The following is a 131233-nucleotide window of genomic DNA, read 5'->3' as shown; positions in this document are numbered from 1 at the left end:
GTGATCCTCGTTCAATGGAAGCATGGTCACGGTTCATTTATATATTTCTTTAAAAATTTAATTGATGGACATGCCTCCTTGTAAATCAATTTCAAGGAAGCATTAAAACTATTTTCATGAGGGAAAAAAGGTGTTAATTAATAAGTAAAATATAGCACAAAGTTAACATATTCCTTCTGGTATTAATACGATTTTTCTTAAGTTCTTACTTTATTATCACTATGATAACATTGTGCTGAAAACTTTTTCTTTCTTACACCACAAAATCTGTTGGCTCCTCCCATCCCTTAAGTTTACGACAGTTTAGAAACTACAGCTTTCGTGATGTGAAAAATCTAACAGCAAATTCCCTCCATGCTGAAAGACCATGAGTCTCTCTAAGGCTGCCCCAATGCCTGCAATATCAAGAACTACTCAACCTGTCTGAATATGAGATATATCCTCCTGAAAACTGTCAATAACAACTGGAAAGTCTATTATATCATTGGAAAAAGAGAAAATGTGGACTCAAACAATTGGGTTGCTTTGTACCCAAGTTTCCACATCACCTGTATTTTATTTTCATTATATTGAGCAACTGACTGCAATTTCCCACATCTCTGGTGCAAAAAAAAAAAATTGTAGCTTTTATAAGATTCTGGAAAAAGAGATTCTCCACTCAGTTGCAAAAGTTGACCCTAGAGATGAGAAGGGACCATATCTGATAAAACAGGTAAGTAATAAAAAGTATGACCGAGTAACTCAGTAAACACAGTATTACACCCCCCCCCCCCCCCCCCAAGTTGTACACACTGCATGCACTAAGCATTAAATATATTGGAGGCTCTACACAGTAATGAAGATACCAGTGCAGAAATAAAATGCTGAAGTAAGATTCCAAATTCCTCTGACTGCCAAGCATCAGAAAAATCCGAATAAAAATCAAAGCCAGCTCCAAAGAGGAGGAGTCACAAAAAATCAACATTATAAAACAGAATTTTTCAAAACAAATGGAAACGGAAGTGGTGGAGATGTACACAACTCTGCTATAGACTTAATTTTTATGGACACTTTCCCTTCTGGCCACAGGGCCCCAACTGTCTCAGGTCAAACCCACTGACAGGCCTCAGGCTCCTGCTGAAAGTTCTGCCCGTACACTTGGCAGAAAAAGCACTTGATAGCCCCTGCAAAGCTGCCTCTAAAGCTCACTGGTTTAAGGTTACATTTTGACTTCTCCTTACTTGGAATATGACTGAAAATACCACTCATCTTGGCAAGAAAACTGGAAGATATTCCAAGTAATAGGGGTGAGCAGACCAGTTATTAGCATCTCAGCAGGAGCCGCTCAGGGATGCGCTTCAGTCTCCACATACTTAAGAGCTAAGACAGCTTCAGCCTTGCCTGAAATTCCTCCCCCTTCCCCACTCCCATAGGATTTACTTTACTTTTTGGTGAACAAGTACGGAGTTCAGAAAACCAAAGAAAGTCAAACATACCGCAGACAGGCATTAAACAATCTTGCTTGAGCATTTCTCTGCAAACCATAATCCTTACTTATGAAAAAGAACCCTCAAAAGACAAAATACCACTTCAGCACATAAAGCTCTCCCCTTCTCCACATCCTCCCCTTTAGCCCAGACTCCCTGGAAGCATATATGATGTTTTGGGGGAACCATCACCCAGATGACAGAATGGACTGTGTGTTGATTCCTACTGACTCAGTAACCCCTTCATGGAGTTCACAAGCTCACAGTTGGAGAAGGCAAAGCAAAGGAAACTAATACATTAATTTACAGCAAGGCAAAGGAAACTAAAACAATAACTTATGTATTCTACTTTTTTCTTTACCATGTGCCTGCCCCAAACTGAACACATAAGAGACTTCCATTAGGAACTGACAGCTCTATATAAAGATGAGTCTGCAGGGTTATCATCTAGCATTTCCTCTCCAGCACACAAGGTATCTTGTGTTCAACAGACATTTTTCCTCTTTTTCCTTTCAGAGGGAGGTTCAACTATGTGCTGTGGCAATTCCTTCTCATGTTTTAACTCAGCATTTAAAAGCTACGATATAAAAGGATGTGCAGGCAGAGTCTTTCTCAAGTTTCCCCTTCACACATAGATAGAAATTTCAAGAAGTTCACAAAGTAATCAGGTTCCTTATTAAAACTACAAAACATAGTGAGTTATATCTACTTGAGCTCCGCTATAAAACTTATGAATATATCTATCCATCCACACAAATATTTTTGTACGTATACGTACCCAAACATAAAAGCTGTGGTCTCCATAAAATTTCTGCTCATGCAATTACAATTCTGCATTCAAAACCAGACAGGATTCACAGCAATCCTGCCAGAGCAAATCCAGTGCAACACAGAAATCAGGAGGTTGCAATGCAGGTGAAGTCAGTCAGCCTGTTTGCCCTCAGCCAGTATCAATGCGGATGCACTAAACACTTGCTCCTGTTATTCTGCTCACTGTTTGACATAAGAAAAGCTCCTTTATTTAAGGTGCCCTCCCCTCGCAGAGCGCTGCAGACAGAGCCCTGCTCTGTGGCAGCAGCTGCAGACTGCCTCACACCCACCACAGGCTGCCTGCAGGGCTGTAGGGGAGGTTTTAACTGAGTCCTGTAACCAGTTATGGAAGAAATGGAATAAACTACTGGCAGTTAAAATACATCCTACCCCACAAACCGAGCTACAGCAATGTTTTCACACTGGTGTCGTGCATTTAACAGTAACAAGCTCTTACCACAGGAAAGCGGCAACTCACAGGCAGTCCATTTGAGCCGTCGTTTCTGCCTTGTAACTTTCAATATAAATTTAAGTTGGTGAACATGAACAAACGTGTCTTTTGAAGCAAGGAAAGTAGAAACTGACCAGTTTTGCTTCACTGTCACTTGAAGTGCTGCAGCAGTGCCTCACAGTACAAGGTAGCGCCCGAGCCGTGGAGTGTCCCCTCAGGTGCCATGGCAGGCCTGAGGGGAGTCAAAGCCCCGCACAGAAGAAAGTCTCACATGTAGGTAGTTACAGGCTCAAGACTTAACATGCCTTCCCACAGGAGTTACCAAATCTTGTCAACCTTTGGCTTGCTCGCCAAGGGTCAGCTTCTGAATTTTCACTTTTAACTTAATGCCGGCCCGTGCCACAAGCAGAGACGCAGGCTTGTGAAACACCCACCATTACAGCACCCCCCACACTCCTCCTGCCACACACGCAGCAGGGCAAAGCCGGATACCCCACAGAGCACATACTCACCCCTCCTTCGCCTGCAGCCCAGCAGCCCCACGGGCACAGCCGCCATCCTGCAGCCTCCTGCAGCAGCACAGCTCCCGAGCCGCCAGTGCACATCCCTGAAGGACACTTAGCCACTGATCACAGACACCAAATGTGCCGCTTCCCCACTGTCAGCCCCACCTGAGCCTCATCAGGGGTCGCTGTCCTTGCTGCTCAGCCGGGTGTGTTGCATCTCCTGCCGTGCTGCTCACCAGCTGGGGCACTTGCTCATACACTTCAGTGCCAGAGTACAGCTGCATGCCTGCAGACCGAGCTTTCACATGCTCCAAACCAGCCTGGAAACAGCGTGTCTCCCAAGGCTTTGTCTTCCCTGACAGCATTTTGAGGGTTGATCGAAAGACTACAAGAGGCCTAAAAAGTGAAGGCTATTTTGCCCCTTATTGCCCTGTGTTCTCCATGTGTTTATCTTACATGTTTTATTTCAAACCATCCTCATGGGTGAAAGCCTTGTCAGCCCCGTTTCTTCAGATGGGGAAATAAGTTGTGGGAGGGAAGAATAATTCTGTGGTGTGCAACAGGCTAGAGTAATCACAAAACTCCCTTTCTAGAGAAAATAAACTAATGACCTTTAGAGAAATCACGTATGGTGGACAACTAATTAAAAGTATTGCTCAAATCATCACACAGGTCCAGATCCAGTATTTTGGGGTTTTTTCCCTCTTGATCTATTGTTCTGAATTTCTCCCATGACAGCTGAAAATACCTGCCTTCTCATTTTCTGAATCAACCTGTTCAGACACGTAGGACTGGCTGTAAAAGGGCATGAAAGCAGTGCACTGCTGAACAAGCTGGATTGAGTACTAGGACGTAAAGAAGTAAACATCACACAAGGTCATGCAGGTACTTTTAAAAATCTCATCTTGGCACAAAGCCTAGGACTCACTGATGTCCAGAAGCTGTGTTGCCATGCTCTCAATGGCACCAAAATGTCACAGTACAAGTCACGTGAAACTATTCATCAGTAAGAAAAACACTTCTAAAACAAAGAAGATGTCAAGTGACTGTGGGATCACACACTCAATTATGTCCTTTTTGCCAGTGGGCACTGGTAATTCTTGCTCAGGGATTCATGGTGAAGGCACCAGGAACACCGTGGTGCTTGGAACTGCCAACACCCATACACTGGTAGTATCAAAATCAACACATATTCTTGCAGGCCTTTTGTATGAACCCTTCACTGCACTTAAAAGTGTTGCATTATATGTATTCTGCTGTTCTAACTTGAAAAACATGTATTTTATTAGTTTTAAGACTTCATATATGATTTTATAGGCTAAAAGCTTACTATATAAGCTGGCCTAACATTCCACAAAACAGTAATCCTTAACTCAGAGCCACAGTCAGGAGCTTTAAAAATGAATTTTCTTTTTTTTTCATAAATTATTCTCTTCCAAGATTAGGAAAACACAAGTAAACTACTGAATCCACTTTGCTGATTTGCCAAATTTTTCTGAACAGCAAACAAGAACACTTCTCTCTCTGGAGACTGAAATCTCAACAGCCACGTTGGTTACCTTTATCCAGGAATCAGAAACCTGAACTCAATTTGGAAAAAGCACATCCATATTCATGCCCAAATCCTTAACACATGTTTAGGTTACAATATTCCCTGTAAATATGGTGTGGCTCTATTTTTAGTTTATATACATAGGCAATTCAAACCAGCTCATAATTAATCTTAATAAACAAAACATATGAAGAGTGGACAGGCAGTGTTTGCGTGTGTGCAACTTGGGTATGTAGCTAAGTAGCTTAACCCCACAGTCACATCATGGGTCAGCAGCACTACCAAGCACAGAGATCAAATTGTTCATTTGTTCATATTCAAGTTCACACTGGATCCCACCGATACTTCTAGAGTAACTGGTTGTTTATTTAAATGAGTAAAATATTTCCTAAAAAAAAAAAAAATTAATGTTTCACATTCTTAGTTCCAGTGCTTCATTTCCCAGCATCACATATGCATGGGTTACACAAACATAGACAGGGCCAGAAAAGCTTACTTCTCTTCATATTGTCAAGACAGTTTGATTTGTTTCTTCTCCAAGGAACTTGGAAGACTGTAAGAAGGAAAAGTGCCGGAAAATAAGAATATAACCTTAAGTGCACAAGAAAAAAAAAAGAGAAAATAGTAATGTTGGCCCTAAGAGTCACTCCTTGAATTTGCACTGGATGAATGCTGCAATAAAATTTTGTCACATTACCACAAGACCTTCTAATTTGGAATAGGTGTAAGGCATTACTGCACGCACTGAAAAAACAACCACAAGACTAGCCCCCAGAATGTCCAGGAAAATTCCAGAAAACCCACCAATCTTGCTGGAATTCATAATAACACTCTACAGTTCTAAACACATCAAGTAGAATGTGATCAGGTAGTAATGGCTGAAGATAAGTGGATCCAAGTAAATTGTTATGTTTGGGTTCGACATGGCTGGATCTCTGGTAGTCATTTCTTCATCTCATCTCTTTGATTGTTGCTTTGGTTTCAGTGCTGTTTTTTGCTTTTGGGGGTCTTTTGTGTGTTTGTTTTTTCGTTCAGGCTCTTACTACTATAATAACAGAGTTGTAGGCATGGATTCAGGCAAGGGTTTTTTTTAATTGAACTGGACATAGGACTTTTCACCTTCTTTTCTAGATCATCAGCTACTCACCACTACTGGACAGCTTTCTAACTGATTGCAGAAGTCTGTGTATTGCTATTACTATACAGAAATGCGTATCTCACCTTGACTCTGCAGAAGGAAAGACAGTGCTCTAAACAAAGTAGTACAAGTGGTATCTCTGTTACCGTTTCCACAATGTGTCTGTGCCATTGCTACAGAAAAAATGTATCATGTGCTTTGTGTGCTGCAGAGGGACAAGTGCAAAGGGATAAGGATTTGGTGACAGAAGCCTTAGCTTCACCACAAGAAATAAAACTTACCTCAATCACCCCAGATGGCAGAACTAGTAGTTTTAAGAGTAATAAATCCTGGTACCTGGTCAAGGCCCCCTGAGCTCACTTTTTTTTCAAGTATGTAAAGAGACAAATTACCACAGAGGACTTACATTGGAGCAGAGACCAAACAAGAGATGCCACAGTAGAAGAACTGATGGAGATACTGTGGCTTCAGGAAGCCTGAAGCCCCATCTGCTTCATATGGCTTCAAACCCACAGGGGGTTAATACAGAATCACAGAATCTAGCTCCTCCACAGAGACAAAACTACGGAAGTGACTGTCTGCTTGTGGATATTTTAAACAAAAAAGGAAACATATGGCCCTCTGGAGCTATGCTTGCTTTTTCTCCAGCTGGTATGACACAGAGAACAGATAGCCTGGGCCTACAACTAAATGCAAAAGCTTTATTCCAAGGAGCAATTAGGGAACTAACTAGGGAACATGCTTCAATTTAAAAAGTTCTCAGATTAGTAAATCAGAAACCAAAAATGTGAGAATGTTCATGTACACAAATTACTAAAAACTTTTAAAAGCACAAAATATCTTAGCTGTTTTTTACCTGTGTGACTGATATTTCTGCAAATTACTAAAGACAATTTAGAATGAAATAATTAAGTCCAGCTTTTCTCTCACAGATGTTAATTTGTAATTCTACACATACACTAGTAATGAACAAAAATTAAAACAGAATAATGGGCTTAATTCAGAAGGCTGAAAAGAAAGATCAGTAATTTCATTTATAAAATCATAAATTTATTTTAAAATGTAACCATGTAGATTAAAATCACAGTTACAATAAATAGTCAGTGGCAGTCATGACTCACATCTTTAAATTCAAGTCTTGAAACATGCTGATAAATACTTCAGAGTGCAAACTCATTTGGTAGTCTGGGCCCAAATGCTGAGCCATTGTGTGCAGACACAGCCCACTGACTTTGGAACCCCTGCAGGAGTGCCTATGGCCTGCAGGTAGCTGGAGTTGTGCATTCCCCAGGGACAGCAAGGCCAAGAGGGATCTTAAGAAGTCATGTAGTCTAGACCCTGCCAGAGGATGAACTGTGCCTTAAACGCTGCCAATGTATGACATCTGATTTAACTTTTATACTAAAACTTTAATAAATGGTTTTATAATGTTCTCAGAAAGCATATTGCAGGGCTTTGCAAAGTTACCATCAGGATTATTTTCTCCTAATGCCTAATGTGAAGGTAGGCAATTACCTTTTATCCTATGAATAGGGAGTTTGGACAACAAGGTTTGGGGGTTCTTTTTTTACTGTCTTCTCAGCAAAAGCTTTTTACAAATGCAACTACTCCTTTAGTCCTTGCTGCTGCAGACTAAACACACCAAATCCTTTCATGTTTTACACTCAAAATAATGTTGTCTAGCACTCTCATCTTTCTTGTCTCTCTTTCCACTGGACTCCTTCCAGTTAGCCCCCAACCTCCCTCAAGTGTGCTGCCTGAAACCAGACACAGTATACTAGCTGAGACCTCATTAGAACTTATTAGGCCTAATTAGAGTAAAAAGTTATTTCATGTGAATTTAATGAGGAATGTTTACTTATTCAGTCTAGTATGAAATTTGCTTCTTCACAAAAACATAACATTATTGACCCATGATTAACTTGCCACTCACTGGAATCTGCATGTCCTTTTCCATAGAATTACAACTAGCCTAGTCTCCTTCAATCTCTTTCTGTTAATTACTTCAATTCAAGACCTAACATTTGCCCTTAATGAAGCAAATCCTACTTCCGTCATGTAATTTCAGTAATTAATGTAAGTAACTTCTTGTTCTAATCTATTCCTCCAATACACTTTCAGCTTTTACCACCAATAATTACTTGTAAATGAAGTATCTATTGCATAATCCAATTTATTTTACAAATTATATCAATTAGCATAAAATTGATTAGCATAAAATTGATTTCAGTAAAGGCCTCCTTATTACATCTTCCTAGGTATAGTGAATTGTAAATAACGACCCTAAGTACAAATCACTCTCGTAGATTCTTTTAAACTATGCTGCACTGGCTATGAAAACATCAAAAGCAGACTTTACCAACAGTTCCTTACCAAAATCACAATGTGTCACCTTTCTATCTTCCCCATTCACAAATCAATTACTCTGTGTGAATCACAATACTGTCACAGAAGGAACACTTGGGGTTAATCTTTCATGGTGTTTTCTCTTTTCTCTGAAATTATGTATTAAAAAAAAAAGAACACTTGAATTGAGAAAGACATATAGAAACTATTTTTTCACAGGACAAACATTAGAAAAAAACCTAAAATGCATTATTTTAATTTGTGAAGATTTTCCTGTCTTTGCCATAAAGTGGTCCACATTATCTTATACATCAAATAGACCAGGGGTACATATAGCTGTCCTTACTCAATTCTACATCCTTTAACAGAAATGCCTATTTCTTCTCAATACTCCCTGCCTCTAGACTGAGATTCTGAATTAAAAGCCAAGCACAACTGGCCTCTATTCTTCTACAGACTCTGGTGCATTCTAGATCACTCCAGCAGTGAACAGAAATTCTTTCCCTATCTGCTACATTTTACTGAAAACACTGCTGTCCAACACAGACAGAAGTACTAGGTCTTTACTAGTCTATTTTTATGTACAGGTTATGTTATATAGATGATATAAAAGGTTAGTGATGGACACATCTGATGAAAGCACATCAGGCAACTCTTCAAAGACAGAGAGCCAGACTTCACAAACTTGATGGAGGTCCTGATACAAATCCATTAAACATCATAGCTGTAATAGATTAATCTAAACCACTTTATTTAATTGGTCTAATTTTTAATATTGTACTTGATGTTACAAATAAGTTATAATATTTAATTTATAAAATTTTCACATTTCTTTGTAAAACCAACAATAGGCTTAAAGTAAAAAGAGCTTTGTTGTGGCAACAGCTTTGTTTAACTCCAACAAGATTGTAAATTTTTTAAGAGCAACGTGTAAACATAAATATTCATGATTTTCTTCTGTACACATCTGTGTAAATTAGTTGATATAAATATAATTTACTATAGAAACACTTTTCTGTTTGTTTATGATACACACAGTTCTATGCTGGCGTCACGTACTAGCTGATCAATGTTTCAACGAGTGAGATTTATTCCTTTTGCATTCTAACCCCCAGTATGTCCATTGCCAGCAGTGGACTTCATGTTCAGAGAATCAGACTCACAGTGTCAGAAATCTAAAATTAAACTTCAGAAAAAGATTATAAAGAACCAAAAATGAATGTATTATTTTAATATCATAATCGCCAGACACTTAAAGGTCATGATCCAAGCCAACCAAAATCAATGACTGTTTTCCCATTGACTTAGCTGAAATTCACCTGCAGTTTCCAGTCACTGTAGATTCTCATTTTAGTTTTGCAATTTTATTACAGCATGAAGAGTTAAAAGTACGTAGCATCAGAGCTTCAGTGTAAGAAGTAAAGCCTCTAAGTCTTTCTGGGCCTCTTTATCCTGAAAAAAACAGACAACCATGCATCAACTTAGAGAGGATAAATCCTTTCACTTGCCTAATACGTGCCTATCCACATTTCTTTACTAACAACAGACATAACACACAACCACAACAGCCACAAAATGTAAAGACTGCATAGTAAGTTAATTTATCAGTGAACACAAAAATAAAGTTTGAAGTGAAAACAAGAGCCAGATGGTGGCCCTCCCTTTACAGCTCCGTTAAAGCACTTAAAATGCTAGCCCACAAAGAGCCTTCTCAGCAGATGAGTAAGCCCTTCAGCTTGGGATATAACTTGTATTGGTGTACTTTGCATAAAGTATTGTTTTGCCTTATACCTGATGTAATCTTGCATCCTGACCACATGTAGTTTCTCCATAGATGTTTGCTAATGATTTAGTACGCGACCAAGAAGAAAACATTGGGAAATGTAATTAATGACATAGGGTAGGTTGTGGTTTCAATGCATACAGCCATACCCACCTGTAATAGCCACCATGGGCTGACTGCACCCTCAGTATCTTCCAGACTGGGCTCTGCCTATGGTACTGGGCTCACGGCAGTGGGGCCAATGTGCGAGCAAGAGGCAAGTGACCTTCTGTGCTCAGAGCCAACATACATCGTACTCCTAGGGCAGCAGGAAAAGGCTCCTTTCAGGCCAATGTTTTAAGTGCACAGTTTGCATAGGGCTTTAAACTTAAGCCAGGACTAAGGCTGTCTCACAGGTACCCAGTGACACATGTTTTGGCTAGTCCATGTATAATCTGCTTGGAAATGGGCACATGCATGCAAGCATGGAACCACGGTACAAAAACTCCATTATTCTACTTATTTTTAAATGTCCCCTGGATATATAATCTGCTTCCTTCAGCTGCTGCTGCAAAACTTCTGGCTTGCAAAATGCACTCTGGTTTAAAACCACATTTCTAAAATGTCAGCACCTCATGCCTGCAGGCTCGTAAGGGTCCAAACACCCAACACACGCACCCACGGATATTTAACACTGCAAGTGAAAAATGCCTACACATTACAGATTTTGTGTATTTATAATGACAGGGACCAGTAAAGATAATGCCACAGGATATTCTGAAAGAAAATATTTAGGCAGTCAGTGAAGTAATCACTAAATTTCAGGATCACTTCATTACCCAGTCAATCAAAGAGCTGGAACAAAATACAGAACATTTTAGAATATATTTTATGGGTGAAGAAATTCCTGCTTCTCTTTATTTTGGTTAGTTGTCTATAATGTCATGGAGGAACAGAAAAGAATATTGAGATGATAGAAACCATATGCCAGACATGTCAAACTACATCATATTATTGGTCTGGATTAAGGCATTAATACATTAGCTAGACACTTCTCTTGGAGTTACTGCCTTACTCCTACTGGCAACAATAGGCTAAACTATCTGCCTAATCATTTATCAGAGGCCTTAAAAGGCACACACTGCAAAGCCAGTAAGCTCTTGCCAAAATATTCTAACAGAAGGAAATGTCATACGGTATTGAGCACCCCTTAAACTCCATGTCACTGCAGGCTGTCTGGAGCACCACAATATTGCTTTCAACAAAAACTGAAAAACTCAAGATTTCCCCTTAATTCAGGGAAAACACACTCTTTTCTGTACTGACTGTGGTCAACTTGTGAAAATTATTCTAAAAACCATTAAATAAAAAAGTAAAAAAAGCCAAATATTGTCTATGCTAATAAGAAATGGAAAAGTTTCATTGTATCTGGTTGTACTCTCATGACACTTTTCTAAGATGAAAATTATAAAGGTGTAGGTTTTCTCATATCTGAATAGTGTTCAGCATTTCATGAGTTTATGGGATTCTCTACTCTTTTTGCAGGATACAGCACTTTAAAAATATATCTCCAAACAACTTTGGATAATTGTCTCTTTAGAAGTAAAGGATTATATTGGGCAATGAGCTTTACAAGTTGCAAAGGTCCAGAAAACATTGGGCAATCTTCCCTGAATCTTCCTCTGGGCTTAAGAAAAAGAACGGAACAAACTCATGATTGTTCTAAGAACTGTCTGGAGAAGAAACTGCAAACGTGCAAAGCGTTCTACCTCTGGTTTGCCAGTTCTAAACAGGACTACATCAGTTAAAGCAAAGTTAAACTGCTTAACGGGTTGCATTAATTGAGCCAGCAGCTTCCAGTCAATAAGAACTCCTATTGCAAAAGCATTGAAAAAATCAGTAATGACATTAAAAACAAAGCTGAGAATGCTCAGTGAAGGGAACTAATACTCTCACCTTTGGAGAGAGTCCTTCCAGACCAAGAGGTGCATCATGCTAAAAGCAGAGAGAAGCCATGACTCTGTTCAGTGTACTAGTTTCTGGTTTTAAGGGTCTAAACTTCACTACTGCCCAAAGCTTGACTGCTAATGGAAAAGAGAAAACCCATAAATCCTGTCTTGGGCCAACTTTCTTCCTTGTGGATTTCTGCATCTGTGGCTTTCTGAAAATGAAGAATAAGGTCAGCTTTTTACTTTTTTCTTGTTTTTTTCAGACAGCAGGCTCTCTTTAGAGTGTGGCAAGCAGAAGAAGTGCAAGTTGTAGGAGGAATGCAATATACTTGTGTCAGTCCCATTTGTTCACCCTGAGGCTTAGTTCAACACTGACTCAATACACAGCCATTTTCAACCATGTCTTTCTACTGTCAAGGCTTAAATTTATTAAACACTCCTTATAGCATTGTCAGAGTTGAATATGAGTTCAAAATGCTCTGCAAACTGCTACACAAAAGGTATTCAAATTACAGGGTCAGGGACTGTATTTTGCCTTATTTCTATTTTGTTGTTTTACTTTTATGTTTCATCATTCACAGGGGATATGAACAGGAAAAAAAGGCCTGGGAGGCCAGGGACTGAGCAAGGGGAGAGAGGGAATTGAAAACAAGAGCAAGAAGGAAGAGAGAGCTGGTGGGAAAAAGGGAATGTTAGCTTAACTGGAAGTAGTCCACATTTTGACAGTTCATATTTGCTAAGAAAATTTACTGATACATATACACGGAGAATTACACATATAAATGTGCATGTAAAAATTAAATGGCAATTAAAGCCAAGACAGAAAGATAATGATTTTACCTTCCATCTCTGCTAATCATTTCCTTATGCACTAACACACTCAACCAAGGCACTGCACATGTGTGCACTTGTTGACAAAGTCCCAACTGTCAACAGAGGACAATACACCCTTATGACCACGACCAAAATGGTCACACCAGCCAAGGAAAACATAATTGTGTGCAACCACTGCCAAATCCCAAGCTGACATGCATCCTGTAGGGTTTCACTGAAGTCAGCAGGGCAGCATGGTATATTAAATGATCTGGGCTGCAAGGGTGGTCCAAAGCTGTACTCTGATATGCAGTAACAGCAATGAGGTGCTGAGAGATACTCCTGCTTTTGGGTACAGCTGTATCATTCCCTCACAGCTCCAGGAGAAATCCTGGACCCTAGCAGAAGAGACTCCCAAGCATGCATAAGGCTTATTAGAGAGCAATAGCTCTTGGTGACAGTATAAACCATCCAAAGCTGAATGCTGTCCTATCCCTTCTTGGTGTTCTGACAGACTTTCAGAGATGGTGTGACTGCAGTGTGCACTAACTATTATATAAATACCTTTAGTCTTCTCCTTTGATATTGCAATACACCAATGCAATTATCCACATGCCACCTTCTACATGACTGCTGTATGTCACAAGCTGGGGCATTCTATGTTCTTTCATATTATCACTATCTTCTCTGGGGATTAACCATAACTTCTCAAGGCTTTTAGGATCAAGGCAAGCACAGCTTTAAAATATGCAGCTGTCAATAATTGCAGATTTTTGGATATTACTTCAAGTAGAGGGAGAAGTACCCCTTCGCACCCAGAAGAATATGCATAAATAGTCCAGCTTGTTCAAGGACTACTGTTGAAAAATTACAGAACAGCAGAATACAGTTCAGAATAGTTAGTAGTCATGTAAAATTTTAATTGGCTAGTTCTTTTCTGACTTGAAAGACTGAATTTCACTTATGATCTGGTTTTCTTCTATTGTATATGATGTGGAGCTTTTGGTGCTCAAGACATTCTCCTCTTCCTGTCCAGCTGCTGCCTCTCCCATGATGGGACCTCCAGCTTTTCTTTCTGCACAGTCATTGCTGAAACAGTCTGACCACAATCACACCCAGATACAGCACCCTCAGAAAGGTGTCTGTCAAGGCTTTCCTTCACTCTGCATATTGCCTCAAGGACAAAATCCCAGGAGTTTGACTTGGCCCAGCTACTCTACAAACATTCAAAATGGGTTTTTGCCAATCTATTTTGTAATCCTGGAGTGTACCACCACCTTTGTGAATACTTCTTCCACTCTGCCCCTGCATAATCAGAATGCCAGTGGAGGAGACACACTCCATACTTCCAGGAACCGCCTGCTGAGTAGTCTTGCTGGACTAAGAGCTACACTAAAACTGTGTTAGCTTTGTAAGATGTTGAAACTAATACTGTGTGATAGTCAGTCTAATCATAAATATAATAAGCTTGGTATTTACCAGTTTAAATTTAATCCTTATGTATGAAACTGTGACACCACAAAAAATATCTTCATCCCTCTTTAGAATAATTTTCTGAGGGAGAGAAGAAATAAGAACACAATTCAAACAAACCTTTTTCCAAAGACTTCAAAAACACGCAGATAGAAAATTGATCTGATCACTAAGATAGAGAAAAATAGACTATTCTTTGAAGTGCAAAATAATGTAAAATATGGGCACTCTCAAATAATTTTAGCAACTCTTTAACAAATGCCTCATTTCCCCCTAGAATTTTAGTTTGAAATTTGATCTCTTTAAAATTAGTTTTTAAAAAGTGGATTCCCTGAGTTTGAAGCAGTCAGTCACTGTATACAAAATCACTAATTAAGGAACAGAATTTTTAAGCACACTCAAAAGTTTTTAGCTTTAGGTGGTAGCTATTAGGAAATTATTGTTCAACTCCACAAACAATACTAGCAGGAAAACAATAGCCTAGAATTCAAAACAAACACAAATCTTACCACTTCCATTATTGTTCTATTGAAACACCATTGACTTTTGCTGCCCATTTGGAGGACAAATGTGTAAAAAATCTAAAGCAACAAGTATTCTCTGAACAGAATGACATTTTGTATTGAGCTGAAGATGTGAAAAGAAAATATTCTGGTTGATGAGAAAACAAAAACACTTATAAGGTTACCCCAAATTACTCAGTTTCAATTGGTAGTTTGTTTTCAAAAACAAGTCATAATTTGCAACCTTCATTTCAAAAACAAGAGTAAAGTAGTTTTTTCTCCTCAAAATCTTACTTAGAAGGACAAATTACAACAGCAGCTTCAAATAAGATCTGTTGGAAATATCACAACAAGGTCTGCTCATATGACCAATCCATGGTGGTTAGAGTGGGTATTTCTCAGAAAATCTTGAAAATCCAGATGCATAAATGGTCTGTTGAAACAGAACAGCTGATGGGTGCTGAAGTTTATACTCTGACCTCTCTTCCATCCCTCTGTAACCCCCACTTTTTTCCTTATAGACAATATTAAAAATGAAATTAATAGCCAGGGAGATCAATTATGGTGTAAAAAAAGTGTAAGAAAATTGTATGCACATAATTTCTCTTCAGCAGCTGCATTCTTGTGTAAACATTCAGCCATTGTTTCTGCTTATTATTACATTTATCACTTCCTTCACATGAATTTCAGATGTCACTGAGGCAGAAGGCAAAGTCTTTAAGTCTCTGCTTCCTGCAATTCTTCACCTGCAAGAAGTGAATGCCATAATCATGAAGTTCTGTAATATCTAAATCTCTTGCTTGTTAATTTCAACACTGAATTGCCATAATTTCTAATTACTGGGGAGGATGGAGTGCATAAAATCACCAATAATTTTGTAAAACACTTCTTAATGAAAACTCTTTTTTAGGGAAGTTTTTATCTACATTTTAAACAAGACTTTCAGCAACTCAGTGCAAATAGAGTTCCTTTGCATTTTTCCTGTTTTCCTGTCTTCATCTCTTCCAAGACTACACTTCTTGTAACACAACTGCTGCTTTAGAGATTATTTTTTTAAAAAATGTAATAGAGACTAGAAGCTTGAAATTTTAATCTCTTTCTCTGCTAGGCTGTTAACTCCTTTGTGGTGATCTTACTGGTCCTACAAGCACAGAGTTCATTGTCATGCTCATCTCCAGACACAAGAAAAAATAATTCTGTAACTATTATACTTTATAGTTCTACATTGAGACTTCAAATTCTATGATTTCCAGCCTTGAAAACTTCCAAAAATCTTTATTATAAATAAGAAATTAGGGTCTTATTCCCCTTGCAAGCAAAGGAACACATGTTTAACTCTACACACACAAACACACACACAAACACACAAACACCTGTTCTGTTTTCTGTATGCAAAACAGATACTCGTGATTCCAAAATTAAATTACATTTTTTGTCTTCAAATTTTAAAAAGTAATTTTGTTCCACCACAATAGTCCACCACATCTGGTTTCAACAGCCCTTCATGTAGTCACACTCAGCAAGGCTTTGAGCACACTACAAAGTAATGAGTGTCAGTAAGGGTAATGCAACATCCACTAGATGAACAGAGCAGCTGTTGTGCACTTACAATAACTCACAGCAGCTCTGAACATTGGGATCTCTTTTACTGAAGGGGCAAATGTTTCCCAGGACCCTGAGGTTATCCACCTGGGTAGAAACCAGAGAAAAACTGGACAATTTAATGTCCCATGCACCTCCAGCAGTGAAGTACCACTTGACACTCTTTATGGCCAAGGAAGGACTGTATGATTCATTGGAGGTTTTCTGTTTAGAGAGGATAGAGAAAGGTCTTTAAAGCTGCACTGTAATATCAGCTTTGTTTTTCCAGATGTAATTTGAACCAAGTTTCACATATCTCCTTCAAAATAAAAAAATACATAGACTGATGTGCCAAACTATTTTTAAAAACTGTCCTATTTTTAAAAATCCTCCTGTAACTCTTAATTTACAGGAACCACTCAATCAGAACTTGTTTCTTTTTTATAATTTCTGTGTATACTTTTTAAGATTCAGAATAGGTATGAAACAGGCCAGCTGATTTTTTTTCCTTTAACAAGAATTAGCTATATTTGGAAGCCCCTTTACTCCTTGAACTAAATTCTGTAAACGGTAGAACACATGCACAGAAGGGATATTTGGATGTGACATAACATTCAAGACAAAAATAATATCACTTAGCTATAAATGTTACATGAAATGAATCCTAGAAAAAGTGTCAAAGAAGTGTCCTGAGTTACAGCAGCTGAGAGAATTTGACCTGAGGATTAAAATGAGCTATGGGCTACTTCACTGATGCCAAGCACCTCTGATTCCCAGAAGTCACTGGAAACTATGGATGCTCAGAAGCAATAAAAAGTAAACCATTGTCTATGATTATTTTTCCGCAGGATGATTTGTATCATGAAATACTATATATTTCCTCAATGTGGCACCTTTCCAGCAATTTTGTCTCTCAGTCTGCTCCTGATTTTATGCCTTTATACAAATACATGTTTCTCATAGAAGCCAACATTTAAAAACAATAAAGGAATTCCCCTGCTTGAAGAAAGAGAAAACTCATGGGAGAAACTATGATTACACTTGGGAATGACGAGTTTCACATGACTGTGACAAAATACTGTGCTGCTGACAACCTTAAGATCCAGAGCTGTGGCAAACAGAAAGAAACCCTCAGACTGCTGCTGACCTGTGTTTTTTTCAGACCACAAACCCCATCTTTTACAGGGCTGCAGTCAATTCAGGCACTTTATTAGCATCTGTTTATTACTCTCTCCCCATTGCCTCTTCAGTCTTATTACAGTCTCTTCCCCCTCTTAAACTAATCTCACTAAATGTTATTCCTACGTGCAGCTCCAAGCCCTGAACCACTTCACTTCCAACACGTTTTCCCAAAAATCAGTAACAGTCTTTCTGTAACACAATAACCAAAACAACATGTAATATTTTAATTCAGATGGGATTTGAGGTAACAGTCAGCAACAGCAGAGTTCATGTTCCAGATCTCCATTTCACAGTAATTTCTTTCAGCGTGCACTTGGGTTTTTTTTACGCTGTGCTGAGTGCTTGGTTGTTTTTCTTAAAATTGAATTACATACTACTGCCCTAATGCCATATTCTTCTGGACTCTGTTTTTTTTCTAAATTTAACTCAAAATACATCACAAGTAAACAAGACAAAGGAGATAAATCTGTGATATCTATAGAATTAGTCAAAACAGGAGAGGTCAAATCATCTTGTCCTCTTCAGATGAATGAAAGAGTTTTGGGGCCCATTTGATGCTCACTCTTCTGTTCACAAATCAGTGTAATTCTTATTCTCATTACCACGCTGCTTGCCAGAATACATACACCTATCCCTCAGACTGCTCTTGAATTCCTGCTCTCACCTCTGGGTTCCTTCTCCTTCTCAGGTCTGCTGATACTTCAGAAATGTGATGGGATAGTACACAGATAATTTATAGCACCCTTTCATATGGTCTGTCAGAGGCAAGCTGAAGGTATATTTTAACAGTAAGTAAATAATAAAGAGAATTAAATTATTGTTAATGTCATATCAGTATCAATACACATTTAAAGAAACACTAAACTTAAGCAATGATTGCTTGATTTATGATTGGTACGTACTACAACTGGGGCCAAAAATTAGGCCACCCAGGAGCAGCGGCTGGTGAGGCATGCAGGGGTCTTTCTTCCCAGCAGGAACACTTGACATTAACATGTTAGTGCTCCACATATAGCATTTATTGTCAATCAAGTTACAGAGTTATTTAATGGTCTTTTTCCTTAACTTCAAAGAATTTAATGGGATGGGGCCAATTCCTCTCAGGAATCACCTCCCTCTCTCCATCCCACATCTGCTGTGCTCAGAGGGGTTCCCTTAGGCTGAGAAAGCTCAGGTTTGAACTCGCCATGCTCTAGGATGGTAAAATGTTTCCAGTCATAGGTCAGTCATGGAACTTGCTTCTGCATGAGATCAGACAGAGTGAACCTTCTTGCCATGACTTGGTTTATATTTGAGAAAATAAACAATTTAAAATCTCTCAAATATTTGCAGAAATTTTGTGTCCACATACCAAAAATACTCCAATGGGCCTAAAACACTCTAATAGGTCTCAAGAGGAATATAGTAATCTCTTAGAACAAATTATATGACAGCAGATAATCTGTTAGAATTTGTTAGAAGAACTGTGCCTCCTTAACTGCCCTGTGTTTGAAGACAAAGCCAATCTTGAATAACCTATTTGCCTCTGCTGTAGTTAACATCCATGACAAGAATCACAAACCAGAAGCTTTCAGGAGCAGAGACTGAGACTGTAGGACAAAAATCCAGAATGCTTTCAACTGAGAAAAATGTAGGTCTGGGGCAAGATTTCAGCACAGCTAGAGTGACACACTCAACTGCTTATGCTCAAAATGATCTAATGAAGTGGGTTGAATTACAAAGACTACAATTCAATTTCTGACAGAAACAAGTCCCTGACAGTTCCTCAAAAAAAAGATGTTTTTAAAGCTGGTGATACACTGATACACTGGTGATTTCCTGTAATGAGCCAACCTAGAGTGGAGGAAAAAGGAATGTTCTGTGTTCAGAGGAAAAACCGAAACATTATGTTGTTACCGGCAGTGCAGTAATGGATGCCAAAGAGAAGAGAGCAGTCACAAGGGAACAAGTTACCACTCTCAATACCCACCTCATTAGTAACTGAGAGAATTGACAGTGCAGAATCACAGTACTTCAGTGCATTGTTTTTCTGGCCAAGATCTTTATAGCACTGAGAAGAAAAAACATTTTGTTTCCAATCAGACCACTGTAAGAACACCAGAGTCTACAAATCATTATTTTTTAAAGGACTTGGTTACCTTTGCCAAATACACATAATTGCATTTGGAATATCCTGGATGCATTTCTTCTGCCTAAATAATAAAAAACAGGAAAGAAAATAGACATAAAAACTTGTGTAATGAGATTTATGTGGTCTGCATAACATTTTTAGTAATGCACTACATTTCCTCAAACATAAGACAGAATCATCCCTACTCTGTGTAATGCAATCTGGTTAGTAGCACTTCAAAAAAACATCAAGAAAACAAGAAAATATAAAACTCAAACTCCAAACCAGGCATATGAGATGCTGATAGTGAACATACAAAAATGTTCTGTACTGCTTGCTCTCCTCTCTCCCTAAGTGTTCTATAAAGATCACACAAGATCTATTGGATTCATTGACTTATAGGGTAGTTTTAAAGATATCACTGTCTCTAGATTATTAATATTTATTTCCTCATCAAAGAAATAAGAAAGCAATCAACCATTCATTCACACTCTGTGTAATGAATAAAGAACTCTGTTAATCAATTTTACAATTATTTCTCTTCCACAGACTATTATGTTCTAGCTCTGGGTTCACCTTTCTCCTCTAATATTTGTCTTCTGAAAAGTTCAGGTCATTATACAAGTTCAATAATGTCATTTTTTTAAAAAATAAAATGAGGATTTAGAAGTCTGCAAGATGAGTAAAACCCTTACTAATTATCTACTAATGAAGAAGTATCTTTTAATGGAAAAACAGCTTTTGGGAGGGGAAAAATTACATCAATGAAATTTATAGTAGCAGTAATCCTTGGACCAAAACAGTGCTGCTTTCACCACAATTGTGTAGCATCAAACAACTGAAAAAGAAACACAAACAGTTTCTTTTTGGACAGTAATTTTATTTTTGTTGTCAATATGACTTAGAACCACAGTCACTCTGCAGCCAACCACAAAACGCCCTGAAGCTAAAGTGAATGTTTCAAATTATTTCTACCATTTTTGGAATTTGACCTTCAAGATAAAATCTCCTAAATTGGGAAGATGGTAATGCATTTTACTGTCCAAAATTCAGGAGATCATTCAATCTTTAAACAGACTAAGAACATAGAAAAGAAGCACTTTTGATAGGTAGGAAAATATGCCTGTCCAATTTCTTTGAAAAACTTTCTGAAAGTAATTGTAATGATAGAAGTTTATGCTCTGAATCCAGTCATGTGAAAAGCCCGTACGCTTTTGAGCTCCAGAAGCAGAAATGATTCATATGGAATGCACTAAAAGATAGATTTATTTTATTCATGTGGTGTTTTCTCATAACTGTGTTCAAATAGAATGCCAGGAACATGGACCTATATGACAGAGCTTTCTTCTCCACTGCAAAAGCCATTTCATCTCTTCAAATAAGAAAGGCTTCTACTGAAATTCAATGGAAAAAAGTTTCAAATCAGAAAAAAGAGAAGCATCAGTGTCAAAATCTTCCTTGCCTATGTCAACCCTCTTGGAGAAACAGGCAAATCAGCAACTATCACTACCATTATGGCTCATTTGTTTCAACAGCATATGTAACTAATCTATATCCATATCATATTCAATTCAATAACTATTAACCATGGTAATTAATTGGAAAACTTCCTGAAACTAAAGAAAGGTGCTAACCATTCATATCCAAACTAATTTTAAAACTTAAAAGAAAAAAAAATATTTTATTAGAAAGTTCAGTGGTGTTTAGAAGAGCCCTGAATTTATAGCTACTGAACATAGTCTGTCAAACAGACAACTTGACAATACATATAACAGCTGGTAAACAGCAACACAGGAAAACCCTTGGCTAGGACTTACCTTAAGGAAATTCTGCAATGCTTCTTCTACTGTTGAAGTTGGTGGTGTCCCAAAGAGAGCAGCAGCTACTTTCTTTTCAATCCAAGACAACTGAGCTACCTATAATTAAAAAAAAATAAATTAAAAAGTCAGATTTCTTTAGAGTTGCTTCTCAGATTTGCAGTAAATACTGTCTTTCATATTGTACTATCTACACAACGTATTTGGAAAAGAACTTGTACAGGAATGCTTTATCGTGTCAATTTGGCCAGCTCAAAGCAGTCTTTTGGATTTTAGAGTCAAATGACCAAACACCAAATATTCTCAATATAAGATAACTCTCATGTTCAAAGCTTAAAGTACATTTAGGTTCCATAGCACCTTGCCTGTTTAACAAACTTAAGGCTAGAAACAGTGCTTGAAAGTTGTTAAGGTTTTCATGAGCTAGACAGCTCTGAATGATAATCTATACACTGATTACTTCCCTACATTATGAAGAGCTGTTGTTACAGTAAAAATGTGTGTGTTTTTGGAGCTTGTATAACAAGTTCATTTATTACACAGAAGATGGTGACAGCCACTGTTAAGAAATAGGCTTCATTTTTAGCTCTTCCAGTCTGACAAATAACATTTGCCAATGACCTCATTTCAGGAAGATGAGCTGCTATAAAAGGACTTAAGGGAAAAGTCATATTGCCACACAATGCACATGATTTCTTCCTTTACATACACTGACACCCGATAGAAACTGCTTTGGTTACTGCCATAAGGTATTTGGCTCCATCACCCAACCCTCACATCCTTAGCAAAGGATGGAGTTGCTAAGAAACACAATGTGAAAGAAGAGCCTGTTTAAGTGGAGGAGTGAAGCTACTTTCCTTTGGACACTTCTACCACATCTGTAAAGAAAAGTCAGGGCTTTTTCCCTTCACATCAGTATTTGAACCACAGCACTGATGGCTCCTGTCACAGAGCAGATGAGTCAAAAATGGTAAAAAACAAGGTTCTGCATTTTCCAGCCTAATCAATGCAGACGCAACACAGAGAAGACGTGCACATAGGTGAAGAAAGAGAGCCTCCAATCAGAAACTTGGAGATAAAATATGAATCACATAGGGACATTTATTTTTCAGAAGGAGCTGCAATTCAAATAACAGAGTTCAGCCTTGAAGCCAAGTCTGTCCTGCTGCTTTTAAATTTTAAATGGTTTTGCTTGGGTTTAGGTTATTCCTGCCTCACTCCCAGGCTTGTCAATATTTGCAGGGCTGTTGCTTCTTCCCTCTACCAGCTTCACCTGTATCAAGCAATTATCCAGTAGACATCAGTTTATTAACTGACAGATATTACTGTAAAATGAGAAGCCACTCTCTCATAACTATCCACAGCTACCAACCAGAATGCTTCTCCTTTGAACAGACATCAAGTTCTATCTACTTCTTGTTGTAAACTGCCCTAAAAATATCATTGTAAAGACTAGAAATACAAGTCAGCATGCAACTGGAAAATGCACAGGATCATGTTTTCTTATCTGGCCCCAATGTCTCTAGCTTCATAAGAACAGCATTATTTGGAGACAGAAATCAGCCTGGTCAAGTCTTGCTAGCTGCTCAGCAGGGTTCCAACACCTTATTTGTTACATGTTGTCAGAAGTGTGTCACACAAAGCACTAACAATTGTAAACCAGAGAGAAACAATATTACAAAAATAAAGCTTTTTTTCCCATTCTTTTCCACATATCTGGCAATTGAAGTTTCTTCTAAGAACATAAAATGATTTTTACAAAACCTCTCCATCAATCATGGAGTTCTTACTCATTGAAGCCACAAGATGTTGCTGCCCCTGCAGTGCTTTTCCCACTGTGCTACAAACTGCAGCATACTGCTTAAAACTTCTAATTGTAGGTATGTATATAATTTTCTTCCCCATTTAATATCTTTCACTTTTGTATAGTTTCTGAGACATATTCTGCAAGAGTTATTAAAAGAATTTTTGCCAAAGAGCTGTTTTCTTCATGTCTATCTGCTGTTGCCTTGCTCTCTCTTCTTTTGGAAGGGGAAAGGGATTTCTGTGTTTCTAGGTCCATCACATCAAGAGGGAGGAAGAGAGAGGGTAAAAATAAAGGGGATGTATTACACTGCAAGAGTGCACAACACCCTGGAGATATACACCACACAGATACAATTACCACACTTGTCTGCTATTATGCAACAGTGAGAAAACAAAATTGCAGTTTTTCCATGTGGAGTTTTAATTAACCATTGAAAACACAAGCTCTTCCTGGCAGTTACTTTATTTTCTTATGAGATTTAATCAGAAGTGATTTACTGAGGTTTTAGTCTTTATTTTGTCTGGCTTGGGTACTGCTTTGCATTACTCAAACTTTTAAAGAACCATATATGCAGTTGGCCATTTTTATTTCACAAATCCCATCAAGCTAAAACAATGTTTAAAAGTGAAATGCGTGTAAGCACATTTTGAGTAAAATGCTTGTAAGCACATGCACTTTTCACACTAAACCACCCACACTGAAATGAGGATGTAGCAAGGTGGGGGTCAGTCTCTTCTCCCAGGTAACAAGTGATGGACCAGACAAAACAGCACAATGGGGAGGTTTGGATTGGATCTTAGGAAAATTTCCTTTACTGAAAGGGTAGTTGAACATTGGAATAGGCTGTGGAATGATGTGATATAATCACCTCCCTAGAAGTGTTCAAAGATGTGTGGGTGTGGCACTCGGAGACATGAGTTAGTGCTGGGTTAACCTTAAGAGGTCTTTTCCAACCTTAATGATTCCATGATTCTATGGCAATAGTGAGGTTTTTAAAATGTGCACTCTATCCAGCATTATACTTTGTCACTACTGCAGAGACAATCTGAGAATTCTGTGATGTTGCAGCAGTCAGACTTACATGCACTGGCTTGATGAATTTGTCACAGTTACCCTAGCCCTCCATATATGAAGAATCTAGTTCACACAAGTTGTCCAGGTTCCTTTCATGGTCAATACAAAGAGGCACTTCCATTATGCAATTGCTCTTCGCCTACATTATCCTGTGATGAACGCTCCTATCTTCTTTCTTTCCTTCAACTACAAAAGGAGCACAGACTGTGGGGGATAGCTAAATGCAGCTGAGGCGAACCCCGTCACAAGAGCTTAACTGTGCCTCACCTGAGTCTGTCTGCGCCCCTCTACAACTGAAGTGGGACAAATGGAAATTACCTGTTTTATGCAATATACAAAATTGTGTCCCAGAGCAATAATGATGAACAGGAAATTATACCCTTCCCTAACGGCACATAAACAAAGACTTTGTAAAGTAATTTGAAATTACTTCATTTGAGTAACTCTTACACTACGTACCATGAAATGGAAACATTGTTTCTACTATACCAAGTTTTTAATAATTCTCTCTGTGAGCAAGCACAGGGACATGAACCCCTGGCATAACATGCTCTAGTGTAGTGCAAAATTGACTGCTACAGTCAAGGTTACTCCAATAGTGCAAAGTGTATCAAAACCAAGCATGAAGAGAGTATAACTGCCATCAGCTATAGCAGAACCACCACTTAGTGAATATTCCAAGAGTGGCAGAGTGCGCAAGGTAATAAGGCAAACAGCTACTGTTGCGAGTAATAGCTACAACAACAACAACAAAATAAGGAAGGAAGATTGGTTTTGCCCTTCAGATGATTCCCAAATGTTAAGTGAGTTTTGGATTTTTAGGTCTCCTAAACCCTGATGTCAGTCCTGCCAGAAGCCTGAAAATTCAGAGAAGCACAGCAAGGAACACCATGTGTCCACAGAGTATCATGTTTTAATGTACTGGGTCAGTAAAGGAACATCACTCCCCAGCTGCCATACATAAGGAGAGCTAGTCCCACCCACTTAAGAGCAGCAAACAAGTCCTGATAAACCATCAGCCAACTCCTGATCTCCCTCAGAACTGAAGGACAGTGGGTCATCCTGACAAGCCTGGCCTTTGCCAAGGAGAGAAGGCCACCCTACAGTATCCCAAAGCAAATAGAGATGCTTGCCTCAATCAGCCTCTCCTGCAGATCTGTCAACAAGCTGTCATCCATTTATTCTACCAAAATCTCTATTATATCCAGAGATGGAAGGATGGAAGGATGGAAGGAAGGCATTCCCAGAGTTAAACTGCAGCTGAACTTTAAGTTCATACTTGGCACTCTTCCATCAGGCCTCTTGTATCTCTGAGGGCCAAGGCAAAAAATGTGGCTCTCCCCTAAACACTGGGAAAATTAGTTTCAAAATATCTTTCTCTTCCTTAGCCCAGGTTCAGCAAAAATTATATATATATATATATATATATATATATATATATATATACTGAAACACTGGCTGGATTTTAGTCTTCTGTTTGCTTTTTATGAGAAGCAAACCCTGCCCACTGACAGGTCCTTTCAAATTCCAGGATGTTGGTATGAAGGAAACTAACCTGCCTGAATTGAAAAACCATCCAGGGCTGACTTTCAGCCCTAAAGGACATCCAATGCTTCTTTGCTAATAGCTCACTGAAGACGTATCACACAACTGTCTTCCATAAAGGCAAATCACACCATCAATACAACTTCAGTACAATATTAATGACACCTAATTAAATATCCCCAGAGAGTTTCTTTTTCTTTTTCATTACAATGTATTAATGTAAAATTGTATTAAATCATTTTGCAATGTTTTGACTTCTGGAAGAGATTAAGTAACTGGACACCAATTTTGAAATACTGGCTTCCAACAAAAATACTCTCTTTCTTGGCAGCTGAGGAACCCAGACAATCTGCACAGGCATTTAGGTATTTATCCAGCTTGAATTGGGTTTTTCATTTTCCAGTGAGGGAAGCCCACTTAGCAAGCACACTAAGCAACTGGATCAGTTTGTTCCTTCTTGTAACCCAAACAGATACTGGGATACACCAGAAACAAATCCAAAACGTGGCAGGTAACCTGCAGAAAGAAAATCCCAGAAGATTCAATTTTTAACACACTACTAGCATTTATCAGGGACTCTGATCCAGTTTTACAAGTACATGCTAACTGTTCTGTGCCTGTACTGTAATAGGAAGTAGACATAAGCCCTAACTAGATAGTTTTTTATAAGCTATTTGAAACATTAAAACACTTACCCCCCCACCCCCAAACATACAACTCTAAAGAATTATCAGATAATTGTGCCCAAAACTTTAAGGAAATAATTCTTATATACCATACACCATAGATCCATTCACTTCTTGTATACACAGCAAAATTTTGCCCACCATGACATCTATGAAATGACTGGTGAAAATCTTGCCTATCTGATTGTGATACCAGAAGTAATTTTACAGCAGAGCTGATATGATTCTATTATCTTCCTCTTCTGTACAGCTCTACTGACTTTATAATGGTAAGATAAATAAGAAACAGCATAAACTGACTTTTAGACAAGGTGGTGCACAACTGTCACTGGCTCTGCATCACAGACAAATCCCAGCTGCTATGAGGCAGTGAAAACCCAGCTCATCCTTTCTGCTGGAAGGTGCTATGACACCTTGCAGCAGGTTCATTTCTGGCCCAGCAAAAATAACTGCTGAATAAGAACCTCGGCAGTGCTGTATCACTACTTCCTTACAAAGGACTGTCCTACACTGAGGAAGGTAAGAAATGGCAGTCAGGCCAAATTCTGGCACAATTCCATGAGTTAAATAGCTTTTACTAGTACAGCATGCAGTCTATATGTAGACTTCGGTCTTCAATAAATCTTCTGCATTTGCCTCCACTGGTTTAGGGGTGACAGGCTCGACAGTTAGACTTGATGATCTTGAAGGTCTCTTCCAACCCTGGTGATTCTATGACTCTATACTTTTTACCTCAGTCTCTTCAATGGATTTTCATTTGTGAAAATGAACCATAACCAAATTGCACTTGAAGCATCCCCATTTACAGTACCTTATGCAATTCCTATCTTTTTTCAGTTTGCCATCCAAAAAAAACTATGCTAGACAATAGTAATAAGATCCTCTAACATTAAATCAGGAGTGAATGGGAAATATCTGACTATACTAGGAAGACTTTCAGTACATCACATTTCACAAAACTATTATCAAAGCCTATAAAATATAAAAAACTTGGTGTCCTTTTAAAATACACTGCTTCAGTGAAAGAATATGTGACCAAAATTAAACAAAAATAGCTTGGAAGCAATACCTATGAAAGAACAATTATTGTGGCCAATCCTAACTAGATCCTAAAGTCAGCTAGGCTAAACATAAAACTACCCTTCTTGCCTGAATCACCTCTTTTTCTTCTTTAATTTTCTCACACTGAACAACACAGCCTTCCAAGCCTTAACAATAGTGAGACTGAACATTAAAAACAGAGTATCTAACAGGAGCATTATTACTCCATCTACAAGTACTCATATAGATGAGTGACAAAGAATTTTTCAACACTCCATCATAATCTCTACCCTGACAATGCATTTGGAGCCAATGTCACAGCTAACAGTCTTCTTTTGGGATAATTACCACAGCATGAGGCTTCACAGTCTGCAGAACAGGAGCAAGGAATTTGGCATATCTTCCACAAGCTCCTGTGACTACCTACAGCACATGTATCGTCAAAACTGTGTTAGTGGACCAGCACAGAAACCAACTCACTCTGCTAATACTAGTGAGGATAGTACCAATTTCACTGGGCCAGGGTTAAAACCTAGTAATGCCTCAAAACTAATGTTTCCAAATAACCTCATCCTGCTCCTGAAAGTGTGCAAAAACACTAAGTTTTTAAGAGCTGACAGTCCCAGAAGTTGAACAAGATGTTATTCAGTCCTATACTTGCTTTTATTTAGAGTATGAAAATCTGTTTATGTGTTTTAGGTTACTATTTTGTCATGGCAGTCACAGAAGGCAAGAATCAAAACAAAAAGAAGAACAACAGAAATGTGAAATAAATCCCTACATATTTCAGTGGCTACATCTGTTTAGGTAGATTGTTTCACTTAAATAAATGCAGGTCAGGTCATAACCTAAAGCAAATGCAAATCTGTGGTTTCAATGTTTAATAAGGAAGCCCTGCATAGATGTTGCAAGTGTGGGATATGAATGTGTACTGGTACAGTAAAACAAACCACATGTATTACTCAGTCAGAAAGTGGTGATTATCACGAAAATGAAACAAGTAAAAAAAAAAGTGCAGTAAGAACAAAGTGAGGTATACTGAGATTGTGTGTTTCCAAAAAGCAGCATCTCACATAAGAAATAAGACATTAAAAACATCTGGGAGTATTTGGCATAAATGGAAGCTGCAGTTAGCTGTTGGTCACAGCGCAGTATAAAAGTGCTTAAGGAATCGTTGGTGAGAGAGATGCTTCTCAGAGGCAGGACAGCAGGCATACTATAGCATATACTTCATATATACTTCAGCAACTTATTTTTGCATAGCTAATGCTGATATTCAAGAGTACACTGTGACAAAAAGCAAAAAGCCAAGTTCCTTGAAAAAGCTGGTGTCATTCCTTATTCAAATCAAAAAAGAGAAAAAACATGGTTGCTGAGAGCTCTTTGAAAGTTAAATATATGAACTGAAAAACTGCTGAAAGATTACTTTGCAGTAAGTCTTGTTGCAGATAAAGACAAAGTCTGCAATGTGTCACAGCAAATCTTTTTTTCCCATTTGCAGGCACTTTGTAGTGACTTGCATTGGAAGTATCTGAAAGAAAGAAGTTTGGCTAGAATTCACTGTGCATTAGCAGTCATTATTCTGAGAAGACTCACAGTGATCTTTTACAGCATAAAGCAAGAATGTTTTCTTCCAACAGAAGATTCCTCAATGTACTAGAGATGAACCAGTACAGACAGCCAGCTGAACCCTCAAAGACGTGGATTACCAAAAAGACAGCTCTCTTATTAAAGAACAAGCACAATTTTACTGAAAAATTTATTAATAATTCAACTTGTAAAACAATTATTTTATTTCTTCATCTATGGGTATTTAGCACTACAGAATCTACTACAACCTAATATAATCTTTATAAAATATAAATAAAAATATATAATTAAAAGAGTCTTTAAAAGCACCTGTTGTACTGGTATGACACAAATTGCATCTCTTGCAAAACTCATTGGTGAATTACAGATCTTTATGCATGAATATTTTTTGGACATTCCCTTGGAATTTACCAAGCCAGTACGGTAGCCTTGCTGCCACAGATATAATCCCACAGCATATAAATGGATGGGAAGTAAAGTTACCACATGGCTATGTTACCAGCCCAGGTTCACCCAGAAAGTTTATGGCAGAACAAAGAAGTGAACTCAAGAAGTCATCCTTTGTCCCTTCCAAATACCAGTTACCATTCATTCATTCATTCATTCAGATAAAAAACCTAAATACAACAATGAGGGTCATACAAGCACAGCTTACCTCATTACATTGCAGGCATGGTCAGCTGTGAGCATCATGCATCTGGTAGTGAACTCAGGAAGTATAAATGTCTGCTTCATTTAGCTCATTCATCTACTTAAATAAACACCTACTCTGTCTTAAGTCCCACTATTTATTATCATATTTTACTTTACGCAATTCCTGTGTTAGATAAATAAAACACAACTTACTGAATAGCACCATCTTCCATTTAGGTAATATAAAAGGGGATCTTGAGGCTTAAGTTCAATAGCCTTGTCCAGGTGCTCCTATTGGGAAGAAAATTAGTATCACTTTAGATGTTTGTTTGGCAAGTGTGTTTACATTCTAAATAGTTTGCTGCAAGTCAGAAACAAATTCAGAAATTCTCTTCTGCTGCAATTGTCTTCTAACAATCTGAAAACATTTTAACTAGCAAATCCCTTCCTCATGGAGAGAAACCACAAAATTATTTAGCAACGTTGCACACAATGCAAGAAGGCATGCTGCATTTAGAACATGAATAAATAGCTCTAAAGTTCAGTCAAATAATTCAAGAACTTTTGTCTTAAAAAGGCAACAACTTCAATTAAATTAATTTCATTTACAGTTAGTATTAGGAAACTGTCACAGATCAAATCAGTGAGGAAGCAACTACTCTTGAACAGACCTTACATGCCAGCACCCATTACTGAAGCATAGTTCCTTCCACCTTGGAATGTGACTGCCCCAATGAAATGATACTTGACACAACCGTTATTATAATGTGAAATTCAGAAAATAAAATGGTTCTGTTTACAGTGAAACTACAAAACCTATAAAGTATCTAATGAGGTCCTTCTTCCAAAATAATTTTCATTTCAGGTCATGAGTACCTTTATTTCTTTCTTTAATTTACCAAAGAAAATTATTGTGTCTTATTGCTCAACCTGAGTTGGAAGAAAAAAAAATATTTAGTCCTACCATTTGCCTCTCAAAATAAATTTCATCACCCCTCCCCAAATAAGTCTTTCTAATTAAACCAGTCACAAAAGTATTTGACTTACACATATATAAGAGACTATTATATTATCATATCCACTAACTATTCAGATAGGAGCTATGTTTTCATACTACTATTTTCCCAAGTCAACAGATTTCAGGATTTACTTGCGAGGAAGAAAACACCCTTGAAATGGCTACTGCTCACACCACAACTCTTTCAAAACTCCATCCTTGAACAGCTGCAGCACTTGTGTTATTTTGTCATTTTCCCTTCATTCCCAGCTTGTCCCAGCGCTCGGGGTTTAGCTTGCTTGGCACAGCTCAGATGTAATTAATGCTCTCTCATAGGAAAGCTCCACCACACTCCAAGTCCTAACACAGACATGATGTGAGAGGAGTGCATCCCAGGCATTCCCCAGGGACTGGAACATGTCTGTTGCCTTTCACTGTCACCCAGAAAGGGGGGACGCCAGCTTGGAGGGCAAGGGATGGATGGAAAGTGTCTAAGCAATGCTGAGGACAAGGAGGGGGAAGAGTAGCACACGTAACACAAACAGCTAACTCTAAAAAACACAATTACCTTTGCAAGGACAGTGTTAAAACAAACATTACTTAAGGGCAACATGAAGGATGATTGCAGAACTGTGTTAGTTCATCACTTATTCTTTCCTAAGTTTTGATTTTCTAAGCAGAATTATTTCCTTTCCTCCCTCCTTTGACTACAAGGGAAATCAGAAATCTTAATGCTGTTCCCAGAATCCTACCTAAATTCTTACATTTTGCAAGCATATAATTTATTTGCATACATAATAATAACCTTTTAGATTTAACTTCAGTACCAAAATAGACCTGTGAGGCTGAATTACTGAGTTGGAAAAACCTGTCTTTGATACTATATAAGGAAATAATTTAAAGGAATAGCTTTAAAAAAAATTACCCCAAATCCTACAAAAACATACCTTAAAGAGATAACCATTCCTGATTTTGTTTTGTACACTTTCAAACTGAGACATATAGCCACACATAATTGCATACCTGAGAGGGGAAAAGAAAAACACACACACATACTTTTGTGATTTAAATAAACCTTTGAATCAAATTACAAAATATTTCAATACCTAATGCACACATTTACGCTTATTTTTTTTTCCATCTGGATGGCTGGATGGAAGTTCGGCATAAACTATACATATTCAGGAACAGACAAAAACACAAACCAAAACAATGGAAACAAGAAGTTTAAATGGCACTATTTGGGTTGTCAGCTAAGTGAAAAACCAGATTTCACCTCCAAAATTTCAGCCATTTAGTTGAGAGTGTGACACTAGGCTGGCTCTACCATTGACAGCAGCAGCTTACTTTGACACACTGTGCTCTGCACCCCACTGGGTATGTGAGCACCACCAGCTGCAGCACCTCACCCACAAAGGCAAATGCTTGGGGTGTGCCCAGCAGGAAGCTGTACAGACCTGAGAAACATTCACAGCTGCCTTCTACCCTTCTCAAATACCCCAGTGCATTCCTGCACTTCTGAAATTCTTCTAGCATCTTTAAAATTTGAAAACATGCACATACAGTCTGCTCTGATAGGATCACTACTGCTATTACTAGATACCTAGTGCTAAGATTAATATTATTTCTATTATTATTATTACTATTATTATCATAAATTGGGGATGCTGAGTAGTAAAAGAAATGTGAGATAATTTCTAAAAATATTTGTATTATTAAGCAGGTATTAGTGAAAATATTTTCAGAGGTAAACCTATAAAGATTCAGATCTCCTAAACAACACTAGTATCTTATTGACACTCCATCTAAATTTCTATTGCTTTCTTCTTATTACTTCAACAGTTATAGAACCTCTATGCATAAGGAATTTCTTGCACAGATATAAATTGTAGTTCCCTTGGACCTATTTTCATTGGTATTATGACAACTTTGCAGCTCTGTATAAAACTAACAAAACCACCAACAAAATAGTTAAGCAGAAAAACCTCAGGCATATTATTTTTCTATATTTTTTTGAATTTTGCTTTTTTATCAAATATATTACAATGCAACGCCAAATGAAGATAAAAAACAATCCTAAAAGAGGGAAATCAAGTTGAAGTCCTAAGGGAAATATGAGTTATGCAAGCTTACTGAGTTAATTATGGTAACACAACCACAATCTGTATGGAACACACAGTTTTTAAGCACTATTAAATATCAACTTTCTTGAATTTCTTTATGTAATGTAATTATTCAAGCTCCAGTGAATCCTCATTAATATGTCATTGCTAACACAACCCAAGAAATTATTTTATTCCTTACAGCTATACCTAATGGTTTTAAGTTAGAAATGCCCATGCCTCAGGTTGTTGCATTTTTTGGTCAGTAAGTGTTCCCAGGTAAGGCACGGAGTCAGCAGAACAGCAGCTGTGTTTGTAAGAGCTCCAGACAGACTGTCAAACACTGTTGAGCAGGGTGTTTGTTGTGACCAATGTGCACTGGACAAAATCCAGCTAATGGCAGCACTACTGCTGACAGAGCTACAGACAGAGTGCATTTCCTATGGGAATGAGCTGCACTTGAGGGAAAAGGCAAGGAGTGGGGGTCAGGAAAGTTCAGGTACTTAGAAAGAGGGGGGAGGTAGTGAAAACTTTATTAGGGTTAAGTAACTCAGGCAACATTGCCCCTATTCCATTCACTCATTAAGTGCTAATCAGATAAACTCAGCATACCATAGCTAAACGGATTGCTGCTACAAAAGAAAACAATGAAAAGCGAACAAGCTAATCCAGCATCTTGCAGTATTTCCCTGTCTGTGCGTGACAAGAAAGAGTTAGTTTAAACTAGTTCAAAGAAAAACTTCTACTTACAGCTAAAATCTCTTGGGAGGGAAATCCCAATGAAATTTTCACCGAATTAAAAGATAACCTACTAGCTTTAAATACCCATTATTTTTCCATGGAAAAAAAAAATGTCTTTCATATCTTTACTAGGGTGGTTTTTTTTTAAGTTTAATGTGTTTTGGTTTGGTTTTTTTAGATTTTATACTTTCTAAATGGGCTAGACATCCAATTGATGAAAGTTATTTAATTTTTGAAATTCTATGGCATTTTGGATGTACATTTCATTTCTAAAAAATACTCCAAAGAAAAAAAAAAAGGTGTTCTTTCTTCCCTGAAAAAAAGATTTTTAGACATTTTAAATAATTTTCAAAGAGTTTAAAAAACACAAGGCAAACTTTAATTTTCAATGGTGCAAAGGGTAATGTTAATCACTGAATGGTCTTGCATTAGAAGGGGCCTTAAAGATTGAGTTTCAACCCCCCTGCCATGGAAAGGGACACCTTCCACTAGACCAGGTTGCTCAAAGCCCCATCCAACCCGGCCTTGAATACCTCCAGGGATCCCCATTCTCTGGGCAATCTGTTCCAGTGCCTCACCACTCTCATGGTGAAGAAAATGACCAAAGAAAATGAGGCAGGGAATAACTGGAAACGTTTCCATCTGGTTCGTTTAATTCTTTCCTCGGCCCCGCGCTCCCTGGTCACCTGCCCCATCTCGTGGTGACAGGAGGAATACTAAAGAGATGATCACACAACAACATGCAAATATCTAATGACATGAGTAAAAGGCACATGTCTGTTAGGAGTGCAAGCAATACTGGTTGTCTGCACAGCCATTACCTCCCTCACACCCTCTGAATATCAGAGCACTGCTTACAGAGCTTACACAGAGAAAAATAAAGAGGAAATTGTATCAGCAGAGAGCTGCCATGAATGACCTGTTTGCTGAGCTGATGTTACTCCAATATAAAAACACCCATCCCAGACACATTCATCTAGAGAAACACAACAATGATTATCTCATTAAGACTGACACAGTACTTGGGTTGGTGTAAAAAATGTTATTCTCAGATGGAAGAAAAATTACTGAGCACAGTGTAGAAGCATGTGATTAACCACCACAATTAAAAAACCTTTATTAAGCATAAACACAATCAAGCAAACTCAATATAATAGGTCAGCACCATGTTCCTCTGTCACAAATGATGTCCTGAAACTCAGACTTGCCAGAAACTCTAGCTGACAGAGATGGATGCCAAGTATATAGGGCTTATATAGCCCTCACACAGAAGGTGCCGATCAAAGTGAATTAACATTTTCCCTTCGGGTGCTACAGAATTTCTATGTGTATTCAGGCCAGGAAAAACTATAAGGGGCATATCTTACCTATTGCCAAAAAAAATTAAAAAAAGAGAAACAGGTTAATAAAATAATTTCATCAAGCCAATTTGAAATTCAATGTAAAAAATGATACTGACACTTAAGACTCTATCATCTACAGCTTCTTCTGTACAAGACAGATTTACAGAAAAAAAATTGAAATCCCAAATGAAGATTAAGCCACACCAGGGCATTTAAATACAGCATTATTTATGTTTTCCCTGATAAATTTCACATGGCCAAAATCAAAATTAACATGTACCTTCCCAGACTTGTTCCTTCCTCTTCTATATACCCTTTTTTATATCCCAAATCTAAAAAATCTTTTATGTCACATAGACTTTGGAAATGTGTGGGTACAGGGCTTGCATTTAGAAATCCAGACCTCCATTTTAGCATCACAGTATCAATAGGAAAGAAAACCATCAATTCTCCCTAATTCTATCTGACAAGACTTTGCAAATTGCAGGAGAATTTATGGTATTTACCACCACCAAAATTTAACTCATGTTTCATAACTGTTTTTCACTCCCTCTTCCTTATCTGAGAAATATTTAATGTGCAAAGTAGTGTGAGCAAAGGCTAATGTGTGGGCAGCACACAAGAGGCCCAGTGACAAGAAAGTTAATTTCCATTCCAATTCCAAATGCATTCTTGAATCTCCCCATCTCTGCATGGCTCAGTTCTGTGCATGCCAACTTATTTTTAAGCCCCCAACTCCCTCACTCACCAGTTTCACCCACTTACATATTCTGACAGTCTCTGCAATGCAGTGAGACCCACAGGATTTCTTTTTGACATGATTTCAGTAAGATACCAATTTCTATGTAGGGAGATTTTGCAACTTAAATTACTGATTATGATCCCTATTGCATTGGCCTTCCTGAGATCCCAGTTTTGCATACTTCATATTGTATCACTTTGCTACATAGATATTTAATCTACAAAAATGCATCTGACACAATGTTTCCATGGAAAGGTAAAGCATTGGTTTGATATGATCATCCTCATGGGGATATGGAAGCAGTGGCTGAGAATGTCTAAGATTGCCAATACACCAAGATGTGCCAAGGTGCAAAGTGAAATGTTTAAGTGAATTTTCGTTTGTGAGATTTTTTTTTTGTTAATGGGGATTTCATTTCCCTTTCCCTCTTCTTGGAATATAAATGAGTCTGTACTGTAGAAATTGGCATAAATACACTTTTCATATTAAAAATTCACCAGAGCACTAAAGCTGAGCTCCAGGGAAACATCAGATGTAGCACACACTTGTGTAGGCAATACTTGCAAAGCCATGAGAAACAAACCCCGGCTTTGGTTTAAAAAACCTCAAAGGTAAGGGCATTAAGAATTCTGGCTAAATTTATTGCAACACATGCAAGTATACCAAATGAAGGGGAAATGCTGTTGTTAATGTGTATTCACACATTAACATTCACTAGTAGAACAGGTGGATGCCATGCTCTTCATTCCCTAGGCTGTGAACCCCACAACTATGTTGAATTCCTGTTTTCAGAAATTTCACTTTTTATAACAGACAGTTGTTACAGATGGAAATAAAATCTTGAAGAAATTCACAGGATAGTCTTCACAACTGAAACAGGTGAAGAAACAGGTGAAACAATAGCTTTCAAAGACAGTAACACAACAATTCTCCTTGACAGAAAGGTCATAGGGATCATTAGGTTGTCAGAATTATTTCCTCTGTGACCATTCTAGCAAAAGAGCTTGTAGTAAACAGATCTTTTCACATGTCAAACCTTCCTCCTTTGCACTTGCATGAGTATGCCATAGTGTTTCCCTGATCCACTTATTTCAGAACAACTTACAGCTTTTGAGAAATGGCTTCTGAATTTGAAATTTTATTTTTTTTTATAATTACATAATTTGAAGATTACTGACTAATATTACACATAATTAAGAACAAAGATTGCTGTAAAATTTCTCAGGTCTTTCCATGAAGCAAATACAGGGCAAACAACTACTAGCTGGAAACCTTGTATCAAAGTATCAATTCCTGAAAAATCCAACTACATGATAGAAACAGATGCTTGTTGCTTGCAAGTTATCTGCCTCATCTAAGTTTAAATACGGGATAATTAAGGGCAGCAGGTAACAGCATTTAGTTAGAAACAGGTGAGGATTTAAGTTTAAAGGTTCTTGGCAGTATGACCATACCTGTAACATATTTTAAAATCTTGAAGAGTTTTGTTTCACTGGAGAATTATTTTTATGCCATTACACCTTACAAACCTGACAAATTATTGGTTAGAATTCTATTACTGAGATGGAATGTTCACTTTTTTGTGGCAAGTTTGTGTAAAATCACCAAAATACCCAAATGACAATGATTATTTTTGTCCTCAATCAAAGCAACCTGTACCTCATCCGTAGTCCTGCCTGCCAGTGAGGGACTGTCCCTCAGCTCTGGAATTCACTTCCATGGAAAACCCAGGGCTTGTGAAAATAATTGCGTTACTGATTTACACTCACACACATGACAGAGAAGACTCTTGGAGGGAGGTGTGTTGAGGAGGAGTCATTAATTAAAGCTACTGGGTTTTCATTTGCACCTAAATGAGACTGGCTGTATGACTCCCACCAACAGGCAAGTTCTAGAGAGTAAACAAACTCAAGAGCAGCACCAAGTTTGTTTGTGGCAAACAAACCAAAGCTCAATGCAAAAAATGACCTTTTTTAAGTAAATGTCCTGAAAATTTGCCGTAACAGTAACCTTTTTGCTCCTTGCAAAGCCTGTAACAATTTCTTGTCAACAAAAAAGCAAGTGTGGGGATCTGCACACAGCAGAGAAACCATCCAGACCTCTTCCCCAAACTCTTAAAGAAAAACCAGCAACAAATCTCCCACAAATATAAAAATTCACTGGTTTTGAAAAAGATTTTTAAAGTGATTGTTTAGTTTTAAATAAAAGCACTGTTCATATACATTTACATTTTGTTTTCTGTAACTGTAAAGTTGTAAAGCAGCAAAACTATAGAGCAACTATAACACCAAATTGTTCATATAGCACTTCTAATTAAAATCTGGGTGATAAAGATGCTCCATGATCCAAGATGAGCTGCGAGGGTTTACAGCCGTCCTTTGGGAATCACTGATCCACAAAATTAATCTGTTTGAGGTTTGGAAAAAGAAGAGGACCTGCAATGGCTGATGATAACTTTTGCATGTGAGTTCCTCCACAACTTAAAAAATTGACACTGGCTGAACAAACCCATAGATCACTTAGAATATTTACCTGGTCTTTCTTTAGGGTGTTCATACAAATCATAAAGCTATGCTTTTCCTTTCCAGTGTTGCCATTTACTTCAGTTATTTAGAGGTCAACATTCAAAAAGTCTGAAGGTTTTTTATCTCATTGGCAACTACGAGATTAATTATGATCACACGTTCTCAAAAATCTGGATTCAGATATGAAAATTATTTGCAGCTGCAGTTCATTACCAAAACCAGCTGACTACTTCAAGATATTTTGCTTTCTTTGTTCTGTATATGTTTCCTCAAATTTAATTTGATGCTGAATACTGGTTACTTGCTAGTATTCTAATCAGTAAGTTGAACAGTTGGAGTGTTGATGTACTTTGTCATACAATTTTATGGAAAAATAGAGGTGATACACTAAGATGCCATGGCATTTTTTTGTTCTTAACTGAAGTAAGTATCAAAAATAAGGCAAGACAGCTGAACTCTAAAGCTGTATTAACAAGTTTGCTCATGGAGCCATTCCACTAAACTCCATTGGCAGACACAAAAATGAGTCTATCTCACAGACACCTTATGGCAGTTTCACAAAATAAAAATACCTGCTCTGGAAAAGGGAAATTTTTGCTCATGTAACTTTGACTACACTAGGACAATTATGTGGGTCAAAAGGTGTCACAAGAACTTATTTATTTGGCAAATAGAGCTTTAAAGCAGCAGAGATAAGCTTCCAAAAGAAACTTCCAAACAGGTCCATAGACCTAACCATTGCATGACAGAAACAGTGTACATTTTTAATGGAAAAAATGAAATTGTTAAGAAAAGCCATGTTAGAAAAAGTTCCGTAGAAGATTTAGTAACAGACAATATTCAACAGCACAACTGCAAATGACCCTTTAGTCACAGCAGGGAATATATTTAAAGATCAATTCAGCTCCAGTGAGGAATTCTCAATTAATTTAAAACCCAAAAGAAATTGACTCTAACAATGAAAACAAGAGCACACCTCTAAGCTAGGGATATTGGTAAGACAGTAAGAAGAGGTTCTATAAATACACCAGAAAGAGAAAAATCAGAAATGAAAGTACAGAACAATTAGCAATGAGGAAATAATGGCAAAAGATGAATCCAATGAGGGTGAATTCAATTTCTGTCTCACTTATTACCCCCCTGCTTCACAAGGGTTAACTGTAAGTAGAGAGTAAGGTACAAGACCAGGAAAAGAATAGGCTGTCATTTAATCCTCACTCGTTTAGTAAGCCATAATACATTAAACAGTTTAAAAGAACAATAGAAATAATGCATGAGTGGACAACATAGCAACTATACCAAACATGAGTGAAAACCTCATTTGTTCTGATTGGAAATATCAAAACCCCTCAGTAATTAGTAAGAAATCAACAAAACAATTCTTCAGTCAAGGTCAGAAAAACAGCTTGGTCATCAATAGCTGATACAGATGGATATAGTTCTACATGCAACAAACAGATGGGCTCATTTTACATACACTAAGATTATTTGTCTTGTACAGCTCTAGAAAATTTTATGTTGGCAGTGAGATGAAAAGGAAGGATTTTGGTCTGAGACAGCATTGCTTTCCCACTGTGCTTGCACTCATGCTGAGCTTCTCATTTGTGTATTTAATCTCCAATTACAGCCAGCAGAGACCCTGTTCAATTCACAGGATCTCTGCCTGGACACAGGTGCCTACTGCCACTGTAGATGCCCTAGGGTTTCTCAACACTTCTGGATAATGGCCTGGAAGTGTAGAGACCCCAGAGGTCCTGTGTGATATCTGTCATGCCATGCAAACATCCAATGGCACATGCTACCTTTCAACTCTCCATTCTCCATAAGCGCAGGCCCTTGCTCACATGCAGACACATCTGACAGAGACAAAACATCCAGGTGTCCATCTGGAGCTGGGTGCTGCCCTTCAGCTCTGATCTTGACTACCCACTAATGATCCTAGCACCTTTTTGTATAAATATTTTATTCTTTTTTTAAATTTTCAGTTATTTTCTCTCTTATAAATATTCCTATTAACTATGGATGTCATATTACTTTCACATATTATTTATTCATTATTTAATTGTATCGCACTGTTATCTATTTACACACAGTCTTGTCTATTTATAACCTCAGGTAAAATTCTGTTTGTGTACAACTTTGAGAGCACAGTTTTTACAGGGACCATTCCCTGAAGTCTTATTTCCCATTCAAGGGGCTTAACATGTGAAATAATGTCTAGATGAACTGGAAAACTGTGTTACACCAGACTCAAACAATATAGATCTGACACACAGCTGACTAGAGAAATCTTGTGGGTAATGCAGAAAGCCCCAGTAGCAAGCAAAAAGCCCAACATAGCTGCTATCAGGGAGAAGGAGAAGTGTTACAAGCAAACCAGTCTAACCTGAAAACATTCCGGGATAAATTATTTTGGAAGTGCACAAGCATACAAAACAGTTAACACAAGCTTTTTTGTGAAAAGAGAGTATGAAAAATGAATTCTGGCAAGATAAAAAAGCCTGGGTAAGAGGGATGCAGCAAATACCTTGTTTATGTGGGTTTTGACTTTGCCCTACCTGATGTTCCTCAAAAAATCTAACAGTGGAAATATTGCTTAGATTAAATCACCTGTAGAGATGGTTGCAGAACCAGGTTCCTGTGAAACTGAGCATCACTATGGGTGCCACACAAAGTTTAGTGCTGGGTCTATTATCTTCCAGTAATTTAATTAATAAAATCCATGATTTAAAAAAGCCCATACAACAAAAAACACTTTTGAAATAAAATGTTGATCTGTGAGGGGATGAATTTAAAAACCTAAATGGCTTCAAAACTGAGAAATGCTTGGAAATAAACATGACATCAAATACTTTATAAAGAATAAAATAGAATAAAACATGTTAAAAAAAGTTACAAAGCAAGTCCAACTAGTTAAGTAGCAGCACAGCAGAAAAAATATCTACTGGGATCACAGATTGAACAACTATTTTTATGCTAAACAAAAATATACCAATGTCCTCTGGAGCATGGAAGTCTATTCTGCCCAGTATTTAGAGCCTCAGTTAGATTGGCACAACCATTGCACTTGCATCACACTTTAAAAGTTGTGCAGCATGTCAGAAAGATGTCAGAAAATAAAGACAAGCAGATAATATATTCAGAAAACAATAATTATAGTGAACGGATTTAATCTATAGTGTCCATCTATACCTCTAGAAAGACATCAGTTGAACAATAACTGATAAAAACCTCATGTTCACTTGCAACCCAGATACTTGAAGGATGAAAACATCAAACCATACAGAAATCCATTGCCTGTTACAAGAAGTAGTAGCTTACAAAAAAAAAAAATCTAATATTTTCCTCTTAAACTTCTCAATTCAATTTTCTGATCTAACCTCTGGAACACATCTCCTTACACTCATAATTCTTCCCCTGCTAGATGTGCCTGCCAGGACAGGATCTCACATGTGATGTCCAGCAGACCACCTACATCTCCCTTAACAAAATGTAAGGGTTTATCAGCATAGTTTCTGCCAGTGAAGCTGTATTTATACTATTATACTAGGATATTTTGTCACTCTTGTGGGCAGAGGAGGAAGGGAGGGGCAGGTTTCATACTTGAATGTGATTTTGTGGCTGTTTATACACAAAGTTCTAGCTGACAGTGGTACACCAACATTACCCTGAGGAAGTAGCCATGACTGTGGTCAAGCAAAAAGCAGAAACTGCTTTCAGAAAGAGAGAAAGCAAGACAGAGAATTACCTAATTAAATGACAATGTCTGTGTCTAATCAAGTATCTAAATCTGAGATGGCTGACATGTGCTCCCTTTGTTGGCAATGGAGATTTTGTCAACTGAGCCCCAGGAGAAACTCATTTCACCCTCACGCAAGACTAAATGGGCAAAATTGACTCCAGTGAACTGCACCCCAGAAGTGGCTGCTTTTTAGATTGTCAAAGGACCCTGGGATAAAAATATTTGTTTCAGATGTGCAGAAGGTTAGTGAAATCCTATCCCACAAGTGAAAAGATGAAATTAATGAAGAACGTAGAAACCAAAATGGAAAGGAAAAGCTAATAATAGAAATCAGGAGCTCACTAAAATTTACTAATAAAATACTAAGGTGAGGAACTATCAGCTAGAACTCAGCACAATTATCCTTTACCTTTGATAAAATTATCTTTTACCCTTTACCTTGATTTGGTAAAAAAATATTTACATTTGCAGAGTTTGTTAGCTCTGGCAAGGTGTACAAAACTAAACAATCATGCTTGGAGAAAATATATATGATAAAACAAAAATTGATAAGCTAATTCAAATTTCCATAGCCCTCTATGTCTATTTTTAATTATTATAATTTAGACTATTGCAAGAAAAGGAAAGGACAAAATTCAAGATAAAATTACTTTACTTCGTGAATTGTTGAAAGGGAAAGTAAATGGAAAACTATGGCTTCCCTGAGCAACAAAATAGTGGCATTAACAAATACTCTTATCTACATTTCTTGGTACTTACTGAAGTATGGTTATTGAGTAGTTTCACATGCTATAGTAAATGCTTCACAGAATATTTCAATGTAATTTTTACCAGCAACTGGTGATAATTGAGCTTCATAAAACTATGAAAAAATATTAATGACTAATTTATGAAACTGATGTGAGACTGTTTTTTTGGTTTTTTTTTTTAACTTGATAAATGTACACAAGTTTGTAAACACTTTATTAAACTTACCACTGGTGACTCTCAGCACTCCCAGCATCCAGCTGAACAGCCTTTTCAGCTTTAAGCTTTCCTGTAAATAGATATATATGAAAGGATTTATTGTACTCTTCCAGGTTTTAGGTGACTCCCAAGAACAAAGCAATCTGATTTACTGCAGCAGCAAAGAAATTGCTCCCTGTTCTTAGGAACATTTAACATCCTGGCTTTACTTCATTTACATAGTCATGCACTTACATATATGTATATATAAACTACATATGCAATTTTAGTATTTTCCTTTAAAATCCAGTTCAGATGCAGTTAAATCAGAATTGGACTGGACTGCCAAATGACGCTGTCATATCTGTAAGACTGAAGAGCCTTAAAAGCAGGTCAGACAAGCACCTGTCAGAAGAAACAGCAAAGCTGTTTCCTGCCTTGAGAACAGGAATAAACTAGTTGAAGTTCCTTTCTACCACAAAGCCTTCCCTTAAGTTCCACTTTTAACTGAATAAAGATGACAGTAGGTGATTTGATCAAATCCCCACTCCCAGTAAGAAGTTCAGAGGAGATGCTTGCTGTTTGCAGAGTCTCAGCTGCAACCAATTAAGCTGCACTGACATTTCTGTATTGGAAGTTAACTTCATAGAAACAAAGAATAGCATACACAGTCCTCAGGGGAATGAAAAATAACCACGAAACTACTGCCAGCTCTCCTGCAGTCTCAAGCCCTCTGCAGCACTTCCAAAAACTGAGATGAAAAAGGCTGCCGCCACCCCCACTTCATGAGAATGAGCCAAACTAGGCTGGTTATTCAACACCTAAGACTCACTTTCATTCCATCATTCTTTATCTCTCCCTGTCTTTTGCTGTGCCATTATCGTTCATCAGCTGAGGCTACAGGCAGTCACAGAATCACAGAATATGCTAAGTTGGAAAGGACCTACAAGGATCATTGAATCCAGCTCCTGGCCTGCACAGGACCACCCCAAAGAGTCACACCATGTGCCTGACAGCATTGTCCAAACGCTTCTTGAACTCTGTCAGGCTGGTGCTGTGACCACTTCCCTGGGGAGCCTGTTCCAGTGCCCAACTATACTCCAGTGAAGAACCTTTTCCTAATATCCAAACTAAACCTCCCCTGACACAACTTCAGTCCATTCCCTTGGGTCCTGTCACTGGGCACCACAGAGATCAGTGTCTGCCCCTCCTCTTCCCCTCATAAGGAAGTTGTAACTGCAGTGATGTTTCCCCTCAGTCTCTTCTTCAGGATGAACAGACCAAGTGACCTCAGCTGCTTTTCATACAGCTTCCCAGCAAGGTCCTTCACCATCCTCATGACCCTCTTTTGGATGCTGTCCAATAGCTTAATGTCTTTTTTACATTGTGGCAGCCAAAACTTGAGGTGAGGCTGCCCCAGTGCAGAGCAGAGCAGGACAATCCTCTCCCTTGCCCAGCTGGCCATGCTGTGCCTGATGCACCCCAGGACAGGGTTGACAATCCTGGCTGCCAGAGCACTGCTGATTCATGTTCAACCTGCTACTGATCAGGATCCATGGTGCTGCTTCCCAGCCTCTCATTCCCCAGCCTGTCCATACATCCAGGGTGGTCCCATCCCAGGTACAGAATCCGACACTGTTGAATTTCATGCAGGTGGTGATTGCCCAGCTCTCTGGTTTGTTGAGGTCTCTTCTGCAGGGTCTCCCTGCCCTCAAGGGACTCAACAGCTCCTCCCAGTTTTGTATCATCTGTGAACTTGCTCTGTATCCCTTCCAGTCCTGTGTCCAAATCATTTATGAAGATGTTGAAGAGCACAGGCCTGAGGATGGAGCCCTGTGGAGCCCCACTAGTGACAGGTCCCCAGCCTGATGTCACCTCATTCACTGTAACCCTTTGTGCCTGACCTGTGAGCCAGTTGCTCACCCTTTCCATGATGTGTTTATCCAGCTGCATGCTGGACATTTTGTCCAGGAGGATCCTGTGAGAGACAGTATCAAAAGCTTTACTGAAATCCAAAAATATTACATCAACTGGTTGCCCTTGATCAGCTAGGTGGGGTACTTTGTCACAAAAAGAAATCAGGTTTACTAAGCAGGACTTTCCTCTCATGAAGCCATGCTGCCTGTGACCAATGACCATGTTGTTTTTCAGGTGTTTGTCTACACCAGAACATCTTCTCCATAACTTCACTAGGCACTGAAGTAAGACTGAGACAGATCTGTAGATGCCAGGGTCCTCCTTCTTGCCCTCTTCAAAAATCAGGACTATGTCAGCCAGCTTCCAGTCAGCTGGACCTCTCCAGATTCCCAAGACTGCTCAAAAATCATCAGGAGAGGTTTTGAGATGACACCAACTAGTTCTTTAAGGATTGTTGGGTGAATCCCACAGATATTTAGGAATCCAGCTGGAGCAGCAGATCCTACACAATTTCCAGGTTGACTGGGAATTGATCATTCTTGCAGCCATGGTCCTCCAGCTCAGGGCACTGATAACCCCTTGCTCCATCATCCATGTTGAAGACACAGGCAAAAAATACATTAAACATTTCTGCCTTGTCCATGTCCCTGTTTCTGAGGTGACCACCCTCATCCTGTAATGGGCTGATGTTATTTTTACACTGCCTATTGGCATTAATACATTTGAGAAAACTCTTTTTATTGTCCCCCACAGTCCTGGCCAGCTTCAAGTCCAGTCACCCATAAAAGCAAAGTATCCAACAATAAAATTTACTGTTTTCATTTATTTTGTGTCATAATCCTCACTGCATTGTGGGATTTATGTACAAAGCCAAATTGCTACTAAAGCAAAAACAGTATCAATTTACTTTCTGAGACAGTGCAAGTTTTCAGGAGTATTTAGATGACAAAAGGATTGGAAAAAGGAAGGACCTTGAACAAACTGAGGTTGTGTGTGGTCTGTTACAACAGCATGAAGGCATGACACTGCCTTTAAGGATGACAAAGGACAGCTGAAGCTGCTTTGTCAGTGACACTGTCACTGCCAACAGAACAAAAACTCAATGAGAGGTGTCACAAAATAACCCAAACTTGGGTTACACTTACAATACCTCATTTGGTGCAGCAAAAAAGGAAGGGGCAATGGAGAGACAAAAGAAAAAGAGAAGATAAATGAGATAAATGCAAAAAGGATTATTCTAAGAACAGTGCCTTGACTGGAGGAGAGTGATACAGTGTAGAGGAGATGTAGGGTTCAATGCAATAAAAAGAAGACCAAAAAAAAAAAAAAAAAAAAAAAAAAAGGGAAGCAAACTGTTCAAACTGTTCCTCCAGCCAATATCCATCCAGACAGTGAAAGAAAGGGCAACACTTTTAAAAGCAACCCAAAAAAGTGCTATGACAAAGCAAATTTAAATCTTGTGGACATTAAATTGTCAAACAGGACACATGGGGAGAGACGTCTGGAAGCAACATCAATTGTCACACACCACTTGTGTTTCTGGTCAACAGTTCCTTCAGATTCACCAAGTTTCATCCCCACCATCCAGCCACAAAAAGTCTGCTGATATGCAGGAGTGCTCCTTGACCACAGGAAAGCAGAAAAACAAACCTTAACCCAGCCTCAGCATTTATTTATTCCTCTTGCTCTCCAAAAGATGTAATTAAGAAACTGTGCTGACAGCATCTGGGAGTTTTCACATTCTGTATCCATCTGTTTCTCAACAAAATAAAGGATTTTAAGGCAATCTGCAGAGACAACAGCCTCCAATTATGACCCATAATACTTCTCTGCCACTGATTTTAGATCTTTCACTGAGGAAAGAATGAACTGAAGTTGTAAACTGTGGTGGTTTACTACACAAAATATTATCATTACAATACAAATGCTCCCATTTATTGGATTGCAAATTCCTCATATTAAAAAACTTAACCAAAGTTCAAAGCATATTTCACTATATTGATACACCACTCTTTATAAACATTTTTTCTCTTACCATCAGTTACATATTTCCTTTTTTCCTCAGCATCAGTAGTCATCTCAAACAGATCTCCATAAGCACGTGCCAGCCTCCAAAGAAAATCCACACAGTTTTCATACTGAAAGCAGAAGACAGCTACATAATTAAACTGATCAGAATGTGATTTAAAGAGTTCACTTTCACAATGCTTAAAATTAATACCATGCTGAAAGCAAGTAATCAGAAGATGGTATAATTTTTTGTTAATTTTCCTTTCTTCTACATACTACTTTTAATTCACATGAGAACCAGTTGACCAATTTTCCATGAACAAAAAAGAATACAGCTTTCAGAAACATCCTAGACTGTCTAAAGAGATTTTATTTTATAAACCAGTTTAAACTTTTTTTTAATACAAACACTTACAAGGTAATCCAGTATAGCGCAACAAATCCCCGAACAAAGTTATGTATACTTTCTTTAGGGAAGCCATAAGCACCACACTCACTCACAATGTCTCATTTACCTTCCTTGTTATTCCAATATTCAGATGAAAATGCAATCAGAAATAATGCTAGCCAAACCAGAATAAAATGGTATACTGAACTGAGCACTGCACATCAAACCACCTTTAAATTTGAACTGGAGTTACATGTGGGCCCAGTAAAGTCAATGGAAAAAAATCATATGAAGGATATTAGAAAGGCATGAGCACACTAAATAGTCACAGTTTGAGAGCAGTAAGTCTGGTTACTACTTAACTCTGCAGGATTTTCTCACGTAGACTATTCCAAAACCAGCAAAAGTAAGTATAATTTATTTAGGAAAAAGCCCATTATTTTTCTTTGCTTTATGTAAGAATTCCTATGTCAAACAAAGCCTCAAAGCTATTGAGTTATAATGGGATAGAAAATAGCAGAACTCCTATGCCCACACAACATAAATATTGACACAATTTTGAAATAACTGCTTTTTGACTATATTTTAAAAATATGATTGACATTTCATCATCCATTTCTATGTGAATTTTAAAGCTTGTATTTAGTTCTTAAAAGCAGTGTAAAGTATAATAGCAACATTATATTAAGTTTACCCATAATACCTTGTCATCTTTCTCAAGGAGCAGTCTGAAGCCCTCTTTTTTATCATCCTCTGAGCCCTTGTGCAAATTGTCCACCTGCTGTAAAAAATTAAATAAGTCTTCATCTTCTTCTGATTTCACCATGGCATCAGGTGATTTCATACATCTCTTTTCTTCCTCGGAGTCTCCTTCAGAATCAGTATGAGCAGTAAGGTAACTAAAATCACAGAAAATAACAACCATTTTTTTTAAAATGTGTTGTTAAATACAAAAGCAAAACATTCAGAGTACAATTTATCTAAGTTGTCCAGCTTTAAAGGATTTTTTATTAATGATATCAAGTTTATTGTTATTATTACAAAACCTTTATCTTCAAAGGGACAGCACAGTCATATTCCTAACATAACAGGTAAGTAATTATACCGTCCTGCTGCCTAGTACTCCATTAAAAAAGGCAGATACGTATTAGAAACACATGTAGCCTCGTGTTTCAAACACAGAACACTTGAAATCATTGAATTTTAAGACACGCTCTGCAACCCTGAATAGGCCTCTTCAACTCTTTACCTCAATTTCCCTATTTTTTGAAAAAGGAATGGGCTTACTAACCAAAATATAAGTGCTATAACAATAATTTACGCAATATTTTCTTAAACACTTTTAAGATCTAAATACAAGCCAATAAAAATAACACCATTGTTATAAATTCCTTGTTTCTTCCAAGCATTCTGAAGTTCAGAGTATCTGAAACTGGAAAAGAGATTATATTAATTCATGATGCTTAGTGCACGAGTACTCAGCACTAGGCGGTCAAGGGCAAAGAAATATTTACAAAAGCATAAATATCACACAGAGATAAGCAGGTGGCCTTACTGTCCAAAGTGCTGAGAACACATTAGGGTACTTTGATTTCAAAGAGGAGCAGCTGATGGCATTGTTTTTAAAAAGTAGCCTTTGCTTATGTACTAAAAAATGGACAGAGAAGCCTCATCTTCTCCACTTCCACTTTTGAAAATACTTTTCTGGAGAGAAGTAATAAAGTAAACCTATCAGCTGCCAGTTTCAGAGATTTTCTAAATGGTTACTATGAGTAGAAAAAGCGTGGAATGGTACTATACACATTAAGTAACTTAATATTCAAAGTAGGCCATGACAGTCAGAATATATAAAATCTTTTTATTTTTATCAGAAATATAACCAGGACAGAATTCTAGCAGTCAAAATGAAGGTTATTAATCATAGCTTTCAAATATTCCATTTTCAATATGTTGCTTTCAGAACAGATCAGTGTATGAGAGCAGATACACTTACAGCCTGTAAATGAACAAGCACAACTGCTTATGAACTGCTACAGAAGTGCTAGATGTGGCATGACAGTTTTGCTGAAAAATTAACTCCAGGAAAGAGGAATCAAAAATACATTTGGATAATACAATATATACATAGACCATGTGCACATGTTCAAACTGAAAAATATCATGGAGCAGAACAGAGATGGGAAACTTCATATGTTTCTACATATTTGTTTCACATAATCTTGATGATGCTGAAGTTGATGCAACATCTTATGCTGTATCTTGCAGAGACCATATACAGACACTGGATATAGTCTTATTTTCATTTTCTAAACTGTGTTTGAAACCATAGCATATTGTTCTTTCATAGTTATTTTGAAGTGGGACAGGAATATTTCATGGCTGCATTTGTAAGAGCCCAAATTTAACCAAATGTACAAGGGAGCTCCTGGGGAGTGGGACAATCTTTTAGCTCCAATTTAAAACTCTGTGATGTGACGTATGTTTGGAAAGTATCTTTCCTCACATGGTTTAGATGCTCCATTCCCCCTAATAGAAAGATAAATGTGCTGAGGATCTGGGCAATTCCCAACCTAAAATAAGGGCACTAGATAATATAAAAGAGTAACAACTAAGCAGTAAAGACAATATTCTTAATTATAAGAATTTGTGCAATTCATCAAATGCTACCTAATCAGGTAGACATGAAAATGAGGAAAAAGTGTTTGGAAGTCAGTGTTGATGCTGTATTCTTTAACTTTGTTGCATAAACATCTGCTAAAATTTCTATTATCACTACTGTTCCAGTGTTAGATAACAGACAAAAACTATTATTAGAAAATGCAATTCTCCTAGCAAAAATATAATGGCTGAATGACAAATGCAAAGTTGGGTTGACACCCAAGCCCATTGAGCTGTCAGTCCAAACAAACTCAGCAGAGATTTCCAGCAGCACCATATCAAATGCTGTGACAAAACATCAAATTGACATGACATCAGGTAAGTCATAATTTTTGGCAGACTCATAGAAAAAGTGTAAAGTAGGTCACTATCTAACAGAACATGTGAAGCCATTAGGAACTAATTACAAAACAGCAGAGAGGGTAGGGTCATTTCTTACACATTCTCTCTCATCTCCACTGTCCTGGCAAATTCTCTCCTATCTCCTCTATTTACTTGCTTTATGAACACTTAAGGAATTTAAATGTGGAACAACCCTCTTAAACATTGAATAGAACATCATAAATTTCAATTTACTTGTTGAGTAATAAAGCAGCTAACAGTCATACATCTATGCATTCTAAAGCACTAAAATCATTACTGACACAAACAGAAGCGGAGATTCCTCTTAACACAGTTTAAAAACACCAGGATTTTAAGGACTGATAACATTATTCCAAAAAATAAATAAAATAAAACAGGGAACAGTCATTATTGTTTGTTTTACAGATATTCTGTACAATAGAAATCTGCAATTTTACCCGGTATTTTCCTGCAAGAGGTTTTATCAGATGATAAACAGAAAAGTGAGTATTTATAAGTGATAAACACATTGATCAATATTTGAGAAAATAGAAAAACATTTAATAAATGTCTAGAGTGAGTGCCAACTTGTTTTCACCTTTATTACCAATAGATTTTAAATAAAAGAGAAAAACAGCGATAAGAATGTAAGGAGCAACGATCAACCAACAGGACTCAGTTGTATCACAGTGGACTGCTCAAAGTTCAAAGAACAAATGACAGCTGTGCTGAAGACTCACCCCACCATGCCTAAGCAGTTCAGTAAATCCCAGCACCTAGTACCAGATTTAAACAAACCCTGAGCTACATGGTATAAAACACCCTTGTGGTATAAGCACACTTGGGTGGTTGAAAAACTGCGTTGGGGTGTCTGTAAATTGGCAGACACTGGACCTAACCAGGTATCATTTGTCCACAACACTTCAGCTTTTAGACAGACCAAATATCATCTGTCGTCTCCCCACCAACTTAGAAAAAAAAAGCCAGAAGCTGACACAAACACCCTCTCATCTGCTCTGGCTAATTCCACAGAAAGGTGATTGTATGTCACAGGCGGATCTGGATCAAATTTGCACTGTATGATCCAGCATATCCATCAGTAATGATAAGCAGTTTTCAAGGGAAACTTTGGCAAACTGAATGCTTAAGCCAGCTGAAGGTTGCATTTAAAAGAAATGAACAGCAAAATAAATTAGAAAATGCTAAGTGAAGTGATACTCAGAAGCAGGCAAGGGATTTTTTTTTTCTTGTTGACTAAACTATTTCAAGGAAAAATTATAAATAGAACATCTGTCAGAAAAGAATTTACTGCAGTGAATCTTTCTGGTGCCTGATGCCAAATGCAATTTGAAGAGCTTGGATGCTGAGCCAGCTGAAGACAGGTGCCAAACATGACACTGATGTCCAGGGTTCATCACTGCTATATCAGGGAGGAAACAGTTTGAAAATCACAAAGAGGAGAATTCGGTGACATGCTCCATTCCAGGTGATCATCCAGACACAATTTATTGTATTTGTAAATGAATGAGTGCTTGCTACACATTCTCAAATGTTAAACATTGAAGTTTTCACTAGGACATTACCAGAACTGAAACAAACTAAAAAAAAAAAAAAAATAGAATACAGAAAACACAGACTAGAAACCACAGACTCATCACCATTTAATGTCTCATCCATTCAGGGCACCTTCCATTCAGACTCTCATTATGTAAAAACATAGCTCATTTATTAAAACACATGTGATATTTCTCCACTTACAGAAATACATAATATTTGAAAGGTAAAACAAAAAACTCATCTTTCCAAGGTGTTGAATACCAACAGTGACATTGAGAATATGCCCAGAGCAGATCAAAGCAGTGAGGGCCTTATCAGAAACTGTCAGCTTCCAGTATTTAATGAAAAAAACTAAGTAGCATTAAAAGCTTTTCTGGAAGAAGTTTACAAACCTGAAAACAATGTAGTCATACAGCACAGATCCATAAAACTCTTCAGATTAGTTTATCTATCAATTCCCAGCATCTACCCATTTGTCAGTTAAAACCAGAAGTGCTTAACTCAAGCAAAATCCTATCTTCTAGATCCTTAAATTACTGCTGAGGCAGTGAAACACATTGCACGTACTTTAGATGGGAGTACATAGAGGTGAAAAAAAATGTTTTATCAGTAACAAAGAGCAATTTTTTTTTCTCTAGTGCACAAATAACCACCTGAATGCACTACTGTGTGTGGAATTCACAGAAGAGTATAAAACAATGCACATGGTGTAATGCCTGCAGAATATGAAGTGGTGATGCACAGTAACTGGAAAAAACCCAAGTGTTGCTATTGACCCTCCTGGCCATGCACCATAGTCATTAAAGTTACAGAAGACCTCAGAAAAAGCTACATATATTGCAAGTGTAGATATTAGGAGTAGCAACCTATTTGCAAGAAGAAGAAAAATACTATTTATTTAAATGAAATCAAATTATCTCAGATTTAGAGAAGGTATTAAAAACAAGCACATCAAGTACAAGGTGTTACTAGGAAAAAAGCCCACCTCTTTTCAAAAGGGATTGAAAAACAGCATTGGGAAAGAACATAGCCAAATGACTAATGCTAACTATAACCTTGAATTATCTTCCTTGCTTTTGACTGTACACAAATACTTGTCAGAGAAGGCCTCTCTTAAGGACACGTTCAATGCTCTTGCACACTATAATCACTTGTATTGGATCACTGCATCAACTTCTTCGTCACACAGAAGAACCTGAACACTCGAGTTTCCTTGGCTTGTTCTCAAAGAGCAACATATCATTCCTGATCAGAAAACAGGATTTTCTCAAATGGTACGTGTGGAATAACCCCTGCATTGCATCTGTGGACCTGGTAATTCACAAACTGGTCTCTTTGGTTATCTGCATCTCTAAATAGTTTATTCATAAGATGAAAGCCTCTGCAAACCAACCAATGGATGAAATAATCTAAGAAACTAAGAGAACCAAGAAGTTTCCACACCAGATGAAGGAGGAATGTTGTTGAACATTTATGCCAATCCTGAATACCTAAAATAAAGAACTGGTTCATAATAGAACTGACAGGTCTTAAAATATGGTATCAAAATATAAGACTTGTGAACCATGTGGGCTGGGATGTAACACAAAAAGAAATTCTGCTCACAGGAACTGAAAATGAATGTGGAGAAACTCATAAATATAGAATTCCATTAATATGCAGCATGTTAGCTGTCTTCAGAATATATTACAGTTATTTAAAATACCTTTAAAGAGAAAAGGTGACATAAGATGGGCAATTTACAAACATAATGCTGCCTACACAGTCGTGTAAGACACTGAGAAGTGGCTCAAAAAACTCAGTTGCTACAAACATAGCATTAGTAAATTGCATATAAGTATCTAATCTGATTATACCAAAACAAAGTTGTAATTACAGGAGATTAATGTCAAGACAAAAATACAGTGCCTCTCCTGGACTCCTGGTACATCATCCCCCAGTGTTTTTCTCAACTCATGAGAATTAAAGGTCCCATCAACTACAACGTTGCTACAAGATGTGGTCAAAACTAGGAGCTTTCTACTTCACTGAGTCAGTACCCTAAATTCCTCATGGTCACCTTTTCAGCCACCAGAAAGTGTATACAACAGTACATATATATAAACATTGCCACTTGTACAGAGGTTCTGCTCATACATAGCTGCCATAGTATGCAATGCCTCTGGGCAGAACACTATAATAACTTATCTCTGAGCCTGATTAAAAACAATTATCAGGAAAAGCACATGAGCATTCACATACTTTGAACAAACTCTGTCAAAGACACACTTTGCACTAGAAGCACTTCTAAAATTACACCATTATTCTGAACTTTGCCTCTCATTGCATAGCTATGTAGCAATACTGCATCAGTGTTACCAAACACATTCTTTAAAAACAAAAAAAATCTGTATTATGCTTGGCATTAAGCCAACTTCTGCTATAGTGCAGATTCAGAGTCTTCTCTGATCTAAAAACTGCTAATCTGAATGTTTGTATTTTTTCCCAGTTGTATAAAATCTATATAAAACCTTTAAAGGGCTCCTGTTTACAGTTTCATAGAGGTAATGATGCAACTTGCACTGCATGTGTACAGCAGAACATACAAATTATTATTAACTTACCCTCCTTCACTTTCTGCCTCTTCAGAGCTCGTAGTTTCTCTTGCACTAGACGCTGTCTCTGCTTTTCTTCGCCTTGTTGCTCTGTGTGATGGGCTAATTCTCTGAACATCACCCTTTCCTTGAAGCTCATTTCGAACAAGCTCTTCAAGTTTTGGAATAGCTTCTTTCAGAAATTCCACCTCTCTCTTCAGTTCGTCCACACTTAGTAGCAGGCCATTCAATTTTTCTAGTATCTGCAGTTGCCTTCCATGTAAAACCATTACTGCTCCTTGCTCACTGGGAGCCTCATTTTGCAAGCCCACAGAATCAATTCTGTTACCTATATCCTGGAATGCATGTATACGCACAGCTGCACCAGGCTTTCGGATCTTGCGGTACCAAATCAGCACCAGGCTTAATCCAGCAGTCCCTGCCATTATGCCCAGTATTAGTCCTTTATTTTCGAAAGGAGACATTTCTGCACGTTCCTGGAATTGTGAGACAACAATAACAAGAGTTTAAGATGTTTCCCCCTGCTCTACGCAAGCGACTTGCTCTGCTCTGAAATCACGAAAGTGCAAGGCAGGAAGAACAGCTGACACAAAGTTACACTTTTTGTAGATTCTGCGATACAAGGCAGCAAAAACAAGACAAAAGTGGGTTTGGGGGGGTGTGAGGGGCGCTGGCGCGTGGGCAGGACCGCAGCCTTCACTCTTTACCCTCCCGGCATCCTGGGATTTGTTTGTTTTAATGCGAGAAACTCATATAATCGGATTTTCCGACACTGCAGAGAGGCGGAAACCCAGCTGTCAGGCCGGAACGCCGCCCGGAGGGGCGTCCCGCCGGTCCCCCAGCCCCACCGCGCCGAGGGGCTGCCGGAGCCCCGCGTTCACCTCCCGCAGCCGCCCCGGCCCCGAACCCCGAGCCGTCCCCTGTACGTACGTACGGCCGGGCCGGGCCGGGCCGGGCAGGACCGGGCCGGGCCGGGAGCAGCGGCACGTCCGGCCCAGGAGCCCGCAGCTCTCCCGCCGCGGCACAGGGGGCGGCGATACCCGGATCGAGGGGGCCGGGCCTCGGCCGGGCCGTGCGGGTGACGCGCGCTGCCCGCTGGAGGAGGGATTCCCGCTGCGCTGGGAATCCCGGCGGGGGGTGCACCTGCCGCGGACGTGGTTCGAAATACGCCGTTCTACAGCAAGTGTGCCTGTTCGCGTGTCTGTCCTCAGCCTGGTGGCCGCTCGATTTCACCGATTTTTCAACCTTTTTTCAACCTTTTGCTGCTTCTAGGCCACAGAGGAATTGTGTTTCCACTGCGTTGGAGACCTGAAGCTTGCAAAATCACGGAGAAACCCCGCCCAGTTGTCAGGAAGACGGGCAGTCCCGGCGCAAAGCTTCATTGCTATTTAAGCCATCTAAGTGCCCAAAGGTGATTTCACCCAAGTCCACTGTAGATTGTAAAGTCTGGAGGAACTTACCATCACAGAACGGTTTGGGGTGAAAGGGAACCCTAAAGGCCATCTAGTTCCAGTCAGCCTGCCGTGGGCAGGGACACCTTCCACTAGAACAAGCCCCATCCAAGCCATAAACACTTCCAGGGTCGGGGCATCCACAGGTTCCCTGGGAAATCTGTCCCAGTGCCCCACCACCCTCACAATAAAGAACTTTTTTACTAGTGTGTAATCTAAACCTACTCCCTTTCAGTCTGAACCCGTTTCCCTTTGTCCTGTCGCTCCCTGCTCTTGTAAATTGTATTGCCCCATCTTTCCTCTAAGTTCCCTTCAGGCACTGGAAGACCACAATTAGGTCACAACAAAGCCTTCTCTTTTCCAGGCTGAACAATTCCAGTTCTCCCAGCATTTTTCAAAAGAGAGGTGCTCCATCCCTCTGATTAACTTGGCGTTCCTCATCTGGACTCATTCCAACAGATCAATATCCTGTGCTGAGGACCCCAGAGCTGGATGCAGCACCGCAGGTGGAATCTCACCAGAGCAGAGTAGAGAAGAAGAACTTGTATTTATCAGAGTGTGGAAGGTACTTCTCCTGTGCCCCATTTGAGACCACTTCTACTGGTGACTCACAAGACTCTCCTTTGCCTGTTAAGACAAAAGGATCTGGCTCCTGTTTCTGGCCTTGAAAGGAAGAAGGATCATCACAGACAACCTGCTCTGACTATCCATCTTCCTGAAGGCTTGTGGAGGGCCTGTGCACAGCATCCTGCCAGAATTTACAAGCACAAAACTAATGTTTTTATGCCTGAGGGCTTAAGGAAACCATCATGAAAAACAGAGTCTGTGGTCAGAAGAAGCTCTTCAACATCTGAAATTGTCCTCAGCCATATCAATCACAAACAAAGGAACACAATTCTTAAAAAACATACTAATTGCCTTTAAAAAGTGAAAAGAGCGCTGTTGAACATTAAAAAAATTTACCTAAAATAGGTACCAAGAACTCAAGAATTTTCTAATTCTTCATTAAGAACCTGAGGATGAAATTACCCTTATGAAACCAAACTACAATCTGAGACAAAGGTAGAAATTTTTTAATGAAAAAATGAATAATGTTTCAGTATTTTACATGTTTCCCAGTTACAATGCAACAATAAAAAAGTGTATAATCTCTTAATATGTTTGTAATTTGAAATTTTTAAACCAAAGATGGAAATCTCTTCAATTTTATAGAAACTTCACTAAACTCAAATTATTTAAACAAATTTCACTCTAAGAAATAGTTTTAATATACACAATCCTTCAGTGTTTTAAAATGGAACAAGAAAATGTAAATCTCCATATGCTGATAGTGTTTCAAGTGTTCAGGAATGGTAATATAAATGTGTTGGAAAACCTTTAATTTTTGTTTTCTCTCTTTTTTTTTTCAGTATAATCTGCCAAAATCTTTCTTTAAGCCAATTAAAGCAGGAAAAGATTTTTTAAAAGTATGAATTGGAGGACAAACATAGCACAGAGCTGAAATAAAATACTATGGATGAAAAAAACTGAGTGAATATTTTCAAAGATTTTCAAAAGTGACTGTCTCAGGCTGCAGGCCTTAGACAAGGAGAACTGTTTTCAAAAATAATGGCTCAGGGAAACTACCATCTACAGCTGCCTGGATATGTAGCAACTATGAAAATCAGGCCACCTGTCTGGTCCCAAACTCTTTGTTTGCTTTTCACCTGTGGCCATTTTACCCAAGCAGAGCAGTATGGAATCATGGAATTTATTGCTTGTATGCAGAAACTTGCTGCAACACAGCAGCTTTCCAAGTTGGGGAACTAAACCTCAGTTTACCTAGATCTGACATAATTCAATTTGCCTAAACATGACATGGTGTAAAAAACTGAAATAAATGTTAGAAAAGTACTGTTCTTCTGCATATGAATTTTTCCTAGTTTTAAAGAAACTTTGTACCTGAAGTCCTAGATACCAGACAACCATGCATTATAAAATGGTTAGCCCCAAATATTTTCAGTGTATTTTCAGCCTTATTTCCTAAGAACACAAAGTTTATGCCCCCGGGTTGACCGTGTGTTGTCCTTCTGACAAGCCATGCCATGACACATTCTCCACCCAGTAGCTCCTGAACATGGAGATTAATTTCAGCCAACTCTGACAGAAGAAATATGTCAAGATCATAGAACTGTGGAATCATAAGAGTGGTTTGGGTTGGAAGGCATCTTCATGATTACCAAATTCCAACTGTCCTGTGATGGGCAGGGACACCTTTCCCTAGAATAGATTGTTCAGACTGCATCTAACATGGCCTTGAACACTTCCAGGGATGGGGCATCCACAGCTTCTCTGGGTACTTTGTTCCAATGCCTCACCACCCTCTGAGTAAAGAATTGCTTCCTAACATCTAATCTAAATGTCTTAATCTAAACCTACTTGTACTATCATTGTTCGCCCAAGAAAAAAGCCACTTTCCCTCTTTTTCCTAGACTCTTTGAAGTATTGAAAGGCCACTCCAGGTAGTTTCAAGAAGCAGCTTTGGAGTGGCAAGACCTTGTGAACATCCTGCCTCCCTCCACCCCTGGCCTCAGGCAGATGCACAGGAATGAGTTTAGCACACCAGTGATGCAACACTGCCACACCTGCATAGGGCACCAGCCTTCTTACAGGACTATTTTTGTAAAACCAGGACAGGCAGTTTACTGGTCTTTTGGGAAATTTTGAAATTGAACAGCATTTTTGTGTCATATTAGAAAAGTAAGCACATTATTGAGTGATTGTGTTCAAATGGACCAGAGAGTCATTACATACTAAGTAAATGATGCGTGCTTTTTCCAGACAAGGTGTAGCATAATCAGCTGGTGCTTTCATTTCTGTATAGAAGGCATTTATATTTTACAATTTTCATAATTTTCTTCAGCTGTAATTATTCTCAATTTTCTTTTGTGATATGTTGTTCTTTCTGAAATTCCCCTCCCTCCCCTGCCCCTGAGAGATTAATCTACTGCTTGTAACAGATACAGAAACCTTTAATGAGGTAATACCTGTTCATACTTCAGCAGCTGTCTTGTAGGCGTAAAGTCAAATATTGTTAATATGTCACCAAACATTGTGAAAGCTTAAATACCTTTGACCAGACTTGCAACTACCTTGCCCTGTCTGGATGTCAGAACAGAAATCACTGTTTTATCAAGTTTGGTTGAATTATTCTGATTTTTTTTTCTATAAGAATAAAGAAAATTGCATCTTACTGCAAAGGGAAGCCTTCGCTGTCAGACTTGTCAATATTCTCTGCTGCTTTTGGCCTGAGCAATTGTTCCAGTGCCCCTAATGAAAAATTATTTAGCTGAAGTTAAAAGGAGATGGGTAATAGCACACTAATCTTTTATGTTTTCTTGAAATAAAGATATACTGCTTAGCACAACTGGGGAGATGAGGCTGCCTCTGCCTTTATGTCTCTGTGTATGCAAACATAATTGTACCTCTCCCTCCTCCCCAGTATTTTTGAATCTTTGGCCAATCTCAGTTAAATTCAACAGAGAAACTCTTAACAAATTTCCTTGAGTTACTTGATCTTTTAAAGAAGAAATCCCTGAATTGAAGCCACTGCTATGGGGAAGACTTCTTATCCCTTGATACACAACTGAGAATCCACACAAGAGAAAAGCATTTTGCAAGGACAGGAAAATCTAAAGCAGAGCTCACATTTTATCAGATGTGAGCAAACAGAACTACAAGTTATAACTTGATAGGAAACCTGGCTTCATCCGTTCAACTGCACTCACAACCATTTATTTATTTATTTATTTATTTATTTATTTACTTACTTACTTACTTACTTATTTATTTATTGTGTTGATAGGATCCAGTGCTGAATTTCAGCTAAGTACAAATGGTCACTGATGGCATGGCCTTTCAAACAGCAAAAAAAAAATAATGTACTTACTGTTCCTGCTTTTTTGTGTCTTCAGGAATCTCAGGGACATTATCAAAATATATCTATACAAGCTCTGTTAATTTTTTTAGGCCAAGGTACATGATTCAGTTTCTGTGATGTAAAAGATGAGAGTTGACAGCCCAAAAGAGTTTGCATAGGTTGTGTTGACAATAATTAAGCAAGGCTACATCTGATGTAATTCCACATCACCACCTGATTTCTTCACAAAGATAAATTGTCCTTGGAGTGCCTGGGTAAAAAGAGGAAAAATATATGAATAGTCATAAAAAGAAAAAGAATATGTCTGTGTAAATGTATATGTATATGTTCCTTGGGAGTCAAAACTTAAAAAGAATCAAACTGTTTATAAAGATGTGGGTGTGTACACATTGTATTCCACATCACCCACTGTATTTTCTTTCACTAAATGAAAAGTGTCCTTTTTTCAGCTTCTCTATAAATATGTTATTTCAAGAGCATACTGAAGTGTTTTAAAGGGCTTTTCTGTTTCCACTTGCAAATGGCAGCATGCCCCTTCCAGACTCCAGTAAATATGGCCTAATGGCCCTAGGATGTCTGCAATTTCACATTTAAAAAATCATCATCCAGGTGATGTGGTCTGTTCTTCCATCATTTCTGTCCTTCTTCTCTGCTACCACTTGCGAGCTTATAAAAAATTTCCTTTCTGATTTGAAGTTTCCACTTGGGTCACTAAGGCTTTGTGTATATTAGCAAGCAGTGGAGACTGACAGGAGCAGTTCTCTGGGCCAAACAGCTGGTGCTGATGCCATGGCATTGGTGCTGTGCCCCAGGTTAACTTTTACCAACTCCAGCCTAATCACAGGGACTGTGTGCCCATTTGTGGCTGCAGTGCCTCAGCTGTGCTTCTGCAATGGATATTCCCAAAGGGCAACCAGGTGTTCCACGCCTGGTACGTGGTGAAGCAAAGCTTGCCAAGCTGGGACAATTGGGAGATTTGCCTCCGAGGTGCACACCTGACCCAACCCAAATCGTATATGTATATATGTATACATACATATTTACACTAGGAGAGTTTGATGTGGGTTGTACAATCATTCAGGACAGAGTGAGCACAGGGGGGAGTTCACCTTCCCCCGGCAATTCCTGAGTGCTGGCAAAGGGGTTCCTCCTTCATCATGTTTGAACAATGACAATCAATAAGTGCAGCTAAAAGCACGAGGAAAAGTGGCGAAACCAGAGGAGTTAAGGGGAAGCATAAACAAACACCTAACCACTTATGCAATAACAAGACAAAATTATTACTGTATGCAATGCACCCACACACGCACGCTCACACAAATGCATTTATGTACACAGCATTTTAGTTTTGCAGATGGTTTCAAGACACCTGATGTGCTTTTTCACAAGGAGATTAGTCTGTTAAAGTAAAATGCAAATATAGATTTTATTATTTTAATTAGTGTTTGCACCCCATCCTGGTGTTTAAGAAACTTTCCCTGTGATTCCAAGCTGCAAATTCCTAAAAAAGTAAATAAACCAGGTGGCCTTTCTGAATTTTGGCGAGATGGGCACACATGTCCTTTGTTCATTCATAGTTACAGTGCTGCCACCTTGTGGGAAAAAAGGCAGATGCATCTACAACACTTGCAAACGTTGATATTGAGTCATTGTCAAGAATTGTTATGATGGCCTTTTAAATGTTTGCATGTTTCTTTCTAATTTAGAAAAACTGTTTTAGTGTGATTAATCCATTAGTTTATATGGCAAACCATTATTCAGTGAGTCCAGATTGTAATCTGGGCTCTCTTCAGTGTGAATTTTATACTGCATTTAGCAGAAGGAAAAAAACCCTCCCCAGGACATCCTGGAGTATACGCAGTATACTCCCTGAAAGCAGTGAAACTGTTTTTTCTATTGCCACTTCTTAGAGACACTATTTAAAGCTGCTGCATGGATATGTGATATGCAATTTCAAAAATCCATATCTAATGAAAAGATAGAAAAGCATTTTGAACAACATTACAGTATTTCTATGAAACAGGCAGATTTTATGGCCAGAGTAGTTGTTTTAGAAGCATTTTCATTGGCACATGCTTTGACAGTCAAACTGAAATACAAGGGGTTTTTCTCTGAGAATAGAGTAAGATTCCAGAGCAAGGAAGAAATTGTACAAACAACTGAAATATGTTTTTACTGGGTTTGTTTGCTTTCCAGTTTTTAAAAACACTAGGAAATACAGATTTGTATGTCAACAGGCACATAGAATATTTGACAGACTTCTATTGCATACTGTTATAGTCCACTTTACCAGGTTACTAGGCTGCTTTTCAAGATCATCTGTTTTTATAAAAGAAGTATTTAATATTTTACTCAATAGTCTTGGATTGTGAAAGCAGGACTTACACAACCAAAACACCTAGAAGAGTCAAATACAGTCCTGCCCTTCCAAAGGGCAAGAAAATAATTTCCAAAAGTATTACGATAGATTTGATGTATACTAAAATATGGTATATTTTCCAGTTGTGAAACAATCTTTTTTTCAAATTCCTATTTTTTAAAAAACATTTTTAAATTTAAAACACTTTTAAAGGAGTCTATAGATCTGTATTCCTCACACAACTACAAGTCTTACTAAGCAAGTTTGAAATATGTATAAAATTTAGCACTACACCCTGAACAAGTCTGATACTCATCAAGAGTTACTCTGAAGAGCCAGCAGCATGTGAGGCATCAAATGATGTAGATAAGATATCCATTGCACTATTTTGCATCGGAACCTGATTCCAAAGTATAGGAAGAATGCTAAAAAAATTCTTAACTTACCACAGCATTATCCCAAATGAGGGTGCAAACGGAATTTGTAAATGTGCAGAATAGGAAATCTGTTTAATCTCCAGGTACTGTCTACTCCTTTGTGTTGGGCTGCAAAGTAAAGTTGAGCAACAACATTTAAAAATGCTTTGATATTTCCACTAAAAACAATATCATGGCAGCGTCATGACGCAATTACGCTTCTGGGCCATGGTGTTTGGAACTGCTTTTACGGGCTTGCAAGAGGGAGTTCGGAGGGCGAGGAGGAGCATCGGGCAACACCGGGTTAGGAATGCCAGGGCACAAGCCAGGTACTGGCTGCTTCCAAGGCAACGCATGGATCAAGTGGCTCCCTACAACCTGCCTGGTTCCCTCCCAGCTACAGAGCTTTTGCAGGGCTGGTTTGAGGCACAAGTGGCCCGCAGGATTTCCCGAGGCCACACACCCTCCCGGGGACAACACCTGCCTCCCCTGCTGCCGGGGCCGCAGCCACCGGAGCTCGGGGCGGCGCTGCCGGGGGTCACACGCGGCGGGGCAGGCAGGGAGAAGCGGTACCCGTGCCAGAGCACGCCCCTGGCACAAAACCAAATCTGTCCGTGCTAGACATGGGCCATGGGCAGGCACGGCCCGCAGACTCGGAGGAGCCGGGTGACACAACAGCCTGGCAACGGGGCGCGAGGAGCGGCGTCGCTGCCCTGGTTTCAGAGGGGCCGTGAGGCGACGGCCCCTCCCGGGACAGCCGGGGACAGGAGCCACACCGCGTACCGCGCCACACATGGCGTGCGTGCCTCTGTCCCCGAGTATCCCCGCACACACCACAAGCTCTCGGAGACGCCCAGCAGCCACACTGGGGGCTGTCCCTGAGGAATTGCCACCCCGTCCTCCGCCTCTCACCGGCGCCCTCAGACGCGGCCGCTCCCAGCGGCACCACCGGGTGGCGCCCGAGCGCCGCGGCCGCCAGGGACGGGTCGCCGCCGCCGTCGCTCCCCGTCGCTCTCCCAGAACCGGCGGCGCCCCTGGATACGAGCCCGCAGGAAACGTCCTAAAGCACTCCCATCCCCGCTGCTCCTCACTCGTCCGGGTGCCTCGCGGGTGCATTTGGAGAGATTTGGCAGCGGCGTGCTCCGGGCTCCTGCTGCCATCCAAAGCAGTACTTTTACATCCTTCCTTGCGCTGAATCCAGTGTTCATTAGATAGCTCAGCTCGCTGCCTTGGCTGAGAAAAACGCGGTTTTGTTATCACTGTTCTGCCGGACTGCTGGGTTGGATCGGCTCAAAGAAAGCTCTCTGTGAGAAAAAAAAAAGGCAGGGGCCTGGGGCCAGGAGCTGAAGGAGAAAAGTGACTGATTTGGCTCATCTTAGGGAAGTGTATCTCTAATTGCAATTGTTGTAGGAAAAAGGGTACAAGTGATACAAATTGAGAAAGGAAAGACAGCACCTTTTATCTTGTACGTGTACCAGAGGCAGACTATCAGGTATCTCAGGACCGGTTAAGAGAGCAGCATATATTTGTAGTATATGCTCTTGTTTCTAGTATAGATCTGAAAGACAGTGCATTATCATGGCCTGGCTCTGTGTAATCTATCCTTTAATAAGAAAAATTCAGCTCAGAGTGTTGTGTCCTTCTAGTCTTAAAAAACCAACCAAACAAAAAAAAACCACCAAAAACCAAACCAAAACAAACCCCAAACAAACAAAACAAAAAAAAACCAACCAAACAAACAACAAAAAACCCCCAAAACAAACAAAAAACCAAGCACAAAAACCCAAAGAGAAATTGAAGCAGTAGAACATATGCTCAGAAGTAGCATACCCACAAATAAAAAGTAAAAGTAAAAACAAAGAAAGTGGAGAAAGTCTCTGTAAAATTTTAAATGCCAGGAGAACTTGTCTCTGCAACAAAGTTGTCATGACCTGGATTCCTACCTCCTGAATTTACATGTGTCACCAGGGTACGTAACTATAGGTTTTCTTTAAATTCTCTGGGGAGAAAGGCCCCTTGAAAAGGGAACGACCCTTCAAGTTCAGTGTCAGTAGTGATTCAACGGCTTCAGGCTGTAGACTTCTGTCTTGCTCTTTATGCACTTAGGGTATACTGACCTCTGCCACTTGCAAGGCATCCTTGTCATGGAAATTATTTGAGGCACGTATTGGATTGCATTATATGGGAGGCCAGCCCATGTGATCCTCATTATCTCTTTGGTAGTAAAAAAGGTGACTTTATTTACAGCTTTGGCAAAATGTCCTGCAATCCATTTTGAACTGAAACAGGAGGATGAGCAGAATATCACGAAGCTGTGGTGACTTCCCTGCTTATCTTGGCTGCCTTCTCCTCAAGTGTTGTACTGAACAGCAGTCTGGTGCAGCAAACAAGCTTGGCCAGTATTTATAAATAAACATGGGTTTCTCAATGCATCTTTTCTTATCTGCATATTTCTTTCTTTCTTTCCTTTTTTTGTTTTTTAAATTTTAATTGCTCTGAGGCAATGGCCATCTTTGTGATGATTCTAAGACCACAATCACTGTTAAACAGTAATGCAGAATAAAAATTAGTTCAAGTTGAGCTAGAAAACAGCATAATTATAGGCATTTTAGTTAGCCAGTCAAGTTACTACTTAGTTCCTACTTTGTTTACTTTGTAATATCTACTTCTAAATACCATGAGAAGGTAAAAAACTTAGTGCACTAAGCAGATATTTTCATCACATTTCCACCACCTTTCACTTTCTGATATATGGAAAAGGGTAGTACATGAAGAGTTATTATTTAAGAAAATAACAAGAGAGTTGATTAGTTGTGTAAGCTGAGCCAGCCAGTCATAGTAACACTTTTACAATATTACTCATCAGGAGCACTGTCCTGATTCATTTGAAGAGTCCAGCTTCACTGGCAATAGTTTTGGGCATGGTAATTTTTGTAGTTCTGTATACTTCAGATACACCACATTGTCCAACTTAGCTATTTCAGACAGGCAAGCTAAAAAATGCAAGCTATTAAACAGTTTAATTTTTTTAAAGTGCATGTCCTTCTTTATTCCAAAAAAAAAAAAAATCAGAAAAATTCACTTTCCTCTTAAATTCAAAGAATATTGACCAGGACTAGGACTCTAATAAGAAGCAGAACATTTTTATCAGAGGACTACAGTGTTGTACAAAAGCCTTTGAAGTCCTTGGCAAGGCACACGTGCTGTTTTGGCGGTCACACTAGAGTGAATAGGCGTACGTAATTCTGGAGGGAACATCTGACATTTCGGAAGTGTGTTCGTGGTTGGATTGTGGCAGCCAGGACTGCAGACCTGCTGTCATGCCAGGGCTCCCAAGGCCCTGCACCTTCCCTGTGTGAGGCTTTCTGGGCATTTTGGCTTTCCCATTTGGAGCAGCAGTAGCAGCCCAGAGCAGACCTGGCTGGAAATTTCTGAGAGTAAATTTCTCCACTGGGAAAAAAAAAAAAAATATAACCCAAACTGTAATTGTCAGGTTTCTGAGTAGAGCATTGGCTGTGAGAGAAGCCAGGCAGGATCCCAAGCTGCCTGCTTCCCCTGCAGGCTTACTTGGCTTTCTCTATCGGCAGTTCACATGCTTTCTGGGCTTCTTGACAGCTCTATAGGGAAAGTAAGGGAGCCTGTGAACCTGAGATGTGGGAGTATGCTAAAAGTCACACTTCCACTTTGGATGGGTAGTCTTTTCTAGAAATGTGGGAGATAAATTCCAGTTCTCCAGGGCTCTTGCTCCAATGAAGCAAAGAGCTGTTGGTCTCCTATTCCAGAGAACCTCAGGCAATGCCAACAGACAAAAGAACATCCATACTTCTCCAACCCCGAAGAAGTAGCAGGGATAAGGTGCTATAAAGGAAAAAGAGGCATCCTCTCTTCCTTTCCTGAGATACACTGGCAGAAGGGACCCCATCGACTTTTAATCATTCCATCAGCTACACGGGACTACTGCTCTGTGCTTTTCCTGGCACCAAGGTTTTCCATGGGGATACAGTTAACAGGCATTTAACCTCCACCAGGGAGTGAGGGGAAGAAACACAGAGAGTGATTCATGGTTTCAAATTGCTGTTCCCAAGCTGAGAAATGCATTAGTGCATTCTGGCTGCTAGGATGCTCGCATCCTCTTTGAAACTCTTCTTTAAAACTTCTAGGCATCTATAGGTTATTTCAGCAAGCAGTGAAATATACCACATATATTTCCTTTACCATAAATGCAACACAACCGGTTAGCCAGACAACACAGGGTGATTCTGCTTCTCTTCAGCATATGTTAGAATCTGCTTTACAGAGAATTAAACTTAAGCACAGGAACATCCAGTCTCCTGTAGCCTTCAGAACAGATCAAACCCCAAAGTCTTTATTCAGGCCCTGATTAAACAAACCCAACAAACATAAATCAAACTAACATCATGGCTTTGCTGAATTCATATCCCAAGTCTTGCTCAAGTAAACTATACAGGGAAGTTAAAACTGGGCTTCAACTTTTGATTTGCTGTTTCAAATTAGATTTCTTACACATGTGAATGAAGCATATGACCATTTTTTCTTCTCATAACTTGTAGTTGTCTTCATTTTTTCACAGTCATCTGTAATTTATTTTCCCAATTAGAAGTATTTGTAGGAGAAAGTAGGGCAATACAGCCTTGTAAGACATCTGATCAAGAAGCAGAATTAAACTTGTCACAACTGAGCAATTTCACATAAAATAATTAAAACTACATTAATATTTCACCGGTTCAATCTTATTTTGTGAGAAGAGAAAGGAATACTTTTTTTAAATATGTGTTCTGTACACAACAACAAAAGGTTATACTTGTATTTTCTTCTTTACAAGCAAGTCCAAGCTTCTGGCTAAAGTCCAGAAGACATTTTTCTTTGTCCATTAAGGCAATCTCCTACACAGTTTACCAGGGGAGGATGAAATTCCTCAAGTTGTGTTATAAACATTCATCACTGAAATCATGCTCCTAGTAACAAGAACAGCAGACAAAATTTAAGACAGTGCTACATTGAGTGTTCTTTACAGATGGAGACAATAGAATCAGGAGTGGACCAGCAAAGCCAAAGACCAAGTAAGCCATGTGAAAAGTTTAAACAAGACAATTTTCCAAAACAGAGAGTTTTGAGGTTCAGCAAAAGTAGGAAAACCTGGTTCTGTCACTCCAAATATAAGACAAAGGAATATTTAGATGCCAAGGAAATAGTCTAAGAAAGTATCTATCTTTTTAGCTCTTTTGAAAAGCCTTGGTTCTTCTCTGTAGCAGTACTTTACAGAGACAACCTACAAGTAATTTAAAGCTGCACAGCCTGTATTTTCTTCTGGATGAACTTTTTGAGATTTCTATGGAATGTCCCCATTGTTCCTCTGTCTTTATATTGCTCAAGTTCATTCTTGTTGAATAAAGTCTCTAGAGATGACAGCTGAATTGAGGGCTCTATTGAGACTATGACACGCAATGGGCAACATTGATTTTAACGTGGTGATTCAGCATGGGACAGAAAACAGGCAGTGTTAACAACAGTGCCTGCAAACTGCTGGTCAGGGAGACTTTTTATCAGTTCACCTTCCTGTCTTCCTTTTCAACTGCAATTTACACCCTCCTCTGCCAGTCTCACTAATTAGTGCAGAGGATTTGTTTGTGTATAACCCTAATAAATCGTAATCACCTTCAATATAGCTCTTCCCCAGGTTCTGACCTTTTGCTCTCCAACCATGTCCATGCCAAGTACTGGGTGGGAGGATTGGGCAAGGATTTCCTATGTGCTGCCATCACCAGCAACAGGGAACCCAGACTTCCCTTCCTCATTTAGGCCTGTGCTACAGGCTACCACCATTAATTAATTATTTCCTTTATGAAAACATTTCACAAAATTAGATAAGGACAAAGCCAGAAAGTGACCTGAACAAATTACTGCAAAACTTCTAAAGCATTTTAAAAGAAAACGAAAACTTCTCAAGGTCTTGTATTTTGTGACAATACCTATCCAACTCCATGAAAGGCATATTGTTCCAGAAAAATAATGATTTATAGGAGGCCCTGGAAAGGTTTCTTAAAATGCTGATGGCAACAGGCTGATAAGGTGGAATTTTCTGTGGGAAATACTGTGGGAATATCAATACCAGCCTCTCTGTTGCTGCAGGCTGCATCTGATTTTCAAAGAGTTCCATTTTTTGCAGCATTGCTCACAGGTTCTGGTGTGTGAGTCTAGTGAATCTGGGAGCCTCATCAGATTTATGCAGAAGGCAATGAGTCCTGGCAAGCTCAGGCCTTTGGAATTTAGCAGTGCAAGAGAAGGAAACATGCCAAACCATCTACCTGAACTACTATTCCCTCAACACATTCCTCCGTGGTGTTTCTCGGCTGGCTTCTTGATCCCTCAGCTCTAGAACTGAAAAAACCCTGTTGCTTGAAGTTATATTTCTCACAGTCCTTTACATAGCATATGTAGCAAAAATATTCCAGAATGCTATGAGAGCTCCATTTTCCAAAACACAACAAAACAAAACAAAACAAAACCCTGAGAAGTAATTGTCTTTTCCTAATATAATTATTTAGTTTTAGTTAATAGTCTAGAGTAACAGATTGGTGTTCATGAATTAAGATTCAAATATATGAAAATCAGAAGTGCATCTTTAGATATTTAGGTTTCAAATTTTGTTTTGAGTAAGATATTGCAAAATTAGAACTTTGACTATGTTGACTTTTAAAACATTCATAATTAGAGAAAGGTTTTTAGAATAATACTACAAATCTAAACTCACAAATTTATCCTGTTCTGTCATAACCACACACAATTCTTTCCTCATTGTGGATGACTTGTTCAAAATCCCATCAACTGCACCCCCTCCTCTCCTCCCCAGAGGATGTCTACTTATATGGCTGTTTAAAGCAGATATACAACTGGTGTGAAATTGGAGTCCTACAGAAACAGAGAAGCTTAGCACAGGAAAAGATCCAACATACAACTAGCAAAATATTATACAGCTTACTTAATTTGTGTTTCCATAGTTTACAATCTTTGCTACAAAGAGTAGAGAGATTTCCGTGTTTGTCACAAGAAAACAGTGTGGGATAGATAGAAATGAAAGTCATTCATGTCAGCCCATGGGAAAAAGCAGGGCAGATTTCCTGGAAGTGATGGAACTAGTAGTTTTGTAAATCGTGGAGTATTTCAGATTCAAAGTGTATGGAATTGTTGCACATTTATAATTCTTTTGGTGATTGTCACAAACATGGAAGGTTGTTTCCAACAGGAGTAATGTTTAGCATTAATATTTCTTAGCTGTATGGTAGCTACATAGTGAACAGCATGTTTCAACAGGGTAGCAGCCTCAGCACAGTGGTTGTGTGCACAACACACTGCTGTACCTATTCTACACACCATACAAGCATCCGCTCAGCAAGGAGAGACAGGAATTTGGAAGTAGTTTTCACCTATATATTTGTGAGCTCTTTCTGTTTGTTTTGATGAGACAAACTGAAGCAAAAATTTATATTACTGTTCAAGAAACAATTGCCACTGGTAACTTCTGCTGCACCACAGATTTATGTCAAGATAGCCTCACATATATAAAATTGAAGTTCTTTGTTGTTCTTTTCCATTAAGTAGATACCCCTTCCAAAAGTCCTGTGTCCAAATGACCATAATATGTCATAGCGTTTGAGTCACAGCACATATTTCATGGTGCTATTGGATGTAACAGAGTCCTTAGATTGATGTCTGACTGTAAAGAGTCCTTTCAGTGCCTTCAGCAAGCCTTGGATATTGGCTTGCTTAGCAAATTGTTTTGAGAAGTCATTTAGTCTCCTAGACTTCACCCTGTCTTCATTCTAGAAAGTTTATTAATTTATAGGTCTTTTAGGATCTCAACTATTGTCTTAGTTAGATTTTGGAGGTCTTTGTTTGTTTATTTTAGATCTTGGCATTGGAATATAAGTTGTTCATAGACTAAGATGACCCTCATGTTTATAGGCCTCTGGAGAAAATGGAATCACAAGTCTTCAATAAAATCTAATCAGCATTTTAAATAACTGACAGATATGAGAGTTTAACTAAACTCAGAAAATACCCTGGTGTTCCACCCCACAGGGTCTTATCGTGGTCAACTTGGCTTCTGTACTACAAAAACATCCTCAGCTCTTCAAATATGCCAATAAACTTCCCATGAGAGGCAGACCTCAGCAAATAAAGCTGTCCCCTCATGCTATATAACCAACATTTGCTTGATAGACTTCAGATGAAAGAGTCAAAAATTTCTCCACTGATCTAACAAGCTGCTGGAGGAGCTTAAACTGCTGTAAGTATGGGGAAGCAGAGCAGTTTAAACCAGAAAGATAGGATTTGGGACAAGGTGATGTCCCAGCCCAGCATCCAACAGGAAAACATTCAAACTCTGGAATCCTTCTATCAGCCAAGCAGTTCTGCACTAACACAGGTGTCACAGGGGAGTTTTTTAATAGATTTGCTATACTGAGCCAAATGGAGGTCTTTAGAGAGTTACAGGAGAAGTAGAATATGTACATCTGGGAACCAAACCAAACCAGCTCTGATAGTTTAATTGTAAAAGGCTTTCACTTGCTATCACCTATAAAGGAGCTTGTACAGTGTTTTAATTATTTTTAAAAGTTCACATTGATTCTCCAGACAGTTGAATTATACATGGATATATACAGAATAAAAAGCTTTGCTGATGGATATCAGATGATAACACTGAGAGTCAGAATTTAAAAAAAAAATACTTGTCCCAGTAGTAACATATTATTTTTATTTGAATACAAGTAAGCTAGAGAATGTAATATGTTACTAGCCCCTCTTTCTGAGTTGGCAAAAAGGTGATTGAATATATCCAGAGATAATGATGTTCAGATGGGATACTGAGAAACAGAACTGTCAGGAATGAGCAATTAGTTTGAAGGAAGGAAACATGAAAATGAGGTTAGAAACATAGAGAATATTTTTAAAACTGCATTTGTTTTATCTTAAAAAATAATCTTGCAAAAAAGATATTTTCTTTTTTAAGGTAATTTATGTGGAATTGCCTAATAAAGCAATAGTTCAGTCTAAGAACAGCAGAGATTAAATTTCCAACAAAGGTGTAATAGTAAATGCATAACTGCTATTAGATGCTAAAATGCATAAATATTTTATAATAAAAACAAACTAATGTTTTAGGGGAAGGAGAGCTCTGGGGACCCTCTCAAGATTCAGCAAACTTCTGAGGTGGAGCTATGCTGTGCCCAGAAATCTCTTCTTTCTCCTCATATTCTGTCCTGGCCATGACACAAGTGCCATTCTGCCAACATTTCTTGTTCATAAATCATAAATTTTTTTTTTAAAACAGCATTAATTTCTCCTTTGGGTTTAAAACTGCATAAATGTTTGGAACTGCAGATATGTTTGCTATTTATCTCCAGAGAAGATTATTTGAGGAATTAGTGAGCATATGGTCTATGGCATCTGGTTTTCAAATGTAAGTCCTTTTACTCAGTCTTTCAACCTAATCAACCTAAGTCTTTATGCAATTCTATGAAAATTTCTAATTCTAAATAAAATCCAAGGGATGTCTGTACAACTTATCAATGGTAATTACATTTACAAAGATGTTGAATTATGGATGACTTCAGGATTTGTGTTATTCTGCATTTGTTAGTAGAACCTGTACTCTGTATCCCTGGACTTGCTGAATCTGCGTGTACCCAAACCAAAGCACCACACCATCATGTGGTCTCCTACTTCAGCCTAGGGCTGCCTTAGTACTCAGGTCTGGACCATAGCCCAGGCTGGCAGTAATTGCCTGGAAACCCAAACTCTATGAGACAGTTCCAGCCACCAGGCAAATCTGTGTCCCTCATACATTGTGCAAAAATGCTCAGTTAGCAGAATTTAATGGTAGCTTATTTAGGTAGCAACTTTTAGCAACTTTTAGCAAAAGTTTTTTCTAAGTTGCTGATTTGGGGGGGGGGGGGGGGGCGTATCTGGTATTGGCAGATGGAAAATGACCCAACAAATTCAGAACAAAAAAAATAATGCATGGTTTCTTCTGGTGCTGGCTTTTACAAACCAGAGGCACAGACTGCCACAGCAATGACAAATAAAAGTCAGGAAAATACATCTAGAGTTGAATATTTGAGGGCTAGCTGGAGTCTGAATGTGCTCCATGTTACTGTGTAAGCAGTGAGCAAGCTCATGCTCAATGGAGGGCAGTGGCAGAGCCCCATAAATCTGTCTCTAAAGCTTGTGCTGGGGTACAGCTCCCTGGGCTTGTGGCAAGGTCTTCCTTGCTGAAATCACAAAGACTTGTAGCAGAGTGGGTGTTTTTACTAACAGCACAATTTCTCTTTCAGTCATGCAGAAAAATTTCAGTTTCCTATTCTGTATTTAGTGAACCATAGGAGGATCAGGCCCCAGAGGGGCTGAGGCACCCACCTGCCACTTCAGCTACCTGAATTCAGCCCTCAAATCTCGAAGCAGCTTTTGCAACACGCCTCACTGGGGAGGCAATGGAGCTGTCTGCCTGCCAAAATTACTGCCTCTCAGCATGTCATAACTACTGAATTGTGGGTATGTCCATGCTGTTACCTGTTTAAGCCATTCTTAAACAAGCTATTAGCAGATCTACATTGCCTGCAGGTCTGTTTCTCTAGGCATTTTCTGTTCATGCTGTCACAGGGTCTGACACACAGTGCTCCTGGCAAAGGTGTTTCCTCATGATTCATCTAACAAGTGAAACCTTTGGAAAACACAAGGATCTGCCCCCCACCTTTCCCAAAAAGGGCATTCAGTATATGTAGAAGAAACAATAGCACTACCCTCTTCTCATGAAAAGGGTCTGACTTGGCTTTAGAGCCTTTGCTGAAGAAAAAGCACATGTTGATGAATATTGAGAGGTAAATGCATGCAGCCAACAGTTAGGTCTCACCTGCCTCAGAGTCTTGCTCTGTCTCCCAGCATGTTCCATTGGCTTCACAATCAGCATTTCAGCTTCCAGAAGACCCAAGGACTCCATATGCAGTGTCTGACAAGATATCCAGGTAATAAATGGGAGTAGTGGATCCCCTCTGCTGCTAGTGCAGGACATTAGAGAAAATGTGGTCAGGGAGAGCTGAGGGCACACAGAGCACCCCTGACAGCCTGAGTCAGAAATCTGAAATGCATGCTTTTCAAGAGACTGATTTCCTTCCTGAAACATTGGAATAAAGACATTCTTAGCAAAGGATTGCTTTGTTTAATGTAGGTATGCTGCTAAGACTGTGATGTGTAGACCATAACAAGGTAATGCAGTCTTTTCTGTGTACATGTGTGTGACAGTTCCCTCAGCGCACAGTGACCAAGACTTAAAAAGGGCCTGTAGCAATTCCTTTAACCCAGGTGAAGTCAGAAAAGTGCTAACAGAAAATTTCCCTGCAGTTTCTTTTTTCCCACACAGCAACAGACAGAGGTAGCATATCACAAATTTTATATCTTGAAAGAAAATATTTCTACTTTTCCAAATCAAAATCAGGATTTTCTTTCCCCCTCACTTATCTTCTTTAGGAACAGGCTCGTGCAAAGAAGTTTGTGAGATATTTGGATTTTGGAGGCTGGTTCAGGCCCATCATGGGGCCTCCTGAGAGGAGTTTCTCTTAAGCGTCTCATAAAAATCTTGTCAAATTTTTGGTATGTGGGTGAGTTTCCTGTCTCAGCTGAATTCCCTTCCTTCCTCTTTTCCATTCTGGGTTTCTGGCATATTACCTAAAAATATGCTGTTTGCTTTACTCTTTTATTGTTCTGCATCATGTGTGACATGAGTGTGCACAGCACTCAGGACCAAACTGCAAATTAGGTGTCCTCAGGTATCTGTTTAAGCAAAGAGTGAGGGCATTCACACTTGGAGATTATTTTTCACACTGAAGATAGATGCATGTTTCCGGCAAGATTGGCCATTTATATTTTCCAAATTATTGATAATAGTTTAACTTATGTTTACTGAGCCACTATCCCACAAACTACTTGTAAGCTAGTGTATGTACTGTCCACACAGTCTTAGGGCTTTCTGGATGGAAGGAATCCTGGCCTTGCCCATGGGTGTTATATGACCTGATGTGTTTGTTATGTTGGGTTAACCTTCAAAGAAACTGGACTAGAATCTTGTTTTCATTACAGCCTTCACCTGGACTGACATCAGAGTCACACGTAATAAACAAAAGCCTCGTCCACTAAACCCTTTCAGGATTTATGCTTTAATGAAGCTTTGAATTTATGAACTAGTTTTGGTGAAAACCTACTTTGAAAAAATTACACCATAAGTGCCTTTACGTTTGTGGGTTTCCCCTTTCCTTGATTATATTTTATTTTGTTCTGTTTTCTTTACTATTTTTGCCAAAACTAACTTATGCAGACTTTGGTTTGCTTTACTCCCAGGTTTCTACTTCTAAAGCAATTTTTAAAGGTTTCAAAATTTGGACTCAAAAATAAATGTCTCAAGTTTTTAGAGCCAGAGTAATTTGCTTTAGTGAGATGGTGTATTGCACCTGTATCAGCTTAGTGGCACAAAATATCTGCCAGGAATTTTTCATTAGAGTTTTTTAATTTTATTTTCATTCAGACAGCAGAATTAGAGCCTTGCCAAGAACTTAAAAGACCAATTAAGCTTTCAATGGTTTTACTAATAATACTGAGAAGAAATTGACTGCCTAAAGGATTTGCCTGCTGAGCAGTTGGCCAGTGTGAGTGTTCAACCATTATTACCAAAATCCTTTATACTTGTGATCAACAAAAAAAATTGAGTGTCAGAAGTTTTATCTGAATCAGGCATGGGTTCAAACTATGACCTGAAGAAAAATGTGGCACTTTAATAAAGCTGTAGATCTGGCTTATATGTCTGACAATTATAATTTACCAGCTCTTAAAGTCACAGACATATCTGGTGATAATGCTGATATCCTTATATGCTCTGAAGATGAACCTTGTGCAGTATTTTGGGTGCTCAGACTCAGAGATGTTCTGCTCACTACACTTGGTATTTCATGACCTCAGCATAGTTTCATGTAGGCAAAACTTGTGGTTTCTCCTGTTACTTCCATTTTAGCAGGGATGAGTCCCTCCAATACACAAATTAAATGAAATCAGATTAATTACATTTTATTTGCCCAGTCTGACTGAGCCCTTTGCCTAATGAATTGATTTGTTGGCTGGGCTGTCCATTCTGGACCTCTTATTTCTCCTCACATGCTTCTCTGCCAAAGGTTTTACTTGTATTGGGAAGGCAAAACCAGATGACAGAGACTACAATAGTGGGAGAAACTAATGAATAGGGTGTGCATTTGACAGTTTAAATGAGGTGACAACAGTGAACACCTGAAGTTACCTTCTGATGCCAGTTAAAGGCATGTCTGATGCTAGGGCATTTGCAGGGAAAATGTAGATCTATAAAATGTGCTCACACTCTGTCAGAGTCAGGCTTCTGGCACAGAAGTGAAGCAATTCTTTCATCCTGACCATGAGCAAAGCAAGCACACATGTCTCCCTGACGGAGTAATATAGCTATAGGCACAGCCTGCTGCTAAAGCTGCAAATACCTTGGTCTCTGATGCGGTGCTATCTCACTCTTTTCTTTGAGCTACTACATGGGAAGGTCATGAATGTTGTGTTTGTCAGCCCTGGTTAGTCTCCTTTCTCTAGAGCTCCAAGGTGCTATTTTCTGGCATGTGGACTAAAAGAGACCAGGGAAATGGATATGCTTCAGCCTATCCTTCTGCCATCCTTATGCTTGGTAGTCCTTTGCAAAGATTTGCTTGAGGAGTATCTAAGTAATTATGCTGTGGTTGGTAGGAATGGGATGATCAAGTGAAGCCAATTGGGAGGAAAAGTGAGAGAAGCAGGTGATGACCAGAGCTGAATGAGAAATCACTCATGCCAGACCCCTGCCTGTTCCCAAGCATCTTAGTATCCTCTTGGGCTGGACACAACCCTGTATTCATTCAGGAGAGGTGAGAGGACTGAGGCACAAAGTAGAAGCCAGTCATATCTCTATAGCTACTGTGCCAGCATGAAAACCCTCTCCAAACAGCCTGCTGAGACTCCACCTGCACTTCTTTTCTCTCATTCCAGAACCCATGATTTGCCTCACCCACTGCCTCCTGGTTCAGCCATCTGTAGTGTCTGGTGGAGGAAGTCTCAGAGTGCTCCTTCAACTGCTTAGCCCCTTCTTATGTCAGCTGTTCAGTCACCTGTACCTCCAGAGCACTGTTCAGCAGCATCTCCTTGCTTTTTGGGTATCTTCAGAAGTGAGGCAGCCAGAGGTGCTCTGCAAAATATTTCCTTTCTCATCTTTCACTGTGAATTGACAATCGTTTCTGTTCAGCCAGTCACTATTTGGGGGGGGGGAGGGGGGGGAATTTAATTTTACACCATCACAAAGTAGTTAACACTGGAAGGGACCTCTCATGACCATCAAAGCCAACACCCCTGCCCCCCCTTGCTCAAAGCTAAAGTAGGTTGCTCATTCAGCTTTTAAATACCACCACAGATGGAGACTCCACAACTACTCTGAAAAACCTGTGCCAGTGTATGATCACCCCTACATTAATATTTTTTCTTATGTTTAAATGAAATTTCTTATATTTTAGTGTCTGCCCATTGCCTCTTGTCTTTTCAACCACCACAGTGACTGCTTGTGGCCTAAGTACCTTGGGATCCCCATTTCCTGTTTTTGAATTTCCTAAATTTCTTGTTGTCTCATTTCTTCAGCATGTCAAAGTCTCCCAGAACGACACCAAAACCATCTGGTGCATCAACTGCTCCTGCTGGTATTGTACAAACTTGCTGATGATGCAGTCTGCCTCGTTATCTAGATCATTAATGAAGAACTGTCACATGTTTCAAATGATGATAGATTTTATCTACTGGAAGCTCATTTTCTCCTTTGAGCATTTTATTTATGAATATCCTATTTACACAAAGTATATCCAAATGATTCTTCATTATTCACCTCTGTGTTTTAGGTAGAACATAAAGCTATGGAATTATTAAGTGAATCATATACCAATCAAACTCGTAACAGAATATTTCCAAGAAAGTAATCTTGTTTTCAGGATGAACCTCATGGAAAAACATCCAGAGGAACACTTGGACTTATTTTTGACTGAAGTTTCTCCACAGAAACAGTCTGTATTCTAAAGAGGTTTTTGTGGCTAAAGCACAGAACAAACACATGAAAATAGAAGAGACTACATTAAAGGATAGTCCCTAGCCCTGAAGTAAAACCTAGAAATGCTGAAAATAGGATGTTCCTGCACAAAGAAATGCATGTCTCTGTGTATATATGTGGATATATATACATATTTAATATATGCATAAACAGTAAAAAAATTTGCATTTTCACTTTCCATCCTGCATGAACAGAGCCTAGTTCTGGTGACTGCTGAGTACTGAACATGTTTTCATGCTAAATAGCTTCACTCTGTTGATGCAAATTTGTGCAAAAGACAAGAGACAGATCTGAGGTGAGGTAGTTACAGTTTCATATGCAGATACAGACTTCTAGAACTTCCAGTGTAAGAGGCAGAACAGCTGCTAGAGTTTGCACCAAGAGCTCCCATCCTCTTTCCTAGCAGGAAACAAGGCCCAAAATGCCTCTGAGAATGTTGGTTTTAATTTCTGTCCTGCCACAAGTGCCTCTTTTTTGTCCTGTGTTTTGTCACACTCATTTCCATTCTCAGTCCTGAGTGAGAATTGGGCAAAACATAACTCTTGTTTGTTCCTTTTTCATGTTCACAGGCTGTGTTCCTGTTTGATTGGTGGTGTTTCCTTTTTCCTGTCCTTTGTTTATTACTATAACACATTTCCTGTTTATTGGTTTATAGTAACTAGACAAAAATAATGATGTTTAGAACTATGTCTTGGAAGTGCTGGAGGTTCAATGACACACAGCATTTGAGTCTTACATGCATTCCCTGTATCTCAGCTTCCTCCTCTTCTGCATTTCTCCCCACACTTCCCAATTCTGCTCCCTTTGTCGTCACACACCCCATCTTTGCTTTTCACTCACCCCATAACCCTTCACTCACCCCCATCTTCTTATTTCTGGTGGGGGAAACCTAAATATTTGGCAAGAGGGAGAGAAAGAACCACAAAAATGAGCCATGGTGCAGCCAGTGTAAACATAAGCTCATGGTGGCAAACCCGCTCAGTCCAATGTCCAGTGACATTGGACACTAAGTTCCAGTGGCAGAACATGTGCAGGAAAAGCCAAACAACTTGGTGAAACTGAGATCATTGCTGGGCATCCACCAAAAATTGGATTAAAAATTCTAGTTCTAAGTAAGAAGTATTGCCTTGGCTTCCTCATGGTGTGAGGTCATTTAAGGTTTGCAATTTCAAATTTCTTGTTATCATATTGAAGACTTGTTTTTAAATCGCCATTTCCTTTTTTAACAAAAGCTCACATTCACAGGTATCAGCCTAACAGCATCTGGAGCTTTAAAAAAACAGAACAATACAGATGTTGCCCCAAATACTAGAGGACTCCACAAGCAGAGTGCTCAGCTTGCCCTTAGCACAGTGGAATGCCATTGCTGATTTTGTAGCTTCAACTGCCATAAATTTGCTAAAAGTTTGGAAGCAAGTCTTGGTTTCTTCAAATACCAGGTTCTTCATTTGCCAGTCACACCCAAATGACACAGGCATAGAAACTTGAAATCTTTAGGCCTGCCAGAGACATTTCTTATAAATATTTAGGTCACATCTGCCTTCATAATTCATGTAAATATACTGATCACACCTCCTTATCTAGCCCTGACAGGATAATGAATTATAGGAAAACAAATTAATATCCTTAGGCCCAACATAAAAGTTATTCCTTCCATCTGTCACACTGTGGACTGCAAAGATAGAGACCAGCAAGTTGTGGCCTTCTGTCACTAGGAGACTTTTGGTGACCACTGGCAAGCTGCTGATTGCTACTGCTCTTATGGCCTTGGACATCACAAGCAGCTTCCCACTGCTGCAGAGTCCTAGAGGGCTACCTCCACTATAGCCTGCTGCTCCTCTTTCACTCCAGGCTTCAGCCTGACAGCAGAGTCCTGTCTGGTCTGGAGATTGCAATGAAAGATTTTGCAGCCTGGAGGTTAGAACTGGAGAGTAGCATGATGTCTAGCAATGAACCTGACATTTCATTGCAAGAAATGAGACCTCAAAACCTGAACTTTAGTTTGTAAAGTGATGTCAGGATATTGATTTTAATTTTTAATGGCTGTAAAAATAGCTTTCCTTCTTGCTAACCACTTACAGACTGTATAAACAGACCTATTAGCAGTTTAGAACATATAGAAAGAATTATATCCATCCAAAAGGTGAAGAAGATGCCCTAAAGACAGAATTTAGATTAGATGAGACAAGGAAGAACCACACCAAAGAGAAGACTAACCCTTCTGTGAGAGATTTTTTTTATTCAAACATTCAAGGAAACACTTCAAAGGACTTGGGGAAGCTAACTGCTTGGAACCAAAGCATGCTGCAGGTCCTTTTGGGATGTAAGTCACACCAGAGTGCCAAAAAATATTTCTTAATTAATAACCTGACTCCACCATATGGAGTTTTACAGTGACAAAAACCAGCTGCAGCATGCAATGTCATGTAACGATTCCTCCAAATAAAGTAACTGAAGGTGCTGGAAGGGTCTCGACATCATTGCCAAGTTTTTGTACTTGCAAGTCACCTCAATTAGCAACTTCAGTTAACTTTTCTGAATAAGTTTTCTGTTCATGTGCTTATTTGCTAGGATAATGATGCTAACTATTTAGGTGCCTAATTACAAATAAAGTGTCTAACTTGAGGTGTAAAATGCTGTGCTAAGTTCCTTGACAGAGCTTACAGTCAAGCACTGAAGGAAGGGTGACTGCAATCCAGAGCAATGAATTCCTATCACTTGGCTGGATATTTGAGAATACAATAAAAAAATAGAATGGTAGGGTAATAAATTCTTGCCTTGAGTGTTTTCATTTTCATAAGCATTCTTGTCTTGAGTGTTTTTGCAGGCATTGATTTCCCTCAGGTAAGAATATATTCACCAGAGTAATATTTACATTTTTGTTGAAGTGTTGCCACCCTCTGTTTTCCAATAAGTTTTTATGCCTTTGTTTAATGATATGTAATTTGTAGCAAATTTTATGCTTCAAAGGAAATACATAAAATTCTGTTTATTATCTCATTCTTTATTTGTCACTGAGTTCAGTTTGTCCCACCATGGCACTGAATAGCCATTTGCTAACAGCTTAGAAGATAATCACGAGTTTCATCTCCAAGAGTTAAAATAGTTCAGGGTGGTGCTTCTGAGTTTTTCATATACATGTATACCCTTCCTCTGCCCCCAGACAAGCCACAGTTAACCACAGACAAATCTCCACATATCTAAATAGTATTTGTCCTTGCACAACAGTGGGAATATGCCCTGAGTCACCCCAGCATGCTCTTTTTCTTTTTATTCTGGAACCATACAATTAGCATCTGTTTTTAGTACTTAGTGTTTGGACTGAAGGGGACACAGAGAAGTCCCTGTTGTTAGCTGTTGTTATGCACTAGTTGGTAGCAGTGTGTAAAACTGCAGAAAGGACTACAGGGTTCACTCTTCCAAAAACATCCCCACATTTTTAACCTATTAGCCCCTTTTTCCCTGGGCAGAAATAAAGCCTTTTGGAGACAGAGTTAAGAGCCCCAAGAGGGGGCCAAGCAGTGCTCTGTCTATAAGCCATGGATGACAGGAGAACAGAGAAGGTATAAGAAGACAATATTTGTATGTTTTATTCCCTCACAGTTAGATACTCTGAACTCAGGGCTTGGGTCCACCAAAGGAGAAAGGATCCCATCACCTCCACCCCCACACAGAGGGAACAATTTCACAGAAATATCTGGGTTTATTTCTTAGAAGTTTCCTCTTCATTCCCTTATAATGCACCTGAGCATCGCTGCAGGCAAGGTGCCACAAGCACTCTGAGCTGATAATGTTTTGCTGTAGTTTACAGGGCTGCACAAAGGACATGAATGAGGATGAGAAGAAAAGGATCATCTTAGGAAACGGACACATATCAGCACATCTTAAGTCAATAGTTTGATGTTATCTGCAAGGGACTCAGAAGTAAGATACAGCTCTGACATTACCACTAATCACCTAAAACTTAAGTCTGTTCACATTAGTTATGAATTGCAAAATTCAGATTAAAGAACTCCTACAACCATTTGCTGCTTTCCAGCTAGGTTCTTCAAACAAGTACGGCTCAAGTGGCTGAGGCATTTGTGCACCTCATTTCTTTACCAAATCAAGCATGTTATGTGAATGCTTCAGTGTGGGGACATAGTCACAAACATTCTGTAATCCAATGAGCTCCAGCTCAATGAGACACTCTTCCTGAGAGAGGTGGGCAGTGAGTCATGCCCAGAAGAAATGTGTGCATTGAAAGTGGCTGTGAAAGGGAAGTGGAGTGGGGAGTGGAGTGGGGAGCATGGAGCCAGACACGGTGCTTTGACATGGTTCCTTGGTGCTCCAAGCAGCCACAGAGACATTAGCATTTCTGCCTTGGAACTGACAGGTCCAGCAGAACAAGCTGGACATATAAATTGGAGAAGACCTGGCTGAAATCTGCAGGCCAGTTTGCATACTTAAAACGGGACATAATCTTAGGATTCTGCAATGTGTGCTAAGGAACAGGAAGGATTAGTCTTAACATAACACATCTTTCCCTTCATGACATCCACTGCAATATTTTTCAACTGTGAAACCACTATGACCTTAACTATGAACCAGTGGCAGATGAATTTACTTTTTTCTACTCTTACAGCCAGATGTAGGAGGAAATATTTGTGTATTTGACTACATATCCTTTTTGAGAGGATGAGCTATTTGCTGTCAAACTACATTAGCAGCTAGATAAGATGGCATGTCCATGACTCTACAAACATTTGACCACGGAAATTATGAAATATTAATTCTTAAGTCTATGATTTTGGGCCAACTGGGCTTGTCTCAAGCATATATGCAATTCACACAGACTAATCTCCTGTATATCTTGTGACAGGAGAGACATAATCACAGACCCTGAAGTTCTCATCCCTATTGCTGTGTGAACATAGGAGAAATCAAGGTAATTTTCTATTCCTTCAGTGGACTCCCTCCATACATGTTGCTATGACTTTCATTGAAAAGATGTGTGGTTATACCATGTCAACAAGAATGATATTGCCTGTAAATTTTATTACCCACAATTAAATTGCAGGTGTAACTTGTTCCAGTTTGCTGCTGAATTCCAAAGTGGAATCAGAAACTGCATGCTGTAGACTAGTCAGACCCCGCTCTGGAATATACCATGTGTCCAGGATTTTACACTTGCCATGTGGTTTGCAGCTAGGCTTTAGGATTTGACTGGATTGTTCTGGATGTTTGTTCCAATTTGTTCTGGATTTCAGACCAGCCTCAGAGTCTGATACTGCACTCTGTCGTGGGGTCCAATCACATGGGCATTAGTAGGACTCTGCAGTTAATCCAATGCATTCAATGAAAATTTTTCCAACCAGTAGTGCAAAATGGAAATGCAGCTTAACAGAAGTGCTTCAGCAATTTTAGAGTGTGTAATGTGGTGAACTTCTGTGTTGCAGATGGAACCTGGCACAGCAGTTTAAGCAGCAATTGCAATCTCAATAGGAATTACCTGCAATTTCAGTATGATTGGAACTCATTTCATACAAGATTTCAAAGGATTCAGGATTGGTTACCAATGAAATGTATCCTCTATCTACTGCAAATGTTACCTAACTTCAAAACTGTTTATATTGAGGTAATTTTGTTTTTCCATTTATCTTAAGAAGCCTTCCCAGAGAAGCTTAATATAGCAAAGCTACAAGCAATTATCTATTATTTGGGCGGCTCAGAAGATCACTGTTACCAAGAAAAAGCTTTGTGTTGACCCTGCTAATTAATAGCAATCTTTCTAAAGATCAAAGAATGGAACCTGATCAGGAACAGCTGCTGTTATGTATGGTTATTTGCATTTTCCTGTTTGATGTCCTAACATGCTTTTAATGATTTATCTTCCTTTTACAAAGGGTAATTCCATTGTTTTATGAAAGAAAATCTATCTGCTCCTGGCAGATGACTGCATACCTAAGATTGAGTGCCATGGATCTGTACATGGTATTTTCCCCAGTGTGAATGGGAATTTCATACAAAGTGTATGACCACAGTCCAAAAAAGGAAAAAAATCTTGCTGTCCTAAGGGATCTGTTCCTGGGGGTGATGGGAGGCACCAGTGGTACTGCGCTGGGCAAAAGGGCCAAAGGACTCAGGCATAAAGACTGGAGAGCACTGGTTAGAAGTTTCCATGCTTCTGCTCCTGCAAAGGTTAAGTTGGAGACATTTGTGTTGCATGTCCCTACTCTCCACATTTGGGTGTCTCCAGAAACATTTGATATTCCAGATGGTTCAGGACAGTAGGTGCTGTTGGTAAGTCAGACTGATAGATTATATACCCAAGCAGTAAGAACCTCTTATCACTCTGTTTATGCCAGTAATCCAAGTTCAGACACCCAACTCCATTAAGGAAAAGTAAACAGAACTTAAAGGGAAACTGGACAAAGAATCTGTGTTGGTGAGATTTAAGCTCAGTTTGCATTTAGAGAAACTGAAAATAATATCCACAAACTTAGTTAAAAAAAATACAGTAGTTGATATAGCTCCCTGAGAAGGCATAAAGATGACAGAAATTACGGCAAGGGAGTAGGTGGGAAAGAACAGATGGGGAGAGGAAAACTCTCTTACTCTAAGCTAGATTTTATATGCGTGCATATCCTACATATAGGCCACCCACCCATGACACAAGGATTTTGGAAGGCTGTTATTCTGCCCCTTATACATATAACTGGCTTTCCCTGTAACTAGGAAAACATTTATTTTAAAAATTGAATCAACCCTGAGTAAAACATGGGTTTCAGTTACAGGAAGAATAGGTTCATGAACTCCAGCTAGATTTCTGAACCCTACCATCTTAAAAAAAAAAAATTTCCTGTCTGCTAAACTCTCAGCCTCCAGGAAACTTACCTCTCTGGAACAGTATGCAAGCTACCCAGTAAGGTGTTTCAAATGGCACATGAAGCAAAATAGCTACTAATACTAACTATTAACAAATAAAGAAGAAATAAAATCATAAAAAAAGGGAAAAATGGTTACTGCAACAGACCCAAGAATAGAGTTACAGCATTCTTCTAAGGCAGAGGTAGTTCTAAGCATGGCATCCAAAAATATATGGCATTCTAGAGAACTATTAATGCTAACCTGGGCCATGTTCAAGTCTTGCAAAGAGGAATTAAGAAAACTCTTCCAATCTTTTTGTTCCTTTGAAGTCCCTTATAGTCAAGAATCATAGTCCCAATGTAGTTACCTCTCCCTCATACCCCATCAATAAAAGGTCATGCCAACCAATGCAACCTGTTGGCCACTGCTGAACCTCTGCAGCAGCTGGAGCATGGTGTGAACTCATGGGATGCTTGGAGAAGACTTCAGCATCTTCAAGAGTGATTGGTGATCCTGCCCTGGCAGGGCAAGAAAATGTTAATAAAGTAATCTCCAGATAAAAAAGTGGGCAAGATGTCTTCCTTGTGGGTATCTGACCTTCACTGTATTCCTTTCCATACTCTTTGCAGGTGCAGCTTCTGTTTTCCCTACTGAGTGAGGCTATTTCTGTGATATGCTCTTCTATATGTCTGCATGGCAGTTCTCAGGCTGGGGTAGCCAATGATACATAAGGGTTTAGTTCATAGATGTATTTTACACCTCCTGGAGGTTTTGCAGCTCTCTGAAGACCCATTCTACATTCCCAACTGCTATTAAGCACTGTATAATTTAAGTTTCAATATAAACCAAAAATGAACATAATTTTAATCTCCTATGACTTTTAAATCATTGCAGCCTCATGAATTCAAAGCCTTGAGTGACTTGATCTTTTGCTTCGTCTATATGAAGATAGAGTTAATAACTCTGATTTTCATTCAATTAATACAGATTGCACCTGAGAATAAGAAAGAAGAAGTCTTGCCCACTACATATGGAACTTTCATTTATTGCAAAGGGGTTTTTTTAACTTTCCCCCAAAACCTGAGATACGACTTTTGACAAATTCACTTCTTCCACCTCCTACCTGCCCAGACATTCAGGGCACACATAGCTGGACAATAGATTGGTTTGACTTGGGCATGAGCAAGCAATTGTTCAGTTGGTCATACCCGAGAATGTTCGGCACTTTCAGTATAATTTGTGCCTATGAATTCAAACTGCAGCTGCGAATTCAGCAGCTGTGGCTTCCCTGCATAGTGAGACCCATCTCCTGTGTATAGAGAGGGACCTCAGGAGGTCTGCCACGTTCAAGAACAAGGCTGTTCTGTTTGTTGTGGATGTTTATGTGACTAGATATACTCTGCTGAAATGTACTTGAAAAATATCCATGGCATGTGCTTCATCCCAACCGCTCATTCCCTTTCCTTGACTTGCCCTTTGTGGAGAGCATGGAATGTTAAACATTTCTTGTTGGTCTGCCCAGCCTCTGCTTTATTTACACTTACTCTCCCATTCCCTTACGCTGGGGCACCTTTTAGAATATTTTCTTTCCTGCTCAATGTAATGGAGTGCCAGTAGGGCCAAATTCTTCAGCTCTAAGGAAGTGGATCTTGGCCATTAAGGCTGGAGCCTGCACCCACTGAAGCTGCATGAAGAGCCAGAAGTAAGAAATAGTAAAGAAAATTAAGGACTAAATAATGCTCTGTGGTTTTCTGAGCAACACATCCCTTTTTCTGATGCTCTGAAAAGAAGTATTTTTAAAACAGTAGGTAAAAATCATTTCTGCTTAAACATTTCTTCTCACTGTAAACAAATTTTGGGCTTCTGAAACCCACTACTTCAGTAGTCACAGAGCCATCTCTGCAGAATTTAGCAGAGTTTACATAGTAAAGAACAGTCCTTACAGCTGAACAGTGAAGAGCCTACACTTTCAGTCAAACTAGTTTACAGTTTTCATTTTTAACTATTATAGCTAATCTAAACTACCTGGAAACTCACATAAAAGTCAGCCAGGTTTATTCCAGTTTCAGCAAGACTATTCAGAAACTACCTTAAAATAAAATAAAGCAAAATAAAACTTCAGGCCACTTTCTCTTATCGAATTTCTCTGCAGATAATCTTGTAAATATGTGAGACAGGTAAAGAATCAGGTGGAAGCTTTTGGACAGGAAACAGGACAATGTCTCACATTGAGAAATTCCCAGTTCAATAAAAATTTGAGTCTTCCCCCAGACTTCAGCCATTACCTCAGAATTCAGCTACTTTTTCACCTTGTGTCACCTTATATCACCTCTTTGAGAGCTGGCACTCATACTTGTCATTCATGTTTGTAATGCCAGAGCTGCCATATATGCTGTCTATCTCCAGTTTCAAATGCTATATATTTTAAAAGTAGATACCATCTTTCCTTCTTCTGAGCTATCCTTCATATTAAGATGAAAGGAAGGAGGAAAGATGTTTTTGGTAATGAGGTTCTAATAGAACATCAATTTTAAAGAGGAATCCATAGGAAAATATGAAGAAGCTTACAAAACTTTTTAAAAGCACTTTTCTCAATGGAAGTCATGCTAGATGTGAGCTCATCATGATAGTCTCTCATACAGAACGTACAACATGAAAAGTCTTGGTGCTGTATGGATTGTAGTCACACCTGAATTGCATTTGAAAATTCATACTCAAGTCTAGAAATTTGTTAATAGACTGCTGGTAGTGTATTAGGTTATTATCCTTATTTATTTTAAAAAGAGACAACTTGCAGATCAAAGCCTTCCTGTTGGAAGTAAATAACAAACTGATATTAGAGTAGGGGTAGAAATGGCCCTCATGTTGTCTCTAATGCGTTGAAATTAAGTACTTTATATATTAAGAAGTCTCCACTCTAGCCCCTTCTCTGCATTAAATGTTCTGTGTGCCACTGACTTCAAAGTAGATCAAAAATTACTTTTTCTAGATAATATCCTGGCCCTAATTCTCAAAAGTGTGTAGGAAGTACAAATGCCTCTGAATGATGTGATTCACAGAATATGTTGAAAATGCTAGTATTCAACCTTCCAGCCACAACCAGGAGACTAATTCAGCATTTCTGCGAGTGTACTGTTTGGCTGTGGACTTCAAGATCCAGCTCAAGACCTAAGACTTGCAATTGTGTTTACTAGCTTGGTAAAATGGATCAAAAAGAGGCACACAATGTCAAAGCAGCTTAGTATGTTCAGATCTGAAATATAATCTGTTTGCCTCAATTGCTCATGAGGTTTAGATCCAGCTGGCAACAGCCTGCTGAACTCTAACCTGAGCTTGAACACAGCAAGGCTGTACCTAAAATCCTAACCAAGCCTTGGTGTGTTTCTTGGTGATAACAGGGACATTTGCCTGCAGTGAGACATGTAAAGCAGATCCATGGATTCCTCATCCTTTCATCTACAAAGCAGGATAAGAAGGATCTTGGCAATGGCAAAGGGCTACACAGTTAATTCATTCATGTGTGCCAGAGGAAAGTCTGAAGAGAAGGAAAAAGATATCAGAAAGATCTGGCCAAAAAATATGTGCCATCATATTTTATATTGCTGCTGAACAGGCAGTTAACAACATTTCTTACTAATAAAGCTATCACTCATGATTTTAGCTATCTGATGAAAATATTCTTTGGAGACATCTGAAAATAACTTTGATTCCAAGTGTCTATCAGGAGAGATGGTAGAAATTCCATGCAAAGCCCATGTTCAAAGTGCTCAGATTCCTTGTGGTTTCTCATCTTCCTGGAGGTAAGCTCATAAGAGGAAAAAACGCACGCCAACTTCTGTGTTGTTGCACAAGCATGCTGTAAGATGATCAGAGAGGTTTACTTGCTGAATGCCAAGAAGTTTATTTGAGGTAAGGCTCTGCCCTGCCTGGGGGTACATGAGGCAATGGTGAGGTTGCAGGGCACAGCACCCATTCCGTGAGTAAGGTACAAGAGCAGCCCCAGCACCCTTTCCTTTCCAGTGCTAATGTGAACACAGAAGAGGGGAAATATCCAAGTAGGTTATGGAAGCAACCTAGGACGTGAGAACTGGGGCCTGAAGCCCCTACTGTGTTTCTACAGTGACCTGGGATAAATCGTTCAGCTATTTTGTATATTGGCTCCAAAGTGACCCCAAGTGCACAGCATTTACAGTGTATCCAAACCTCAGAAGAATTGTGGTGCCTGGATGAGTGCTCTGCATTCATGAAGGCTAGTGCTGGAAGTCAAGATAATTCCACTTCCACACTCAAAAGAGTGTTCAAATGACTTGGGAGTGCAAAGGTAGACCCAATGCGGGGAGCAGCAGAACAAATTTGAATGACAACATGGAAAGCAATGCTGAGTGGAAAAAAGCAAGGTCACTCACTGTCCACCTCAGGCATGAGGAGGTGTTCCCTACGGCAGGGTGACTCCAGTCACTGTCCTCAGACAAGGGCTGGAGCCTTTTATGGAGCAGATTTATGCAGCAAGACAATGTATTTTGAACAAACAGCCAAGAGGGAAGGAGCAACTTCAAGACAGATACGGTAATGATACAGGATAGAGATTTAACTGGCATTATCATGTGTTATGACTCTCACACTTCCTGTTGTCCATGCTGAGAGCCTGGAAGAAGACTGTTCTCAATTGCACAGCTGATGAAAGAAACTAAAATAAGAACTGGAGATTGAAGGAGAAAATTCCAGACAGACCCAATTCTCTTCACTCCTGTATAAATCAGGAAACAGATGTAGGCTTGTATGAAAAGGGGAATCCTGCTGCTTATATATAGCATGGTCTCTCTTTTTATTATCTGTAGACTGAAGTTTTTGAAAGCCAGTGATTAGGAAACCTCCACGAGAATGGGGCAGTCACCTTAGCTGGAAGCAAATACAGCTTTTGCAGCTGATTTGATAACGAGCCTTGGAAAAGGACCCTGAACGACAAATACTAAGGGAAAAGAATCCATATAAACAACACGAAAGTCACATTATAAGAACAGCATTAAGAAAAAAAATTGAAATAAAGCAAAAGAAACCTATAGCTGTGGTTTTATATTTGTTTGATAAACAGTTCTTGAAGTGCTACCTGTCTCTTCCAAAATCCGAGATACGCAACTTTGTTTACAGAATGATACAATTCTGATAAGTCACTTCCATGTCACCACATGCCTTTGAGCTAATAGTTTTTCAGTGTTTGCCTTAATAACTACCTTCAAGTAATGCATTCAACAAACTGTATGAACACACCAATTTCTAGTTCAACACTTACACCTTAGAGACCATAAATTGTTCTCCATACCTTTTATGGCTAAGTTTATCTGATAGTGTAGACTTCTGAGATATTTCCTTCCACTTTGTTTACTTGAACTGTTGCATGTGCACAAGCAGCCTGTCATTCTGCATTATATAAACTTAAGCTTCACTGCAAAAATAGCAATACCTGTTCTTTGTCTTTCAAGATCTGGCATTTTCTCTAGAACATTTGCAAAGACATTAATCCAAATATGAATGTACAAAGGAAGAGGTAAGGAGAGAATGCATAAATCAAGTCCTTCCTTTAGGACTGATAGGGGATTGGTTACAAGACAAAAGCTTATCTGGCCTACAGCTATCCACACCAGGGAAGAATTAAACTGATTTACTTTTAACTGGTTTTGCTTTAAAACGCCTATTAATTTGAAGCTAAAATGAAGCAAATCTTATATTTCACTTAAAAAGATTCACAAGCCATTCAAAACTAAGAACAATATCAAAACTGCTGCAATTAAATGGAATGTAAATTGTACCACTGTGGAGTGATAATAGAAACATTCTTGCCATTATCATTTTGAGGTGAACTAGAACAAGGAATGTAAAATTCTGATCACTTTGGAACATTTGAGATTCAAAGATCAGTGACTGCTCTACAGCAATTTCACATGAATTAATTTCATTTTGTGATTAGTGATTTCACAATTTCTTGTATATGTTTTTGAATAACCAGACACCAGATAGATGTGAACAGTCTAGTGAGGTAATTCCTTCATGGTTCTATACCCAGAAAGAACAGAGTCATACCTGTCTTCCTGTGCTTACTAAAATTAAAAAAAAAGGAAACTAATATTTTTTCAAATAAAAAACTTAGGAAGGAAAGATGAAGTGATTAGATTTCTAGTTTTAGAAGTGTGTTCTGAAACTGTGGAAATATACTGCAAATCATTCATAGAAAAATCAAGCGATTTAATCTGATTCAGGGTACACAGTTAAATGTATTTTTTTCAGAGTTGATTGCTTCTTAATTGCTCTCAACTGTTTAAAACCACATCAGTAAGACAGAGCAAATGTTCCCTTTTTGCCTCTCAGACCTTCACGTTTTCATTTGTAAAGTATATAACTTTGTAAAATTTTATAATATAAAATCTTGATAGCAGCTTATTGAAAGGCAGACCTTTTGTTCAGGGAATGGTGCCCCATCAAAAGGTAAAACAAGAGCTGCTTCTGAAGAAGGGAATTTGTTATTGAACACACTTGAACTTAATTTCCAACATTAACATCCTTTTCCCCGCATAAATAGTATCAGGAATTAATAAAAGAATTTCCAAGTTAAATTCTCAGTTTTCCACATCAATAAAAGAAATTCTTCCAAACCCACAATCTCCATATTTTCACTTTGTGTTGAAAGAGTGAAACTGGTAGCCAAACCTCAATATGCTACATATTCAACAGAATAGCATCCGTTACATGGGTAATAAATTGCCTCTGGAGGAAGAATTTTCCAGCTCAAATGAGCTTCCAAAAGCAGAGCACAGGTGTTCCAAAACACTCTTTGGTTTAGATGTGGTGAGAGAATTTTACACATGATAAATCTTAATTACTTCTTTAGAAAAACTACCTAGTTTTTACTTCTGCATTACCCATTTGCATTACACCTTCTAATCTCTGTGTACTCACTCTGAAATGCTGCTTTCATTTGCCAATGTTACTGGCCACCCAGGTGACAGAGCATGCTCTGAGACAGAGAGAGATACCAAGAAAATGTGGGAGTGCACAGCTCATGGGTGAATAAGCACCCGTGATTCATTCTCCAGAGCATGGCAGCAAGTTCAGATACCATCAGAATGAAATGCAAATCAATTTCCCTCTTTAGATATCTACATCTACAGATCTCAGTATTTTCACTGTGATACCAACAACAGAGCAAAATGAGGGAAGGTTTGCAGTTGCATCATCATCAGCAGGCAAACACACAAGACAGCCAAGAAGAATCGGTGGCCTGGCCTTTGGGACATGCTGAAAAGCAAATTAACATGGCCAGGATTCTTGGAAAGTTATTAGTGTAGTTATTGGCATGTGCTAATATGTTGGAGTTTCGAGTCTTGATTATTATTGTCACACATGCTACTGGATTTTGCTGGAAAGATAGACCTACATATATAACAACAATACTTTTCCTGGATAGACATACCAGGAACTGCTATCACCAGATCTAGAAGTAGAATTTAGGATCTTACTTTGAACATCTCAATCACTTTCTTTAACTTCTGTGAGGTTTCCTGGCATTAACAGATGCCACAATGTTTGGAAATAAATTTTTGTGGCACCTTGTCGCTGAGTCGGCATTTCAGGTCAGGTTATACTCTTTTTTTTTTTTTTTTGCAAGAAAATGAGCCTCTATCTGTACTTCTACTACCTTGGATTCCACACGTCTTGTCAAATAACCTTCAAATTCATACATTGGAACCATTCAGGTCTCTAAGGTGTAATAATAGCTCAGTCAAAAACAAAAATTTGTTCAGATGACTGCCCTTTGAGTTCCCAGATCAGAAACAAAAAGTTAAATCAGCACTTTTTAAATGTACACAAATATATATTTAGTTTAAAGAGAAAATAAGTTCACACTGCATGAAGTGTTTCAACATGCAAGTTTGAAATGAACTTTTCCTACTCTCCAGTACATCTGCAGTTCACCACATGCAGACACACAACGTATGTTTTTGTTGAAACATAAAAATGCCATGAAGGAATATGACAGAAATCATAGCCGCAAATAACTTTTGTGGAGTTAGCTGAGCTCTTTGAAAATATCCCTTCACCATATTTTTTGTGGGCCAGTTCTCTTGTCTGCCACAAAGACGGTCACCAAATACCCCACATGCAAGAAACCGCCCTCATCAGGAAGCCAAGCTCCTGTTTGATGTACTAGCCCTTCTCTGGATAATCATAATCTGGTTTGACATGTTTGTTGATGAACATTTCACAGATAATTTTTTTTTTTTGTTTTGCTGTTCCCTGGTTTATACCTCTTCCAGGAACTTGTGTGACTCCAAGCCACCATAGGATAGAAATCAACATTTAACTCCTCTGGATACTTGTGTATCAGCCCAAGGTCAGCCAAGCACCATGCTCTTTGCATGACTGCTGTGCAAGGGAGAGATAGGGGCTCACAAATTTGCCAATTTAGTTACAGACCTGATCAGCAGGAGGAGCAGCAGTCACTGTTAAGCAGGTGGTATTGCACTCCAATCTTTTACCTTGCAAATTTGAAACCATCTGTGGCTACACTGCACAGGACAACCTTCTATGGTACCCTTGCTTTTCTTCTAATAGTTCTTCTGTACTGCTCCTTCAATGAATCTAACCACTCCCAACCTCTGAATAGGGGAAAGACTTTGCTGAAAGCCTTCATCTCCCACAGGATCTCATTCTCCCAGCCTTTCCCTTTTCTTTAATAGAAATCTATTTTCTCCAGTTACAGCTGTGTGCAGCACTGGATAATCCCTGCACAAAGATGTGCCAAACCCCTCTTCCTAATTGATGTCACCAGGTGCACCATGCTGCTCAGGAAGCAACAGAAAGCTCTTTGACGGAATGAATTGTGATTTTGCCTGTAATAGTCTTTGTCCAAAAGCACTTTCCAAAAAGCAAAACTTTGAAAGAAAAGAGAGAAGGTCAGGGCATCTGCTTAGGATGCAGTGGATGACTGCTGTAGTGATGATGTGCCAGATGACAATGCCTTAAGGAAAGTAAAGAGCTGCTATCACAGCTGGGAAACTTGCCTGTACCCTTCTGGTTTGCTGCATATGTCCAGCTCTCACAGCTTGTATAAGTCAACCTCGCCAGTGATATTCCTAGCTAAACTGCAACTGCTCAGGTTTGTTTGTTCCCTCCGCCAGCCTTTTAACTGGCTTTCAGTTCTCTTCACATTTGAAATGGACCATATCAGAAGTTATTTCTTCAGAGAAAACTAGGATATACATAGAAGCAGCCAAAGGCCGACTTATTATCTTCTCTTCATAATTTAAAAATAATGTCTTTCTGACTGAATTTTTCAGTCATGACCATTTTTGTTAGAAGGAGACTCTTGTTATTGTTTTTCAGACTGGCCATAAGCATGTTACCTTGGCTAATAGAGAGTCAAGAGCATATTCGTGACTGATAACCAGTCAAGAGCATATTTTATCCACGTATTTCATAAATTTTTAATTAAGTGGCCTCAGTATGCCCACTCTTTGAAGTTGAATCTATCCAACATCATTAAAACTTGCTCACATGCTCTTACTTTGTTATTAAATTCTACTGAATATCTATGAAAAGACTTTCATTCTTCACCCTTAGCAAGAATTGTAATTACCTTGTTATAACAAGCAGAATAATTAACAACTTAGTCTGCCAAAATTTGTTTACTTACCCATCCCAGCAGGGTAGCTTCTAGTATTATGCATATTTTCCCAGTTGTCTAGAAAAAAAAAAAAAAAAAGAAATAAAGAAAAATGGTATTCTTGAAAATGCTCAGTAGAACCATGTAATTAACAAGAATTAATTTTTTTCATCTTTTTATTTTGATAGCACTTTTTTGAATAAGTGCTTTTGGACTTTCCAGTAAAGTTGTCAAATGCTGCACATCTCAAATAACTCGGAGGTATCATCAGATTGAAACAGGCTGAAATATCCATTCTAGGAGTTAAAAGTAGCATTTAAGTATAATAATCTGTACTCTTAATTCCCACAATTGAATGATGCCTTTTGAATGACTACTCTGTTCCTACAAATATTGTCCTAAAAAGGTGAAATGATTGCAGGTAAGACAAAACTTCCGTTAAGTAATTTTATATTTCTATTGTACATGCCAATACACAGGAGAGATATCATTGTGTATTCTGACTAAATTATCTATTGCAGTGCAGTTGCAGTGACTGTAAGAACCTCAATTTTCCTTGTGACAGTGAACAGTCCTCTGGAGTAAAATGATCAGTTCATTAAAATGTTAATAGACAGTGCTATTGAATATTCTTCAACTTCACAAATCCCACTTGATATCAGCGCTGATTGAAGTGGGCATTACATTTTTTGTTGACTCCCTGCTTCCTGCAGAATCCCAGGCTGTATTCCTATGGGCTCCTTTGCCTTGGAGTGGGAGCCCATGGGAGCCTGTTGAAAGCTGAGATGCAACTCTTCAGACTAACAGAAGGATATATTGCTGTGTTGAACAATGCAATTTGCAGTTAAAAATCAATGAATACTAGTTTACTGAATTACATCAAATAAAGATTATAGAATACTCTACAAGCAGTCCAGCCCTAACCGTTTACCCACCACTCAAAAGAGAAATTTCCAACTTTGCTTTCTTCCCAAAGGCAGTGTTTTTCATGCTCTCTCAATAGAATCTTCTCGACCACTCTCTTATTAATCCTATTTACTAGAAAACTGTTTCAGGTGCTCTTATATCCTGCCTATCTACAACAACATGGCATTGTCATTAGTACATAGGTGTAATTACCCTGCCTCATTAAACAGTGCTCAGGCTCCCAGCAGCAAGACAGTGTAGTTAGATTACCAGAAATTTGGACTTGGCTGGAAGTCTGCAGACAAGAGAATAATGCTTGGTTCTCTGTGTTTTCTCTGGAGAGTCATCCACTATTTGACATCTAAACCAGAGGGGAAATGATACAGAATACAGCTATCAGAATAGTTACTTCCCTGCTAGAATAATGTGATTTGCATACTGAGCTGTAGGACCCTACCTCTCAGTAGAATCCTCTTTCAGGTTCCCCATCTGTCTATCCAGTGACCACTTCAGCAGTGGAAGTGACTTTCACTAGAGCTGGGGTCACTGGCAGGGCATGAATTCCTTTGAAGGGGTGCATGAAGCAGTCTATGGACCAGGGTCTGAAACTGCAACCTGCTTGTGAACTACAGCTAATTCCTTGTGACTGTGGGTTGGGGCAGGAGTGCCAAAACCTCCCTGAAGGCATTACTGCAAGGCAGCTGAGGAGGATCTGGGCTGGCTGAACCCACGGCGCAGAGCAAGGACTGGCTGGGAGTCCTTCCCTTCTGCCTACACATCCTCGGTGCACAGGTGTCCCCATGCTAACCAAAGGTGGGAGTGTCAGTTCTGCCTTATTTTAATATACTCCTTGCCATGAGTTTTTGGCTTTATTAACAGGAAGCTACATTCCTTTCATTGTAATTCTTGGATGAATATTTTGATATGTATGGAAAAATCCCATCCTTCATGTGTGCATGTGGGAGGCATGTTTTACTCTTCCTTAATCTTATTCTGGCCTCTGCTACTTGAATATAGGACATATTGTACTAGTACCAGCAAAAGATATGTATGATGTGTAAAACACTGAATGGGAAGGGAATAGGAGCTAAAATCTGCTACTACCACAGGCCATCTGCTCAGGTATTGACTCTCAGAATCTTTAAACCTCCTTGATTATGCTCAGATCAAGGAATAACACCTTCCTTTAATGTCAGGTTTTGACTTGTCCCTGGAGGACAGAAGACATGGTAGTTTGAAATAGCACTTTGAACTGTACTTAAAGACCAAATTGTAATACTGACTGACACCTTAAGCTGCACCCCTTAAAAGAAGATGTGATTATCATTACATCTGCAAATCCTGGCCAAATTCCAGCTTTAGCACTCCACCTGTGGGGTTTCTTTGTTTTATGTTTTCACACAAAGTTCTAGGATTTGTTTCACCTCAGCTATAGATGCTACTAGGAAATTCTGGTGCTCATTTCACTCTCTGTCATCAAAGACAAACACTTATCAATGCCTTCATTCTTATAAATGGGAACAAGTAGTTTGTCTTTTGCCAGAAATGTGATGCTATCAATGTATCACAAAATCTACAAGCAATTCACTTGCCCATATGTTCACCAAACACTTTTCAGCTTTATCTGGGCATCCTGGATATGTCTTAAAGCCATCTGGAATGATTCATTGCCAACTTCTGATCTTCAGTTATGTACAGTAGCAACTTTCTGAGCTTGTAGTTGCTAAAATGTCTAAATTTGGAAACATGATAAAACTGTACTGCAGCAGAGGAGTTTGTTGAATGTTTTAGAACCCCAGAAGCATACTCCAGTGTCTTTTTTTAGTCTTTTCAAAGAAGTGCATAAATAGTAAACAGCTTGATCTGTATCAGTTCCAGAATAAATTCTGAGGAAAATTTCCCCATAATTTTAATTTTTTCTAAATCTGCATTTACCCATTTTTTATGAGTTGCCTTTTCAAAGAATGTTACTGGCTCTTTGAATTTCAATCCTTCATCTTCTTAACCTCACTTCTCATCCAGTCTTGCTTTACCTATGGTCTGTTCATCCACTGACATCTGTATTAAACTGTTGGCCACACATATGGCCATTTCTACCAATCAGAGCTAATATCCAAAGATATTAACTTTGGAAGATGTCTCAGGTACTTGTATTTCCTTTGAAAATAACACCTTCCAAAAAAATTTACAAAGCTCACAAGCCTGGACATGTTATGAGGAAGCACAGCTTGCTGGATTCCCCAGCTACAGCCAAAAACTGAGTTATCCTGTCTTTAGCAATTGGAGGCATTTGTGTTTGCCACAACACCATAAGTAAACACTGATGCTAAATGATATTTTGCTTAATTTTTTTTCTCATAAGACCAAGCTGAAAACTTTGAAATACCTTTCAAAAGGTGTTGCTATCAAAAAGAGACACTGCAAGCTTATGCTGCAAAAAATTCATTTTGTCAACATTTTGCTGATGGTGCAATTAAGTATAATGTTATTTAGAAAGTTTTTAAGAAGTAGCGTCTGTGGTTAGGAAGTCGTGTATAGAAGCCTGTTACCAACATATTTTTATTGGAATAGATTTCTTTGATATCAAGTTCTATGGTGAGGAGATTATACCTTTCTCTCTGTACTGCTTCTGTGAAGACAGTGCTGTAGTTATACAAACAAACAAATGAACTTCAACAAGATCAACAAGTATTTATCCAAATAGGTCAGTAGCACATCTTGTTATATAATTTTTCTCTATTCTTTTTTCATATTCTGAAACACCAAGTAAACCTCATTCCTGACTGTCTGGAATACCTTTGGCACACTACCTCTTGTCAATGAAATGAATGTTGAAAATTTGGAACAAAATTATTCAGCTTATTGAATATAGTTCAGGGCTCACTCAGTGGATGTGCTTGAATTTGGGTTTACTCCATCGGCAGAAAAGGCATCAAACAGAGCAGAATGTTCCTCCACTGTAGCAAATCAGGAAGTGCTTTCAATGTCAGTGAGTTGCATCAATTTACAGTGTCTACAAGTTGTGTTCCAAATTTTGTTTTCCTTTTTGCTTTCATGTCAGAGTTTCTGAGAACAATAGAGATTCAATAAACCCAGCCCCAGATCTGCCTCACTGAAGGACTGTGTTGAGTTGCTCTAGTCAGAGGGGTCCAAGCTTATTTATCTAAAGTCTTTTTCAAAAACACAGTCACACCTCCCTCTTAATCAGTTTTATATTTTAAAAAGAGTATTATAAAATTAGAGAATAACAGTCCAAGTCTGTTAAGGAATGTAATTTTTAAGGCACAGATCTCAGGAAATACATCCTGTCACAGCTTCCAAAAGCTCTTTTCTACGTTAATATCTTCTTACATTTCCTGTAGCCTTTTTCCCTGTCCAGATAACCTCATCTTGTGTTTCCATTACCTCATGAGTTCTGTTTTACTCTGACCTGTTTTATTCTGTCCCTGGCTTTCATTATGTTTTTGTTAAGGGACATGTATGACCACAAGTTCAATTATACAGCTTCTAAGTGGATGATTTGTACTAGAATAAAAATCTAATCAAGCACCAATTCAGCCAGGCTAGTCTTTAGGTTTACTATGTATGGGCAGCCTCTTGGAGGATTTTAGTTGTTTTCTTTCTTCCTGACTCTCTCAAGGGCTGTAGGTAATGCAGGGCCCAAATGGTGGATAGGACATGTACCAGTAGATGGTGCTGAAGAACATGAAGCATGTTTCCATGCTTTGGATGCTGCTTCCAGCAAGTGGCTGCTGGAGGTATACACAGCTGAAGAAAAAAGCAATCTGGATTTTCATCTTGTTAAAATAGATTAAAAATCATGCTATTTTCTTGAATGTTGAGTGAAGAGTTTTCAGAAAAAAAAAAAGAAAATGAAAAGGAGAGAGAAACTTTGTCATCAAAGACAGGCTGTTTCTTCCACTGCAGACCTTATGTTAGGACCTTCACAACACTTCTCTTTCTTTAAAAAAAATACACATCTTTATATCCTAGTATTTTTTTTTTTTACTCAACCACTGATACTTTAGTTTTCATTTCTTTACATCTCAGTCCAGGATATGAGACTTCTAAGCATGGTGCACAAAATAGTTTTGAGAGATTCATATATGCCAAGCAGTCAGGAAACACAAGTCCACCTTAGTCAGATCCCCATCCCTTTCCCTTTAAGTAAATTAACACTGAAACTCTTACCTTTGTATGAATTTCACTTAGTGACCTAGTCAAGCCTAGGGACACACTCTTAAGTTTTCACCCTATATTGAGTCGGAGATTTTCACTTTGATGAACAATGGATAACATCGCTTTTCTTTATTCAAAACCTATAAATCCTGAGGCAGGATGGTAGGCTTTGAATGAGGGTGAATGGAAAAATGGAGAAGAAGCACACTTGAAATAATTTAGATTGCTGATGATTAAATACATAAATTTGGTGAATGTGATTGAGGCAGTTTAAAATGAATGATTCTTGCCTTGTCTTTTATTGTACTAAACTTCATGAACAAGAGATTCAGGGTGCCACTTCATCTGCATCTGTTTTTATCCCAATATAAATAATTCTAGAATGAAGGAAGCCAGAAATGCTGCCAATAAAACATTCAGCTCCATGAGACCTTCCTGTTATCTCTTAGGGGACATGGTGTCATTTGGCAAATTTAGATCAGCTAATTTCAGAAAATTCCTCTCTCCCTGTCTGATAGATCTTCCCCAACACACACCTCTGCATCCTGCTAGGGAGACAGCACAAGGGAAAGTGTGTCATTAAGTCCCTAACAACTCACAATCTGGCTCAACAGCAGAACTCCCTTTTCCCTGCTTTAACACATTACACAAGTCTATGACTTACTGAAGCTGAGACCAAGGTACATGTTTATTTCTGCTCCACAGGCAACAATCTCTGGAAGATTTCCTAAAAATTGTCTTTGTAATATAAAGGTCTTAAAGGGCTGATAGTTTCTAAAGTTTTCTGAATTGCCTTCATTTCAGAAGACATGTTCAGCTGTACGAGTGAGGATTAAGGGGACAGATGCACAGCCAAGGAAACCTCTTGTTTAACTCCTCCATATGAGAAGAACCATCTCCACCAGCTCTTGCCCACTAGGCACAGGGCCAGGCACAGCTGTTCTCCAGTTCCACCACCTGTGCTGAGCATGCCATGAAGTACAGAGAGGTCTTAGTTGAGTTTCAGACACTCATCTGCACTGCTGTGTTACAGCATTCTCCTAGGTGCCAGGGCACCAAGGGTACCTAATACTGAAATGCTGTATCTCAGTATTTAGCTCTTGGGATATCTCAGGAGCACTTTGGGGATGTAGCAGTGTTGCACATGGCTTCTACTGCTGTTGGGAACGGCACATTTCCCATCCCAGAGCCTGCAGCACTCCTGAAAAGTTCCTCTAACACTTGACAGTGATTTATCAGCACCACCCACATCTGGCAACCCTTCTGTGTAGTTCTGCATGTGCAGTGTTCACACCATTATCCTTCAACTTAGAGCCAAAATGAGAGGAGGACTCATTCAGGTCCAAGACCAGATCTGAAGATTAACAGCCTTCCACCCTTCTCACAGTTTTCTAACTGCTAAAATGCCTGGGATTTTTAAAAATACTTAATTTGTGCTCTGAAGGGAAGAAATAGGTACTTCATCTTTTGTCTAATGAAAGTGACTTGACTTACCTTGTCAAAAGTAGTCCTCTGGATGTATGAAAGCTTCTGTTCCTATCTGCTTTGCAACACATTGTTTGTAAGGAAATTCTGCAGTGGCAAAAAGCATGGTCTTGTCCAGAAGCTCAGCCCATTAATAACACACAAAGATGCATTGTATTCTCCCAGGCAAAAACACCAGACAAGCTGGAAGCCAGTGTGGAAATATCTAATGATTTTTTCAGTAGAAGAGCCAGCTACTGTATTTCATTAAAAGGGAGTAGGATTTCAAATTAATTAACACAGATTTTGCAAAATGTGGGTATTATAATTTACACTGAAAATAATTCGGGTTTGGGTCACTGAAGCTAAGCTATTATTGAAAAAACTAATATATTTTCATATGTAATGGCTCAAGAAAACATGTCTGGCTTAAGCTCAATATAGCATTTCCCTTAAATTTATATATATTTACTCTGATCCTGTTCTCATTTTATAATCTATATAAAAACTCGGGTAAAAAGACGGTGAAATTTGGAAGAAAGTGTCAATTTGTTTGAATTTTTCTTCCTTGAGTGGATTTTAGAAGATGGTGTGTTTTAGCTAGAAAGATCTACTGACAGCTTTTGTGACCTTTGGCAGTAAGAGAAGATACCAAGAGAAGAATTCAGAGAGAAATGGAGCCAATCCTGTAACTGAGAGTTATAACAGCAATCTGAGTCAAGTTGTAAACAGTACTGGGGGTGTTATATGGCCATCAAAGAGTTACTGTTCAGAATAACACAGACTAAATCTGGGGAATTCCCTGGATTGATCAGAATCCTGGTCAACCAGTAAGAAGTTTGAAGTAGAAGATGACAAAATATGACCAAGCCAAAAGAGTCATACTTTATCTCTGCTTTCCACCACCAGAAGTGACCAGACAATGGAGCACAGTTGATATGAGATATACAGAGCTGAATAGGTTTGGCTTTTACAACATTTCAGACAAATCCAGAGCTTGTTCTACAAATTCCATCTGCACTTCTTTGTGCATACACAGATACACCTTGAAACATGCTTGTCCAAGCAGTCATATATTGTCATATGAAAGGCTTGTCAGCTACACAAGGAATGATGCTGGCTGCATGATTTGGCTTGTGTTATATAGTCAAATGGTGTAACATTACACTAAAAATAACCAAATAACCTGTATACCTTTCTTACTAGAAGCAAGTATCTCTAAAATTGAGGGTAATTTTCTTTTAATTAATTTAACTGTATCATTATTCCTACAGTGCAAGCTGAGTGTATCTTTTAGTTTTAATGTATATTCTTCCCTTATGTCTCAGGTACACTTCTGGGTTCAAAATATGAGGGTGATCCCCTTGAAGATGATTTAAGGCCCTCTGTATTCCTCCCAAAATATTTTGCTCCTTGGGAAAATCACTGTTGAAAACTGCCTAAAAGACAAAATTTATAGTTTCAGGCTAATTTGTGCCAAACTGATTTGTCTCTAAAAATGAAATAGGTATACACTGTAATGGAAGAGGTTTTCCAGGCAACCAAGTGTCATGATAACTGAGTGCCTTGCACAATCTTAGGAGCACTAATGCACTGCAAGATAAAGTCCCACCCTTCACAACTCTCAGGAAATGCATATTATATGTGCTTCACAATCTCAGTCTGATTTACTGCTGATACTGTAAAGTGCTCTGTAATCTACATCCAGGCTCCAATTGTACTTTAGGAGTAGCATCACGGAAATTAGCATTAATTAGATAGAGGAAAGATGAAAGGCTAGAGGAAGCATTTAGGACCCAGTAATCATGTTTCCTAAAGAGAGAGACAGTATGGTCAAATAAAGCTGCTGAATGATTAGGTCGGAGGCTCCTGCTTTGCAAGGGCCAAATGCAATGAAAAACACTGCAGCCAGTGTTTTGTCTTTACCATAGCTATGGCCACACGCTGTGAATTGGAGGCACCCTCTGACTGAGTTTGGTGCTCCTCAAAAGAAATGTTTTGGTCACACAATCTCTGAAGTGTCCAAAATCAGGGAAGTAAACAGCAGAAATAATTGCTTTCTGTGGGGTTGTATTCTAATGGTTTAAAGTGCAGTATTTCCCTGTACTCAGTCCAGCTGCAGCCACGGGCTATATGTAGCTGTATGAAATGGTGAACAAACTGAACAACAGTTCACACATAAACATGTTCATGAAACAAGACTTTTGTCAATGGTAGATTGTGCCCACAGTGGTATACAAGCTCTCCTATCACCACAGAAACTACGAGCAAGTTGGAAGTATCCTACAGAAATAACTCCAACATTTAGTGATGGTTAAATAGATGCAAGTCATATTGAAAGCAGAAGAAAGGAGAAAAATAACATTTACAGATGTTGGGGTGGCTCATATGAAGTGTCTTCTACTCAATGTAACTGACCTGAGCTGGAATTTGTCTGAACAAGGAGAAGAGTTAAGTGTTTGGCTTTCAGTGCTCTGCCCTGGCTCCGGTTCCCAAAGTGTCCCTACGCCATCTGCTGAGCTAATTAATTTCTGGGGTGTGGTGTCATCATTGCCAAAGGAAGCGAGTTGGTGCTATAGAGATGACCTGTGTCTTGCTTTTGTGTACTTTGTTTTCCAGAGTTCACATTTGGAGCAGTGCAATGTATTATGTCTGCTTTGTCATGTCAGGGGCATGATGGCACTACAGCCTAAGATTAGCATGTGAGGGTTCATGTACAGAGACCCACATTACTTGTGGAATCACTTGCACTTGTCTGGAAGTGCAAGCACAATGAATGTAAAATGCTGCACTTCAGGCTTGAAAACTATTTATCTTCACTTTTCTTAACAGAAACAACTACGTAAACTCTCGAGAAAACCCAGGCTGCAGACTTCCAGGTCAGATAGGTCAAATTCAATCAGTACTTGATTAATTAAAAATTATCCTTTATAATACAGGTTAACTACTAAAAATCTTTGTTCACATTTACTCAGTTATATAAATGTATCAAATTATTAACTACCAGTGGAAGACAATGTGCTCAGAAATTTGAAGTCTGATCTTCACTGTATCATTGAATCACTGTATCATTGAATCTGATCTACCCAAATTATTCCACGCATAAAATGGAAGTCACTTCTATGTCAAAGAGGATAAATTAGTAAATAATTGATAATCAGTAGATAATTAGTTGATAATCAAGTGTGCTTTGAATCAAAAAACGCAAAGTATTATTATCAGCATTAAACTCTCCAGCAGGATATGACTCAGCCTTAAATGTCTAGCAGTTAATGTCACTATATTTGATTTTAATATTTTAATATAATTTTAATTTTTATTTTATTAGAAAAAATTGAAATAGCCTTTTAGCAGCCATATTTTGGTCTAACAATAAAAATGTGACTTTGGCACTGAACCTTAGAAATTAAAAAAAAACTCCCATTGCAGTTTTAACATAAAGACACTGCAAACACTTGAACACAGTACTAGAAATCCTAGCTGACTTTGCCTAGTTCCATGCTAAGCATGCTATTCTAGGAATGAGATATATTCTGGAAATTTAACATATGTTGATTTGCTTTTTAATATATTTTTTTTCAGTCCACTATTCCTTCTTCGTTTATATTTTCTCATTATGTTTTTAAGTACATGCCAAAATGCAGAATCTACATTTAAATTACAATCCTTTTTTTTTTCTTACAAACTTGACACTGATTTTGAGCAGTTTCTCAAGCAGTTTTTAGCCAGACTGCTCTATCTTTCCCCCTGTATCACTTTGGATGTCTTCATATATAGCTGGCAGGGTAGGAAAGCATGAACATTTTAAATGAGGTTACAAAGGCAGTATAGCTGCCAACATGGTTTTCCTCTACATCTATGAAATTTACTACATTCCATTTAAAAATGGTTCCTGCAATTCTGTGCTGTAAAAAGAATGAACACATGGTACTATTAAATAAGTTATAAATTATAAAACAGACACACAAAAAAACCCCAAAGATATTTGTTTTTCTATAATACCATGATTTGTAGTGTCACCTCAAGGCTTGATTCAGATTTTACAAAATGTTGGGATTGGTAAGGCTAAATGAAGAAATATGATACCAACTTCTGCTTAAACAGCATTTAGCATAAAACTTCATAGTAGCTATTGCTAATATGTGTTTGTGCAGACAGACACCACACTGATGAGAAAACTCGTGCTGATTAACTGAATTCACAAATGGAAGGATTCTTACTTAAAACGATTTTTGATGTGAATAAAACTGCACAGGAACTGATGATATGTCAGAGAGACCTGCTGAATGTCCAGGCACTTAGAGAACTTTTAAGAAGAACGATATACAATATCAGGTGCTGTTTTTAGAGCAAGGTATGACACAAACTAAGTAGAAGGTCATGCAGAGTGTATCTGACATCAAGGAATAAAAATAACCTCAACATTTTTATTACTTAGATTCTTGTGATTTAGGGAGAAACTATGTTATTATTTTTGGATGCCTGAGTTCTGCAATTACATTAAATAAACTGCACAGTAAACCAGCTCCTGATAAAATTTTAATTGGTATCATCTGTTTTTCTAACTGCTTTTACAGATCTCATAGTAGCTTATTTGGGAAGGGAGCTGATGTGCTATAAAAGCAGTTATTACTTGAAATAAAACATTTTAGCCAAACAAACTGACTAAATTCCTTAGGATGTATGATCTTGGCAAAACATGATTCTCCTTTTTTAACGTTTACCTTTGTTCCTCTATAATAGTGTTTCTGGAAAAGAAGGGGTAGGGTATCCCTTTTAGACTGAAAATTCAGAATGAAAGGGTTAATGAGGCAAAACCATGTAATGGGCATAAATGCAACCATGATTAAAAGGTAAATATATCTATTTACCTTGCTACATATATGGAAATTATACCAATAACCCTATTATGTAAAAATCTATCCCATACCTTTATAAGCAAAGGACATTGCACAATCCAAAATGCAAAGGGTTTTGTGGGTTTTTTTCCAGCCCTAGCTCACCAAGCACCAGACAATCACATCCTTGGTCATGAGAAAGCCATGGGGCAGCATGTGCATTTTGCATAGAAGGCTGCATTCCATTCATGCACTGAAATTAAAGCCAAATAGAAACCGGAGTTCCTCCAGGCAAGAGCCATAACTTCTAATTACCAAAGGTAAAAGATAAAGTGAAAAAAGCAAACATTCTTTCAGATACTGCTAAAATTATGATGTGAGTCCTAGAAGTATTTATCTTTCCATCCATGAGTGAACATTCTTCTGGTAACTTGGAGTTTTTCTTGGATTCTTGTTGCTGTTTCACAATCATCTAAGGCTTTATTTGTTGTCTTAGCAGTGCTTATATAATTACATAAATCTAGAAAAAATAGAATGGCTGATTATTCTAAATTCCAGTTAAAATAAGTCAATTGGAAAAGGAACTATACCTCAGTGTTTCAGCTATGTTTCAGAGGGTCATATATTCGTATGCTCAGCAGGTCACAGAATAAACCATCTTGTCACAGGAGATCATTGGGATTTCTGTGAGATCTCAAATATAATTAAATGTCTAATGTGGATTCACAATAAGCCACAAAAGTCAGCAGTGTCTAAATCTCTGGTAGTCCTGAAAAAACCTTAGAGCTGGGTCAAGTGAGAAACGAGATTATCTCCAGTAAGACCATGTCTTTGAGAAAGTACTCAAGAAAGCCAAATCTAATTAACTTGAAGTACAGTATCAAAGTTGATTAAATGTGCAGTTGAGGATAGGACCAGGTGAACTCTGCCACAGATGCTTTATCTCTATGTGGCACCAACATACATATCTTTGGGGTTTCCTAGATCTAGTGCCTCCCCATAAAGCCCAGTAATTAAAGTTTATTCTTCCTGTAAGAGCCAAACTGATTGCACAGGCCCAAGGTGGCTGTCTAATGCATGCAGGGTATATCCCATGCTTACCAAACTTGCAGGCATTATATGAGGGAGGTGTAGATCCATACTGTGTGTCCACACATGGTACAGAAATCTTTGACCTCATACACAGAAGACAACTCCAAAAGTGTCAGCTCGCATGTCAATTCAGGGCATATGCAAAACACCATCTGACCTTTCACCATGAATCTCTAGGAAGGTTGAAAATCCCAGACAAATTTGCCCAGGCAAGATTTCCAGGTAGAAAGAAAGAGGGCACACATTGGGAAACAGATTGCAAACAACAAAAAAATGAATGTGTTAGGAATGGCAGTTTTGCTAGATCATTCGCTGTTAATGCATGCTGTTGCTGTTGGAAATCAATAAAATTTTCAAAAGTCCTTCTGCAGAAGCATGACCTTCTACTGGCTACTTGTCACAAATGAGTGTTTTAAGGTGGCATAAGGAATCAGGTTAACAAATCATGTAATCAAATGTCTATATTGTATATTACTGGACAGAGTTGGATCAAACTCAATTCAGATTCATTGCATATTTCTACATGATTTCAGTCACCTTCTGATCAGGTTAGAAAGTTCTTAAAGACATTAAACTGCATTAAAGACATACAACTGTAATTTATCTTGTTTGGAATTAAAGGAAACCTTAGGAGGAATGGCATAAAACATGCTGAGAAATTCTCTCAGTAGTTGTTCATAATGAAAACCAAACTCTTACAAGACAGTAAAGATAAAAATTACAAATTGTAGTAAAAATTTATGGTGTTCAAAAGTAGACAAAATTTACAATCTTTTTGGACTAGTGGTGGCACCAGTAGGGCAAACTGAATTTTGTAAGCAGGATCCTTTACAGAGCACAGCAGATCTGACTCCACTTTTTCAAATTACAAACTAAGTAAGAATAGCTCACATCTCTTTCACATGCTCTCTGCTGTGCTCTACAACAAACTCTTGTAGGAGAGAAGCCCCTGAGCTTTTGGCTGGTTTCCAGTCCCAGGATGTTCACTTTCTCTTTCAGTGTAGGCTTGAGGTAAAAATAAATAAATAAATAAAAAGGTTTAGGAAAAGATTCAAGGAGCCTCTTGGTACTGGGTCCTTCTCACTAGTGCATTATTGTGTTTGGACTGCTAAAGAAAGAAACCAAGGCACAAAGTCAAAGCAGGTCAGAAATCACTGTATTGCCATACTGTAATATGCACTATATGCTGCCATAAGTAGTTAAGCCACCATGTCCTTCTCCACTGGAGAAAACATTATCTAGTAAGAATTTGCTGAATGTTGAATGCCTCCCTACCACTTTTTAATATCTGGGCCAAGAAATGCACACCTGCGGATCCCGATACGCAGCTGGAGCAACATTCCAGCAGGCTCCTGCAATGACTCATCAGCTCTGATCCTGTTCACCCCTCCAATTAATGAAAAAAATAATAGCTTCAAAGTCCAGTTTTAAGCCTTTTATCCAGAACCACCTGGCCATTGATAAAAAAATTAGTTACTTCCTCTGATATACATGGAGATTCAGCATGTTTTACAGAAAACTCTTTAAAAGTATATTAATCTTCACTTAAAGTTGATTTTCATGCCCGTGCCTTAACTTAGTCTGCTACACTAAGGACTTGCTTTTAAAGTACAATGGTGTCTACTGTCTTTTATTTTCTTTTTTATGCATTAGTTTGTGCAATTATCCAAATATAAGACAGATTAATATAAGGGAGAAAAAAAATACATGTATATAAAAGAAAACAGGAATTAAGTGATCACCATTAGTCTGAGATTTTTGGTCTGTACCTGCTTTTTCAAACTAAACTGATGTAGGACAGACACAAACACTTTCTTATCAATATCTAAGATCCCGATATTATCACTGATGTTTTTACATTTCAGCTCCCCTGAAGCCTGTGGAGTTCCCTTCTAATTTGCGCTATGCTTAATGAAAGCAGAATTGGCCCATTAAAAGATCATAATTATATCAGAATTTGGCCTGTCCCCATACTTACAACTTTTCTCCTTCATTAATAGTAACAAAGAGGAGTTCTGAGTAGAGGCCTAAAGCATGAGATTTTAAATTTGAAGGATGATGAAATGGCAAGTTATCTCAGCCATCAATTAAACAATACAAAATGCTGCATTATTTGATTACGCCATTTTCTTTATGAGACCTGTCTTATGGAAATGAATACTAATTGTCACATTTGGTTGCTGACAAAAAGCAAATAAGTGAAAGACACAGTTACTGTCGGAGTCTTGTCCCAGGAAACCATAGGAAATTCTCTTTTCACTCTTTAAAACTTGGAAAAACAATCAGAGAAAACATAAGACACAGATGACCAGATAAAAGTTACACAATTATTGTGTAACTGCAGAGACATTTAAGAGAAAACACATAAATCTCTGCAGTCAGCCACAGATTTAATCCAGTCCCTGCTTCCCCTCTGAAGTGCCCACAGCAGAGCTCTGGTGGGGCCAATGCTAAACCTATCCCCAAATTCTGCAGCAGATCCCTCACTTCACTCTTGGCAGATCCTTACCACATGGCCAGAGGGAGGGGGACTTCTGTTCTGCTCCAAACACCCCAGGGTTGCACACCATCAGTGCAAGGAATCCTTGTGCAGCAATCAGGCAGTGTCCTGTTCCTACCCACTGTCAGTAGAACAGTTCCTACCCACTGTCCCCAGTTACAGGCACCAGCTGCAGAGAGAGACAAAGGCTGCTACTAAAGGGTCATTTCTGCTGAGGGTCAAGAAGCACCATTTGGATGCTGGAAAGAGCTTGGATGTCTTGAGAGAGATGCAAACAAGGTTGAGGTGTGGTTTGTGTTTTGAACCTACAGAGGGGTGACTCTCACTGTTAAACCAACCAGTTGTCATAGGACCAGCCTGAGGCCTGTCTGAACTGGTGGATCCAGAAGCACTTCCAATCCCCTGGGTCAGGGCAGACCAGTCACTTCCCAGCTGTGTACAGGAGATAAACTCAGACACATGCTGTCTCCTCCCTGCCCTGGTTTCTTCAGGAAGCAACACGGAAACTGAGCAGAGAGCTGCCGTGTGCTCAGGGCAAGATGACAGCTCTGTGGGGAGACCAGGATCCTCACTGGATACCAAAGCAGGTATCTGCCCTCAGCCTGGACACAGCCTAGATGTTTCAGATCCATTTACCATGGATACTTGTGTTCCACAGGGAATGGGAAAGATCCTTGAAAAACAGTGGGGTGATGTTGGTTCGTAGCAGCTTTGAGCCCAGGGTGACCTAATGGTGCTGCAATTTCATGTACTCACATTCCTCAATTCAAACACACCATGAGCTAATCAATGATCCATTTGTCTCCCCATTGGATAGCAAATAATAGGGGTTTAGATGCCAAATAGGAATGTGGCACAACAGGGGAAATTTAAAGCTTCTATTTATTTGGGACTTCCCATATTGATATCAGCAGTGATAGGAGGGCCAACTGAGCAGGAAGGATATTATGGGCTGTTGCCTGCTTTTTGCAACCAATTCCTTTCAAATCCGTGCAGGATGTAGCCTTGTCATCCTGTTTGAAAACATTCTTCACATGTTGGAGCTTTCAATGCTGAGAGAAAAAGTGGCCAAAGGGTTTCTTATGGCCACAGGGATCAGGACACACATATATTTGTGAGGATGAGCGTCACAGAAAAACTCTTTATGTCATCCTGCTGGCTCACTGCACCTGTGCAGGCATTGTGTTTTCTAGGAAGTGTTTCAGTTTACAACATCCTGTTCTATGCTGCTGAAACCACAGCTATTTACAGCACATGGAATTACTACAACACGAGAAGGATTGGAATGTAGAAGTTCAGTGTTTCTTGATTCTTCTCTCGTGTTGATTGTCATGTCCACACCTACAGAAATTACTCTCTAGCTGTAAGGTAACTCAGTTCAGACCAGTATTTATCTCTCCAGTCAATACTTTCCTTTCAGATAATTCCTGCTGAGGAGAATAGAACTCTTATACCTTGCAGAAAAGGAATTCCCACAACAGCAAAGCATGTATAATAATGTCATTGGCACTATGTTTGCAACAGTTTCAGTAAGAGAATTTGGTGCCCAGTCAGGACTTTCTGTTAAGAGCCCATTTTGCCAAATCTCAGAAATAAAGCACCAGCACATTACATAGTAGCTAATAATGAACTATAAAACCACTTACTTGCATGCCGCATCATTTTAACAGCTTGGTTTTAATGGCATTTTCCTCTCTACATTTTTATTTCTAGTTTGCCTTGAAGAGACTGCATATTTCAAAATTTATTTCCCTGTTAATACTGCTAATTTCTTGGTATCATGGGGGTTTATTTATTGCAAATAACAGCATAATTTAATATTAGTTATAAATAGCGTGCTAGTCAAGCTATCATGTGCTCCAAACTTGTAAATCTTATTAGATATATTGCCAGGCAGAGGGCTACCTGATATCATCAATTTTCCTTCGAGCTCATGTGGGATGTTAGATTGCCTCTCCCAGGCAAAATCCCTGGGACTGTTCCACAGAAGGGAGTGCTAGACATGGTGACTGATTTTACAGACAAAAACTTTAACTTCAAAGTTTGCATTTTAAATATCCAACAGTTTTTCAAATAACATTAAAAATGACCCTTTATTTCTTGTTGGTCAGTGTGTGTGTGGAGGGATGGGCTCTGTGAGGCCTGAGAGCACCCCCAAACACTCTGGAAGCCTTGAAGGGGGTAGACCCATATTCTGACAGTCTGCACATCACAGCATAGGTCTTTGACAGAATTCAGTTAGAAGGATTTGTCAGCACTTTTGTTTCACAGCTTGGAAGTGCAGTTCCATGCAGAGAGGGCATTATTAATCCGCATGCAATTTCTGCAGGATGTCATGAATCACAGGTTGCAGGACATCCTCCTGGAAAGGCTCCATAAATTCTGACTCATTTTTAAAATAAACACAAGACAATAGCAAGCAAGAGCAAACAAAGGTAAATATGAAAACACTGAAATGCAGAAATAGGATCCTATCATGTCTCCTCCCAGCTGATATCTTCCTCCTTTCTCCCACTGAAGTGCTGAAAGCTCTGCATTCCTTCAGGAAGGATTCTCTTCGTCTCCATGTGCACATCCAACCAAATCAGAGCCTGAGTAAATCTTTGTTCAGGACTTCAGGAACTCATTGGCTGTGAGAAAACGCTGAGTAAGACCACTTCCTTTCTTGATGGAATTCACTAAGGAATTTATTGAAATCTGCTCTGACATTTTTCTTCAATGATGTATTTTTTAAGTTGGATGTGTCATGAGAGTTATCACATGATATTTTTCCATGGTGCCAAGATTGTGTTTTCCAAAACTGCATAAAATATACAACTGAGATTTGCACATCAATTAGAAGTCCAGATAAAAATGGAATAGACTGAGTAGAAAAGTCATCTCTTCAAGGACAGAAATACACGACAGCCATGCATGGCTGGAAATCCAAAGCTGAGAACTAATACCCTAGCTTTAAGTTGATGTAGCACAGCCATTAAATTGAACATTATTGAATCTACCTGAAATGTTGTAAGGAACTCAAAGCTGATGGGAAGTAAAGACACTCCCACTTCTTAAAAATCAGATCAAACTGGAGGAAAATTAGATACTGAAAGCAATTTCTATTTTTTTATTTTATTTATAGACTTGAACAGACAAACAGAAGTCAAATATAATGATTCATGCAACATATTTTATACACATTCAGAAAAACTGAATAAACAAGTAGTTGAGGAGTGGTGTGGTTTTCTGTTCTCTATGCAGTGCTAGCTCAGATCTGGGAAGGTTCATTACATTACATATTGGCTGCATTTAGAGGAGGGCTTGTAACAAATTTCTGCACTTTTAAAAAATTCATCAGATGGTATCAATGCAAAACCTATACTCTGGTTTCGGTTAACACATACCTTTGTGTAGCAATCTGAAAATTCAGACAAAATAGAAGGAGCTGGTTTTGGAGGTTTCAGAGCACTGGCCACTGCAAGTAACGAAAATTTTGTAACAAAAACACTCTGTGTGTTTCTAGTAAACTAGCAGACGTTACTAACTGACTCTTACTTTTTCCACTCCAGAAGTTCTGACAGACATAAGCGTAAGTTTAAAGTAATTAATTACTTTAATTTAAAGTAATTTACCTAGAGTAAATGCCATATGGAAAAAGAAAAAGAGGTCAAGATTTAACATACCAGATCCCAAATAAAAACCTCTAAGTGTTGTGGTTACTTAAGAAAAACAAACTATGTCATTCAGGCAAAAGACTGTTGATTAAGGTTTGGTACAAACCTTCTTCACTAAAATATGTATTCCAGTCATATCAGTTTTCTTAAGAGGTTATTCCTAAGAACCCAATAATTTAGCTAAAACAGAATGGGATATAAAATATTAGCTAACTGACAAAATTCCATTGAAACATAAGCACCTGATTCTGGACCAAGCTAGTGCAGACAAAATTCCTATCTGAATTGTTTTCTTGTTACACTAACAATGCACCATTGACATGTAGTTAACAGCCAGTTGTAGGCTGTTTACACATTTTAAAAGATTACTCTTCTTGCTTCCCAAATGATATTCCAGGATGACAACATATTTATGTCTGTGCGGGATGGCAAGAAGAGAAGGAGTTCATGATGGTTATATTCTTCAGTTGAAAGTATTTTTGTCTGCAGATCAAAACCTACCACCATTTACCACTAGCAAATGAATTTTTGCAGCACTGTCATATTTTTATCTGATTCAATTTGATCAGTGTTTTAATCACATACAGTGTGTTGTTTGTTTAGCCAGACATCAGGTTATCTAATTATATAACAGAAGCATTGCTAAAAACATTACCATAATTGATGGTAAGATTATGTAAATTAAAACATATATACCAGTTATATTTGTTATTAGGTTTCCAGATATATTTCTGCAAATGCACTACATATCTTATGAAATTGAGGCACCTTTAAAAAAATATTTCAGATTTTGCCATGCTAATAATTTTAAAGCTGCTTTTTTGTATTTTTTTCTACTAATACTCTTCAGTCTAAGATAAGTACTGAATCTTTACCGTGTGCAAGAAAAAGGTGTGTCCTGTATTAGCTACTTCCATCTTTCTCAAATTGCAGACTCTTAAAAAGTTCTCTGTGCAGATCCATACCTACTGACAATAACCATTCTTAATTATCATCATAAGACCCTCAGAACTGTGCACCTGGGGTCCACAGACAACAGATTCAAAACCAGTGCTTCGAAAGTAAGGTGGCAATTCACTTCTCTTAACCACTTTGGGGACACTGGGAAACAGGAAAAAATCAGATCTACATGATCTTGGAAGTCTTGCCAGTTTCAGGCTTGGTTTGTGACTTGTGTAAATTGTGAATTAGAGAATATCTGTGGGACTATAGAATAGATAATTTTATTTTTCATTTTAAATGAAGGTTTTGATGTAGCTAATTCCATTTGTGAGAAGAAGTAAGTAGAGGCAGACTTGGCTCCAATCTACAAGACAGGGGAAAGGAGCTGCAGAAATGCACACTCTAGTAAAAACATAGTAAAGGCAACCATAAGAAGTACATTTCTTTAAGTCATGCCTGCATATAATTTCACACCAGCATCATGTCATTGATATTAACAGTTATTCGCAATTTATGGTGAAATCAACTGAGAATCAATTTCATAGTCCTCAAACAATGTGCTAATGCCAACACAAGAAAACATTAATCATTCCCTTTTTTTCTGGTAGGAACAGGATATCAAAAATATATTCAAGGCAAAGAAAATGGCTAATTGTTGATTTTTAGACTGCTCTAAGCACATGAACAGCAGAGATCTGCTCAAGTGTGTCTACTCTGGTACTGTATTCAGTATTCTGAATACAACTGTTTCAGTTGTATTTACTGGTTTTAACTGGGTGCTCAATTGCACCATTTTGTGGTGTGCTGTGGGAAAACTGGTCTGGCCTTTGTGAGTACCTGTACAGATGAGATTTTGTCCCCTAAACACAGCAAACTACTTTCAGCTTGGCATGCTGCAGTTTTCTCTCTGCAACCTCTGTTCCAATCAGTGGTAAGGCAGGAATCCAACTTGGAGCACTGATCTGTTCCAGCTGTTGGCATTAATGCAACTTTCATTTTGGAACCAAGAGGTAAATGCAAGACATGAGACATGTTTGAAGGCATTCTCTCAGTGACTTGTTAGCCAGCAGCATGCCTGGCTAACAACATGCAGACATGGGGGCAGCTGATACAGATTTTCATAGCTGTGAAATCCCATACTGCTGATCAGTGATGCTGTGATCAGTGAGCAGAAAGCAACGAAACAACCCTGTGCTGCAGACTAGAAAGGGTGTCAGAAGAGTCAGATTTACATGAAGAGGAAGGTTCTATGAAGTTGTTGGAAGAGCTTGCCACTTTACTTATCTAGTTAAGATGGAACTCCCTACATCCCTCTGCTTCAGGGTTTCCCTCTGCAATCTCTTCCTTGCAGCTTTATAAACCAGAGTAGAGCTCTACTTCTAATCTGCATGAAAATAAGGATTATAACCCAACTGGGGTTGTCCTGCTGCATTCACAAAGTGTTTACAAAAGTTTCATGTAAGCGAGGCTTGGGAAGCAATTGTTTAGCTTAGTGGGAAGGGTATGAGGAATATGGGATGCACACGTGATATCTGGATTTGAGACTGAAATCTACACTGTTACCTTTGCTTTATCCTGTGTGAACTCTCATTTTCAGTAAGCGAAGGTCATGTAAAATGACTCTTTCCCAGCCCATATCCACACCCAGACGACTTCAGCATTTCCTAATTAGGTTATATTCATTCTTTATAATGTGCTTGTAATAGATGTGGCACTGTAGTGTAATCTCAACTGATATTATTCACTTCCCAGGAATGTACAGCTGAAGCTGCTCTGCAGGCTCTGACTGAAAACAATGGGTGTGCAGCTGACAAATAGAAGTAGCTATTTTACATGCCCTGGTCTATTTGGATGCCATTGTTTAAGTGATGTCTGCTGAACAGGTATTCACATTAGGAAAACAAGCACCATTACAATTTTCTGATGTGGCAGCTATTTTTGAAACTCATTAAAGCTTGCTAGTGCTTTTCCCATGCAGTGAAAAACTGGAATTGCCTGTTGTAATATTGGCTGGCAGTTATGAATGGTTTCAACTCACATTTTATAATGAAGAAGTGAGCTCATACTATATAATTGTGGGCTATCCCCAAGAATATTTTATTCAGCGTTATTGTCAGACTAAATTAAAACCGCCAAAGAGCCCAATTTCTCAAGATGCCAGGTGCTCTCAACTCCCACAGCAGTTAATGGAAGAGTACTCAGCAGTTTCAGAATTAGTCCCTACATGCTGATAGTGATGCTCAAATTTTCATATTAAGCAAGATAATTTGTAGAGCTGTTGTTCTTCTACTCTTCTTTTCCTTTGTGAGTATTAATTGCTGAAAGTATTATTTCTTCTATTTATTCTATACATTTATTACATTTATGTGAGCTACTGCCATATCCTTTCAAATGACTTGTGGTTTACTTTTCCCCTTCTAAGTTTAAAGCAAGTATTAGTGTCCTTTTATTGAAATTAATCAGTGATGTATTTGAAGCTGCTGTTGATCATAGACAGTGGTACACGTCCGGCACTAGATACTTGCTTAGATACTTGTTTGCATGCCCTCCCTACAAACACTGTGGAATTTTTGTCCTCATCTCCCTGAGGTGTTCTGCAAGGAAAAGTGCTCTGATCTTAGAAGATCAAGAGAGCAGATGAAAAAAGAAAGGAAAAGCCCTTTGAAGCAATCAGTAAACTACCACCTTCTTTCACTGGCTGAATCACCTCATCACTCCACTATCTCTTCCAGGCATTACTGGGCAGCCTGGGAAGACTAGGGAAGGGGGGAAGATTGGTACCTGCACACACCTGTCCTTCCACTTGACATTTTACAACACAGTGGGAAAATGCAGACTAGGAAAGCCAAATCTTATGCAGTGTTGCAATATCAAAAACAGTTGAAAGTCAAACATCCATCACTAATATGTACAAGGTCAGGCAAAACCCTTGCTCAAACTGTGGGTCAGTTACTCCTTCTTCTCTCCCCTGGGTCCAAAGTGTTATCACCACAGAGGACAATGAGTTAAAGCCAAGTATGGTCCTCTGGAAATCAGAGGTCATGGAACAAGAGTTGAAAAAAGGGTTCCAAATATTATAAGTCTTTCAACACTCTTTTCTAGGTATTCTGTTAAATATCCCACTGGAAGGCTTCTTTTCATCAAACTAAACCACATTTCTTTGGACTCTCTTCTCTGAGTGATTTCAAATATATAAAGAATTTAGATGAAAAACAGATCTGTATTTTTTCATTGTTTAAAACATGGTAGTAAATGCTCACTTCTCAGAAGAGTGATAGTGATTTTATTTATAGAAATTCCCAAAGTGACAGTTACAGAAATAATCTGTGGCAAACAAGTTGCAGAAGACTTTTTCCCTCAGTCAGATCATATCCCTGCTTTCCAATGCTGTGTAATAATCTCCATGAAAATAAGCTTTATTATGCAACACTGATCATTGCTTTCACGTGGTAAGAGCAAATAGTGAACATAAACTATAAAGTTGGTGAAAAGAAGAGCCTCCTAATAGGATTGCTATAAAGAAGATGGTATCACTGTTCTCTGGGGTCATTGAGAGAAGAAATTAGACTAATTTGCAGCCAAGAAAGATGCAAGTTGTATACCTGATGGGAAAACAGAAAAAATACAGGTAGTGAAAAAATGACTCTATGGGGTTACTTCAGGAGGTTGTGGGTTTTCCACCAGTGGATTACTTCAGGAACAGAGGATAAATAGGAATATCCTGGGTACGTGGTTGTCCAATTTGCCCACAGTGCCACAGGGATCCGAGAGAGACTGTGAAAGGCGAAATTTGTATACACTATGCAGCAGCCATTTTAGGGAACTCTCAAGGCGCTGCATCTGCCCTGGAAAAGGGCATGGCAGTAAGTGCTTGATCCTCCATCAGGGCACAATGTGGAGCAGATGAAACTAAAGTCCCTTCAGTTCTGACTCTACAATTCTATAGTAGTCTATAGTATAGTCGCTCTCTGAAGTAACTTATTAGAAATATAATATGCTTGGATATGTGTGCATTCGAAATCCACATGAATTACTAAACCAGAGCCAAATATTTAGACCATTCCTAGATAGCATTTCTAAATGCTATTTATCCGCAGGAACCCTGAAAATTTCAGTTTTTGAAAAGGTTTTAGTCACATTTTCTTGTGTTGGTAGTATGAAGTTTTTACATTGAATAATTTAACTTAGCTTCCAGAGCTTATGTTAATCATGTGTACTTTAGGGATCATAAAATCTTCTAAACTGACAATTTCAAAGCAGAACAGACAGCTTAACAACCTTCACTAAACTCATGGTCCAGCTCTAGCTGAAAGAGGAGCAAAAGCACCACACACTTAAGTTGGCATATATAAATAAGCCAAATATGACAAATAGAAGTTCTTCTGATTCAGCAAAGCACTTAAACAGACCTTCACATTCCCTAGATACCATAGGAACATGAAGTATTCAAGTATGCCTGCCATTTAGGAATCTTAAGACCATGCTTTAAACTCCAGTTTTAATTCCTAATGAAAGAGGTTTGAAATTAAAAGGAGAGAGGGCATAAATCTGTGATTAAAAGAGACTTAACACCAGAGGACCCCATCATTCCTTCCTGGTGATCAATTAAAAATCTGCATGTTTTCAGTAATTCTGATATTTTAGCTGTTAAGGAGTTTAAGAAATTCATTATTGAAGTTCTCCTAGAAACCTTGATTCTGCCTCTGGCCCCTACCTGTCTGTGCTTCAGGGTTTCCCATAACATGCTTAGATGGGGAAGGGACTGGTGTTTTTTCTGCAGAGAAACTGAAACTTTGCTCTAAACCGTTACTGCCCCAAAACACAAATGGTATCCATGTGTACACATATCACTTTCCTATTAATATGTCCTTTGCTCCTACCTAAGAGAACAAACCAGTATCATTATGGCCTATGATGGAACACTTGGGCACAGTGCAGAGGGCTGCAGCCTGGCTTTGGTGACCTTGGGATGGAAAAGGTAAGAGCAATGATACAAGACACCCAGAAATGGCATGGCTGTGTCTTCAGGCCAAATGGGCTTTTAGGGCTGGAGTAAAGCAGTGAAAACCTGCATGAATGTCAGATGGGATAAAGACAAGGGGAAAAGAAGGAAGGAAAAATGAAACGCTGGAACAGGTGTCACAGATGAGAGGTCACAACATGAAAGGGCACAAGAGAGAAACTTGAGTAAAACCAACTGTGGCACAATACAGCGGCCCACAGGTTTGAAACCCAGCTCTGGAGAGAAGAACCAAGGAAATATTCAGTAGACCCAGGGATGTGTAACATGACTGGAACCAGCTTTTGAGTGAGCTACTGTCAAGTGTTGCCAGCCTGTTATTATAGCAAATGAATCCATGTGTCTGTTTCTTTTGTCCTCAGAAACAGTTGTGTGGATTTTCTTCAGCTTCAGCACATGGTGCCACACACATGCATGCCCACACACAGGTCCTTTCTGAACTAAATGGATGTATGAGCAATGTCACCCCTTCAGTGCCCCTTTTAAAAAGTTTTAAACTTTAAATTAGGTTCCTAAACGAGAAAGTAGTCTGAAGCATAGCATTGGTAGATGAAAGGTAGCACGGAGTGCATTCACACAGGAAAAATAATGGAATAATTGCAAAGTTGGAAATGTATCCAAAGAAGCTAGGAATTATCACAGAATTCTTTTTTCTTTTGCTGACACAAACTTTATAATTGCTGTTTTCTCTGACTGTCCTTTTCTATAAACTGGGAGCAGCCTCTGGGCTGCTCTCAAATTTACTTTGGCTTCTGCAATAGCTCTTAAGAATTACTGGAACTGTGCAGTCTCTGGCTATGCCTCCAGCACTGTTGGAGGTTGGGGCACAGAGCCATCCCAATCCCCTGGGCAGCAGCGGGGCTGCTGCCTCCAACCACCTGCTCTGTCACTGCTGCTCCCACCTGGGAGGTCGAGCTCCGAGTGGGAGTGTTTGCACAAAGTCCTTGCTCCCATGGAGCAAGCAACTTCATCCTTGGCTGTTAAATGACATACAGAGGGCTTGTGGGGGATTTTTAGCATCGTGATATGTAAGTAAAATGGTTTAAAATATTTTCACAGAATTGAAAATATTTCAGCAATGAGAAACTGTGAAAAATATGAAAGGGTACTATTTTCTCTGAACGTTTTATTTCAGGTAGCAGGATTGGGCCATGCATGGCATGATGCTTCCTGCCCAGAGACATCACCCTGTATGCATAAGGGCACAGCGGTCTGTGAGCATGCTGAATATTACAGACTCAAAACTTTGAAAGGAGTATGTCCTCTGAATTTGGGTACTGTATTTACAATAAAAGAAAATACAATTACCCTGTGGTGAAGTGCTTTGGAGTCAGAGTGCTCCAATGCAAAGAGAGCAAAAGGGAAAATTCTCTCACCCAGATGTGGGTATGTAAACATATTTTGAACTAAGTATACACATTTACATACAATGCATTCACTGTTTACACTGTTTTTAAAATGCCATATGTAACGAAAATTATGTAAATATTTGGAAAAGTACCTTAAACCAGGTAAGGTATATACCACACTTAATATTTCAGTAAGGGCACATTCAGTGCTTGCATGACAGTGACAAAAGTAACATTTTGAAAAATGACACTCTGGTAAAACTGTCAGGCATAGAGTATTGAGTACAGGTACCTGCCAACAGAAACATTTGGGAGGATGTCACCGCGAGACGTGGAACAATGCCGGGGTCTCTATCTGGATTAACCAGAGAGCTTGTAAAAAATCCAACATCAGCGCAGTATTTATGGGCTTTCTAGTCAGTAATCTGTTGGCCTGCCAACAGCTATTTTGAGCCCTTTCCCGTCCTGGGCAAGGCAGTTTCACTTGTGTAAAACAGACGGCCAGGTGCCCTTAAATCTGTCATTAAAGGGCTCTTGGCCGACGCTGGATGGTCCGCGCCCCGCGCCGCTGCCCCGCTCCGGCCCCGCCGCTGGGCGGGAGGAGACGCCCCTGCGCCTCGCCGGCTCTCGCAGCATTTGCCGGTTACCTGCAAATCGCAGACCGCCGAGTCCTGAAAGCCCGAGCGCTCCTTAACAACGGGTAAATAATGGAGGACCGGCAGGATGAATGAGTACGGCGAGCAGAGAGTGGCCTGAGCCTCACCCCTGACGGATCTGGGCGCCGAGGAGGTGAGGGACAGGAGGGCTCGGGTGAAAAATCATGAGCTTTAAAGCGCGCCTTGGAGCCGACCGTGCTCGGGGGCCGAGGGGAAGGGGGTTACCCGGCTTCGCCGGGACATTGCTAGGGTGTAGGGAGGGCCTGCCGGCACTGCCCGCAACGCCCCCACCCCCGCAAAATAGCTCAGAAAGACAGAAAGAAAGAAAGAAAGGTGTGTGGGGGGAAAGCCTTTATTGTTACTGTGGTTGTTCCCGGTCTCCCTGCCCTCCTCCCCGGTGGCGCTCCGCGGTGCCAGGATTTCCCTACAGCCCGCCCGCTCTCCCCGCCCGCAGCGCCGCCGGCAGCGCCGCCTCCCCTCGGCAGCCGCTCGCCGCCCGCGGCCCCGCGCCGCGCCCCCGGCACACTGCGCGCCGCCGCCCGCGCACTGACAGACGCTCGCAGGTGCCGCGCTCTCCCCGACTCGCGGAGGGGCGGCCCCGCTGCCCTCCCGGCTCCGCACCGGCGGGAGGGAGGTTGCCCGGGAGGGAGGAGCGGCGCGGGAGCAGCGGCAGAGCCGTAAGTCGGGGAGCGGAGCGCGGCGCGGAGCGGGAGGGCCGCCGCCGCCGGCTGCGCGTCCGGCACTGCCCCTCCTGAGCTGCGGAGCCTCCCGCTCGGGGGCTGGGAGGGCGGGTACGCATTTCGGGGTAGCCAGAAAGAGTACCCATTAATGATCTTGTCTGGCTTCTCGGGAGGTACATGCCGGAGCTGTCGCTTAGAACAACTCTGGGTGTTTCTACATCACTGAAATTCCGAGCTGAAATTCGCCCCTGTATCGGTTTAAATTTCTATCCTAGTGTGTTTTGGCATACCTGATATTATGCCCTTGCCTTGGAGGCAGAAGGCATAATACCCAGCCTACATCCCTCCGAAGCAGGCTGCGCTCCTTTTTGTGCGGCGTGTCCCCTTTCGCCGCGCCTCCCTGCGCGGGGCTAAGAATAACCGTGAGCTTGAGTGCGCTGCTCCCTGCCCGGCTGGGGCTGCACCGAGGGCAAGCACGGCGCTGGGGGTAAGTCAGTGCTCGGTGTGATGCTGGCTATCGAGCTAAGAGTTCAAGTTGGGAAGTAAAATCTGAGAATTTGGGTTGGGTTGCTGATGAAGAAATGCGAGCTGTAGATAGATAAGAAGGTCTTGATTTACTTTCAGCTGAAATTTAAAAGAGACCAAGATAGAGGAAGCAATTAATTTAGGACTTGCATCACTGTAGATTGTTGCTGTGTTTTAAAAATAGGAAGAAGGCTTATTATTAAATGTTTAAGGTAACAAATATGATCCTGATATCTTACTTTCCTTTCAAAAATATCTGGGGGAGGGAGGCAAGGACTTCTGCATAGACCTTTAATTTCAGTTATATACAGGTTGTAAGGATGTAACACTGTTCAGGAAAACGTAGATGAAAAAGATCACACAGTTTAAGGTATGAAAATCTAAAGCGGAGCAATTCTTTAGATACACACTACCAGAAATCTTATAATCCATGTGCCATGGCTCAGATGTTGAGAGGAATGAGAGAGATACCAAAAAAGGCATCATCACAGCGCAATTCTAGAAGCAGAATTTTCTCCTTCCCTACAGAAAAGGAAAGCACATTTCTGGAAGAAAGAAGTGACAGATGTGGCATCTCGGCAGCTGGCTAAACATAAAAGCATGTGTCAGCAGGTGATTACTGTTGCAAGGATTTATTTTTAAAGTGTCTTGTACTGAAAGGCTTCAGCCTTTTTTAGCATCAGCATTAAGATTTACTTGCACTCCATGGTATGTTAAAAATAGTCTTTCAGCAGAAACATTCAGGAAAGCAAGAGAACTCCTGTGTTAGAGGCATTCATTGCTTTGAACATTTGTTTTGCATTACAGCATGCGAAGGAGAGGAACTGAGCAGGTTCTTTGGTCGGTAGGATAGTACTGAAGGGAATGATTTTTCCTGGCCTCAGCATAAGCCAGCGGTATCTGGGAAGGAAACAATGGGGCCTGTCTTCTCCTTAGATTAAAGATAATCACAGTTACTGTTCTCTGGGCAGCACCTTGTACATCCACAGAAATAAAAATCAGGCTGCAGAAACTACCTCTGTGGTTCTGCCTCTCTTCTGTGACTGGTAAAGCCAGCCTGAATCACCAGGAGGCAGCCTGAGTGAGTTTTAGAAAGGAAAGAGATGGATATCACCTAAGAGGCAGCCCAGAGCCAATCTTTCCCTGAGGCAGTGGCAGCGTGGGTCTGCACCATCCCTATTTAACAGCTGTGGCTAAATGTCATTTTGACTTGAAAGAAGCATCTAAAACTGTTCCAAACCACTTGTATCAGCTGTACTGTAACCAACAAAAGCCACAGTTCATGGCAGAGCATGTTTTGCTCTCAGTTTTTCATAATTAGGTAGGCTGCTTTGGTTTATAGTCTTCTGACCTAGATGGCTTCTTCTAGGAGAAATTCTGGTCCTCTGCCCAAGTTTTGAGAAATAGTTTGGGGAAGACAAGGGAACTTAAAATTTTAAAAATTTCTTTCTGCCATGCAGAATTTGCCATCAGGTTCTCCTTCTTGACAGTGAGACTGTGTGTGTCCCAGTGACTCAGCAATGCTCTCTGACTAGTTCTTCCTCCTCTTCCTCACCCTAGTTAACAGAATTGCTGTGGATCAGGTCACCTGATGCCTGTTTGGCTTTTCATAATAATGTAAACCACCACAGGCTTTCACCCTCCTGCATGCAAATTTTACTTTTTGAAAACAAATAAAACCATCAGTTTTTTTTTTCCTCCCCGCCCCTCCCCCCTCCCTCCCTTACGGTCACACCAGAGTAAATAAAGTAAATATATTTTCTCAGGATCTGAGCCATCTCATGGAGAACTCTCCTTCCCCCAGTGGTAAAACTGAACTAATTGGGTGGCCTGTACCTAAAAGCCACGGAATCTCCATGAGTTCGGTGCTTACAAAGGAAGGCAGTTGGCTGAAGGTGTTATTTATTTGTTTGTGTGATAGCAAGGTGATTTTTCCCTAATAGCCTGAAGTCTGAACTTAAACGAGAGTGTGGGAAGACTTGTGTTCGGGTGTTGGGTAGAGGACTGTTTTTAAATGATTTCCTCTCACTAAGAAGCAGACAGGCTAGTAGGCAGTGAAAGCGGCTCGCGGGTGCTAAGGGATGTGTCTGGGTGGAGCAGTGAGAGCCGAGTTCTGGCTCTTCTGCAGAGTTCAGTACATCCTTTGTGAAGCAGTATGGCAGAGTAAAGTGCGACTACACGTGAGCTCAAGTAAAGCTCATGCTGAAGAAGAGACACACTTCTAGTGCTGTGTCAAAATAAGAAAGATTTCTGGTTTAGACTCATGCAGATAAGTATTTCTTACTGTATTTTATAATGTTCTGTATTTACACTCATAGTTGACATTCCTAATGTTATTGAGCAACGATGTTGATAGTATGGGAACTGCTGGGAAGGTGAGTCTGATAGGAGCAGCTGGAACTGGCTGACAAGACTAACTTCCTCATAGTTCAAGGGTTAAATCAAGACTCAGTGAAGCCTCAGAAAACACACCGCCAAGATAAAATGGGATGATTACAAGAGCACAGTTTGCCAGGGTGACAAGATGTATTTATACCTTTACTTAGTTTCATTGACATTTGTGGAATAAATAGTCAAATATAGAAACAACCGTTTGTCTTATGGTTTTGCCATTAGTCAAGTCTACAAGAGCACAGTTAGTCAATAATCTTTGTAAGCAACTGTGAGATTTTTCTTTTGAGAGGCTGGTCAACTACTGAATGTATTTTACTCCTTTTTGTGTTGTGCTTTTTTTTTCTTAAGAGGAAAGATAAGCTATTTGCAGGCCATTTACAGACTGAGCCTACAGCCAAGTAGCCCTTTTAGTGCCTAAAGCTCTGAAAATGTGAGTCCTTTTTGAATGCTCAAACTAAATTGTATCTTCATGATCTTAGTAGCTTTTAATGCAAGACCATTTTACTGAAATGTATATTTAGCACAAGTAATTTGAATTACAGTTATTCTTATCTTTGAAATTAGCGAGTGTTGCAATACTCTTAAAACTTGATGACCTAGTATCTCATGAATGCAGGGAGCCACATTAAGGGTTTCAACCCCCACTATGTGTGATAAAACAACATACAACTTAACTATGTAAATGTTGTGTTCATGCTGTTTTTACTTGCACGGAATAATAGGAAAAAAGCTCACCAAATCTGATACACTGCTTTGATTTCCATCATAGAGGTCCGCGGGGAAGGTGTTAGATAAGAAACTATATGGGCTGATACTGTGAGTTTTTGTGCTGGGTTGCATTCTGAACCAGCTAAGTGAACTTTTCTGTGGTTACTTGTAAACAGCAGCTGACCTTCTGTAGAGATACAAGAGCTGATGACAAGCTGAGACTAGGTATGACTTGCTTAATCAAGTCTGCAAGTTTGTTTAGGTGCATTTACATGGCAATTAATTTTTTTAAAGTCATCTGTAAGAACTTTCTACAAATAAATTCTGTTTCACATCTTTGCTTGGAAGATCTAAAATGTAGGGCTTGATGTACTTTTTTTCTCATCCCTTTGAAATACCAGGTGTTTCAAGTCCCTTTGTCACTATTTTGCTATAGAAATTTTATATGTATCTGAGGGTTTATGTTGTACCTTAAACAAATGAAACAGGTGTTGAGTCTTCATTCCAAATGTGGGGTTTTTTCTCTTAGAATATTAGACACTAGCATAAAAATAGTAAATAAAAGCAAACTGTAAGTCTGAAATTTCCTTTTTTTTTCCTTGTTGAGAAATCTGTGCAGAATAACATAAAATTCAAGCAATTCCTAAAGCCTGTTGTTAAGGCAAAAGCAAGTATTGATAAGTTGGCAAAAACCTGTAGAATATGGTGATACATATATAAATGCATTAAGATCATGTTATTTTTCATAGCCCTCTTGCCTTACATAGTACGTGGGGTGAATTAGGTGAGATGTAGCAAAAAGTGAGGATCTGTTTGAATTTCTGGGCTAAACCTGAAGCCCCTGCTCTGTCATAGTCTCTTTGGGTGATGCAGATGATGAAGGAACCAAATAATGATTCCACAAATAATGTAATCTTGGAATTTTCTAACTTGGTGATCATTGAGTTTGTAACCTTAGTGTTCTACATATATTTCTAATTATGGGGTTCATAATTCTCAGTGATACTCTGCAAGGAAGATCAAAGGTGCTTTGCTGCCACCACAGTCAGCATCTCTGAAACCTTTCTGCAAAGAGGTTGTGAAACCAGATCCCTAGCCAGCAGAGCTCTCAGCCATCATCTTTACCAGGAGAAATCCTAATCCCTGTAAGAGTATGTGTAATAAATCTTAATGAAGAAGAGGCTAATGGATCTTATTGCTTTGATAAATATTTTCTCTGTTTCTCCTCTGAGTGAAGTTACTTAAACTCTTTATAAGAAGGTGGTATTCTCAAACTATGTGAATAGATTATTTCCTGTGTAGTAGACGGGTGTTTTTGTGTGGGTGCTTTTTCTAGTACTTGAGTGATGCACTAGTACCAAGTGATGTACAGGAACATAATGCCGGTGTTGCTGGGGACCATTGCTGTATATTTATAGTCTTGCACTTTTTTTCTCTCATATTTAATTTATATTCTCAAGAAATATATGACAGCACTTATGGACTCTTCTCATTCAGAAAGCTTTTAAATTCTACAAAAATTCAATACTTTACTAATTTCGAACCTTAAAAATCCTTTATGATGCTAGAACAATTTTTTAGTGTTCTTTGTTCTAATACTTCCTAAATCTAACTTTTTAAATTTTATCCATCAAGATATTTTGATCAGAAATAAGTTCTATTCTTTGTTCTTTCTTATGTATATCTCCAGTCCTACCTAAGTAAAGCTTGAATTGTGCATGTTTGCATACATCTTTTTCATGGAGGCCTACGTTTTTTTTAGAAGCCTCTAACTTTACTTTTTCAACTCAGTTCAGTGTATATTTTGTTTTAGTTAAATTCTGTTTATTAAAGACATCAGGTAAATTATCTCCAAAACTCAAGCACAAATTAGTCCAAGGTGTGATGGAGTTCAGGTAAATGTCCAAGGTGAATGTTTTGGTTTGCTCTTTCTTTCCCCTTTGCTGTGCTGAAGATGCACACCATAAATATCTTGTCCTCATTGTGACAGGATCTTGTTAAGGTACTCTTGCCGCTGTTTTTGATTAAATTCTATAGGGGAATGGCCATCAATATTAAATTTTTGTGTTTATTTTTGAATTATTTGATAAAGTCTCTCTTGAGAACTAAACCATCATTTTGGTTTGTGTCCAGAGGATGGTTAGATCAGTTTTCTCACATTCAGATTTCAAATGATAGCCTAATCAGTTGAAATTTTATGGGGTCCATGTAATTTGAAGCATTAATGTGACTCATTGGTTCTTTGAGAGTGCATGTTTCTGTAAGTACAAAGAATATAAACAAAAGCATCCCTGAAACCAGAAGGTGCACATACCACAGTGAGGGTAAAGAAGTAAGATATAGGTTCTGCTTTTTGTAATGTATTGTAAAGGCCAGCCATGCCATTTCTCCCCAGCACTACAGTAATTGCAAAGACACTTTTCTTCAGCTTTTCCATGATTTATCTCTATTCATTTGGAGGATGGTTTGTGGCTGTGTAGTCTTTGGTGTTTCCCTTTCAAGGATACAAGGATACATTGGTCCTACAAATAATGTTAGGGGTTAGCCCAATTTAAGGAAGGCTTGAACAGTAGGAAGTTCATTGTGAGTGAAAGAGGGACAAGGAAGGAGTAGTGCCATTAATTGTCCTGCATGTCAGATGCAGCCGACATGTTTCTGCTCCAGATAGCATAGATTACTGCTCTTGATCAAGTTTAGGTTCTGTGTTTGCTCATGGCTCCACATATGACCTTGGAATAATAACCATGGTTCATAAAAGGGTAGGTTGCAATGCATCTGGGAATCTCTTCTGCTTGATTGTTTGAAAACCAGATGGGAATATAGGAGCAAAGAATGGAGTAGCATGTCCATGCTGTATATATGGCATACAGGACTGTACTTCGCTTGAGTCCAAACAATTGGTGTGGATGTGGAAAGGTGAAATAGGAGGAAGGTAGTGTTCACAGAAGCTACAATTCTGTTGGTATTTCTTGCTCCGAAAGACATAACAGCTGAAGAACTGTCTTCTGTGAGATTTTATTGTTGTCATTTTATGTGTGTGTACTTCTTAATATACTAGATACCTGGCTTGTGGTTAGGGGTGTGATGCTACAGTAATACAGATTTATAGTAATTTGCTGCTCAGTTAAGTCATTTACCCTGCCTAGAAGGCGAGGGTAGCATCTAGTCAGTTTGATGAAAGCTTTAAAGGAAAAGGTTTGCTATAAAAGGAAAAGGTTTACTGTTAACATATCTGCTTTTTTCCTATTAGTAACATGCAAAGTAATCAGTGGTACACAGAAGTCCTCAAGACTGAATGGAAAATCTGTTGTTAGGAACAAAGGCAGTGGACTGAGCAGACCAGTAATTTTTATGGCTGCTGCTCTGTTTTGCATGTCCCTCCCCATTTGCTTGCTATGATTTTAGTGGAAAGAGAGGCTGTATTTCTTCTGATTTTTCTCTTCATGTACCTTCAGGCAGTATGAATACCCATCTCAGCCTCTGGAGTCTTTCAGATAAGATCCTCTGAGGTCAACATCAAGGACGACAAAGGAATCCATTTGATAGCAGTGGAGTGTATATCTCTCTTAAAAATGCGTGCTTCTGGTCCCAAAGGAAAAAAAGTTACAATAGCAAGAGTCCAAGAAGGTTATGAATCTTTAGGAGTTCCTTAAGGAATTTGTGTGGACAAAAAATAAAACCTGCCTCTCCAAATGGAAGTGCTGAACAACCATGTAATTTATGCTGCGGACAGTTTTTACGTTTTTGTCTGAGAATTGATTTCACTGTTAGTTGCAGTAGCTATTTTGCCTTGAGAATGCAACCATGCCTCTACCTTGGCATAGGAATACACATTGTAAATAAGGTATTTGGTGGCATGGTATAACGCTTTGATTACTGGAACATGCTCTGACAGCTGTATAGGAGGAAATGACAGAATTGTTATCTAATGAGTAATAGCAGAGGAGTTGGAAGCTTTTTTGACATTGCCTTTGGTATGAACAGTATATCCATTCAAGTGTAAATCTTTGTGTATCCAAGTAATCTCTGAAAATACAGATATATAATCTACTTATAACTGAAAAACCTGCAAGGAAAGAAGCAGTCTTCAATGGCTGAATGAACAACCTGAACATGCAAATTACTCCTGTTGCTAAATTCCAACCAGTTTTCCTGCATCAAGCCTGCTTAAATGTCTTTGTTCCTTTCATCTGTGAATAAACCCTGACTCCTTCCCTACATCCGCTGTCCTCCATCTCCTGATTCCACATCCCTGGCTCTTATGCAGAGGTTCTGTCACTGATCTGAATTTGGATTGATGGTTATTCCTGCCTGAGTTGTTTGTGGGGATGGAGCAATGCGAGCATGAGGGCTGATATTTTCAATACAGTGGATTTCAGAAGATTCTAGGTGTCAGACACTAAAGCTACCAAATCTTGTAAAAAATTGTACACTTAAACTTGACATTGCCTGTCCTGGTAATTCAGAATGACAAAAAAAGACACATTCCCAGGTACAAATTTCAAGGTCAGAACTAGCTTTAAAAGTACAGAAATGCCAGAACCTGTTAGCTATGTTGTGGATTTTGATGGTTTGTGTATCCATAGGAGTAAAAGACATTATTATACAGCTGGGAAATAGAAATAGATAATTTTGCTTTATCTCATTAGAGAAACAGTTTAAAAACTTAAAATTCTCCCACTTCCGTCTAGTCCTCCCAATAAACAAACATATACAGATGGCTGCAGAAGAGGATAGAAAATGTTGAATGGCAGTGTCAGATATTGATAAACAACTCTGAAAATAAGCCTTAAAATTGAAGCTTCCAAGACAGCTGAAGTGTAGGTGGATGTGTTATAAAGAAATCATCTGAGAAATTGTGTGTCTTCTTTCTGCAATAAAAGTGGTATCTGCAGAAGTAGGAGCAGCTCTCTGTGTGTGCATACATTTTAGAGCCCTGACTGAAATGGTACCAGATGATTTTTCAGGTGCTCGGATTCAGTGTGTTCTTTCAATCCATCTGCTGAGGTAGCTGGTGGTTGTTACTGGGCTTTCCAAATTTCAAAGTTTGTAGTTTTGGGATAAATATTCTGAAAGTACAAATGTGGTCCCAAAGTCAAGTTTTACAGTAATAAAATATATATAGGAAATGTGACTTGAAAAGAAGTTAGTTATATTTTCAAATTCAAGAACTGTGTGAATTTTTTTTTGAGTGAAAGTGAATGAAGCCACATAGAATTATTTTTTAAATTGTGCTTTTCTTCAAAACTAAGTATCTGTAGTTGGTCATGGATTCCACTTGGTCATGGATCTTAGATACCCCTTTTGGACAGTTGTACTTTAAAATGTTATGGTTTTTTTGTTTGTTTTGAAGAGGCTAAGTTGCTGTGAAATGAGTGCCCTTCTGTTTGCATGGTATCAAAGGAGAAACAACTTTTAAAACTTGCAGATCTCAAACTGTTCATGGTGATTCAACAGGACAGAATTTATTTAGTTCTCCATTCAGGATTTGAAGTGTCCAACACAGAGATCTACTTCTTTATTTTCTTTCTATTTTTGTGCTGAAAGTTGAGAACTTTCTAAACTCAATAGTTTTGATGAGAGCTCTATTTTGATAACTTCCAGGAGATTTGTCCTTTCAACCTTCATAATCATCTTGATGGCCAAAGAAACATAAGCTATGGACAGAAAGGCTCTAAAAATTTAGTGTGGTTTTTCCAAGATAAAAATGCTTTTCTAAATTCCTTATTCTTAAGAGAAGTGCCATTAATTTAGGGGAAAATACTGTTCATGTCTTTAATGATAGATGTCAGACCAGACCACTGGGAACTTGTCTTATGACAAGCTGTAGGCCTTTCCTGAATTGTTACCCAGTTTTGTGTCAATATGACTCCTAGCTCTGCCTGAATTGTTTGAATTAGACAACAGTAATTTATTTAAAAAGCAAACAAAAAAATTAACAAATATTCAAATAATAGAAAATGTACCTGAAAAATCTACCTTCATAAGCCTGAGTAAGTTGTTCTTGCTGTTCCAGAATGGTATGTTTTCTTTTG

General features: G+C 39.0%; 1 protein-coding gene across 1 annotated transcript; it reads right to left on the bottom strand.

Moving 5' to 3' along the window:
- Positions 1 to 9667: 9667 nt before the first annotated feature.
- Positions 9668 to 54923, bottom strand: RMDN2 (regulator of microtubule dynamics 2). The gene is made up of 10 exons (XM_062489187.1): positions 54448 to 54923; positions 47991 to 48186; positions 46925 to 47027; positions 43003 to 43063; positions 31780 to 31855; positions 30049 to 30126; positions 21460 to 21558; positions 19671 to 19724; positions 19502 to 19582; positions 9668 to 9721 (listed from the first exon to the last, which is right to left on the bottom strand). Exons 1-10 carry the CDS (start codon positions 54900 to 54902, stop codon positions 9668 to 9670), a joined length of 1257 nt encoding a protein of 418 aa, XP_062345171.1. The 5' UTR covers positions 54903 to 54923.
- Positions 54924 to 131233: the final 76310 nt, after the last annotated feature.

Source organism: Cinclus cinclus, chromosome 3 (genome assembly GCF_963662255.1).
Source record: "Cinclus cinclus chromosome 3, bCinCin1.1, whole genome shotgun sequence".
In the NCBI taxonomy this organism is placed as follows: domain Eukaryota; kingdom Metazoa; phylum Chordata; class Aves; order Passeriformes; family Cinclidae; genus Cinclus; species Cinclus cinclus.
This window is presented reverse-complemented; position numbering and strand designations above follow the sequence as displayed.

Excerpts from the sequence above, each read along its gene's own strand:
- RMDN2 (XM_062489187.1), bottom strand. The coding sequence starts at position 54,902 with ATGTCTCCTTTCGAAAATAAAGGACTAATACTGGGCATAATGGCAGGG. Across the intron at positions 30,127-31,779 it reads GGAATGGTTATCTCTTTAAG|GAGCACCTGGACAAGGCTAT; the intron begins GTATGTTTTTGT and ends TCTTCCCAATAG. Across the intron at positions 9,722-19,501 it reads TTCTCTCAGTTACTAATGAG|GATAAAGAGGCCCAGAAAGA; the intron begins GTGGGTATTGAG and ends TGTTTTTTTCAG.